Consider the following 139333-nt stretch of genomic DNA (forward strand, 5'->3'; position numbering starts at 1 on the left):
AAGACACTTCACCCTCAACTATTTAAATGCAAAATACCTTTATACTTAGCCATCAAATGAGCCTTAAGTTCATGAAGAAGCTGAACAGCCAGACATCTGGATTTTATATATATTGTCCCATAGATCTCCTGTCATAATATTGTGTCTCTTTTCGCAGACATTTTCAGAATATTCATCATGGAAACTCAGTCACATTTTCATAAGCCTTAATTGCTTATTTTAATGCATTCTAGATGACAGAATCAATCTGCTTTCTAACTCACAGTTATTGCTATGCAACTATTGCCATTAGAAAACTATTTCTATTCTAGTTGTTGCTTCTGTGTATTGTACTATCAACTTATTATTTTTCCTTAGCTAATTTAATGAGTGAATGCAGTAGATTATTCCAGTCCTTACAATCTCACCCGAAGAAATGATACTAAAACCCCAGCAACTGTGGAGCCTCATATTCTGCAGTTTGTTCACATTTAAGATCAAATAATGATTTAAGATTGATCCCCCAGTTTCTATGTCACTCCTTTCAAAAGGATTATCAAATGGAAAAGACCTCAGCCATCACCTTGCCATGCTAAGTGCCAACTCATACATACCGTATTTTTTGATCTATAAGACTCACTTTTTCCCTCCTAAAAAGTGCATCTTATGGAGCGAATGCAGGCTGCGCAGCTATCCCAGAAGCCAGAACAGCAAGAGGGATTGCTGCTTTCACTGCTCAGCGATCCCTCTTGCTGTTCTGGCTTCTGAGATTCAGATTTTTTTTCTTGTTTTCCTCCTCCAAAAACTAGGTGTGTCTTGTGGTCTGGTGCGTCTTATAGAGCGAAAAATACGGTACATTATTTTACTCTGCATCTACAAACAGAATATGGATTCACATCAGCTTGTACTAGTGTGAGCTGACTCTCCTGGAAAGCATTGCATCTGAGGTGACCTCAGGAGCAATGAAAGCATCCATCTATGAAGGCCCACTCAGACAAGTGAGTCACCACTAGGTGTTGTAGTCACTAGCTGCTGAACATGTATGAGTGCACTGTCCCTCAGAAGATTCATCACTGAAGGAAATGGAACTGCAACTAAAGAAAGCAAGCCACATTTTCTTTATGTATGATACATATACCAAATGCCCTGAAGGACCAATGGGTTGATTAAACAGAGGCAAGGGTAAGTGTCTATTTTTGCAGATTCTATCTTCTGGGGGAAAAAATTAAGGTTGGAGGAGGGAGGGGAAACTGGTGAAAGTTATCTCCTGCGTTCTGTTGGGAGGGGCCTCTGCTAGATCAAAAGCCCTTCCACAAGCAGGACGACATTGGCTGCCACCCAATGAGTCCTTATAAATATCAATACAATCAATGAAAGCCTCTCCCTGTAGCAACTCAAGGACAAAATTATTATAAAGGCACTGAACTGAAGAAACTTGATTACCACCCTTAGAAAGTGGCTTGCATAGAGAAGCGTGCTTTTTAGTTTAGAAAGCTTCTTTATTCTGTCATCATTCTGCAATTTTTTGCATTTGTATGTGCGGCCACATTCAATACTAGCTAAGACAACCGTGAATACTTGTCTTGAATTCTGAAAGTTCTGAGTTCCTAAGACTCTTTAGATAAACATAGAGTTAGCCTAAAAAAGGAGGATGGTGGAGCTGGAACTTTTAAGATCCATTGCATTAAAATTACTTGCGGCTCATGGTACCAGACTTGTCCAGCCTTTCATTTTTCAGCAACATACAACCAGCACTTGAAGCATACACTATGCCATTCCCTCCAATACTCAGCTATATTTTACTGCCGGGGGGCAACAACCACAGGCCAAGATCCAAACAGTGCTCAGACTTGAAAGTGATTCCACTTGTGGTGAAAAGGATTGCTGCTGGAAAGGAAAGTCAGTAACTGCTATCTGCCCTTGCTCTGCAGGGACCCTCAGCCAGTGGCATTGCAAGGGGGGGGGCGTTCGCACCGGGTGCCATGTGTGGGGGGTGACAAGAAGGCACCCCCGGGGTGCTCACCCCGCTGCCCCCGGGCACGGTGGCGCAAGCAACCATTGCGCTGCAGCAGCTGCATGTGGAGGATCCTCTGTTCACGGCTGCAGCTGCAAGCAGAGGATCCTGCCGCCGGCCGTACAGCATTCAGGAGGCACCACCGGCAAACCGCTACGTACAACGCATGCGCAGTGTCGCACGCATGTGCTGTACGTAGCGACGCCGCACACGCGCCCTATGTAGTGACACCACGCATGTGTCGTATGTAGCGGCGCAACGCGTGTGCAGCTGGCGGTTTCCCATCCCGGGTGTCGGTTAACCTTCGTTCACCCCTGCCCCCAGCCATCAGTAATAACTTTTGAGGTGTGCAAGAAAGCAGGTGAGTGCAAACGCCTGTTCTCACACACATGCACATGGCCAAGAATGACAAGAAAAGATAGGGGAATTAATCTCTCAACGGCACTGAAATGTGATCGTGGCTTTCTAATCTCAGCCAATCTGTTGTTTTGAATTGTAAATATATATATTTGTGATGTGTGAGCTGTTATAGCAGGACTCTTAATTACAGAGCAGAGATGACACAATGATTAGCTGCTGTTCCCTTTCTACACAGTCTTCCCACCTGCACCTGTTTCCTCCTTTCCAGCACCGTCAGGCAGGTGTTTCCCTTCGGTATCTGTAATTATATGGAAATGTCATCTCCACATTTCAAAATCTCTCTATGTCTTCACCTACTGGGAAGAAGACTATGGGCGGTAAACAGCTGAACTGCACAAACAGAATGACTTCAGCTTGGGCATCAGGACTGGCCAACTAGAGAAATCTTGTGGTCCTCCAGATGTTGTTGGACAACAACTCCCTGACAACTGGTCCTCCAGATGTTGCTAGAGAAAAACACCCTGACAATTGGCTATGATGGCTGAGATTGATGGGAGTTGAACAACATTTAGTGTGTCACAGGTTCTCCACCTGCCCTATTTCATTCTTTTGGTCAGTCATACTGTACAAATAGTTGGGTTTTTGCATAAATAAATAAAGATAATCTCTGCAAAGGACTTTCTCATTGGCATGATCTACATACCTTTGATCAGTTCATAAATGTTCATGTCCATGAGTTCACATATCAATGCCACAGCACCGGCTTTCTTGTCACTGAAGGGGGGAAAAGAGTGATCTTAGAGAAAGAGAAAGGATAAAACTACTTATGAAATCCTTTGGTGGATAGGAGGTGTTCTCATATGTAAAAAGGCTAGAACTCTAGCAAAAGTTCTCAACTTATGCAGAGACAAAAGTCACTTTATTCAGTAGAATACAACAGTATGAAAAACGTTTTGTTATCATCCACTGACCACCTGTAGTCTTTTATTGGGCAGGTGGCATAAGATAGCCCACCTTACAATACGGGCAACTCCCCATTTACACAGGGGTTACATTCTGAAGCACCGTGTGTTTAAGTAAAATCACGTATATTGGGAACACCATTGAAAAAGCCTGAAAGCACCCTCCAAACCTCCTTGCTCAAGCTCCAACTCTCGACAGGCCTCAAAGTTCAGGGCAAAGGCTCCTGGGATTGCACTCGCAAAGGCTTGTGGGATTGCTAGACACTGTTTTCATGCAATTTCTGCCGTTTTTTGCTCTCTTTTAGGGCTGCTTTTGCCCCTTTTCATGCCACTTCCAGGTTCATGGCAATGCGTGTGCGCATAGTCACACTTGCCTTCAATGCATGTAAATTGGGAGTTGCCTATACATGTAATTCTCCTTAATAGTGTCATTACTTGAGTCCTTCATTGTACTTTTCTTGTACCGTTCATGCTGCCATCATCTACACTACCAGAGAACACAGATAAAGATGGAATAAAAGCAAGTTGTTCCTTAAAACCTGTACATGTAGAGTGTCGGTGTTCATGCTACCAGTGGCTCAATGGCCTTACTTAGATATATTACTCAGCCATTCAAGTGCAAGTGATTGGCAGCCCCAGTAGGCTCACTTCCCAAAGCAAGGTTATTTCCTGCCCTCCTGGGAGCAGGGGTGTAGGAAAAGGCAGCATCTCATTCATTATGCCACATGAAAATAGAGGAGCTGTTGCCTCAAACAACTGTAACCAGATTAAGATTGATCTGGCAAATGAAATTGTGATTCACCACCTCCGCATCATCTTAGGGAAATACTCACGGTATAGAAAGGGAAGGTGAAAGAAAGCATGCAGCACTTACAATATCACTTCATGCAACGTGAGGATATTTGGATGTGGATTCAGTCGCCTTAGTGCTTGTATCTCTCTCATACTGTTCACGTGGTCGATACTTCAGTATATAAAAAAAGGGGAAAGATTAGGCTACTGTGTTAAGGTCGCTTTTGTTTGTTTGTTAAAATTACAGAAGAGTAAACACTTCATCCCCCCTCCTCTTTATTGTTGCTCTGTCCAGTCTGTGGATTGGGCCACACATAATCTCAAGAGATGTGTGAGGCACATGCTTGGATGAGTGAATTAGAGCATTTCATGTTTTTCTCTTCCGGTAGCAGAAGAGTGTTATTTACTTATTTTATTTATGTATTACATTAATAGCAGAGGCATCTCATGGCGTTCCCCCAGGTTATGAAAGTGACTTACAAGACAGCATGTAAACTACTTCTGTAAGAGATCACAGAGAAGCCTCTATCTCTTGTCACCAGCTCTAACACCTCTGATGGTTGTGGGATCTGGAGAAGGGCTATTTACTATGTTTAACACTCAGGACAAAAGAGAGACAAATTTGGATACGTCAGCCAAGTCCATTATTGAAAAATGTAGTGGTTGTAAGGTTAGTTGTCCTCTTTGAAGGCTCTCTTTTTTTGTATAACATTTATAAATATTCAGAATCATTTTTTAAATCAAACTTTGATCATCTTAATTGCAGTATTTCAACATTTAAGTAAAAAGAAAATTCAAAAAGCAGCTGCACCTACCTTTCAAAATGTTGTTTCATTTGTTTACATGCATAATATTGTCCATCTTTGAAATTTTGTACCTTCAGAACATCTGAAAATGTTCCCTCGCCAATCTTACCAATCGTTTTATATTCTAAAAAGGTCAAAATTTTAAAAGAAAACTAGGTTTTAGTATCGATAGCAAGCTTAATATCCTCAAGATTGCTTTAAATTCTTTTTCATTGGACATGTTTACAGTTATAGCTTACTTATTTATTCAACCAACTCTCCTATCATCAAAACTAAGGCTTGCATCCCTCTACATTGTATAAGGATTATGGAAATAGAGCTCTTATTTATGGACAGCTGTGTGAGGAGCTCCACCTTGCTTAAGATTGCATTTGCTGTAATAACTCGAAGCTTTTCTTTGCTTAACTGCTTATCAGATGCTTCTTCAGCAAAGTATGAAATAGTCATTTTACTCCCATGGTCATTTATGAGATAAAATGTTAATCAAATTAGTGTCAATTTAGTTTTCAGTGATTTGAGTTTGCTGTGTAAGAGTATCAGAAATGAGCAACAGGCATTTTAAAGCTTGACCACTATGGCATTTAAATTCATGCCTATCTAGCCTTTAAGTGGGACTGATTTGATTCTTAGAATCAAAGAATCATTTTTATTATTATTTATTAAATTTCTATACTGTCCTATACCCAGAGGTATATTGTTGGACTCCTTTAGTGAAATGTAGCACATGTAAGCTGGGATCACAGCTGTAGCTACATCTATAATCTCCTAATGCTCTGCTATGTAATTCAGAGCGTTTTACTCATGTGTGACATTACCACTCACACAGGGATAGTTGCCCATGGATATGGCTGTTGGCCCCCATATAGACAGCATCCCTCTTGCTATCATATTGATCACTTTCTTAACCATTCTTTAACCTTCTTTGGTGTTAAGTATCTGCAGACTGAGTCAATTCTAACTTTCTTTCCAATTATCTTCTGTAGATACCTCTGTCCTCTCTAATTTGGTTTAGTCATCTCCCATACATATCACCTCTACAGCAACTACTTCTAAAAGCCTCCACTGGCTAATTAACTTCTTCAGACTGCAGCTAGCTGTAAAGAAAAAGTAGTTCTTTCAGGGAGGGATGCGGGAGGCTCAAATTGCTCTGCAGCTGGAAAAGCAGATGCAGGTGTCTGCAACTCAAGGAGTACATTGGCTCATAGCTGTACACCATTGATAGCTTTGGAAGCATGTGTTTAAAACAGTTGGTTAAAACAAATAACCCCACCTTTAAAACTTTAGATTCATTGAAGATTATGAAGTCTGAACATGTAGACAACAAACGGTGCTCTAGCATCTAAACAGGTATGGGGTCTTCCACATATTCTTGGAGTAAAAAACTCATCATCCTTGACTACTGGCCATGCTAGTTGGGGCTGATGGGAGCTGGAATGCATTGACATCTGGAAGGACACAGCTTGTCTATCCTCACCTACCCTTCTTTTAAATGAAGTGTGACTATCAGAGCCACATATCTAATAAAGGCACATGGAATCTAGGTCTATCCCCAGTTCAAACAGTAGAACACAGACTACAAAGAGTGAAGTACATACCACGGTCATGGTAAGAATTGGTTGTGTATCCCACCCCCAATTAAAGATCTCTTTTTACAATATATACCACTGCTTGATAATAAATTAAACAATTGCTGTTACCACCTTAGGTATGTTTACTTGACAACTCTATATAGTAACAAAAGGCAGGGTGGGGAAACTGTAGCCCTCCAAATAATGATGGCCTGCAACAGGTGTGGGGAACCTTTGACCCACCAGATATTGCTTAACTACAACTTGCATCAGCCCTACCAATGGGGGATGTCCAGGGATGATGGGACATCATCCCTGGGAGTTGTGGTTCATCATCCCTGGGAGTTGTGGTTCAGCAACCTCTGGAGGGACGAAAGTTCCCCACACATGGCTATGTTGGCTGGGGATAACTGGAGTTGGAGTTCAACACCATCTGGAGGGTCAAAAGTTTCCCACTCCTGAAGGAAGGCTTGTGATTGATACATACATGAAAGGAAAACCCATTAAATTGTGTTTTGAGTAAGCATTATCAGATCAGGGGTTAAGAAGAGTTTTAAGGCTGGACTGCAGTCTGAAACATTTATCATGGCATGAGCTTTTGTAGATCATGTCATATAATTCTCCAGATGCATAAAGCAGGCTGAAAATATTATAGGCGTTCATATACTCCTGAATTGAAGCACACACCCTAATTCAGGCATCCCCAAACTCTGCCCTCCAGCAGTTTTGGGACTACAACTCCCATCATCCCTAGCTAACAGGACCAATGGTCAGGGATGATGGGAGTTGAAGTCCCAAAACAGCTGGAGGGCAGAGTTTGGGGATGCCTGTCCTAATTATTGAACATGAAACTAGAATAGGATACATACAACAAAGCAGAAGAAACACCACCTACAATCTCTGTTCAAAGCCTGAAAAATGGTGTCCTTTGAGAGGCAGTACCTAGCCCAGGGTTCCTCAACCTCAGCACTCCAGATGTTTTGAGACTACAATCATGGGAGTTGTAGGCCAAAACATCTGGAGGGCTGAAGTTGAGGAAGTCTGACTTAGCCCAAGGTCACTCAGTGAGCTGCATGGCTGGCCCAGAGGGGATTTGAATTCTTGTATCTCCCAGGTGGTTGACACTCTAACACAGTTTTCCAAACTGTGTGTCACGACACATTAGTGTGCTGCCATGTTGCCTGAACACTCCCTGCACTCCTCCTGCAGCTGGAAAGGGGTTAGTTTAACCTCCAGTTTGCTAGTAAAAGGTTATCAGAAATCCCTGTTTCCTGGGGACAGTCCCGGATTTACAAACCAGTCCCCATACAAAATCCATTGAAGTTGAAAAGTGTCCCTGGATTCATTGAAAAAAATCTGGTAACCTTAAGTAAAACTGAATTACTGCGTCACGAAATGATGCATGTCTAAAAAGTGTGTCATCAACATGAAAATTTTGGAAAACTCTGCTCTAACCGCTATTGTTGTTGGCACTCTACTGCCTCTAGAGACAATTGAGTGCGCCTCTGAGGGCGAAGTCAAACCACTGCATTAACAGCACCAAAGTGACCTCCCTGGGGTACAAGCCTGGGCAGCGTTTGTGGAGTTTCAGGGTTGTCTAGCTGATGACAACCCCCCCCCCACTCGCCGCCCTTGGCCTCGCTGATATGATCCAAAGGAAAGCAGAGCAATACCTTGGGCACCAGCTTGGCTGCAGCAGTTGCCGGATGGAGGCGTACAAGGCGCCATCCAACCATCTTAGCTACTCCCTTCTGGATCTGTGTAGGGTTTTTACTCCTAAGCCTTGTCTTTACTCCTGAATAAATCATGCAAGGCGGAGGTTTAGGACTGGAGTTCTCCTTCTCCAAACGGGCTACCTTCCCAGGTTGGCGAGCCCCATCTGCCCCTCGCTTCCCTCTACAGCACATGCAGAAACCGCTATACCATACTGTTACGAACACCTCTTCCCCATCCCGACTGGCTTCCCCTCGACACCCCCCTTTTTCTTTGCACACAGCTCTCATCCCCTCTCCTCCCCACCCCCCACCAAGCGGGATATCGAATCAGACACCTTTCGCTATAAGAATTTAGCATCTCTTTTTAACTAGCCGGCTGCCAAAAGATATACGCTGGCCTCGGCAGCCACCGGTCGCATCTTTCCAGGACCTGGAACAAACTTCTCCGACGCTATGTTGTAGATCATATACGTTACACACGTGTACACACATACACACGTATACCCACACCCACATATATATTCCATTAACCCCTCCTCCCCCGCCTCCTCGCGATCCGCCTTGAAAGCCGAGCTGCACCGGCTCCTCTCCCCCTCCCCCCCCCCAATTCCCCTCAGGGAGACTCGCCGCTGCCGCCGCCCCCAGCGAGGCCGCCCCCTTACTGTTCATCCTCCGCTCGCTTTCCCCGCGCGTGCCCTCCGGTGGGGAGGGGGGTGTGGGGCGGCGAGGGTCCTCTCTGAAGCGCCAGGGCCCCCCGCCCTCCGCTCCCCGCGCCGAGAACTTGTCAGCGCGCCATGTTGTATCCCCGTCACCCTGGCAACCCCAGAGCGTCAAGCTCCCTCAACCCGGGGGCGCGACCGTGTCAGCCCCGCCCTCGGAGCGGCGCAAGCGCAGTTGCTAACCTCCGCCCTCTCCTATTGACTGCGGCAGCCGCAGGGCGGGCTTCATGGCGGCGGCGGGGCCTCCGAGGGGCGCATGCGCACACCGCGGCTCCTCTCCTTTCTGCGCGCATCCTCAGTCGCCTCGCCCTATGAAACCCCACCCACCCCCGCCCCTCGGGCGATCCTTGCACATGCGCAGTCACGGGAGAGCCTAGAACTTTAGCCGAGTCGGAAGGGGCGCCCCAAATGTCATCTAGTCCAACCCCGCTCGGCAATGCGGGAATCACAATCCGTGACAGATGCAACCTCTGCTTTAGAATCGTCAAATGAAGGAGAGCAAGCTTATCTGGGAGTAAGTCGCCGTCGAACTTCCCTGTAAGCATGCTTAAGTTTGAACTGTAAGGGGCACCAGGTAAAATTACTCAATTACACACTTACATGCGGGCAAGTTCCATTGCACTCAGCGAGGCTTACTTCCGAGTAAGCATCTCCTGCTCCATGAAGACACATCTTGAGCATAGCTAGCAAAATATAATTGTTTTGAAAAGGAGCTATGTTACAAAAACAACCACCACCCACTGTCAGAATTACAAAGTAGTTATTTTGGAGTGGGAGTTGACGTGACAGGCATTCAAAAGGAAAGAAATGACATGCTGGTTGAGTCGCTCTTGGAAAAGTCGCCACTTCCAGTACAGAACTGGGATTGCAGGAATGTCATCTTCACTTGCCTGTGGATAACTGCAGCTCGAATACCGTGTCCCAGTTCGCTAGATATGTCTGCAACATATGAGACAACATAGGATCTAAATAACAGATTTTGAAAATCCAGAATTCGAAGGTGTATCCAGCTCTGAAAATCAACCAGCTGTTACATCGTTTGCTCATAAACCTTTTCTCTAGCTGTTAAAAAAAGGGCAAAGCATAGTGTTGACTCGTGTAGTCGATGCTCTGTGTGTAATAAATAGCCATTAGACAGTCATTAAACGAAGCAGCCCTTTTTCATAACCGCAGCTACAATTTTTCTCACACTCTCAAATGGATCACTTTTGAACAGCATGCAGATCTGCTTCGTTTTACAGTGAAACACACATTTGTGATTTAAAGAAACGACATGCAACTCCAGCACAGCCATTAATATTGTATACGAATTCCAATCTTCAAAGTTGAGTCACCGAGTAGCAGAAAGAAGGCGAAGGCAAAATGTGCTCCTAGTGGCCGGTTAGCTCAGTTGGTTAGAGCGTGGTGCTAATAACGCCAAGGTCGCGGGTTCGATCCCCGTACGGGCCACGAGGAAGCCTTTTGCTTTTCAATAAAATGTTCGTCCGCCACAAAACAAAACAAACAAATGCTTCGTTGCCGTAAAATGTCGCTTAGAAAAAAGCAAATTTGTTCATTTTGCAAAGAGCATAAAAGGCGACGGTTATGCGGTGTTGAAAAGCTATTTTCTTTTTACGATTTTTAGGAAAAAATGATTGAGGATTTTTAGGAAAAAATGATTGACCTAAAAATAAATGTATCCGTACAGCAACAAAAACAGAAACCTGTGGTTAAGTAAAAACCACCCGGCCTTCATCCTGCGGAAGGACTGCCCATTTCTGTACAGGCATTTCGAACAGATCGCTATGGAGACAAATAAGGCCAGAATACTCATATTTTGTCAATCTATTTAATCTGCTCGGCATTTAGAACCTCGACTTTGGCAATACGTTCCATTTTAATAATAATAATAATGAATTTAAAGCTTCCCCCTTGGATAATGCAAACAAAACACGGCCTCTCCAGGCATAATTAACCTGCGATTTTATTTATTCCTATTTGCCCGAAATCCAGAATGTGCCCACCAAGTTCGCGTCAAGGAGATGGAGCAAGCGGAAGAGGGGTTCGAAGAGAAAGTACTAGGACTCCAGGGAAGCGACTAAACGCTTTTGAAGCTAATTTGACCCCGCTCGGCTCCCACCGCGACGCTCTAACTCTTGCTCCTCCTCCCCACTCCAGCCCTTCGCTGTCGTCACGTACCGCAAACAGCCGAGCCCGATTCCTATTGGTCCGGCGCTGTTTGTTCCTCATGCTCGCGGTAGGGGCGGGGCTTAAGGAGACTTCCAACCGTCTCCCCTGACAGCAGCTACTCGCTAAGATGGCGGCCTCTGAGGCGAGGGGGCCTGTGGACCCGGACTCGGCGCTTGGTCTACAGCAGCCGGGCGAGACCTTGCCCCTTGGGAAGCAAACGGGGAGGCCCGTCTCCGGGAGGCCCCCGTGCTCCCGTATCGCCGCGGCTGCCGCATCGCCTCAACGGCGGGAAGCCTCTTCTCCAGTAGCCCAGGACGACGGCCGAGCGGCTTCTCATCCCCACTTCCCGGCTCGGGGCTTCTGCTCGGCGACTTCCGCCTCGACTTCGGTGGACCCGCCGGTGTCCAGTATCCCGCACGACGCGGCGCAGCGGCTGCAGAAGGTGCCCCGTGTCCCTGCCAGGCTCCTGCCGCCCAAGGTATAAGAAATAAGCCTGTGGGGTTTATGTGGGGATTTTTCGTAAGGGGGATCGCTGATGCTTAAGTCGTAGAATGGTTAAATCGCTGCTTGCGGGGCGGAGGGCTGCTGCTATTTATTTATTTAATTAATTAATTAATATATATATATACCGCTTTTAATCCGAAGATCCCAGAGCGGCTTACAACATAAAAACACCAAATACGTATTATTATTCTTGCTATTATTACAGTATTGTTAAGTATTTGGTGTTTTTATGTTGTAAGCCGCTCTGGGATCTTTGGCTGTAGGGTGGTATATAACTATAATAATAAATTAATATAGGGTCACCAAAGTGCTGCTTTACATGGAGGCGAATAGTTTAGTGTCCTCTTGGGAGGAAAAAAAATTCTGGATCTCCTGTGTACAAAGCAGGCACGCCTTTGAAGCAGTAGATTTACCAGAGAGCAAGGTAAGCAGTGCTTATCCATCACAACCTCGCCTGGGGCGGAGCTTCCCCAAAGTTGTGAACTTCTTTCGCGAACATCACTAAAACGTGCTTAGCTCCGACACGCTCCAGCCCCCCATCACGCCCAGGACACCCTGCCCTCCCCCCCCCCCCGCCCACCTCCACTACTGCTTTCTGCCTATTCTAAAGTTGCACAAGCATCTGCTCCCTCTGCTGAACTGAAGGGTGTACCATAAAGAAATGAAAGGAGATTCCCAACTTTCACAAATCCTGTCAATTAATTTCCCTTGGATGAAACACCAACTGACCACGCCAGACTTTTACCCAGCAATCTGCTTAACAATAGCAGGTTAGTTAGTTAGTTAGTTAGTTAGTTAAAACCACATGATTTCTCCCCTTCCTGCCCTTGATCTCCTTCAGGTCACTATTAAAAATTTACTCCACTCCCCATAAAACCTTAACTTTAATCCTTACAACGATATGACAAGTAGATAAACGTGTATAATACTAGTTTCAGGAGTATGCAAGCTAGAGTATTATTCTTTTTTTAAAGTCAATTATGCTACAATTTCCAACCAATCTTGACTGTGTTTACTTGGATTAAAAGAGACTTTTAAAAACTAGTGTGTGGTCATCTAGATCAGTTTCATTTTCAAGAATGTATAGAAAACCTTATATGACTTTGTGCTTAAACAAGCTTTATTTTTTCTTACAGCCATTGGAAACCACCTGTGTCCAAGTACAGCCAGAACAGAAAAAAGAGAAAGAAAGATCAGAGCTGTCTCTTGCAGCAATTCAAAGATCAAAAAATGTAACTATGAATCAGCCATTTGAGAAAAATTCCAGGATTGTAGCACTCAGTGTTATTAACCCACATATTGCTACAGTGCCTAGACCACAGCAATTTTTGTTATATAAATCTTCTGAACCTACCCTTCAGCTGCTTCTGCAGAGACCTTTACATCCTCTTGGACAAGTTTCCTCAGGCAAGATAACACATGAACTACTCAGTGGCCTCGCTGTCAATGGACAGAAAAACATATCTGTTGCAATAGCTGCTTCAGATTCTCCAAATGCTACTCGCACCCCATCTTGTTCAGCAAATTCACTCACAAACCACGAGAAGTACAAATACAGAGTTAAAAAATCTCTAAAAGTGAAAACTCGTTCTGGGCGGATTTCAAGGCCTCCCAAATATAAAGCTAAGGATTACAAATTCATTAAAACTAAAGACTTGGCTGACTGTCACCAGTCTGATTCTGATGACTATGCTGAGCTAAGTCTAGAAGATGATGAAGGAGGCGGCAAGGAGAAGGAAGTGTGCTCGTTATTTGGTCCCTTGAACTATGACCTGAAGCCAAAATTGTTTAAATGTCAAAGCTGTGAAAAATCCTACATAGGAAAAGGAGGATTAGCACGGCATTATAAACTTAATCCAGCTCATAGGCAGGAAGAATCTTCACAATCTTCTATAAATAGACAGTTGCTGGAGTGTACTGGGCAGACAAGTTGTGAAAGTGTACATCAGATGCTTTCACCACCACCAATTAGTGCCCCTTTAATAAATGAAATTGGATCAGCTGTAGACTTGAAAAATAATCTTCCTATAGAGAATAAGCAACAGGTAAGAGAAATATATATAGTTCTATTTCAAATTATCCAGGGAATGGTCAGCTCATGCCCTCTGCCTTTCCAGAGCAAGCTGGATCTCCCTTTGCCACTTATCTAAATCCAGTTCATGGCTACAGGAATCTATACAATAGGCTTCACTGTGAATGGCATTGCTGGAATGTTTTAAACAACTACACTATTGACGCTTCTAAATTCTAAAAGCTAGTAGCTCATTAAAGTTAGGAGAAAAACAGATGTATGCCATTCTTATCCCTGCAATATGAAGAGGGAATTAGTCTGGGGTAGAGGCTGCTGGTAACGTTTAAGTATTTAATGGACAATCTATTCTAAAGGCAGTTTCTAATCAATGTAAAGGGGAAGCATACACGACAAAAAATCCTTTTCATGAATGGCATTTATCATATGAAAGCAATACAGTGCTGTATTGATACATGCATGTCTTAAAAGATCTTTAAATACTGTGAATTATTGGTCATGATTACTGGATAGATAAGGTAACTGGTGTAAAAGTGTTGCTAGTAGTCTCATTGCCTTCCTCCTTCTGAATCGCAAGATTCATTTCGAAGCTTCCTTGCAAGTAGCAAGCAAATGAAAACTGCTTACCAGCTGCAGTAATTCCAGAGGCACCATTGTTTTGCCTTGTTGCTCTATCAGTGCTCCTTACTGTGTCACAAAGTAGGTAGTCCTTGTTTCTGGAAGTAGACAGGGTTATGTGAAAATAAATCCTAAAACAGCAAAGTTAGCAGCACATGCAAACCATAATGATGTGACATCACGGTGCATTAAAGGTAGGAGAAAAGGAATTTGCCATCTTCCTTGTCTTGAAGTGAGATGTGGGAAGTATATGTGCCTTTTAACTCAGTTTTATAGGATAATGTTAGTATAATGATTCCAAACTGAAAAATTAATACATAAAGTTAAAACTGTTTAAAGCACTCTTATGAACATTTTTTACAGTCTTCTACATCTACAGAAGATGGAAAGTTAATAGAACATCAAAACACCGATTTATTGTATTTGGGTCCTGGAAAACCCAGACAACCAAGAAGGTGTGGCCGACCAAAGAGAGCTGAAAGATCAAGGTATTCTGGAAGATATAGCAGACGCAGTCAGTTCTCTTCGAAGTGTCTTAATAATATGTCAGCAGATCACCACAGTATATTTAGAAGGAAAGCTAGGCTAAAAGAGGTATGGTTCCTTTTCACAATTGTTCATGCTCGCTTGTCTAGTGATAGTTTCTCCATTAGGCTACAGTGCTCACAATACAATCTTAAGCATGTTTACTGAGAATTGGGTCTCATTGAGCTCAGTGGGACTTAAAGGTCCCGCTGTGGGACTTACACCTTGGTAAAAATACTTAGGATTGTGAACCTAGAGAGGCCTGGATGCTTCCCCACTTCTGAATTATCTGGCCCTCTGGATTCACACCCGTCCGTCTCCTCACCCTCCTTGAGTGACTTTGCCTAGCTGGGATGTGCTGTTGTACCTTAATAGTACCTTACTTACTTGAAGGGAGAGATATGTGTGTGCATGTGTGTTGAAACCTATGACTTTTGTGTAGTTAGTTGGAAAGAGATCCTACAGTAACCACTTTTGCCAGCCGCCCTTGCCACCATTGGCACATGGCTTCAAGAACGTTGCTCAAGAGGAAATGCTGCTCCAGGATTGACAAAGGTTCCCCATCCCTTAGTTAGACCCATCCATTTAAAATGTTTTGATAACTTGAAAAGGTGTCTCAAGTTGGGCAACACACATTCCTGAAATTGATATAAGTATAAAATGGGGAAATGGCTGCTGCTATCTTATAAGAACCATCCCTTTCTCTTCAAGCAGGAGGAAATGTTTCTAAGGGTGCCTGCTGCTTCATCTAAGAGGAAGCATGCCTTTCTCATCAAAGCTGTTTATACAAATGTGACCATTTATGCAGATTCAACCAGTGTGGTGTAGTGGTTAAGAGCGGTAGTCTCTTAATCTGGGGAACCGGGTTCGCGTCTCCGCTCCTCCACATGCAGCTGCTGGGTGACCTTGGGCCAGTCACTCTTCTCTGAAGTCTCTCAGCCCCACTCACCTCACAGAGTGTTTGTTGTGGGGGAGGAAGGGAAAAGAGAATGTTAGCCGCTTTGAGACTCCTTAAATGGAGTGAAAGGCGGGATATCAAATCCAAACTCTTCTCTTCTTCTTCTTAAAACTCCTACAACTTATTTAGTTATCTGGTGAAAGACTTACTATTTTTTCTTTCAGAATCTTCCAGCTAAGATCCTACTTGATAGCTAGCCTTTCATGTAGTAAAAGAGGCTTTAAAGAGGCTCTCTTGAAAACTTGGATAAAGTGTCTGCCCATGGCAAAATAATCCAATTGTGTGTGCTTCACACAAGTTGTACAGGTTTTCTGCATTAGTTTTGATAATCTCCATGCAGGAAGAATGTTGTGTGAGGTGGCCCCTAGATATAACTGCTGGGATTTAAAAATTGAATTTATTCTGGAAATGACTCTAGGAACTGTGTCCTAACATTGACACTTCTCAGTGATTTATCTGTTTTCTATAATAAATTGCTCAGATATCATGCATTTTTCTTTGTTCATTTCCATGTATTTAGACTTGGCGTTTTAGCGATTTGACTTTATGGCTTCTCTAAAGAAATTATTATGGTCTTTAATAGCTGATTCAGCAATGTGCCAATGAAGATTTTATGGAGCTGGCTCTTCCACGCTTTACAACACTTGTTACTGTATCTGAATTCCTATTGATGAAGGTAAGATACATCTTGCAAACTTAGTGTAAAATGCACAATATAAATGAATAAATACTATCTGCAAATGTGCATTTAATTTCCTATAGTCAAACTCTTTAAACTTGAGTGTCTCATGCGGGTATGAACAAAAATTGGATGAAACCAGATTAACCAGGAGGAGTACAAGGAATTGCATGGTGGAAGATGGAACACATCACTTTCCCTGCCCTATTTGAAGTTTAGGCGAAAGTCAACAATTTTATTTCACTCTTTATGGAAATATAGATTAGTACAGTAAGTTATTCCAGTGAGATATTTTTCTCATAACGGGTAGATAGGAGTTATGGTTCTTAACATAATCTTCCTGGACCTTGAACCACAGCCTCTGTTGTCTAGTTTTCTTAACTCCACAGTCCCTACTTCTCCAGACTCTGTTTAACATAAGATCAATTTAAGCCAACGACAACCAATGGACTGACAGCTCTGATCCAAACCAATGTGGTCAAGATAGGGGACTTGCTGGAGAGGTTCAGATAGTGCTTTCTTCCTTTAATCGCCTGTTACTTGTTTGCATTATAATAGGCTTGAATGATACTTATAGCACGTGATTGTGAATTTGCACATATTCATGTAGCTTTTGTTACTAAACAGGTAGAAAAAAATTATCCAACCAAAGCACTTTTTCCAGAAGTATACCGGGAATTTGAAGAGCTGCACACTATAGTAAAGAAAATGTGCCAAGACTATCTGAGTACTCCTGAATTGAACAACCTTCTGGCAATAAAAAACCCAAAGGTATGTTGGGTAGTTCTGTGTGTGACTGTGAATCAAGATCCAGTAGCTAAACTGAGTGCAGCAGGTGAAACTGAACACATTTTCTTTAAAAGAAGGAGTGTGAAGATAAATAGCAAATGCTGAAGATAAGCAGAAATTAAGTACATCTTATTCTATATTTGCGCTTCCATCTTTTGCTTTTAGGCCTACTTGCTAAGATCAAATATAGTACCTTGGGGTTAAAAACTATCACCACAATAGTTAAATAATTTTCCGCTAAAGCAGCTTTTAGGGACACGGGTGGCACTGTGGGTTAAACCACAGAGCCTAGGACTTGCCGATCAGAAGGTTGGCGGTTCAAATCCCCGCGACGGGGTGAGCTCCCGTTGCTCGGTCCCTGCTCCTGCCAACCTAGCAGTTCGAAAGCACCTCAAAGTGCAAGTAGATAAATAGGTACTGCTCCTGTGGGAAGGTAAACGGTGTTTCCGTGCACTGCTCTGGTTCGCCAGAAGCAACTTAGTCATGCTGGCCACATGACCTGGAAGCTGTACGCTGGCACCCTCGGCCAATAAAGCAAGATGAGCGCCACAACCCCAGAGTCGGTCACGACTGGACCTAATGGTCAGGGGTCCCTTTACCTTTACCTTTAAAGCAGCTTTATTTACAAACATGATACTCAAAATATTAACAAAGAAGACTTGGTAAGGTCTAATAAAACCATCCCCAAAATAATGAAAGCAGGTACATGCCCTGCTGACTTACCGCCTGTAAATAAGAATTTTGAAATAATGAAATCTACTGTGAATAAATTGTGTATTACTGGTCTAGGACAAAAATATTGTGTCTCGTCTTTCATAGGTGGCTGAATCTCTAGGAATTATAGGCAGTGATCTTGAAATGCAAATGTTTCAAACAATAGAATCTTCACCCGAGTGTATTAAAATTGCTGATGCACGTGTATGTACAGAGATTCTGGGACAGAAACGAGCAACTGAGGTATAAAATAGGTGAATTCTGCCACAGCAATAATACTGTACAAACCTTGTAGCATATTTAACTTTTCTTGTGCTTTTTTTGCTTGTATATGTCTTGCTGAAAATAAGCTGCTGCATATTTCATCTTCCATACAAAATTGGTCTTTATATAATAAAGCAAACCATACTTTTTTGGCATAAGTTCATTCACTTGGATTCTTGTGTGGCAAATGAGCAGAGCTTATTAAAATATTGGAATAATTTTAAAAAGTTGATGTTTGATAAATAGGCTGGTAAGTTTATTTTCTCTCTCAACAGGGTTCAGATGAAACGTTGCCATTTGCAAAAAAGATCAGAGCTGAAAATGGGTTAGAAAGTGTGACTATCAGTTCAAGTCATGGTGAAATAAAGGAAAGAAGTCCTGCATATGAAGGTAGTGGTATGTGAATTCTAATATCTCCATTCTCTCCTGAAGATAAAATTACGTGCAAATAGCTAGGAAGCTGAAAGCGTACAATGACCCTTTAGACTGTAGTGGTATAAGTCTAAAAATAATGTTAAGTAGGGAGAGAGAGAGAAAGAAAGAAAGGAAACTTAGCTAAAAATTTGCTGTATCCTTCACACTTGCATTCTCCTTTCTTGCCAAGGTACTTAATGCATAGGTTTTCCAAAAGTTGTTTGTTTTTTCTTTATTGGTGATTTGAATCCAGATTTCACCAAATGAATGTCAATACTGCTGTTTTAGAAACACAAGCTTAAAGCCCCATTGGGCATACAAAACTAATTATACCTTTGTTTAGGTCTCAACCTATATTGGAAGGAAATGTGATATAATGCAAGTATTTATTATTGGTAAATACTCCACCACCTGGCTACTTTCAGGGATAAATGTTAACACTGCCAAGCAGATTTTTTTAAAAATCTGTTGCCAAAGTAGAAGCTGTTTGTTTTTAAACTATTCTATTATACTACTTAATGCTTAATATTATACTTAAACGGCTTAATTTTTAATATGGGTAGCATATACCACATTATATACCACAATCAGGTGGTATATAATTTTTATGAAATAAATATTTTATAAAACACTTTTGTTTTTGTCTGTTTTGAAAAGCATGCATGTAAACTGAAGTTTTCTGTTTTTTAACTTGATTTTTTTAGGTTTCCCCCCAGAACAAAACTGCGGAGCAAACATTTGCACTGGAAATACATTACAGCAAAAGGAGCACCACAAATCACTTGAACTAGAAGCTTCAAATGAGATTGCAGATACAGATCAGTTCCTGCAAGGGAAGGCTGAGGTCTTACAACCTTCAAGTGTATCAGGGTTGGATTGTTCAGGCTACCTATTCTCACGGAGTGAAAGGTTGCCACTTGCCAGTTCAGAATGTTCACAAGAAAAGATGGTGGCAGCGTACTCGGATAATGCAGTAGGCGGACTAAGTGTTTTTGAGATTTGTAACTCCACAGCATCAAAAAAAGCAAATCAGAATCCTTCCTTGTCAGTGCATGAAGAAAGCAATCATAATGAAAAATATCAAGAATCTCAGGAAGAAGCGAGGATTTTGTCATTAATAGATTGTGAACATCCTAGGGTATCTGATTAAGCAAAATCTTTCCAAATTAGTAACATGGCAGTAGCTAATCCATTTGGGTACCAATGAGATAGTGTTTCTATATGATCTTAGAAAACTCATTGACAATCTATTAAAAAGATGACTGGATGAGCTAGAAACTCTTTTCTAGGGATATGAAATAGTTCAGGCTTTGCCTCATCCTGGTGCTGCTGTCTTTTTCGACCAGTGTTGTAACCAAATTGATGATCCTGCTATGCACTTACACATTTGGAAAGTACAGAGGCTCTTTTAACAACATTGAACTTGCTCAGAGTAAAGCCATTATGAAAATATGTGGGTTTTTTTAAAAAAAATTCTTATAGTGTATATTTTTGTTATTAAATCTTAATTTTCTGCTGCTTGTGACCTTTGTGCAATTACAACTAACGTGACTGAAGAGTAACTAGAATTCCAAGTAAACTGCACTGTTTACCAAACTGATCCGTTTTTTGGGCACAACTTATTACCAAAATCACACTGCTTTTTGGCTAAACGGTAGGATCACAGCTCACTGGTAAGAACCTTTTTATAAAATTGGTAATCTGTGCAAACAAAGGTAATGGCATTCAGTGCTGGATATCAAACTGTATCTGATGGTTTATCTAGTTCAAATTAAAGGTACTACATATACTATCCTTGACACCTTGGGTGTGTCAGGTCATTTTGATGTTTTGAACACAGGAGCTGCTCTAAAGCTGCTAAGCATAGAGGGATTGTATTTCAGTCAGTTACGAAGTGAAAGCTTCAATCTGGTAAGTAGGTCACTTTCATATTTAGATATTTATTATCATCTGGAAGAGTGGGCATCCATGTCCCAGAGATGAATCCAATCCCCCAACATACAGACTTCAGTGAGGCTGTTCAGATTTAGATAATTACCCAGAGTAGCGGAAATTCTAAAAAGCATATGCCTCTGGGCACAACCTGAGCCGAAATGGTAATGTAGCATTTGCCTAATGTTAACAATTTTCTGTTCACTAAGGTAGAAATGCAAAAAGCTCCTAATAGCCATTGGTGCCTGAAAAAAATGGGCCTGGCAGCTAGGATGCTGAGAAGGACAGGAGGCTGTTAGTGATTTGCCTCTTGTATGTGTTTCCTGAAATCCCCAGTGCTTTCTGTGCTGTCATGGCCTAGCAACAGAGGCAAGGATGGGACTTCATGGGATTTAAATATCGGCCTTGTAATCCAAGGCATGTGTTAACTTTTCTCATAGCCCTGGTGAAAGATACAGCTACGGTCATATTTCGATTATAAATGAGGAGAGTGCTGGTGCACTCAGGTACTGCTATCAGGCTTTCCACAGGCATATAGTTGGCCATTGAGAACAGTATGCTTGACTAGATAGACCATTGGCCTAATCTAGCAGGCTCCTCTTACACTCATGGTGTGAAGAAGAAGAAGAGTTTGGATTTGATATCCCCCCTTTCACTCCCTTTAAGGAGTCTCAAAGCGGCTAACATTCTCTTTTCCCTTCCTCCCCCACAACAAACACTCTGTGAGGTGAGTGGGGCTGAGAGACTTCAGAGAAGTGTGACTGGCCCAAGATCACCCAGCAGCTGCATGTGGAGGAGCGGAGACGCGAACCCGGTTCCCCAGATTACGAGACTACCGCTCTTAACCACTACACCACACTGGCTCTGTGAAAGTTGTGAAAGTTCAGACTTTAAAACAAAAGAAAAAGGAGTTCCACTGGATATTGAAATCTTTGAAAGCAGATTTTTAGAGACCCTAAAGTTAATCAAGCTCTGTTTTAGAATTGTTTTGATTCATAGAATCATAGAATCATAGAGTTGGAAGAGACCACAAGGGTCATCGAGTCCAACCCCCTGCCAAGCAGGAAACACCATCAGAGCACTCCTGACATATGGTTGTCAAGCCTCTGCTTAAAGACCTCCAAAGAAGGAGACTCCACCACACTCCTTGGCAGCAAATTCCACTGTCGAACAGCTCTTACTGTCAGGAAGTTCTTCCTAATGTTTAGGTGGAATCTTCTTTCTTGTAGTTTGTATCCATTGCTCCGTGTCCGCTTCTCTGGAGCAGCAGAAAACAACCTTTCTCCCTCCTCTATGTGACATCCTTTTATATATTTGAACATGGCTATCATATCACCCCTTAACCTCCTCTTCTCCAGGCTAAACATGCCCAGCTCCCTTAGCCGATCCTCATAAGGCATTGTTTCCAGGCCTTTGACCATTTTGGTTGCCCTCCTCTGTACACGTTCTAGTTTGTCAGTGTCCTTCTTGAACTGTGGTGCCCAGAACTGGACACAGTACTCCAGGTGAGGTCTGACCAGAGCAGAATACAGTGGCACTATAACTTCCCTTGATCTAGATGCTATACTCCTATTGATGCAGCCCAGAATTGCATTGGCTTTTTTAGCTGCCGCGTCACACTGTTGGCTCATGTTAAGTTTGTGGTCAACCAAGACTCCTAGATCCTTTTCACATGTACTGCTCTCAAGCCAGGTGTCACCCATCTTGTATTTGTGCCTCTCATTTTTTTTGCCCAAGTGCAATACTTTACATTTCTCCCTGTTAAAATTCATCTTGTTTGTTTTGGCCCAGTTCTCTAATCTGTCAAGGTCGTTTTGAAGTGTGATCCTGTCTTCTGGGGTGTTAGCCACCCCTCCCAGTTTGGTGTCATCTGCAAATTTGATCAGGATGCCCTTGAGTCCATCATCCAAGTCGTTGATAAAGATGTTGAATAAGACCGGGCCCAAGACAGAACCCTGTGGCACCCCACTAGTCACTCTTCTCCAGGATGAAGAGGAACCATTGATGAGCACCCTTTGGGTCCGGTCAGTCAGCCAGTTACAAATCCACTGAGTGGTAGCATTCTATTATTCTATTATTTTACAAAATTTATATAAACCTGGATGGTACTAAAACCTCTTAAGTGGTTTTGTTTGTTGTAATTCCAATATGGGACCTGCTAGGTAGATACAATCTTAGAAAATAAAGCAGACTTTATTAAAAAGTTGGAACTATACAAAAATCTATAAATTGCATTGTGTTTAATGAATTAGCAGTGCAGTTCAAGGCAAGTGCAACTTTATAAAGTGGTAGGAAAGGTTAGACCAGCCTGTGTCCTGTTTCCAATAGCATGCTTTCTAGTAATACTTGGCTGGTATTCTCGATGTAGGGCTGGTATAACCATGACGATAAGTAGGCCATCAGGAGATCTTGGTCAGCGGTATGAGCAATCTCTTGCACAATAGTTTGCTTGAGTTTTAATTCCTTTGAGTACATGTTCAAGAGCTTTCCAGAAACTTCATCTGAAAAAGATAAATTAAATCAAGAAGTAGCTCTGGAAATACATAGGCATTCCGAATATGGCTTAGGACAGCAAATGAAGAGAAGAATGTGCACTAACTTTGTCCCCACCCTCCTCTCAATTAGATGCTGCGTTTCCTAGCAACTGTCTGCAGTGGGAAAACATCATGTACCCCTGTGCACTTTGAAAGCCTGATTTTTTTTTCAGGGTTTCAAAATGCATAGATACAGTGGTGCCCCGCAAGGCGAATGCCTCGCAAGACGGAAAACCCGCTAGACGAAAGGATTTTCCGTTTTGGAGGTGCATCGCAAAACGAATTTGCTATGGGCTTGCTTCGCAAGATGAAAATGTCTTGCGATTCCTGGGGTTTTTTTTTCCGCTCCCCACCCCCTTTTTCTAAGGCACTAAGCTGCTAATAGCCTTTTAGCAGCTAATCCGCTAATCCCTTAAGCCTTTAATAGCCGCTAATAACCGCTAATAGCGCTAATCGGCTTGCTTCGCAAGACGAAAAAACCGCTAGACGAAGAGACTCACGGAACGGATTCTTTTCGTCTTGCGAGGCACCACTGTACAGCCATGATTCCAGGAGGCTTCCCTGCTGCAGACAGTTTGATAGGGAACAAATGGTGAATGTGGTACCCTCAGAGTGCATACTCTCATATGTATTGACGAAGCCATAATTCAGAATGCCTGAGTAGTGCTCTGATTTTGCTTCATATTACAAATGCTTAACATACTACATTGCTAGCTAGATTGCTTGCCTATAGTTTTTAAGCTTTAGAATTAACTCCTCTTCCATCCCTCAAGTTCCATATTTCTCCTGCTGCGCAATTTTTAAAAAGCTTATCTGGTTTCAACATATGGAATTCTAGGAATTGATGTGGGTTGATGATGTGAAGCATTCTCTCCTGAGAGCTATAGTTGCCTTGTAGAGTTGCAATTCAAGCAATATAAGCTAAATTTAATTTCTTTAGCTCACAGTATTCCACTCTCATTTTCAAATGAATATGCTTCAGCAGAAAGAAATAGCAGTATCTCAAAAAGGAAGAATTTACTTACAGAAGTAAGGAATGGGCCACGTGTGAAAGAATGGTGTCTTCTGGTCTCCATGATATGCTTCTAAGTCGCAGATCCCTTTAGTAGTTGAACATAGTTTTTCCATTTTCTGTTGTATTTTTGCCTAACAAAGTTTTAAGTGTCTGTGTAAGAAGCTAATATTTTGTAACCAACAGTACAATCCTAACCATGTCTATTCAGATGTCACATTGAATTTTATGTTGGAACTGCCCTGAAATCTGCAGATGAAGAGCGATATACAAATTTAATAAACAATAATAATTACGGTAATAAATACCATATTTATGTGAATCTAATGCACCTTCAAATCTTCACCTCAGTTTTCAAAACCTTAAAACCAAATAAAGTACAGTAGTACCTCGGGTTAAGAACTTTACCTCAGGATGGGAACAGAAATTACGTGGCGGCAGCAGCAGGAGGCCCCATTAGCTATAGTGGTACCTCAGGTTAAGAACGGACCTCCGGAATGACCTCTGGTTCGTAACCAGAGATACCACTGTATTTGCTATGTCTGTGTTTTTCAAGCTTGCAATTGAGCCTAATGCACCATCAAATCTAATGCACACTCTAATTTCCATGACATAATTGGGCCAAAATGGTACACATTACATAAGAGTAAATAATGTAATAACAACAATAAATGTGTTTTTGTCCTGAAGTGGCAATCCTAGATCCACCTACCTGGCCTAACCTCAACTGAATTCAATGTGACTTGTTTCTGAGTACACATGCATACGACTGCAGCTTAACATATGTTCTATCTGTGCAGGCTACTCAATCCCTACTTTCAGAAACTTCACAACCAGGGAACTTTTATTACAAAGACTGGATAACTGGATTAGAGACAAATCACTAATTAAAGTATTCAGTCAGTACTGGACTAAAATTAGTAGTTCTCAAAGGGCATTTTTCACAACAAAACATTAAGAATAGTTTCAGTTCTCCCTTCTGAATGTTTTGCACAGAAGAGATTCATTTTTCATTTGGCTGATTGCTCCATTAGCTAGATTTGCATATAATTCTTATACCCTCTCTTGTGAAGGGATGTTGTCTTGAATATTCATGGAAAACATTGTTGAAAAGAAGACCTCTAAATCTCCCACAAGTGGTTTGGGCCTCTCCTGAACAAGGGTTCAGAAACTGTCCAGGAGTTTCATTTAGGTGGTCTGCAGTGTGTCCATAAAATACAGTTAAAAGTCACACAGCATCTAGCAGTGTGTGTTATAACTGCTACAACCTGCAGAAAAATCACTTAACGATTCCCCTGGGTTGGGGAAAGTTTTGGGAACCACTGATCTATAGGAGGATGGTGGAAACAGAAAAATGCAGTGGGGGTCTTAGTAAGAGAAATAGAGTACCATGTTTTCAAAAGTATCAAGTAGTTCTGTACAGCACTCCTCCAATTCTACATTGTAGTCAACTGGTCGTCTTCCGGACTCTGAAGCAATATTATCATGTTCTATTTCCAACTTGCCGTCTTTGCACCTAAAGAAAAATATCATTCACTGTACATAATAGAAGCTCTGTTCCTCTGACAACCCCTACCCCTTGTTGCCTATAATATATAGGGTCAACTGTTGTCAGTGCATAATGCAAGGTAAATTGTTACATTCATATCATGCAGATTTTAAAAAGTGATGGCCTAAGGTAATAAATTTGCACTGGAACCATCGACAAGATCTTTCAATATACTTACTCTGCAGAAATTTTGATGTTCACGATTTTGGTGGCAGTGGTAAATCCCTTATTATTCAGAGTTTCCCACTTCATCATTAAATTATGCCAGTCTGCTGCATTATCTTTAATTTTTCTTGCACTGATGGATAATACAGGTGTCTTGGGAGTTGAGCCTTTGGCTAATCAAAAACACAACAATAAAACCCTTTAAATAGGAAGAGGGAAAATATGTCAGACATTTTAGACTGCTGGCGACATTTTTTTTTGTAATGTAATAAAATAAACAACAACCCTATTCTCATTGTTTTGTGACGTTTCAGCCTCTATCTTCACCTGGCATTTTGCTTCAAACCTTCAATAAGAGGTTTTATTTCACTGATATAAAACCGACAACTCTCTGCCCACTGCAACACTGTGCGCCTGCCCATTGCCCATCACCCAAACATCTGAAGAAGACGACCAACCCAACCAGGAGCCGGGATTATAAGTAGCATCGCAGGATCATCTCGCTTCCTTTGCAACCCCACAACCAGTTCCCAAAATTCACCCTCCTCCCTGCCTCCGTTCAGATACAGCCTCTCTCAACTCCCGCCACGGGCGCCTCGCAACATCTCCAGTGCTGGATTTACCTATAAGCTAAACAAGCTATAGCTTAGGGCCCCACAAAAATTAAAAGGGAAAAAAACCTGGATGTACATTTCCAAAATATAAGATAAAAAACAAAACAAAACCTACATACATCAACAGTGTTTTGTGTTGTGTAGGCTGCTATGATGTAAGTAATGGGCCCCGCCTGCTAGCCTGCTCCCTAAAATATCACTGCTTTGCTCATTTCCATATACAGTGGTACCTCTGTTTACGTACTTAATTCGTTCCGGAGGTCCGTTCTTAACCTGAAACTGTTCTTAACCTGAAGCATCACTTTAGCTAATGGGGCCTCCTGCTGCTGATGCGCCGCCACCACACGATTTCTGTTCTCATCCTGAAGCAAAGTTCTTAATCTGAAGCACTATTTCTGGGTTAGCGGAGTCTGTAACCTGAAGCGTATGTAACCCGAGGCACCACTGTACTGTATGGGGTGCCTACATTCTGCATGTGCAAATGGCTTTAGACACTTATTAGGTCCATAAATTACTATATAGCATATATTCAACACAAAAAAGCGACCATTTGTTGTTGACAAAGGACAGCTGACATATAAAGGGCCCCATTACCTTCAATAGCTTAGGGCCTCATCAAACCTAAACCCGGCCCGGAACATCTCCTTATAGTTCTGAAATCGGAGGCCAACCCTGCCTCCAGTGGCGGGGAGTTCCACCGTCCCGCTACCCTTTCATCTTCAGCTCCGTCGCACGCCCCCCTCCCCATTCCAGTCCTGGTACAGTATTACTAGAGAGGGAGGAAAAAAACTGCTGGGTTATGGCGCCCCCCCCCCCAATGCGCCCCCCCCCTCCAGCAACCGCTTTCCCTGGTGGAGGCACCCGAGGCCGCCTCCGCCGCAGGAGCTGCAGGCCGCGCTCCCGCCCGCTGCCTGGGGAAGAAGCGCTTACCGGCCATCTCCGCCGACACCCGAGGCCGAGGCCGCTCCCTCCCCTCGGAAGTGCGCTCACGTCCGGCTCCGCCCAGCTCCGCCGCCCAGCGCTGGAGACCCAGCGCCGCTGGGCCTGGGGGCGACGCGGGAGCTCAGGCCCCGGCCGCGGCCCCTGCTGAGGTGAGGAGGGTAGCCTAGCGCAGCGGGGAGACAGGGTGGGAGCCTCCCGGCTGGGCGGCCCTCTCTTCTTCCCTTCCCCGGCTGCAGGAGGCGATAAGAAGCGGAGAGAAGGACGCTCACCGTCCGGAGAACCCCTCTTTTTACGCATTCCTCCCCGGGTTTCCTTCGAGAGACCTGGCGCTGGAAACACGTGTCGAGGCTCCGTCCTGACGAGCTCTGAGCGGTTGGTCGGCTTCTCTGCCCGCCAAGGCGCGCGCTTAGAATGAGGCTTGCCTTGAGCATCTCTTGCGGTGGTGAAGCGGGGGCGCATGTTTGGGAACCGCCGTGTGCTGGGTTTGTTTACCTTCTTTAGTGTATTTCGGGCGCCTGTCTGCCTGCCTGTGCTCTTGTTTGGTTCATGCTTTAGGTGGGGTGGCTGGGCTTCCCAACAGTGCTGATTATTACTCTACCGATTAATGGGATCTCTTAATTCTGCCTTCTTTTATCACTCATGGGTTAGAATTGTCAATCTGCATTGAGGAGGAAGGACAGAAATCCACCCAGAAGTTTTCCCTTCTCCCATTAGTCTTTTCTTTCTTTCTTTCTTTCTTTCTTTCTTTCTTTCTTTCTTTTAGATTTGTGCTTTCCTCTGCACGCCCTTCTTAGCAAAACAAATAAATAATACAACTTCTAGACGGCATTGAAATGGGGGTGGGTGGGAATGGTATCTCTTTAAGCAACTCCTCTCACTGCTGCATAGTTTGCAGAATTAATATTGCAGCATCCACCCTTAACAGCTCCTGGGTTCCTAAAATGAAAACGTATTCCGAGAAGCTTGTCCATCCTAAATATCTGTAGCTAGGAAAGTGGCAAAGTTCCTAATACTTGAGCTGTGCATTTACTAATTCTGCATCTACAAATGTTGGCATAGCCACCTTGTAGCCCAGTGTACTTCAGTTATTTACTTCTTTCACTGTTCTGCCTGATGCCTGTTGAATTCTTCCTTGGACAAATAATTTATTTGTTACAAGTGTATGCTTTTGAAAAAGGTAGCTCCCCTGGGACCTGGTTTTATGTTCGTTTAAAAAGCAAAACAGTTGACGCTGTCCCTTCAATGTGATTTAATGGTTTCATTATTTGAGCTACTGTTACTTCAACAGGAGGATAACACACATCATTTCCCAAATTTATTGTCTGCAACAAAGATGTATCCTGCCTTAGGGTAGTGGACTGAATGTGATGAACTGGCTGCTTAAAGCCATAGGATTCTTCGATGGAAGACTAGCAGAGTGAGTGCACCATAACCCTTGGTTTTGACATGAAATTTCATATTCTGTTTTGAAAAAAGTACCAGTATCCAAAATGTATTGTAACCTTAACCTTAGCTCACGAAATAGAAGTTCCCTAAAAACTCTTAAGCAGAGCTTAAGCAATCCAGAGGGCTGGCACATCAGAACTGGGTGTGGAAATTAGCAAGACATTCACTTTGACCTTTTTGTTGTTTAGTCGTGTCCGACTCTTCGTGACCCCATGGACCAGAGCACGCCAGGCACTCCTGTCTTCCACTGCTTCCCTCAGTTTGGTCAAACTCATGCTGGTAGCTTCGAGAACACTATCCAACCATCTCGTCCTCTGTCATCCCCTTCTCCTTGTGCCCTCCATCTTTCCCAACATCAGGGTCTTTTCCAGGGAGTCTTCTCTTCTCATGAGGTGGCCAAAGGTCAAAGACTTTGACCTTTAATTGTGCCTAATTCCAATGCTGGTTCTTCCCTGTGTGTACATAGGCAGGTAAATGACCGCTGGTGATGAACTGCATTTGGGTTGTACAAGTGATGAACTGCATTTGGGTTGTACATAATTTTCTACACTTAAGGCAACTTTATAATGTATGAGGAAGTCTTCAATGCATATTTAGATGTCAGTAGTAGGAGTAAATCATATGACCCAATGCAAGAGGGATGCCAGGATTTAACTAGACTCCCCCCCCCCCACTATTAGCAAGGGAGAACTTTTACTTTCATTTTATCTCAGAAGTGCCTTTCGAAAGAATACTAGCTCGCTCAGCTTCTTTTACTTGTATGTGTGGCTTTTACTTGCTATGGTCTTGAGTGTTTGCATAGACATTAATTCTGCATAATTTCCTGTGGTGGCAGAGCTGAAAGCATTGGCATTGGCTTGAATGAACAGGACTGCTGATTTGGCTATGTTTGCAAGTTGTGGCAAGCCATAGTTAATGGTGTCCTGTCAGCAACACATGTGACTTCCACATCACTCCTCCCCAAGCATGACTGGGAGGAACAAACCATGATCCCTGATGATGATAAGACACAGGACTATGATGTGGAAAACTCTTTGGAATTCAGACCGTGGGAAGTCAAAAGATTACAATTTGGAAGACAATTGGATTTTTTTATTTTAGTTTTTTTATTTTGATTTGATTTGATATCTTAGTTGGATGTTCTTATTGGAAAATTAATAAAGGCTTAAAAAAACAACAACCATGATCCCTGACTTAGTGTTACATCCAAGCTGAGTACCATGGTTTGTTTTGCTCCAAATAAACCATGATGTGAAACCAAGGGTTGTTCTTGACTTACCATTAGCTTCGCTTCCACAGGTGTGGGGATGGGGAAGAGATTTGGCACTAACATTAAGATTCACTGTTACATCTTTGGATCAGCCTCTTAGAGAGTATTTTTGTTTTTAAACTCTCTGGGATTCTTAAATGGGACCCGGGGCACAGAAGGAATTGTGAATTTTGCATTCTTTGGGAACATTCCCCAATTGTAGTGATGTTAAATCAGGGGTCGGCAAAGCTTTTGTGGCTTGGGCTGGTTCACTGTCCTGCAGATGCCGCAGTGAGTGCGCATGCACGCACACATGTGCAAACACTATTTCCGGTGTGGAGGAGGCGTGTGCAGCTTCCCATTGGCTGCAGGAGCTTCCTGCAGCCAATGGGAAGCCAGCCAGCATCGCGGAAGGTGGTCCCGGCTCTGCTCTGTGCCAGTTTAGTGTGGCACATGGGAGCCGACTGAGCGGGCGGCAGGGGTCCATGGGCCGGTTAAACGACCCCCTTAGCTTGCCGACCCCTGTGTTAAATGAAAGACAGGAATATTGTGCATCAATTCACACTGCTATTTGCTGTCCAAGAGCTTGGTTCTGGAGGAGAAGAGGGAAGCTGGGTAAAATGCATGTCTCCCTTCCCTAGCTTATTGAAGCAAAGCTCCTTTGTAAACCACGGTTTGAAGTTGGCTTATTTCTGCAAACTATTGTTAAGGCTAACCACAGTTGGTCTGGCTTTGAATGGAACTCTGAACCGCAGTTAATGGAAGTGATTTTTTCCCTCCAGAATATTGAGGACACCAGTTGGCATTCATCAGTTTTGGAGACAGTGGAAGAGTGTTGGAACATTTGCAACTAATTGCTTTGTGTTCTCCGTTTCATAAGTTGAAAACCCTTGTCATGCATAAAAAAGAAATCACAAAGTGTTGTTCTGGGTTATGAGACACAAAATGTTATACAGAGTAAGCATTAGGTTAAGCCAACTAGTTGCAGATCTGTGATGCAGTAAGTATTATTATTATTATTATTTATTATTAAACTTTTCATGAGGGAGAAAAACCACTTTTCCCCACCAACATTGTACGTCCTCCCAGTTGTATAGATATCAAGCGTGGCCGCTGAAATAAATACTCATTGTTTTTATAGGCTTCAGGAGTACATGCAGTTTATCTTTTCCAGCCTCTAGGTAGCACATACAGATGTTTGCCATGGCATCGGCGACTCCATCGTTTACCTTCAAGGAGTTCTGTCCCTTGTACTATCTTCTCAATGCCATTCCTACAAAGATCCAAAAGGGATTCCGTTCCATTGTGGTATACCTCACTGCCCTTGACACTAACGAGGACTACATCGCTGTGGGCAGCAGTATTGGAATGTTGTATTTATACTGCAGGCGCTTGAACCAGATGAAAAAGTACAATTTTGAGGTATGAACCAACACTTAACAGGACACCTTCATTTTTTAAAAGGTGTGATGAAGCTTATGTCTTGGGTTTTGTCAATTTTAGCACATTGAAATGTGCAGAAATGTAAAGCTATAGAGTTGGTTAACTTGAGGAAAAGCGGTTGCTCTGGCTGTTGCTAAAATTAGATTAAGAGTCAGCATCTATTTGTGGTCTGCAATTATTTTATCTCGCACAGCATGATTTAGGAGTTTGTTCTCAATTCTATATAGTTGTTTCTCAGTGAGGCATTCTGTTGTTCATCGTCTGTTTATTTATATGCTGTTTTTCCACTAGAGATTGTTCCCATAGTGGTTTGCAGGGCATAAGGAAATAAGAGCTGTAATATATCGCAAAATATAAACGTTAGTACATCAAAGTTCAACAGCACTTTCATACCCTATAGATTGCAACAACATAATATCAACATATTTTATTTATTTATGTTACTTATTTAATTTCTATACTGCCCTATACCCAAAGGTCTCAGGGGAGTTCACATAAAATATCAAATACATAAAGTCAAAACAACAACAACAACCCAGCATGTTAAAAAGGGTATAGGATGTAGATCAAGTCAGGCAAAGGCCTGGTTAAGAAGGAATGTTTTTGCCTGGTGCCTAAAGGTACCTCGGGTTACATACGCTTCAAGTTACATACGCTTCAGGTTAGAGACACCACTAACCCAGAAATAGTACCTCGGGTTAAGAACTTTGCTTCAGGATGAGAACAGAAATCGTGCTCCGGCGGCAGCTGGAGGCCCCATTAGCTAAAGTGGTGCTTCAAGTTAAGAACAGTTTCAGGTTAAGAACGGACCTCCAGGACGAATTAAGTACTTAACCCAAGGTACCACTGTATAGTGAAGGCGCCAGGCAAACTTCCCTGCGGAGAGCATTCCACAGACGGGGAGCCATTGCAGAGGAGGGCCGTTCTCGTGTTGTCACCCTCCTGACCTCTTGAGGTGGAGGCACACAATTATAATTCATATTGATATTTCATTTATTTGGAAAGATTTATAGACCACACTTCATCAAAAAAATTCTCTAAGCATTGCACATGCTAAAATTACCAGTAAAACACAGCTAAAATCCACAAAACTATTAAAAAAAACAAATATACATACAATAATTATGAATATAACACAAATTAAAATCGGTCACAATGTAAAAGAAACTTTAGGTGACTAAATTGTATGTTTGGGTAGACTTGCTGAAACATAACAGTTTTCAGCAGGCATCTAAAACAAAATAGTGAGGGCTCTTGTTTAATTATCAGCAGACAGGAAGATTGACACCTTATAAATGGTAAACAATGATTCATATAGCATATCAAAAAAATTATACAGCTGATAAAAAACTGGTAATAAAACAGTGTGTTGCAAAGTCAGCTATCAACATATCAAGACATTCAATAATATGTTCCAAACATTAATATTATTATAATAGCCAGTGCAATCATAATTATCCTATAAAACATACAAAAGAATACCAAAAGCGGCAGCAACAACACAGTACTTGAAAAACAAACAAATGCCTAAGCTACAAGTAAAACCCTCAGAAGCAGCAGCAATACAATATACTGTCAAGAGCATCCCAGAGCCCAGCAAGCAAGTCGGAGAGCTTAAAAGCTCTTTCCGTGTTGGGAAAACCTGGCGCAAAATGCGCTTTAAAGCTCTCTGCCTTGCATGTAATTAATTCGCAGGATTTCAGACTGCTGGCTTTCAACCTTGTAAGGTTGAAATCATGCAAGTTAATTGCACGCAAGACAAGATTGTATTGTGCTGTGCATCCACAGTCTAAAAATATGTACGTTAAAAACAGTTTCAGCAACAGAGCAAATTTTTATTCAGCATTAGCTAGAGATCAAACCGCAGCAACAGCCCCTTCCTAGTCCAAAGGTCCTTCCAAGCAAAGCAGTCTTCACTAGGCTTTGGAAAGCCCCCAGAAAGCTAGCCAGTTGAGCCTTCTTAGGGAATGAGATCCACAGGGACGAAGCCCACCACACAGACAACTCTGGCCCAAATCTCCACATACTTGAACTTCAATGGTGGAGAAACACAGAGCCAAATTGCCTCAGGATCTTGAGTTCAGCAGGTGAGGAGCGAAAGCTCTCCTTCAGGTATCCCACTTTTGTCTCGGCCGATACGAATAAACATGGCTTCTTAATTTTACAGCTATATATTTTTTTTCCTGCTCCGCTAGGGGAAAAATGAGTCTATCACTGTCGTGAAAGTCTTGAGCTGCTTTGATGATCTTGTTGCTGTTGGGACAGCTTCGGGCAAGATTGCTATTTTTCAGCTTGTCTCGTCCTTGCCAGGGAGAAACAAACAAGTAAGAGCTAAACTTGGTTACAGCCTGTGCTGTTTCACGTTAATTGTGTGATTAGGTTAATGTTTCACATTAATTGTGTGATTAGGTTATTGTATTTTAGTGTTTTGTTGGAAGCCGCCCAGAGTTGCTGGGGAAAGCCAGCCAGATGGGCAGGGTATAAATAATAAATTATTATTATATTATATTATATTATATTATATTATATTATATTATAATTATTATTCCGCTTCAGCTCAGTGGTAGAGCAGCGGCTTTGCAATCTCCACTGCCTTGGGGTACATCTTTGGGAGAAGAAAAGACTCAGGAGTAAATCCAGAGTGGGGACAGTTGGATTCCTCCTTGTATGCCTTCTTCCTGCAGCCAGACGCCTTGCTTAGCTTTCCTTTTGACCACATCAGCGAGGTTTTGTCGTCTGGACAGCTCAGGACCTCCATACACACTGCCCAGGTTTGCATCCTGGGGAGGTCATTTCAATGCTGCTAATGCAGCAGTTTGGCTTCACCCCAGAGATGCACTCCATTGTCTCTCAAGACAGATGGATGCCAATAATATGTGAAAGCAGGGGTCGGCAACCTAAGGCCCATGGGCCAGAAGTGGCCCACGGAGGCCATTTAACCAGCCCACAAGTCGCCCCCGAACTGAGCTGCCTGCTCAGCGAGTCCCCACGCACCGCGCTAAACCACCACAGCATGGTGTGGGGACTCTCTTCCGCGGCTCCGGAAATTGGTTCTGCTCATGCCCAGACGCTGGAAATTGCATCTGTGCTTGTCCGTGGCGCCGAAAACAGTTCTGCGCATGCCCAGATGCCAAAAATCGCTTCTGAACAGGCGCAATTTTGGGCGCATGCGCAGAAGCAATTTCCGGCACCGCGGACATGCGCAGATGCAATTTCCGGCGTTGCGCTGTACTGCCCCGGCCCATGGAGGATCTCCGCGGGAGTGATCCAGTCCATGCCCAGTAAGCCTTGCCGACTCCTGTGTTAAAGTGTCAGTTGGGGCTTTTGTGACATTGCAATTCGCTGACTGCACAGATCTATCTGGAAACGTTCGTGAGCATTAAAATGAAGCAGCAGAACCAATAGAAAAGTGCCTTTGATAGCTACATCAATGAATAAACCCAACCACTGTAGGCCTTCCGCTTTCTGCTTGGTTTCTCTCGTATGCTCACTGGTGTCTGTCATTGCAGCTTCGGAGGTTTAACGTGTCTGGTATCCACAAAAGTAGCATCACAGCCTTGGCGTGGAGTCCCAACGGAATGAAATTGTTCTCTGGAGATGACAAAGGGAAAATAGTGTATTCTGCTTTGGATCTGGATCAGGTAATTGGTTGTTCGTCCAAACTTTTGGTACCTGGGATACAAATAACAGTGGTACCTTGGTTCTCGAGCTTAATCCGTTCGATTCCCGAAACCATTTGAAAACCAAGGCACGGCTTCCAGTTGGCTGCAGGAGCCCCCTGCACTCAATCGGAAGCCGCGTCGGATGTTCGGCTTCTGACAAACATTCGCAAACCAGAACATTCACTTTTGGGTTTGTGGCGTTTGGGAGCAGATTAGTTCGGCAGCCAAGCCATCCAAGGTACCACTGTATTCAAAGCGTATATAAAAACTTTTCCTATGGATTAAAATTGGAGGGTGGTAGTTAAGATGTAGAGAAGGTGGAGCCTAGGGGGCTGTAAGGAAAGGAGCAGTTATGTAAAAGTCTGCCACTTGTGAGATGGCATTTATTGAGGGTTTATTCCCCTCCTGCCTTGACGACTATCTGTAGTTGGCGCTGTGGTTTAACCACAGAGCCTAGGACTTGCCGATCATAAGGTCGGCGGTTCAAATCCCCGCGACGGGGTGAGCTCCCGCTGCTCAGTCCCTGCTCCTGCCAACCTAGCAGTTCGAAAGCACATCAGAGTGCAAGTAGATAAATAGGTAAATAGGGATAAATAGATAAATAGGGAAGGTAAACAGCGTTTCCGTGCACTGCTCTGGTTCGCCAGAAGCGGCTTAGTCATGCTGGCCACATGACCCGGAAGCTGTATGCCGGCTCCCTTGAACAGTAAAGCGAGATGAGCGCCACAACCCCAGAGTCGTCCCTTTACCTATGTTTTCCCCAAAGCATTTATTTACTTGAATCCCTGTGGTGGATGGTATTGATCTGCAAGACCTGGCGTCACATCTTTGCTCAGTCATGGGATCAGTTGGTGTTCTTGAACATTGCCTGCTTTTCAGCCTTGAGGTTTTTACCTGGAGAAATATCCTAAGCAGAAAGAAGCACCCCAGAATGCTGTGACATTGACTATGTGAAGTGAATTCTAGTGGATCCCCTACAAATTGTCGAGCGCTAGATAAACCAGCTTTAACATAAGCTTCCACAGGCCACCCGGCAAGTTTAGACAACTTAACTTGAAATATGACGGCTCTGTATATTCACACTACATCCTTCCAGGGTCGTTGCAACTCCAGTTTGGTACTGGAAGAGCCTTCTTCAGTCGTGCAGCTGGATTATAGCCAGAAAGTGTTGCTGGTCTCCACATTACAGCGAAGTCTGCTTTTTTACACTGAAGAAAAATCTGTCAAGCAAGTTGGAAGCCAACCCAGAAAAAAGTAGGTCTTCTAGATTTTTGCCCAGACATTTAGAGATGAGATTTAAATGATGTATATAAGTCTGTATAGTTCTGCTAAGGTATTTCATGCACTGTTGCCCTCTTCTAAAGTTGTTAATAAAGGAGGCAAAATGGATAATTTGAAGTTCTGTTCATGTTTTTATTCTTTTATCATTCCAATGGGGAAAGGACTCTGCTGAAGTGAAAATGTAAGAAGCTTCCAGCTATTGGTGGGCAAGAAATTAGTATTCTGACCCTATTTTGTTCCGTAATTATTTTCTCATGATTCCTGAGCTTAAGGGCTAACTCACATTCCCTTGTTCATTCACACAATCCTCTCCCAGTATTATTATTGTTTCATCCCAAACTCCCCAAACAGGTAGTGGAACAAAGGTTTTATGTGGCATAGCTCTAAGGTGAACATTCTTTTAGCGCAAGGATTTCCCCTTGCTCAGTGGAACGATCTCCCTCCTCTCTTGCCCACACACCACCACTAAATCTGTTAGGAGTGTTCCCCCAATCCGCCAGAGCAGACAGGAAACAGCACAGGGCACACACAACAGGGTAGGCAGAATAAAAATAAGCAAAGCTATTTATACCAAATTTGCTAATCCCTCTTTGTTTTCTTCATACCCTTCTGTTTTGAGGGTTAAATATATTTCCCATCCAAGAAGAAGAAAGAGCAAGTATCTATCCAGGTTGTGAACAGCCCTAACTGTGAGCCACAGTTACTTCTACATGCACCTAGTGCATAGCTGTCAACGTTTCCCTTTTTAAAAGGGAAATTCGCTTATTCCAAATAGGATTCCTCGCAAGAAAAGGGAAAAGTTGACATCTATGATCTGGTGTAATGGTCAGTGGATGCATTGCACTGTGCTCTGGGACAAATCTCTTGACTCCCAGAGACAGTGTTTAGGAAGACACCTAGGGTTGCATCAAGAGGAAGAGGGTATTGGAAAAATCTCTGGAGCATGCATGGTAGACCAAGCAGAGCCCTTTGGCTTCCAGCACATATTTTTCTTTCCCATGTATTGCATATTGGTAACGCGGGTGGCGCTGTGGTCTAAACCACTGAACCCCTTGGGCTTGCTTATCGGAAGGTCGGCGGTTCGAATCCCTACGACGGGGTGAGCTCCCGTTGCTCTGTCCCAGCTCCTGCCAGCCTAGCAGTTCGAAAGCATGCCAAGGCAAGTAAATAAATAGGTACCACTGCGGCGGGAAGTTAAACGGTGTTTCTGTGAGCTTTGGCACTTGTCACGGTCCTCCGTGCACCAGTAGCAGTGTAGTCATGCTGGCCACATGACCCGGAAAGCTGTCTGTGGAAAAACACTGGCTCCCTCGGCCTGAAAGCGAGATGAGCGCCGCAACCCCATAGTCACCTTTGACTGCACTTAACCGTCCAGGGGTCCTTTACATTTTATTCTTCTTCTTCTTCTTCTTCTTATTATTATTATTATTATAAATATGCTGCAATTATTTACTTGCAGCATAAGAACCCTGTTTTCACTTACGCAGTTTGCTGCAAAACTTTATCAGTTTGCACTTGAAGACAAAAGAGTTTTAGCATTGTTGCATCTTCCCAGTCCCACCACTCCCCACCTCTGTATAATAACCATGTGGTTTGATCATTCTTCTGCTTTTACATTTTTAGTACCGGCAAACTTGGAGCATGTTTTGTACCCGGGCTGTGCAAGCAAAGCGACCTGACCCTGATTGCTGCAAGGCCTGGGATCCGCCTTTGGAAATCGGATGTTCATGGGACTGTTCAGGCCACGTTTATTTTGAAAGATGTCTTTCCTGTCGGAATGAAGCCTTTTGAATTATATCCCCGACTGGAGCCCTTAAGCAACAGCAGCTGCAATTTCCCAGACAGGCAACTTGGACTCATTTCCTGCTTCTTCCAGGAAGGATGGGTGCTGAGCTGGAATGAATATAGCATCTATTTAATAGATACAGTAAACCAGGTGAGTCAAACCAAGAGAGCAGTAGCGTTTTAAGCTGGGCGTGAGTGGCCTTTAATCTGGAACAGTTAAATGACATTGATATTAAGAGGTCTGTTAAAACTATCTGATCTGCACAAATAGGGCACAGGTTTAATTAATCCCTGGCATCTCCGGTTCAAAGGGTTTAGTAGCAGGTGATGGGAAGGACTTTCTGCCTGGAAAACCACTGGAAAACCACTGCCAGTCAGAGTAGACAGTATTGAGTTAGATGGGCCGGAGGGACTGACTCTGTACAGATCAATTTCCTTTGTTCCTATCTTAACATGCTTTCTAGACGTAGAATTGCTTATGATAAAGCAGTGACACTTCATATTAACTCACCTGCCATGGAGCCACTGCACATTGCAGAGGAATTCTGGGGCATGCTCTGAGATGCACTGTCAATTCAAACAGGGTGGCCTGTTGGTTGCCTGAGATGAAATTTGGAAGCATCCCAATACTTTCCCCTCTTTTTTCCTTAGTGTTCTGTGTACGAGGGCTCAGGTCTGGAGCTGAGAAGCAGCCTCGAACATGAGCATTTTGAGTGGCGTGGCAGGATGCAGTAGGCAGGGTGAAAACGTCTATTCTTTCCTAGAAATATCCTCATATAATGCAGGGGAAAGTTGCTGCTTTTTAACCCCCCCCCCATCTTGTTATAAGCTGTTAAAGGGTTGAGCAGGTCAGTTCCCTCTCCTTTCCTCACTCCCTTCCATTTCCAGTTCCTTTTCTTTCTCAGTTGACACTTCAACGTTCAGTAAATCCTGGACCTTCACAGGCCCTCCTCCTTCCATTTTGAGCTCTTAGTTTTGTTTGTTTGTTTAATTTGCAAACTTGCATATTTAGCAGTCCCATTTCTCTTCCAGGCTGATGACACGTTCAGCCACCCTAGCCTGCTATTAATGGGAATCACTTTGCACTTGGATATAAGGACCATTGACAGTGAATTCCAAATACAGTGGTACCCCGCAAGACGAATGCCTCGCAAGACGAAAAACTCGCTAGACGAAAGGGTTTTCCGTTTTCTGAGTTGCTTCGCAAGACGGATTTCCCTATGGGCTTGCTTCACAAGACGAAACGTCTTGTGCCTTTTTTTTTTAAATCGCCAATGCATTCCTATGGGAAACCGTCAATACACATTGGTGCTTCGCAAGACGAAAAAACTCATAGAACGAAAAAACTCGCAGAACGAATTAATTTCGTCTTGCGGGGCACCACTGTAGGTCATGCAAAGTAGTTGAGTTTATACAAGTTACCTGTGTATTCTTTCCCTTTATCTCAAGCAAGTCTTTAAGGGCTTCTGCCAATCTTTTGCTTCTTTGGGACTTGGAAGTCTCTTTGATTGTGGTCTGAAGCTACATTTCTTAAGCCAGGAGTGAATTATCACAAACAGAGCTACGTTTATAAAACATTTATAGCCCATTTCTGTTCTTAGCCAAGCTTTACATGAGTCACCCTCTCCCCAAGCCTGCATTTGTGCTTTCTTTCTTTGAGGACTGCTGTTTTGCTCCTTGATTTGACTGTGTAATATTGCTTGCCAAAAATAAAATCAGGCCTCTGAAGTGTTGCTTGCATCCTAAAATGCTTCGTGGCACATTCGTTGCTCAACTTTAACTTCTCTTGCTTTCACAGACCCTGATTGGAAGTTTGGAAGGATCTGGCGATATTGTGTCTGTATCCTGCACAGAAACTGAGATTTTTCTCTTAAAGGGAGACAGAGATATCATTAGGATCTCAAGCAGACCAGAAGGATTGGTCTCAATAGGTTTGCATACATTAGCATACTAAGCTTATAGTAATTTTTAGAAAAGATTTATGTTAATGCATAGATGATTGTTTTATTGCAAGGAGCCGTGTCTAGAGCTCTGCGTGCTTTGCTGCCACTGCCCTTTTTGTCCCTCAAAAACTTACTCCTGGAGATTGGTGGAGTTTCCGGAATGGCATGGAGTTATGTGTGGGGAGGTGAAGGGGGCGGCTACACCTCAGGGTCAGGATCAGTAGAAATCGGAGACCATCACTTGCAGAGTGGAAGTGCCTTTTTGATAATGGACTCCCTTGGGCTAAGACTAGCAATAGGGAGCAGATTTAAGACTCTTATCGGGTCACTCAGCCTACAGATTCTTCTTCCTCTTGTTCTTGTCATTAGAATGGACGGGATGAATCATTGGAGAATAGGGCTATTGGTTTTATTTTGGGCTGTCCTGTCTAGTAGCAGATTACCTTTTGGAAGGCTACGACCATGGTGTTCAGGGACAAATGTTGGGACTATCTTGCTGGTAAAATGTCACTGTAGGACAAGATGCTAATTAACCCAAAGCAACATGCCAGGATACATTTGGGAGCCATGAACACAGGGCACCTCTTGCATGCCTCTCTCAGCAGCCAGATGTCTCTGACAAATGTGCAAAGCTCCCATTGAAGCAAAGCAAACAAACCAGCCTTGCCCTAATATGAATGTGGCTTTGTTTACTGCATGCAAGCCTGTACCAATGCATCACAATAAATTCTGGCTTGCTTAGAATGGTTTTTAGGACACAATAAGACACAGCTTTTAAAGAAATGATTTGAATTTCCCATATTTTTTGTTGAATTGCAGCCTTTTAATGAGATGTGTTTCAGTGGTATCACTTTACTTCAACAGTTTGTTTGTTGTTATTGTCAAATTTATCTTGGAAAACACATGCATAAAAGCATATTTTTATTTTGCTGTTTTGCAAACCCCTTGATTGGACCAAATCTGGTCAACCATTCTATTTCCAGTCAGATGCTTCTGTGAAACTTACAAGCAACACATGAAGACATTAGCCTTCTGCTGTCCTTCACCTAGCAATCTGCTATATATTTTGGAAAGTCGTTCGTTCTCTTTGCATTCAGACAACTCTAAAGATATCATAACCAGATTTTGCATTATGGTTCCTGAGACCAAGGAGCAGGTTGCCTTCTGCTTGGATACATTTTGAGTCAAGTTGCTAGGCAGAAGCTTTGAAAACTGCACTGATCTCAACTACTATCGTATTTTTCGCTCTATAAGACGCACCAGACCACAAGACGCACCTAGTTTTTGGAGGAGGAAAACAAGAAAAAAATATATTCTGAATCTCAGAAGCCAGAACAGCAAGAGGGATCGCTGCGCAGTGAAAGCAGCAATCCCTCTTGCTGTTCTGGCTTCTGGGATAGCTGCACAACCTGCATTCGCTCCATAAGACGCACAGACATTTCCTCTTACTTTTTAGGAGGGAAAAAGTGAGTCTTATAGAGCAAAAAATACGGTAATTTCAAAACAGCACTGATTTTTTGATGTTCTTCCTTAGAATACGTAGCTGCTAGTCTGATGGATAGACTGGCTGCATTCTCACATAACACTAAACTATAGTACAGTGTTCACAAGCTAGAACTAGCCCAAGGTTTACCCTCAGATTCGCATGCTCCCCTTATTCCTCCTGCAAGGCTGGGAGGGAGTGTTCAGTTCTAATTTCAAATAACACCCGTCGGAGCCAATGAACCGAGGTGAGATTTTTACCAACTTGTCCTTTACAAGATAAATAATGGTGATGACCAGGAGTGGCTGTAGAACATCAGGCTTTTATCCGAGTGATCTAAGACCTCCCTCTAAAAGAGCTACCCTAAAGGGAGCTCAAATAAAAAGCTCTCGGCCCTTTAAGAATAAGGGTAAAGTCAAGCCGAATGAGAACCAGCAAGAAACTGAAACTTCTCCCTCCTGCACTGAGGGGCCGGCTGTGCAGAGAGAGGATTGTGTGGAAGAATGCCACAACAAAGGACTAATAAAGCCCGAAGTAAATCCAAACACAATTGGTACAGCCACCAAAGTACCCCCAAAACAGAGACTTAAATCCCAAGCTTCCCCTGAACCATCCCGAGTCCGAGAAGTGGAAGAACAAATGTTAAAACAAATTGCAGAGATGTCTTTGGGAAATCCTAAAACATCAAGAGACTCCTGCCCCCAACTTGAGACAAATGAGGACGAGGATTTATCAGTTATCAAATGGCTTGTGCTTCTAACTGAGGATATCGAAAATATAAAATCTTATCTGGCCACCTGTACAAAAATCCTCACTATAATGATGGACACTTGCAAAACCCTCTGTAGGGAATCCAGCGGGGTGACTGTAGAATTGGAAAGTAATAACAACTTCCTTCCTACTACCTGCAAAAACAGATCACCAAGGAAGGCCAAGAGACCTTGTAGGGCTATGGCCTTGAAAAGTAGGCCCATAAGGGTAAAAACGAGCAAAAATGTTAAAAATTTTAAGGCAGTGCGTTACAAAAAAATGGATTTTAAAAAGCTCTTTAATCTTCTCAAGAGTATCCCAATAACCGAGACCAGTGGGAACACTAAGAAACTTCTAGCCAGGAAATCTTCTAAGCAAGAACGATCTATAAACGCTTGCCCTGACGCTGTGATGGATTGCTTGGAACCCTTATCACCTACCCCAACACCTAACTCCAAGCAAGACATTTTGATCCAATTTCAAATAATCCTGACTTAATGTTACCTACAAACCAGGGATCATGGTTTAAAAGAAACTCTGGTTAGCTGAATAAACCAGCTTCATAAACTGCGGTTTTAAGTTGTCTTGTTTGGAAACTGCAATAAACAACTATTTTGCTTTTAAAAGACAACTGAAGGCGGGCCTGTTTAGGGACGTTTTTAATGTCTGATTCTGTATTGTTTTTAATGTTCGGTTGGAAGCCACCCAGAGCGGCTGGGGAAACCCAGCCAGATAGGTGGGGTGTAAATAAATAATAAAATAATAATAATAATAATAATAATAATAATAATAATAATAATAATAATTATTATTATTATATCATTCTTTGTGCTCCAATTTCAGATAGGAATGGAAAATCAATGAGCCCGCTATCCGATACGAGCCCCAAGTTACAGAGTCCATACTCTGTTGCTGTGGCATCTGTGTCGTCCGAACCTTCTCCAGAAGGAAGCCAAACACGGAACAGCTTCCCTTCGTCCCAAACTCCTGGTGACAGGAATGGCTCTGTCGCCAGAGCAGACCTGGAAGTGGCCCTGCTCACGGAGAGGATCCGTTCCCAGAGCTTCAACGGGTTCGGGGACTTGAGCACCGACCCGAGAAGGCGGGGCTACTCAGTGGCCAGTGAGCCCAGGAGCAGGAGCACCTCGGTCAGCTCTGTGGGCAGCGGCTGCAGTTTTGTGACCAGTGGAGAACAGGCCTCAGTCCAAGTCCAGAAAGAAGGTCTGCTTTCTTCGCAGCGGTTCAGTGTGATCAGTTCTGAAGACTTCAACCAGGAACTGGTCGTCAAGCCAATCAAAGTGAAGAAGAAGAAAAAGAAAAGATCTGGTAAAGAAATACTATTTTTAAATTTTTGCTTGGCGGTGGGTTTCTTACCCACCCTTTATCGTAAGGTCCAGTACTCTGAGGGGACAGATTTGTATACCACCTTTCATAGATCTCAGGACAGTTCACAACATAAAAATGCAATATAAAAAAACACAAAATGCATAATGATTTATCGGCTACTTTTAAAATGAGGCTGCATTTTAAATTGCATTTTAAGCTGTATTTTAAATATAAAAAAAGCTCAACAACTTTGGGTTCCCCCCCAAAATGGGTAGATCACTACCATTAATCTTTTCTGAGAGTAGATCGCAACTCTTGGGGGTTGGACGTCTCTGGTTTAGTGCATTCAGAGTTTTGTAATACTTAAAATAGCCCTACAGTATAAATCAGTGTTACTTCTCCCTATTGGAGAGTGGGGACAGAGGCTGAGAGAGAGGATTTCCCCTTTGACAGCAGTGGGGTAGAGGTGACATTCAAACCAGAAACTTCCTGAATCACAGCTCCGTCCCTTGGCTACTACAACACAACAGTTAAGATTGCGTTGATGTTCTGCTTTGGTGGCAAGTCCCCCCCTCCCCCGCCGAAATAGGCAGTTTGACCTGCCAATATATTCCTGGTTGGTCAAATTCAGGAGCTTCAAACAGATGGTTTCTTGTTTTTCGTTGGTCCTAGAATGGCATTCCCTTAATTAACAAGCTTCTTTTCTCCCATTCCTCCTCTCTGCCCCTCGGCTTACCTATTTCCCTCTCCCACCTTTCCCGACTATGTGTGAGCTTAGAAAATTCGAGATACCTCAGCTCTCTGGAAAGCACACCGTCCTGTGAACGTCGAGACTTTGCTGACAGCCCTCAGTCTGTAAACGCGGACTCTTTCTCTATTGAATCTAGCCTCATGGGCAGTTCTGAAGACCAGGAAAGTGTATTCTGTATTGAATCCCAAAACGTGCCACAGGAGGAAAATGGCTCTGAAACATTCAGCGTCCTTCAGTCGCCAGAATCGGTAGCTGCTCTGACACCAGAGGACGACGATGCGCCAGAAGTCCTGAAATGTTCCAACGGCGAGAGTGAAGTGGGCACATCTCCCACTAGGAGCTCCTTGGCTTCCGGTTCCCCCTTGCTTCTCACAGGAGATAAAGCGCTTAGCGATGGCGCTGAATGTAATTGGAGCTCTACGTCTGAACAAAACGAAATCGTCTCAAAACCGCCAGCCCAGAATGAAGAGAGTTGTTCAGTCCTGCATAAAACAGAAGGCACTTTAGCTAATTTAGGTGTTTTAGATTCTCTGGAAGAGACAAACCCTGAGAAAGGAATGTCTGGAGATGTGAAAGCCAGCCTTAGTGCTGAGGACTCATCTGGTCAGGAGGCGGGAGTTGAGACCCACATGGAACAGAAGCAGCAGCTACCTCTAACGGACCCAGTCCCCGCCAGTCCCCTTCCTGCCCCTTTTAAAGAGGAGAGCGGTCTTCAAGAGAGTGCATTACCCGGGCACGATTTCAGGGAACCACTGACGGCTAACCCCAACGCTAGCGCTGCCAGTGAATGGATAACCAACTCCTCTGATGCAGCAGCTGAGAGATCTGCATCGAGTGATGAAGAGGATATCTACAGGCATGGTTTGCCTTATTCATCCTCTGAGACGAGTGTGACAGAAATGGGGGGCTGCCTCCCGCCCCAGGAAAAAGTCAGAACCAGCTTAGATGAAGGAGCGCTTTTAAAGTCGGATCAGGTATGCGCTTGAATACAAACTTGCATCACACCCTAGAGCAGCCATAGGCACACTCCGGCCCTCGAGATGTTTGAGACTACAATTCCCATCATCCCTGGCCACTGGTCCTGCTAGCTATGGATGATGGGAATTGTAGTCCCAAACATCTGGCTGGCCGGAGTTTGCCTATGCCTGCCCTAGAGGCTCCCTGGCGTGAGTGGAAGGTCCTTGCGGCCCCACCAGCCATTTCCCCATTGATTTCTCTCACTTCTGCTGCAGCGCTCCAAACCACAGTGTTCCCTGCAATCCCCACAAGTGGATTCAGGCAGCGGGGGGGAAAGAGGGGAGAAGCAGGAAAGCCATATTGCACTCCACGTGTGTTTCTTCTCAATCCAGTCCGTATTTTATTACATCTTTAAAATGAAGCACAGTGTTTAGGATATTGGGGCCAGTCTCTTAACGAGCCAATGTCCACAAGCTGACTTTCCAGGATACTGGCTTTCCAGAAGCTGCATTTTTTAAAAAAACAAACAGGCTTCAACAACTAGAAACTGCAAATATGCTTTTGTTTGGTTTACAGAAGTAGGAAGAGAGCCATGGGACACTGGGGGTGATTGGTATGAAGGAGAAGACGGTTGCAGTGTAGCAAAGAGTGATTACCCCTTTATTTCTGGCCACTTAAATTTATTACACCAAGCCAATCTATTCTTGAAACTTCAGCACAGAGCATCCATACCCTATCAGACTTTACCTGCCTCTGGTCAGCATGAGAAACGTACTTTTGGATTCACATCTAGGAGCCATCATTCCAGTGTCTAGGAATTAATGGTGTTTTCCTGGCTGTGAAGCTCTCTAGAAATCCCGCCATAACTATCAAAACAGTTACCAGGGTGGGTGATTAAGCTGAGAAAACTCACATTGGATGTAACTAAATAAATTTCTGGAGACTGCGTTGTTTAATGTTTGTCTTGCAGAAATCAAATGACCCTCCTCCTTTTTTAATGGAGCATTTCAAGAAGATACAATGAATGCCTTCACCCCTCCCTTTTCGTAATGTCGAAGTTTGTCCGATTTCTCGCACCGATAAAGATACCTCACCTGCATTCTAACTCTCCAGTCTTTAGTTTGCAGAAAGCTGGATGGGCTACGCAGGCCCTGGCTATGGAATACTGAGCCTGGTTGTCTCTGAAAAATACATCTGGTGCCTGGACTACAAAGGCGGCCTGTACTGCAGTGCTTTACCTAGTGCTGGTTTGCGATGGCAGAAGTTTGAAGATAACGTCCAGCAGGTGGCAGTCTCTCCTTCAGGTTGGTTAGCCTGCCATTCTTTTCATCACCATCATCACCATCATCATTTTGCCTTCTGTACTCGGTTGGGGGGGGGGGGGGGAATGGCTTCTGCAACTCTGCTGCAAAAGCCTCGTTGCAGCTGCCCTCTGTTTGATTAAACTTCGTTTGCCTTTTCTTATATACAGAGATCATTCTTCCCGCAGACAAGGTCCCTTGAAATGATTATGAGCAACTTACAGATCTCGGTGCAAGGGACGCGGGTGGCGCTGTGGGTTAAACCACAGAGCCTAGGACTTGCCGATCATAAGGTCGGCGGTTCGAATCCCTGCGACGGGGTGAGCTCCCCTTGTTCAGTCCCAGCTCCTGCCCACCTAGCAGTTCGAAAGAACGTCAAAGTGCAAGTAGATAAATAGGTACTGCTCCGGCGGGAAGGTAAACGGCATTTCCGTGCGCTGCTCTGGTTCGCCAGAAGCGGCTTAGTCATGCTGGCCACATGACCCGGAAGCTGTACACCGGCTCCCTCGGCCAATAAAGCGAGATGAGCACCACAACCCCATTGTCGGTCACGACTGGACATAATGGTCAGGGGTCCCTTTACCTTTGCCTTTACAGATCTCGGTAGCAGAACCAGTGCACTTCTGGTGCATACTTCTAGAGTCCAGAATTACGTTTGGAGCTGGGGTTAATAGTCTGTTGCGTTAATACAGAAAACAAAAGGCTGAGGGTATCTGGTTGTATGTTGCAGAAAAGCAGTCAAGCTTCCCTGAACTGTTCCACCATAGGCTGCAAATGGGCTGGTTAGGTTACATGTTTCAGTGATAAGAAGCCTGTCGGGTTGAAATATACTGTATTTTTCGCTCTATAGGACGCACTTTTCCCCCTCCAAAAATTAAGGGGAAATGTGTGTGCGTCCTATGGGGCAAATGCAGGCTCCTTGGCTTCAGCAATAGCAACGCGAAGCCTCCAAAGCGCAGAGGGAGCGCTCCCTCCGCGCTCCGGAGGCTATGCGTTGCTTTCGCTGAAGCCTGAAGAGCGAGAGGGGTCGGTGCGCACTGACCCCTCTCGCTCTCCAGGCTTCAGGGATAGCTGCCTGAAGCCTTTGGAACACAGTGGCACCTCGCTCTGCGCTCCAAAGGTTTCAGGTTCCTTTTGCTGAAGCCTGGAGAGCGAGAGGGGTCGGTGCGCACCGACCCCTGTTGTTCTCCAGGCTTCAGGGATAGCCGCTTGAAGCCTTCGGAGTGCAGCGTGAGTTCCCGCTGCGCTCCGGAGGCTTCGGGTCCCTTTTGCTGAAGCCGGGAGAGCAAGACTCTCCTGGCTTCAGCAGAGAGGGAGAGCTGCGCAGCGCCCCTTCAGCCAAGTGGGAGCAGAAAAGGGGCTCCAATTCTCCTGCCGCTTCGCTGAAGGGGCGCTGAGCAGAGAGGGGGAGAATTTCTTTTTCTTGTTCTCCCCCTCTAAAACAAGGTGCATCCTATGGTCGGGTGCGTCCTATAGAGCGAAAAATACGGTAACCTTCCCCTGGCAGGCTAGTAGTCTCGCGTGGAGGGATGATTTTTGCCAGGTGGAGAAGAACATTCGGACAAACCCCCTCCATGCACACCCAGCCTGAAGTGTAGTCTCGAAAAAGCGTTTTGTCAGTTCTCCTGATTGTATGTTCTGACTCTCCTACCTGCCCCTTAAGCTGTGCCTGATTTTCTGTGACAATTCTGTTCAACGTCTTTGGAATTTTAGCAGTATAATACTACAGGGGGCAATGCTGGCTTATTTTATTTTTTTACCAGGGCTTACCAGGCAGCTCTCAGTTCAAATAAAAACCTAGTCCACCTCAAACAATTGTAAAATAATACGATAATGGTCAAAGTACTAAAAGCAGTGTGCCTTCTAATGGGTTTAAGACCTTTGGGGGACATTTCCTGCAAAACATTTTGCATCCACAGGGTGGATAATGAAATTATTCCAGTAACACAAGCGCAGAGTTATACAGGCACGTCTTCAGTAGCTGGTCCTGTGAACTACAGCTGTGAAGGCCTTTGGGCCCTGCTTAAAGGAAAACCTTGCAAGCAACTTCTGTGGCTGTGCTGTCCATAAAAATGCTCTTTGCCAGTATGTCATTGCAGTGAGCTCCCTTTGCTCTGTCCCAGCTCCTGCCAACCTAGCAATTTGAAAGCACACCAGTGCAAGTAGCTAAATAGGTACCACTCAGACGGGAAGGTAAACAGTGTTTCTGTGTGCTCTGGTTTCTGTCACAGTGTTCCGTTGCGCCAGAAGCTATTTAGTCATGCTGGCCACATGACCTGGAAAGCTGTCTGTGGACAAATGCCGACTCCCTTGGCCTGATATTCGCTTTTGACTGGACTTAACTATCCAGGGGTCCTATATATATATATATACACATAAAGTGGAACCTCGGTTTACAAACTAAATCCATTCTGGAAGTCTGTTCTTAAACCAAAGCCATTCTGAAACTGAGGCTTGCTTTCTCTAATGAGGCCTTCTGCTGCCGGTGCCCTTCCACCGTTCAGCTTCGGTTTGTAGACTGAAGTAAATTTTGCTAACCAGAACACTACTTCCGGTTTTGAGGAGTTCGTATACCGAACAGGTCATAAACAGGCCTGTTCTTAAACCGAGGTACCACTGTATATTCCATGAAAGTAGCTTTAAAATGACTGTAACTAACGAATAAAATTGGAGCGCCTAAGAAGGTCCAGAGGTGTTCCCTTGCGCTAAACATGATTCATCTGACTAACGTGAGGCTCCTTCCTCAGGGACTCTGCTCTGGAAGGTTGAGCACAAAACCAATAAAGCCTTTGCCTGTGGAAAAGTGACTATTAAAGGAAAGCGTCACTGGTACGAAGCTTTGCCCGAGACAGCGTTTGTATCTTTGAGTGATGACACTGCCTGGATTATCCGAACAAACGGTGATCTATACCTGCAGACAGGTACCTCAGTTACTTGCTTTTTTTTGCTTCTTTTAGGGTGGTGGTGTTTCCCCCTCCGCCCCCCCCTCCCGAAAAAGTGCATTTTGGGAGAACCCTCTGGTTCTTTGGAAACTTCTCAAGGTTGTTACGAAGTAAAGCAGACAATTTCCCTGCCATTTCCCATCCTCCTTCACCCCCCTCCCCTTGCCAAGGCACATCATGACTCAAGTTATTGAAAGCAGTGTTATCGGAGGGCGCAGATAAATGTAGATTTTTTTAAAAAAAACATTTTTTTTAATGGTAAATGTCACACAAGCAAATAAGTAAGGAAGATCAGTAGTATGTATGTATGTATGTATTTGTTTGTTTGTTTGTTTGTTTGAACACTTCATTACCTGCTGGCATTAACCATAAGAATATTCCATCAGTCCTGATTAAAATGTATACATTCATATAGAAAATCCAAATGCCTAAAGAGGTATCTAAAAGAAAGGGATGATTGTGAGTCATGCATTCATATGTAAAAGGTGTAAGGCCACTGGGCGATAGACATTTTACAGCAGAAGTCTCTTAGGCACTGTAGAGGCTTGCAGAACCCACTTTCGTTGCCCACGGGGAATATGATTTAAGAGTGTGCGAACATCCACAGATATCAAGGCTTTTTTCAGAATGAAATTGATAAGAACAGTAATTTCTGACCAGGAAGAAAACACCACAGGCCGTTCCCGGAAAGGAATGTGCTAAGAGAGCACACTGTGAACTTAAAAGCATGGCCATAATAACCACAGGAAGATAATTTATGAACCCTGAAGGTGAGCACCGTAAGCATAACAAGTGAGTTAATGCAATTTATTTCTACTCTATATTTTACTTGAAGGCCTGAGTGTGGATCGTCCCTGTGCCAGAGCAGTAAAAGTGGACTGTCCCTATCCGCTCTCGCAGGTCACAGCCAGAAATAATGTTGTCTGGGCATTAACTGAGCATCGTGCGCTTCTGTACCGCGAGGGGGTAAGCAGCTTCTGCCCTGAAGGGGAGCAGTGGAAATGCGATGTCATCAGGTAAGCAGTGTTTAATCAGCAGGTATGTTCTGTAATAGATGTTCCCTGATCTTGCAACACCTTAGTTTGGATTTACACATCTTTCGAAGGGAGCATTGCATCACGCGAGAAGGCCAGTTTCCTAATCGGGGCAGCAGGTTTCATTGACCTTGCGTTACATTGCGCTCTGTTCTGAAACTGCACAAGAACCTGAAAAGCAGCCCATTTGTGGAAGCAGCACGAGGAAGTTGTATCAGCTGGCATTTAATATTGCACAATTTGATAACAGCTGTTCATTTATGTGGTCATGTTCCAACGAGTACTAAAAGCTGCTTTGATTTACCTTCTTAGACGCAGGGCTGTGCGTTTTGAGGTGTTGGGTGGTGTATGCACTGTGGAAGCTCAGCCAAGCAATTAAGCTCACCACAGAAAACAGCTATTTAGCAGATTGTCTTTACAAGGCCAACTCCAGCAAACAGTTCAGTTGCTTGCAAAGTCCCGCAACTGATAGAGTTCTCTGAGTTCTGAAGTCTGGAAAATTTCCAAGTCCTGCCTCAGTACGATCTCCTCTGAATGCCTTCCCTTGGATCCACGGTTCCAACAGATAGCCTTGACAGTTCCTGCGATCTCTTACCATGACCCACACAATATGCTGCAACCTGAGCCATACATATATACAGTGGTGCCTCGCAAGACGAAATTAATTCGTTCCGCGAGTTTTTTCATTGAGCGAGCTTTTTCGTCTTGCGAAGCACCACTGCAGTTAAACACTAACAACGGCGGGGAGGAGTGGGGAGAAGCAGGGCAGCTGCCGCAGCCAGTACCTCGGACTCACCCGCGCCTTGTGGCCACCGCGCGACGCAGCTGCTGGAGGGCGGCGGGGCTCAGGGGCGCGACTCCGGCTGCAACGCTGGCTGCTGGTGGCAACGGCTCTCTCAGAGGAGCGCGCGAGGGTGGTGGGCAGCGGTGCGAGGCAGCCGGAAGGTCAGCCATCAGCCGGAAGGTCGGAGGGAGCCGGAGGAGTTGGCAGCCGGAAGGTGGGAGGGAGCTGGAGGAGCGGGGAAGCGAGCGTGCGTGCGTGCAGTGACCGTCGCCATGACAGGAGAGGCAGGGCTGTTTCGTCTAGCGAAGCAAGCCCTTAGGAAAATCCGTCTTGCGCAGCACCTCAGAAAACGAAAAACCCTTTCGTCTAGCGAGTTTTTCGTCTTCCGAGGCATTCGTCTTGCGGGGCACTACTGTATACTGTATTTTTTGCTCTATAAGACTCACTTTTTTCCTCCTAAAAAGTAAGGGGAAATGTGTGTGCATCTTATGGAGCGAATGCAGGCTGCGCAGCTATCCCAGAAGCCAGAACAGCAAGAGGGATCGCTGCTTTCGCTGCGCAGCGATCTCTCTTGCTGTTCTGGCTTCTGGGATTCAGAATATTTTTTTTCTTGTTTTCCTCCTCCGAAAACTAGGTGCGTCTTGTGGTCTGGTGCGTCTTATAGAGCAAAAAATACAGTATATATAGAGAGAGTTGTGTGCAAGGCTAAAACAATAGCATTCTACTGAACCGTGTTAACTTCAATTCACAGAGCTGTAAATAAGTAAATCAGAAAAATTGGCAGGGCATGGTACGGGCTGTATATTTGGGGAGGGTGGAAACACTTGTGTGCAAATGTGTTGTGACTTTTGTTCGTTTTTGCAGTGAAATGCAAGCTCTAGAGCCGGTGTGTGTGACTTTTGGAGACCAGCAGACCATATGGGTTTTAGACATCCATGGCAATCTGTGGTTCAGAACGGGTGTTGTTTCCAAGAAACCACAAGGGGATGATAACCACTGGTGGCAAGTAGGCATTCCTTCTTCTACTTTCAGTAAATGCAGAGGGCAAAATACACACTTTGCACATGTAAGGTCCCTGATGCAATCCGACCTAAAGGATCTCGGATCTGAGAAAAGCCTTAGCATGAGATCTTGGAGAGCCACTACTGATCAGATGCTGATCCGGTTTGCATGTAACACTTAAGCCAAGCATGAGAAGAGATCGTGGACACAATGATCCTCTTCCCATCCTGCTGTCACAGTGCTGTTTGTTGAACCGTAGTTTGGCTTAGCCAGTTGTTCAAACCCATGCTCTTGGTACGCCCCACTGCAGACAAAGCCACGAGGTGTAACCATGGTTTGTTCTTGATTTACAGCTCATGGTTTGTTTGTAGGAAACAAAACCGCAAGCTTGGGTTCAGATGACACACTAAGCCATGTATGTCCAACGCATCGATCGCGCGATGGATCTTTGTCTCAATCACCCTGCTTTACCCGACGTCCAGTCAGCTGGCCAGCCCAGAAAGGTGCGAGGCACCTCCCCCCCCCAAAAGCCTCAGCCCCAGGCAGGGAGGCGAAAATGAGGTGTGGGTGCAGCTGTGGAGGTGCCCAGTCAGCTGGCCAGCTGGAAAAGGGAGCCAAGGGAATGGCAGAGAGACAATGACATCCCTCTCCCCACTCCCGCCAGTTCCCATGGGAAGAAAACACCCTCTCCCTCTTAGTTCTGCATGGACGCTGAACTTTCCCCACCTTTCCAGCTCCAGCCTAGCTGTGTTTACTCAGGCGTAAGCCACTGCCCCCCTCCCTTCCCAGGGAGCTGTTTGTCGGTAAAGGGGCAGTTGGTCATTTTGGGGCATGTTGCCTTCCCACGTGCACCAAGAGCCCTGGGAAGGGCCTGGTGTAGGGGTAATAATTTGTAATTATTATTATCATCATCATCTTAATTTATTATTTATACCCTGCCCATCTGGCTGGCTTCCCCCAGCCAAATATATCATGTTTAAGTTGAAGAATGACAGTGGGAGAGTGTAGTAGATCACTGCCAGATTTTGATACTGGATGGTGGATCGCAACCTATTGGAACTTGGACGTGCCTGCGCTAAGCCAAAACATGGCTTAGCACACCACAGCAACAGGACTGGAGAAGGGGAAAAAGCAGCCTCTGTCTCCGCTCCAGGAGCCTGGTGTTCACAGTAAGGTCACAACCACACCATACATATAAAGAACTCCTATTCATGGCTTCCCCCAAAGCATCCTAGGTGAGAAAGTGTCTCTGATGGCACAGGGCTGGTGCTCAGAAGCCGCTTCTGATATTTTTGACTCACTGTGAGTTTATATAGAACCGTATTGCTTACATGACGAATTTGTTTTCTGTGCTATTTACAGTGGTGCCTTGCAAGACGAAAAGAATCCGTTCCGCGAATCTTTTCGTCTTGCGGTTTTTTCGTCTTGCGAAGCAAGCCCATTGACGGAGTAGCGCTATTAGCGCTATTGGCGATTTAAGGGCTAAAAACGGCTTTTTAAGGGGTGGGGGATTAGCGGTTTTGCTGCTAAAATGCTTTTAGCAGCTTAGCGATTCAAAATAAGGGGTTTTGGAGCAAAAAAAAAAAATTAAATTTTTTCGTCATTTTTCGTCTTGCGAAGCAAGCCCATAGAGAAATTCGTCCTGCGAAGCGCCTCTGCAAACGGAAAACACTTTCGTCTTGCGGGTTTTCCGTCTTGCGAGGCATTCGTCTTGCGGGGCACCACTGTATATGCTGTTGTGCTTTTGATGTGACTATAGCGATTGTAACGTTTGCTCATTTTAAAGGTGCTTATTGCTGAGCTGCTCAATATGGTTGTTGGGAAATTGAAGTACTACAAAAATTGAGTCAAATAAAAAAAAATCCGATCAGCCCTGGGAACTGCAGTTTTAAGGGTCTCCTCGCAATTCTTGGCTCCCTTAACAAACTAGAGTTCCCCAGGATTCTCGGGGGGGGGGGGGCAGGGAGCCATGACTGTTAAAGTTGTTTTTGCAGGGATTGTAGTATGGAACTGCCAACAGACATGGCTTTATATATGACTTCTCTTATCTTCTCTTCCTAAACGCAAGATAAAGGAGTCTATCTGGTCCTGTTGCCATTAGAGCCACTGAAGAAAAAATAGGGATAAAGAACTAAACTCACATTTATCTTGCTAAGTGAGGCATCTGAGCCTTTTGCTAGTCGCAGTGTTCTCACAAACCTTCACTAATCTCCAGCTGTGGAGTGAGACAAATGTTACTGTTTCCCCTTTGCAAAATATCAGCCCTGTTACTTGGATTTTCTTGTCAGGTGTAGGGTTTTCTCTGCATTTCCATATAGGGCTGGGAGCGACCCCCGCCTGAAACTCTGGAGAGCCGTTACCAGTCAGTGTAGACCAGCGTTCCTCAACCTGGGTCCCCAGATGTTCTTGGACTAGCACTCCCATATTCTACAGCCAGCTGAGCCCAGTGGGTCAGGGATGATGGGAGTTGTAGTCCACCAACATCTAGGAAGCCAATATTGAAGAACACTAGGTAGGCAGCTTCCTATGTTTCTATTGGACACAATGCAGACAAAGTGAGGGTGGCCTTTGGTTTGGACTCAGTATGACCCTTATGTTTCCCTCCCCTTATGGTTTTGATCTATGGGCTACTATGCATTTTAAATTTTATTTCTAACCTGTATTTTAAATTGGTGTCCGCCCCCCCCCCCCCTTATTATGTTTTTATTGTAATTTTACTGGTGTTAGCCGCCCTGAGCCTGGCTCTGGCCTGGGAGGGTGGGGTATAAATAAATAAATAAATAAATAAATAAATATATTATTATTATTATTATTATTATTATTATTATTATTATTATTATTATTATTTTATTAAAAAGTCCCACTGATTTCAAATGTGGATTTTTCTCCTCTTGAAATCAGAGAGACTCACAAACCTCATTGATAATACGTTGGGATTTTGCCTATTATCCAGTCTTATCTTTCTCTTTCGCTGACCTGGTTCTTTCCGTACATTTCCCCCCCAGGTTAGCATTACGGATTACGTAGTGTTTGACCAGAGCAGCCTTTTCCAGACCATCATCCAGGCAACCCAAACAGTAGCCACAGCAGCTCAGGCCCCCGTCGAGAAGGTGGCAGACAAACTCCGCACGGCTTTCTGGCCACAGCCGCTTCAGTGTCAGCCGAGTCTCCTCGCCGTCAGCAGCGGCGGCGTCTGGATCTCGTCGGGGAAGAACGAGTTTCACGTAGCGAAGGGAAACCTCGTAGGTAGGCGCGCTTTTGGTTGCAGGCTTCTGTTTGCAAAAGACGAAGCCAGGCGGTTTGTCCACATTTATCAGCACAACAGTGTGTCTTCATTCATACCAACTGCTTAGAAATGGAAGACTCCCTGAACCTCCCATGGCAGCATGTACTTGCGTTGTAATGGGATAGCTCAGTCGGTAGAGCGTGAGACTCTTAATCTCAAGGTTGTGGGTTCGAACCCCACATTGGGCGAATGATTCCTGCAAGGCAGAGAGTTTGACTAGATGACCTTCAATGTCCCTTCAGACACTATAAAGTTCTGTGAGAAACGGTGGTCAACCTCTTTGGCAGTTCTGCCATTCCAAAGTGGGCAAAAGCAGAAGTGGACCATTTAACACCATATTCTGAGTAATACATATTTTTGGAAACATCACTGTGAGTGGAAACTCTGCTCCATATCCACAGCAATTATCATTATATGAGAGAGATGAATGCGTAGATAATGATGATGATGAATATTAGTACAAATAATAATATTGACTAATAATAATATGACTAATAATATTAGTCACTTTCCCCCCCCAGAAAGATGAACTCAGAGCAACTTACAAAAGCAAATAAAGATGTTTCTGCCTGGCACCTAAAAACAGATAGTGATGATGATGCCAAGTGTGCCTCACAGAGCATTCCAGAAACAGGGGGCCATCCCTGAGAAGGCCCGCTCTCACACCTCCCTTGGAGGGAAGGGCCTAAGATGAGAATTCCATGGTGTACAGAATAAAAACTTGAAGCAGGAATCTCAGGAGCACCAGAAGAGTTTGGGAGAAAGCTGGCTGTTTTCATGCTAAGACTATTCCTCCTTCCTTCTCCAGGTACTTATTGGAATAACGTCGTGCCTCGCGGCACTGCTTCGGCCACAAAATGGGCGTTTGCGTTGGCTTCCGCAGCTCCAGCAAAAGAAGGTAACGTCTGTCCCAGGGCTGCCTTGCAAGTTTATTCTGCTTTTCTGACACACCGGCGAAAGATAACAAGCTCTTTGCATCAATATACTCCATCCATTGATATCGGCAGGTTTTTCTAAGGGCATCAATGTGTACTGGACACAGGGTGAAGGAAGGGGGTGCAGTGGGGGCAGGCCATTCCAGGGGTCACCACTGGGGTGTGTGTGACAAAATGCTGGGCGGCACTCACCGCGGAGCCTGGGAGTGACGCGGTGGCTTGGGCACCCACCGCCTCCCCACTGCCCCAAACGGTCCACCTGCCACCTCCCTCTAAGCTGTAGGGTGGCTGAGTGGAAGGAGGCAGGCAGACTCCTCAGAGGCCCCATGGAGTGTCCTGTCCCGGCTGGCCCCGCCCCTGGGCGCTGGGCATGTGCCCCAGGCACCCAATCGGCTTCCTCCGCCACTGACTGGAGAGAAAGGAAGGGCAGACCTGAACAATGGCTTCTAAGCACGTGGCTTAGCCTTTGCTCTGCACACACAGAGACAGACACACGATATTAATTGCGCTCACTTAAGCCAAACAACGCGGGTGGTGCTGTGGGTAAAAGCCTCAGTGCCTAGGGCTTGCCGATCGAAAGGTCGACGGTTCGAATCCCCGCGGCGGGGTGAGCTCCCTTTTTTCGGTCCCAGCGCCTGCCAACCTAGCAGTTCGAAAGCACGTCAAAGTGCAAGTAGATAAATAGGGACCGCTTACTAGCGGGAAGGTAAACGGCGTTTCCGTGTGCGGCTCTGGCTTGCCAGAGCAGCGATGTCACGCTGGCCATGTGACCCGGAAGTGTCTCCAGACAGCGCTGGCCCCCGGCCTCTTGAGTGAGATGGGCGCACAACCCTAGAGTCTGTCAAGACTGGCCTGTACGGGCAGGGGTACCTTTACCTTTTTAAGCCAAACAAAGTCTGCATCTTTGATTTTCACATTCCCGTGTTCCTTTGGTGGTTAAGCTGGTGCCTTGTCTGCACTGTAACAGTTCTTTTGGTTGTGTGATGGAGTAACCCTGAGCAGAGAAGGGCGGGAGGGATGTTCCACCACTTTCCAAAACCTCGCTGGCTTGCACCAGCTGGAGCAGGAGCTGTGCTGTATGTGGCGTGGGTGTTTTTCCTTCAGCCCTGATGACTAGCATGTGTTTAATTCCATCACTCCCATTATTGAAACCAACGGAGCATTGGTGAGATTATTCACAGCAGCTCCAAGCTGGCAGAGGTAGTGAGCCTAATTGTGGGTTCTCTTCGCAGGAACAAAAGAGTTTTTGGATCCAGGCCCAGAATGCATTGCTTCAGAAATTAGCACTGGCTATTGCTGGCCGAAATACAGACAGCGGTAGATCTGGACCCAAAGAGTTTTCTGCAGATGTTGCAGGGGCTTCTGCCACAGCTGCATAGGGTGGGGGACAGAGGGATACTGCCTTTATTAAACCATCAGTGGAGAGGCACTTCTTCCCCACCCTGACTCATTTCAGCCAGTGGTTAGGATTATTTGAGGGCAGTGCTGATATGCCAAGAGTTCCTGGCTGATTAAGCAGCATAGGAAGTTGTCTTCTACTGAATCAGACAATCAAGCCCACTATTGTCACAGTGCATAGCCTATGTCCACTGAGTTCCAGGCAGGGGTCTGTGCTTGGCCTTGAGATGCCAGGAATCTCCTGCATGCAAAGCATTATTATTATTATTATTAATTATGTAAAGGTACCCCTGACCGTTAGGTCCAGTTGCGGACAACTCTGGGGTGGCGTGCTCATCTCACTCTATAGGCCAAGGGAGCCGGCGTTTGTCCGCAGACAGCTTCTGGGTCATGTGGGCAGCAAACCAGAGCAGGGCAGCAAACCAGAGCAGGGCATGGAAACGCCATTTTCCTTCCCACCAGAGTGGTACCTATTTATCTACTTGCACTTTTGGTGTGCTTTCAAACTGCTAGTTGGGACCAAAAAATGGGAGCTCATCCTATTGCGGGGATTCAAACCGCTAACCTTCTGATTGGCAAGCCTTAGGCTCTGTGGTTTAGACCACAGCACCACCCACGTCTCTTCTTCTTCTTCTTCTTCTTCTTCTTTATTTATTTATACCCCACCCATCTCGCTGGGTTTCCCCAGCCACTCTTAGCGTCTCCCAACAGAATATTAAAAAAACGATAAAAGATCAAGCATTAAAAACTTCCCTAAACAGGATTGCTTTCAGATGTCTTCTGAAAGTCAGATAGTTGTTTATTTCCTTGACATTTGATGGAGGGTGTTCCACAGGGCAGGCACTACTACTGAGAAGGCCCTCTGCCTGGCTCCATGTAACCTCACTTCTTGCAGGGAGGGAGCCTCCAGAAGGCCCTCGGAGCTGGACCTCAGTGTCCGGGCTGAATGATGGAGGTGGAGACGCTCCTTCAGGTAGCATTAGCTCCCTGAGCAACTCTGGAAAACTCATTGTGTGTGTTGATTTGCCAGACATAAAAAAAACTCGCCTCCAGTAAATGGTCTTTTGTAAAAAGTATAGCATGAAATGAAGCAAGCACATATTTAAACTGTGGAGCTCCTTACCCCAAGATGCAGTGATAGCCACGAACTTGGATGGCTTCGAAAGGAGGTTGGACAAATTTATGGAGGATAAGGCTGCCAGTGGTTACTAGCTGTAGTAGCTCTACATTACCTCCAGGATCAAAAGCAGCATGTCTCTGAATACCAGTTACTGGGGAGCAGCAGTACAGCAGCAAAAGGGTTTTTCTTTATATCTGCCCTTTGGCTTCCTGAACCAGGATGGGCCTTTGGAATGATCCAGCAAGACTCTTACAGCTATCTTTCAGCCTCAGCCTTCAAATCTGCATTATGGGGATAATGCTGGCTTACCGTACAGGGCTGTTTTGCCAAGATACTGTAAAATTTATATAGTGCTTGACTGTGGAAAAAACATTGAAGTGGTTTATGTATGCAAAGTTTCTTGGGTGCATAGTAGACATAGTAATAATACAGTCATACCTCTTGTTATGTTTGGTTCAGGTTATGTCTTTTCAGGTTGCGTCCCGTGGCAACCTGGCAGTAACGGAACGGGTTACTTTTGCCGCTCGCACATGCACAGACGCTCAAAATGACGTCGTGCGCAGAAGCGGCAAATTGCGGCACGCACAGACTTGTGTTGCGTTCTGCTCATGTTGCGAACGGGGCTCCGGAACGGATCCCATTCGCAACCAGAGGTACCACTGTAATAGTAATTATTTACTATATTCAGTCTATTCAGTCTAGGAATACTGATACTTAGACACTGAATGGTTTTGTAACGGCGAAGGCTTCTGGAAAAGCAGATTTAACCATGTAAGTGTTGTCCGTCCCATAGGAAGCTTTCTGTGGTTGTGCCAAAGCAGCAAGGATCTCTTTTGTGTCAGCGACCAAAACCCTCAGTTTCATCCTTCGACTGTTCAGCTACCCCCTGATGGCGAAATAGAATACTATTCAGCCTGCCAGGATGCCATATGGAGCCTGGACCACCTGGGACGAGTCTTCATAAGGACACTCTCACCAAATTGCCCAACGGGGATGCACTGGACCAGACTGGACCTTGCCCAGTTAGGTAAGACTCCTTGTGAGCTCGTTTGTCACATGCAAATTTCCCGACTTAAACACAGACTGACGGGGAGCATTTCCTCTGCATCCCTGGTGAGTATTTGAACACAAAATTGCTCTGACCCGTGAAACCTATGGATAAAGCATTAAACATGGACACCTTCTGGTAGCTTGGCTTCATAGAATTTTTTGCCATCTTAATCTCAGAGAAAGGGTAGGACAGAGAACTGCAGGGCCATTTTGACTTGACTGGTAAGAAAAGATGATCCAGATTTTCAAAAAAGCAGAATAAAGGTGCCATCGGAGCAAGGTGTGATGTGCATCCTTGGGAGCATCCTTGTGTGGACATCCCACAGGAGCGATGGGGAACCTGTGATCCTCACATCATCCCTGACCTTTGGTCATGCTGGCTGGAGCTGATGATACTTGGTAGTCGCAGCAGTATATGAAAAGCCAGAGGTTCCCATTCCCTGCCCTACAGGATGAAGGTAGATCAAGAATTAATGCTATCCTGGCCCACAGAGGATCAGGATGTCTGCCACTTCCCTGTGGCTCTGTCCCATGTCTCCAGCTGTGATAAAACTGGAAAGGGTTTTGGCAGGGAACTGCCATCAGTGCCGGAGGGAGAGAGCAAAATCCAGAGGGATTCCGGAGAGCGTCCCGGGATTGGGAGAGGCAGCCCATCTTCTGGGGAAGAGAATCAGCGTAGCACCAGTGGAGAAGGGGGGCAGATGGGGGACGCGGCGAGGCGGTCCCATGACTCCTTGCCGGGGACCAGCGGGGAGAGTAGAGGTCCTCCGCTGCCTACGCCCTCCTTGCGCAGAAGGCTTTCGCGCAGAGAGAGTAGGAGAAGACTAGGCGTCAAAGAGCTTCTTTGCTGGAAGAAGTTTAAGAAACGCCCACTGACGGATTCTGCCAGCGATTGAGACAGCCACGGGTGAGTGGCTGTCCGGACAGAAAAGGTTCACTCAGGCAACCCAGCCAGGTGTTTGCACCGGCTTACGCACGAGCAACCCCTAGAACCATTACAGGTTTCTTCCCATATGAAGGTGTCCTGCGCACCAATGTATTGCATGCTTGCGGGTTGCGGTGTGCTAAAGGGAAAACTGGATGAGCTCATCTTTTTTTAAAAAGAAAGCAAAAAGTCTTCTACTTGAAATGTGCACTCTGGAAATCAAACTCAAGGCAAGTAACACCTGATGAAATGGCATTAGCAAATAAGAGGCTTAAAGTAGCATACCGATAGGTTTTGAAACGTCTCTTGCGCAGATTTCTGAGGCATAGCATTTGACGTGATCAGAGCTGCCCTGTCATATCCCGGAGTTCCAAAAAATGAAGCGGGATTCGCTTTGACAGTGTGCTAGCAAGCAGAAAGATTTGTTTCTCTGGATGAGCAATTAGCTTCAGCTTTGGAGCAAGGAGGAAAAACCCAAGGTGGAATAGGAAAACAAGCCGAAAACGTTACATAAGAGAAGTGCGCATTTGGATATCAGGTTGTGCTGCATATGTAAATAAGTGCCCAGCGATGCAGAGCAGGTGATATGTGACCCCTTGTTCAGAGAGCCCTGATGCTTAGCTAGATCAAAACCAACAGCTGAACCGCTGAGGTCCAAAGCCACCGTGATCCAGTATGTCTGTGCTGTGAGGAGTAACAAGACTTTATTTTAAATAGCGCTGCTGAATGTCAGACCCAGAGCAGCAGCAGAATTATGCTGATGACTCTCTTCCCCACCCCACGGCTATTTTGAGCCGGGCAGGTCTTATGTAACGGTGCTAAAATAAAGATAGAATTCAAGAAGAAACTATATGAGAATAAGCTAGGAAAAGTCAGGTGCTCAACACCTTGGTTTTCAAATAAAGCCACTTTAAATCGTCATTTTATCACTTAGCATATTGGTATCCCTTTCAACCTCTAGGGAACCTTGGGACATTTCTGAGCCACCGCTCCCCCCCCCCTATTTTCTCTGTGGTCTCTTTCTTTGACGTACATGTGGGCTTCTCCCATTTGTTCAGGAGTTTCTAGACTGCAAGCTCAGGACAGAGCTAGTGCCATTTCCCTCAACTGGAGAAATTTTATCTTTGTTCTGTACATGAAGGAAGTGAGCTGAGTTCTTTTGAATACCACAAGACCAACAATGCAGATACATATTTTTTTCCCCTGATAGGTTTTCCCCTCAGTAAATCCTTTCTTTCTCTCCCTACAGACCTATTACTTAATTCAGTTCATATTTTCTTTCTTTTCTGCCACACAACTGTGGTGCGAAGGCCTTTTTTTAAAGCCACAATTGCATTAGGGATATACCTGCATTCTGCCACGGCCATTTTGAGGAGAAGAGCACAGATTCGATTTTTGTACTCAGGGAGAGAAGCCACGGGTTTGGCTTAGCATGTTGGCCGAACATCGAGTTGTAGTCCAAGTTTGTCCTTGCCTACAGCTCATGGTTACAAAGGAGAGACCTTTGCCATGAGCCTCAGTTCAGACATCAACCTTAGCCCAACCTTGGCTTAGCCTAACATGGGAGAGAGAGAGAGATTAGAGCAACGTGACTGTGGGCTCTTTGTCTTGCTGTGATGTGAGAACTAAGCCATTGACAAGCCTCCACGCCATTGCTGCTCTCCCATAGAACAGGATGCCGCTTCCAATTCTATGATACTCGAGAACGTTAAACCACCATCGCATTCTTTTAAAGCGCCTTAAAGAACTACAAGGGAGGTGGAAATTTGCCTGTGGCTTATGTTGCAAAATGGCATGTTCCTTGCCCGTAGATCTTTTTTTATATATATTTTATTTTTAGTAAATTTTATTTTGCTTTAAACAGATAAATATAAACAACCAAAATTACAGAAGAAAAATCCTTAACAACGGAAAAGGCTAAAAAACTACAGAAAATATCAAAGTACATGGCACAGAACATAAGCTATTATGGGAAAGGAAAAAGAAAAAGGAAAGGAGAAGGAAGAAAAAAAGGGGGGGAAGGGTGGCAATGAGCCAAAACACAAGAAGGCTCGTCTATTGTACGCTTCCGTCAAGGTCACAACAGATCATTATTCTTATCAATTCTCTCTGTCTGCATTCCATAGAATCCCTCATCTTGGTATCAGGGAACATTTCCCTATGCGGTATCATTCTAAACATAACCAGGTCTTTATTGATGAACTGTTATCCCCTAGATAATGATTTAAACATTCCCATTCTTCTTTCACCATCTAGTTCTTAACGCAAGACAGTTTTTTAGACTTCTCTTTCTCCCCCATCCAGGTGTTTCTGCTACAAAATACAGAAGCACTAGACCTGATAAGGTTGGCCTTGGTTTATAAACCGTAGGTGATTTCCCCCTTTTTCCTTGAAGTGCCTTTTTCAGTGTAAATAGCATAGCTGAAGTTTCTAGGAACAAGTGCTCTTGCTGATGGATGACTGCCTAATGACCTGAGAGAGTCGCTTCACAGCTTTACACTTTTCTATTTCAGTCCTCGGGGAAGCGGCAAAGTTATGATGCTGTCGTACGGCTGAAAATAAAAATAACCTGTTGATGGCACAATCGTTTTTTGGAGAAGGGCTCCTTGCTTGTGTTGCATGCTAGAAATGAAAGCAGGCTAACTCTGAAATACTTGTTCCATAGTTCGGCAGCCACTGTTTGCTAGTAACATTTGGAATGTTAAGCACTAATATGTATTTATAGACCTGGTCTGTAAGCACGACCGGCTACCTGGGAGAGTTCACTTGAGGTCATGTGAAAAGTTGCGTCTCTAGTTTAGACCAATCGCATTGCACGAAGGGTCCCGCCCCCCCCGCCCCCACCTGTTCCTCTTTGAAAACCATCGTTTTAAATGTCAGTGATTTGTGGACTACATTGTGTCCTGTTATCCTAAGGCATTTCATAGAAGGGACCACAAGAGTCATCTGGTTCAATCTTCAATGCAGGAACATCTTTTGGCCCAATGTGGGGCTCGATCCTGGAAATAAGAGTCTTATGCTGTACCAAGTGAGCTATCCCGCAAACCAACTTCAGTGTTGGTGCTGACCTTTAAAGTCCTAAATGGCCTCTGCCCAGTATACCTGAAGGAGCGTCTCCACCCCTATCGTTCTGCCCAGACACTGAGGTCCAGCGCCGAGGGCCTTCTGGCGGTTCCCTCACTGCGAGAAGCAAAGCTACAGGGAACCAGGAAGAGGGCCTTCTCGGTAGTGGCGCCCTCCCATCAGATCTCAAAGAGATAAACAACTACCTGACATTTAGAAGACATCTGAAGGCAGCCCTGTTTAGGGAAGTTTTTAATGTGTGGCATTCTAATGTATTTTTAATCTTTGTTGGAAGCTGCTCAGAGTGGCTGGGGAAACCCAGCCAGATGGGCGGGGTACAAATATTAAAGTATGATGATGCAGAAAAGGACTCGCTAAACAAGCAGAATCAACATCTTACATTGCACCTGCCACCAGCCAGCTCTCATACTTGTTTCGCATTGCTAACAAAGTGAAAAGTTCAAATATATAAAAGGATGTCACATAGAGGAGGGAGAAAGGTTGTTTTCTGCTGCTCCAGAGAAGCGGACACGGAGCAATGGATCCAAACTACAAGAAAGAAGATTCCACCTAAACATTAGGAAGAACTTCCTGACAGTAAGAGCTGTTCGACAGTGGAATTTGCTGCCAAGGAGTGTGGTGGAGTCTCCTTCTTTGGAGGTCTTTAAGCAGAGGCTTGACAACCATATGTCAGGAGTGCTCTGATGGTGTTTCCTGCTTGGCAGGGGGTTGGACTCGAATTCTATGATTCTATGAAATGTTCTATGCCCTCCTTATGGTAGACATAGTATTCTCTTGTGTAAATGATTCAGTTCAGGTGAATTCTCCCAAGTAGTGGCTACACATGGGCTGGGAGCAAGGGAGCCAGTGGATCCTTCATGCCCATCCTGCACTCAGATTCTGCAAAAGTCAATGCATGGGTCTAACATCTGCATGAGGCTCTTGCAAACACAAGTCTAACTCGTTCTGTCCGTTCCCTGGATGGCACACAAGATGTCCATGCAGTTCAGGCCTGGATTTTCTGCTGAGAGGGTCCGTATTCTCACATACATCCAGTGAGAGGTAATCTGTAGCGTTGGAAGAGACCCCCAAGGGTCATCTAGTCCAACCCCCTGCTGTGCAGGAATCTCAACTAGATCATGTAGGACAGGTGGCCTTGCAACCTCTGCTTAAAAAGAACCTCTAAGGAAAGAGAGTTCGCTGCCCATCGCTTTTCTTTGTAGTCTTAAGGGTCCATGAGAGGCTGATTTTTTTTAGTGCAACGGCAGCATTGGGGGAAGGAGTTTCCAGCCCTCCCCTCTCCCCTTGCACCCCTGCCATCGTGGTCTGACTCCCTTCCTCCTGAAGCTGATTTAGGGGGAAACGCAGAGTAGCTTTGTAGTTCGACCCTAACTAGCGTCATAAATCAGAACTGAAGATGGCTGGTTGAATGACTGGGTGCTCCTCTTCCTCTCTTTTTTTCAATTAGGTGCCGTGAAACTTAAAAGTTTGGCATGTGGCAAGCAGCACATCTGGGCCTGTGACAGCGGTGGCGGAATCTACTTCCGGGTTGGGACACAGCCCCTGAACCCCAGTTTGATGCTGCCTGCATGGATCATGATTGAGCCACCAATCCAGGTAGAAAAACAAGTTGCCTTGTTTTTAATTTAAAACCATCAGAATGCCTAAATCCAGCTGAAAAAACACGTAAACGTAATAGGCTGTATGGTAACAACTGCAAAGTTATTTGCTAGTAACTACTTCTCAAAAATTAGATACAGCTTCTCATAGTGTCAAAATCAACATTGTGACATAATATATTAAAATGTAGCTTATTCAGTTGACAACCAAGTCCAGTATGCACAAAATACAAATCCTATTTTGCCAGTGCCGTAATACATTCATTTCTAATTTCTTCATCTTCTCTTGTATTTTACCTCGACCGAGAACCTGTTCCAAATAAGTTCCATGTAGCTGTTATATACAGTACTGAACTATGCACAGCTGATGAAGCCCCTTCGGGCGAAACAGGGGAATATTCAGGAATCCTTCTCTTGTCTATCTGTGCCAGCATCTACCAGTGCCAGTTTCTTTCGTCTACCAACTTTATCATCTTCATTAGACACTTAGAAGATTATTTCATGTCACTCTTCTAAGGAATACGTCAGACAGAAAAACAGAAGAGAAGAGGAAGAAATCAGAAATGAACGTATTACCGCACTGACAAAATAGGATTTGTATTTTGTACATACTGGACTTGGTTGTCAACTGAATAAGCTACATTTTAATATATTATGTCACAATGTTGATCTTGTTTTTAATTCAGCCTCTAATCTTTAGGCCTTCTGGCATGAAAAGATCCCAATTCTTCAGTGGTGGCAAGTGAAGATTCTCAGATCTGGGAATGCTGGACATTGGCTCCCTCGGCCAGTAAAGCAAGATGAGCGCCGCAACCCCAGAGTTGTCCGCGACTGGACTTAACTGTCAGGGGTCCTTTACCTTTACCTTTACAGTGAAGACACTGGCTTGATTTCAATAGGCAGCAAGTTCCAAAATGCAGGTGCTGCTACACTAAATGATTGAGTTCTTACAAAAGGGTATCATGTGGCAGCTGTACCAGTGCTACAAACAGGTTAGTGTATTATACAGCCGCCGCCTTCTTCTTTGGTGATCACTTGTCTTCTATGAATATGGTCTCAACAGGTCTGGGAATGCTGTGGGGCAGGAGGGAGGGCTCAGCTATGGACTTAAGGCTGTCATAGACTTGGTAATATTTAGTAGAAGATTGAGATACCAGAATGAACACTGGTGTGCATGGTCAGAGCACCATTCTGTCTTTCCAGCATAGATCCTAGCTGAATTCCTGCATCTGTTTTTGAAGTGGACGGTGGGGTAGCCTTTAATGGGGGGAAACTGGACTTCTGTAGATGGAGGTGAACTTGATACAACCTGGTTTCTCCTCCTGTTTTGATATCCCATCCCCCCCCAAAAAAACTGGAAATCCTTCCTTTCTTGCCAAACATCAGCAATGCAAGCCTAATGCAGTTGATCTCAAAGAGCAAAGAATTCGGGCTATTCCCTGCCCCCAACCTTCCAGAGAAGTAATCTCTTGGTTACGTAATAGCATCTGGGAGAATTCCAGTTCATTAGGCCAAATGGGTACAAGAAAATGTAAAAAAGTGCAACTTCATGTTGTCTATCGCCCCCAAACCCAGCTCAAATCTAGCTTTCGGCCAACAGATGTTAGCAGGCGAGTGTCTTCTTAGCAAGTCATTCAGCAAGCTTTGCAGAACCCCAGTTAATGTCATTTGGGCTGCACCTCATTGACTTGACCTAGGAGGTTACATTACATTCATGTTCACAGCAATGGGCAAAAGAAGGAATGGCACAGAGCAGGCGGGGAGGGTGAGAGAGGGGTGTTGCCAAGGCTTTCAGTGGCTTCAGGTACAACCCTGCTCTCAGAATACAGCCTCTGCCATCAGTGAGGCAGGACAGCCTGATCCTTCAGCCAGATAGAATAATTTGCTGCTCCTCAGAACTCGTGAGTCATGAAATTTGCCTGCAAGTGGCTGAATTTTCGTCTTTAGCTGCACCACTTGTGTAACACTCCAAAATTCTAGGGCAACACGACTTCTGTCAGGGTTGATACGGATCATAAATCTGTCGCCTAAAATAACATCGCCTTTCTTGGATTTTCGCCGGCGATTTGAGTAACTAGACCTTACCTCTCCTTGTGAATCTGAGCCTTGGCTTTAAATGCTGGCTTATATCTGATAAATGTGCACATGTTCCTTTCATCGTGTTCTCTCCGCAGCTTGTGGGATGACTCCCGACCCCTCTCATGTGAAAGCAGATCGCCTGTTTACCATCCTGTTTTTCTGTTTGCTGAGCCGAGATCAGCGGTCAGCAAAATGACAGGGCGGGGAGCTATTAAAATATGGAACAGTTGTTTATCAAAACATAGCCTGCTCTGCTCTGGACTTCTAACAGTATACAAACAAGCTGTCAGAATGCCCTTTTGCTTTTAAATCTCTTGTCAGGTTTGAGAAAAAAGTCTGTTTTCTGCACCGGCATTTGAGCATCACAGAAGTAAATCCATTGTCTCTTTTGTTTTCATTCATCACAATGGCATTTCTATACTTTTACCATGTAAATCAGATTTTGTTCAACTTATAAATATTAGGGGGTGCGGTGGGGTGTGTGTGTATTTACAGCACACGCTTGTTGAGTAGAATGAAGACCTTTTTGTTTTATTCCTTTAGCAGTTCTAGTAATCTGTAGCCATAATAGATGGGGAGAGAAGTAGTAGTAGTAGTAATAATAATAATAATAATAATCACCATCATAATCATCAGACACCCCATTAAAAATGCACTGGGTGTCTGATTCTGATGATTGTGTTTAGTTCCCAATGCATTTTAATGGGATGTCTGATCCTGATGATCACAGCATAAAATTGCAATACAAAAAGCACAAAATGCATGATTAAAAAAAGAACATAATCAAACCAATAACCCTCTCCCCTCCCAGAACACATTTAAAAGGGTGTTGAATGTCAATCAGCCAAAGGCCTGGTTGAAGAGGAACGTTTTCGCCTGGCTCCTAAAGGTGTCTAATGATGCTTCCATGATATGGTCGTTTAAGTTTCTGTACTTTTATGGGCTTGGGTTCTGAGTTTAACCTGAGGGAAGTTTGCAGAAGGAGGGTTTCCAATTCCTGCAGCTACCTGGATCCCTCCCTCAGAGCCCCTCCAGGTGGGATGGTGGGAGAGGGTCTCCTGGAGACTTTCCTTCCATGAACATCCTTAGATTGATTTATCTTTGCATCCGATAATTCCCCCCCCCCCCCCATCTTTCAGTGCTGTGCTTAAGTCAGAAAATGTGCATTATTTAGTATGGCAAGAGAGAGACTTGCATCTGTGAAAGTGTTCTTCAACGACTCATCCCTGTTTTATCGAGGGCTCATGTGGATATCTGTTGTTGTTGTTGTTTTATGCATTGCCTTAGACGTGAGGATCCCTAGGCGACTTTCATAGAAAGAAAGCCCACTGCATTTTGGTGCCTAGGCAGCAAATCTAACTATTACTTCCCATGATGGTAAAAATGAAATAATAAGCAACTTAATTCACGATTACCTTCTCTTGCTTCTTCCTCCTCCTTAAAGCTAAGACTGACTCCGGCTTTAAAGAAAGAGAGGCAAGAATCCTTAACAAAACGAGTGTTGCCTTGTTTGTGCAGGATGAGCGGCTTATCCTAATTATGGTGTTGGAATATGTTTCTCGTAGCTTTTTTAGTTTCCTACCGTGTCTCAGGGGCGGGAGGCGGGAGATGGTGGCTCAAGTAAGAGAAACGGAAAAGGGAACAGCTGATGGGTGATGCACTCTTTCCAATTCTCAGGTGTTCTTGATATTTATCTCAGATGACACAGGGAATGTAAACAGTGCTGTAAATAAACAGCAGCTTGAAAGGGGATCCAGGAGAGATGCTTAACTAAACTGAGTGAGCAAGGTGACTCATGTGGGCCTCTTGCATTCAGGATTTCTTGAGGCATTGGGGAATTCTGTGCCATGACTCTGATGATGAAACATCCCATCAGTACCTACTAGAGTAGACACTTGACAGGTATTTTAGTGCCTCACCCTGTACAAAAAAAAAAAAAGCTATATCTACAAAAGGAGTGAGAAAGTTACCTCTATTTAGAGCCAGTGTGGTTTAGTGGATGGATTCACTTCAAATTCACACTAGGCCACAAAGGTTACTGGCATAACTTTGATCCAGTCGCTATCTTTCTTGGCCAGCCTGCCTCGCAAGGTTGCTGCGAGGATGCAGTTGGAATGAAGTTATATGGCTTTAGTAGAAATGTTATAAGGATTTAAGTATAAATAGATTAATGGAACTTTAAAAGTAAAATAAGGTTAGAATGTGTTAAGATAATTATTTGACAGATAACAGAGGAAGATGGAAAGGAATTGCTGAAACATTTGACAGAAGTGGAATACAAAAAGGGAGATGTGAGGAGGTCGGTGAAACAAGTGAATGGAAGATATGATATTGAAATTGTTTGAGTGTTTTAAATTGTTTTGTTTGGTTTTGTTTAGTTTCATGTCTTTAGTGTTATGTAGTGTCTTTTTATGGTATTGTATTGGTTTTTATTTTTCTGTTTTTGTTTGGTTTTGTAATGTCTAAACTGTCCAAAAAGCAATAAATATTTTATTTTTTTTTTTGTGTGTGTGTGTGTGTGTATATATATATATATATATATATATATATATATATGATGCAAAGGAGATGGGATGGAAGCACCCTCACTAGAAAGGAGTAGAATAAAAATTTGAGGAGTAATAACATGAATATTGAACTGTTAGAGCCTAACTTAGTGATAGGTAATATAACACAGACACCCCCCCAAAAAATGTTGGTGTACTACTGTTGTAAACAAAATCTGCCCTTCTTCCCTCATGGGGTATCCAAGAGCCCGTATAGAGTCCTTACGTGGGTTCCCTATTGGTAGGAGAAAATAACAGATGCCAACCAGAGAATATCGAGAAGCAAAGCAGCTATTAAGCCTGATCTTTATTAAAGCTGTAGCAGCAGGGTGCTCCCCGCACACGCAGGAAAGGAGGAGGACCCAGAACCCAGGTGTGCCCGCCCTTATATAGACATTTTAAATTCCCTGCCCTGGAGCTCAAAACCACCCCTCCATACATCATACATACATCACACAAGGGGTGTAACCCAAGACCTCCCCCAACAAACATCATACCTACATCACAGAAAAGGTGGTCTACAACAGAAATTTGAATGTCGTTGTTTTTTCAGTCTGCCCGGTTATCTGATAATGCCTTATCTGATTGCCTTTCCTGGTAGTCTGCCCATTCCTTTGAGATGGTGATTACCCAATTCCTGAGACAATGGGAATGTTCCCTCACCCCCTCCCTCCTTGTAGAGAAAACATTTGGTCAGTTTGGGAGTCAAAATAGTTTCAGGACGGTCTTCCTGTGCTGCTCCAGACGGTGTTTCCATGCGCTGCTCTGGTTCGCCAGAAGCCGCTTAGTCATGCTGGCCACATGACCCGGAAGCTGTACGCCGGTTCCCTCGGCCAATAAAGCGAGATGAGCACCGCAAGCCCAGAATCGTCCAAGACTGGACCTAATGGTCAGGGGTCCCTTTACCTTTATAAAGACAGGCCTCCAGTGTCCCTGCAATAGAGATGTGCCCTGCCCCTTCTTTACGCCTCACTATGAAGATCAGTGTGCACATGGTTCCCCGGAAGTCTTCTATTCAGAAGCTGGGCAATCTCAGACATGCTCATCTTTGCAGCTGTTCAGGGTGCCTCAGACCATGCACAAGTCTCTCTGGTTGCCTGGACAAGTGAGTGCAGTTTGCAGATGGGTGCCAAAATCATCCCCAGGAATGCAGAGCTGAAGGGAAGCATGCTCGGCTTTCTACCACTGAACATAAAAGCCACAAAGAGGTTCCTCCCAGGAAGAACATCATAGCAATGGGAATAATAATAATAATTCATTATTTATACCCCGCCCATCTGGCTGGGCTTCCCCAGCCACTCTGGGCGGCTTCCAACAAAATATTAAAATACCATAATGCATCAAACATTAAAAGCTTCCCTAAACAGGGCTGCCTTCAGATGTTGTCTAAAAGTCTAGTAGTTGTTGTTCTCTTTGACATCTGGTGGGAGGGCATTCCACAGGGCGGGCGCCACTACCGAGAAGGCCCTCTGCCTGGTTCCCTGTAGCTTTGCTTCTTGCAGTGAGGGAACCACCAGAAGGCCCTCGGCGCTGGACCTCAGTGTCTGGGCAGAACGATGGGGGTGGAGATGCTCCTTCAGATATACTGGACCAAGGCCTAGCCCTATCAATTGGCCAGAAATGGAGCAACTGCAGAGAGCTTGCTTCATTCTTCCTTGCCAGAAAGCAGGAGTGCCTGGGTGTTGCTGTTTTCCCCTCCTCCCTCCCTGTCACTTTCTCCTTTTGTGCCATGTCTTGTGTATTGAACAAGGAGCATGGAATCGCAGAATTGTAGAGTTGGAAGGGAACCCTGAGGGCCATCTAGTCCAACCCCCTGCAGTGCAGGAATCTTTTGCCCAGCATGGGGCTCGAACCCACAACCCTGAAAAATTAAGAGTCTCATGCTCTACCGACTGAGCTGTCATCTTGTTACTGATCATTGTAACCCCTTTCTGGAGATCTTTTCAGCTGGAGAGCAGGGTAAAAATACTTTATTGCCGTTAGGTCAAGGAATATATGGGCTTTAAAAAAATATTATTTTAGTAGAGTGGAGTTGGGCACAGGAGAAGGTGCATGCAGCAGAGCAGAGTGTGGCTCTGTTTAAGGGTTTTCAGAGGACACCCACGTGTCTGCCTAAGCACATGTTCAAACTTGCAGCACTAAATTTTCCTCCAGGCGCCCAGTTGTACTTTTGGGAATGAAGCTTGTAAAATGAGATTGCAGGATAAAGGTCAGCGATGGGCCCTGCTCACGCATCCTGCCTCCAGTGATTCCCAATGTAGCCCCTGTTTGCTGGTCGCTTTGAGAAGAGGAGCCTTGGGATGCAGGGCTAGCTCATCTTGCTTGTGCCACCCACGTTTGACTGCTTTTCCATTCCTTCTTTCGTTCTCCCTTTTTTGCTCACTTCCCTTTTCATCTTTCAAGTCCTCTTTTCATAACACGTGTGTTGGGGATGCACGAAAGGCTTATTAAAGGCAGGAAAGGATTTCTGAATAATTATCCCGAGTTTGGAGTGATAAAAGTACTGTTTCTGAACACTTACGGGCAGGATTTGCCTGTGCAAGGACATCTGATTGCACAACAGGGCTCCCTACCTTCTCCCGCCCCCCATGCATGCCCTGGATCTCCCAGAATAATATGGGGGGCGGGGGGTGTTTCTATATTATATATTTTGTCATCTCGGTTTGTATTTTTCTGTTGCAAACCGCCCTGTGTTCTTCGAACGAAGGGTGGTATACATCAGGGGTGGGCAACCTAAGGCCCATGGGCCACAAGCAGCCCACAGGGGTCGTTTAACTGGCCCACAAGCCGCCCGCTTGGCGAGTCCCCACATTCTGTTCTAAACCAGCGCAGCATGGGGACTCGCTTCCATGGCACCAGAAATTGCTTCTGCGCAGATGCCGGAAATCGTGTGCATGTGCGCAATCCAGCCCACGGAGGGATCTCCGCTGGAGTGAACTGGCCCAGGCGAGGTAAACCTTGCCGACCCCTGGTATACATAGAACCATAGACTTGTTGGAAGGGAACCCCAGGGGTCTTCTAGTCCAACCCCCTGCAATGCAGGAATCCTCCCCACAGCCGTCCCTGGGTGGACTCAAAGCACCAACTTTCTGGTTAGCAGCCAGATGCACTGACCCATTGAGCCACTGGGACACACATTTAATAATACAGTTTTCGGGTTACGGACACACCAAAACCCGAAAGTACTGGAACGGGTTACTTCCGGGTTTCGGTACTCGCACATGCGCAGAAGCACTAAATTGCGCTTTGTGCATGCGCAGAAGCGCAGAATCACAACCCACGCGTGCAGAGACACGACGCTGAGGGTTGCAAACGTGCCTCCTGCATGGATCACGTTCACAACCCGAGCATCCACTGTAGTAATAATAATAATAATTAATAATCTGCAATGCTTGCACAGGTGGAACAGCAGGAGCGCAGTGTTCAGTTCCACCCTGTATCCTCCAAGTTGATGAGGCTCGTTTGACATCACCATGAAACAGAGCTTTTAGTCTCATCGGCCCAGTCCTATGGGATGCTCGTCCAGCAGAGATTCAGCAGGTGTCTTCTGCCTTAACTTTCAAACATTTGCGGGGGAATGTTTTCTGTGTCGCCAGGCTTACGCAGACAATTAAGAAACTATTTCCTGTAATAGTTAGCTGATGATCCGCTACCTTAAATTTTGTACGCGGTGTGTGTGTGTGTGTGATGCTTGTGAACCGCTTTGATATTTTTTATGATGCAGTATACAAGTATTTTTTTCCCCATAAATGCAATAGGTTTATAGTCTAAGCAACAGCATCTGGTGCATTTAAAAGCTAGCAGGGTTTTTTGGTGGCTTTTGTGAACCAAAGCCTAGTTTGTCAGATGCCTAAACCATTGGCAAAAAGCGGCACCGTGCTTGACTTTGCCTCAGGGCTAAGATTCAGCAACCACATAACCGGAGTCTTAAAATTCAGCCTTGGATTTAAAAAAAGAGTCTGGCTTGCATTCCATATTACTGGCCAACATGCATGTGGGGAATATGTGATTTGGAGTGGGGGGGGGGGGGGACAGAGGAAGAAGGACAAAACATAAAAGTAACTGCGTTTGACCCGTAAAGAAAAATCTCCTAAGTTGGCTGCTAATGTGTAATGAGTAAAAGATCCCTTGCAATACCCAACAGCTATTCCTTCATGTTTGTTATTGTTTCTGTTGGTGTTATGAAGGCATTTCACAGTTCATACTCAACCGTGCAGTTACACAAGACTGGGGGAGGCATTGTGTGGGTGTGGGACTCTGAAGAGCCTCATACGAAACTCTCCTGCTTGACTTCCTTTGTGCAGCAACGTGCTTGCTATCTGCCTGTACAGCTTACTGTGGGTGCTGCAAAGCGATAAGAAATGATGTGTTCCGCATAAGATACTGGTAACTTCAAAGAGCTGGCTAACATTTCACCTGCAATGCTCAAATGGCCCTTAAAATAAGTTGGCATCGGTGACATTTGCAGTAGCCGTTGTTGACACACACAGCGATCCTTCTCACGATTCAGCAGCAGAGGCTTCATTTATAAATGTTTGCTTTTTTTAGAGAACAAGATAACCCCCCCCCCCTGTTTTGTTGTCATCTGTAGACCAGAGTGTGGTGTGCTAGATCAGCATTCTGTGTTCAGGACCCAGACATCATAACACAGGGCCAAGAGTGGCCTGAAACCTGTCTTCCACCTCATCCCCAATGCATAGTCATCCAGACATTTAAACCTCATCGATAGCTAAAACTAGGGGTGGAGAGCCAGAGGCTGAATTCGGCCCTGCAGGCTCTCAATCTGGCCCTTGGCACTCTCCATAAGCACACCCTCTCCCCAGGCCATGCCCCTCATGGCTTCTGCTCTGCTCCCACCTTGAATGTTTTTAACCTGGTTCTAATGTGTCCTTGGGGTGCAAATAATGCTTCTTGCTTGCCTGCGTAGAGTCTGGAGAGAGGGCTTTTTGCGTATGTTGGTAGAAACCTCAGGCTTTTGGGTGTCTGGAATTTAGCCTCTTGTTGTTGCTGTTGTTTAGTCATTTAGTCGTGTCCGACTCTTCGTGACCAGAGCACACCAGGCACTCCTGTCTTCCACTGCCTCCCGCAGTTTGGTCAAACTCATGCTGGTAGCTTCAAGAACACTGTCCAGCCATCTCGTCCTCTGTCATCCCCTTCTCTTTGTGCCCTCCATCTTTCCCAACACCAGGGTCTTTTCCAGGGAGTCTTCTCTTCTCATGAGGTGGCCAAAGTATTGGAGCCTCAGCTTCAGGATCTGTCCTTCCAGTGAGCACTCAGGGCTGATTTCCTTAAGAATGGATCAGTTGGATCTTCTTGCAGTCCATGGGACTCTCAAGAGTCTCCTCCAGCACCATAATTCAAAAGCATCAATTCTTCGGCGATCAGCCTTCTTTATGGTCCAGCTCTCACTTCCATACATCACTACTGGGAAAACAATAGCTTTAACCATACGGACCTTTGTTGGCAAGGTGATGTCTCTGCTTTTGTACAAGAGGTGATGCCTCTTGTACAAAGGTAATGATCTCCCTTCATCACCCACCCCCTTCTCATTTCACCCAGCACCACCTGCAACGGCATGTATCCCCAGGAGGGTTCCCTATTAGGGCATGGGGCCCTCGGGCTGAAAGCCTGATGTTGCCCTGGGAGGGGTCCCTAGGGCATGGGCAGAATTCAGGATGACTCGCATGCTGCCGCCGTCGTGGCAGTGCAAAGTAGCGGGGCACAGGCAAGATCTTGCTTTGTGCAAAGAGAGATAGAGATCACACACCCAAAAACTTAGTCGCACATTGATCTTGTAGTTCAGATCACACAGCCCAGGGGAAGGGGTCTTTGGGTCACTTGCCAGTTTGAGCTGGAGGAGAGTTTTTCATCCCAATCGCTGTGATCAGATTCTGACTGGAAAGGGGATGAGCTTCTTTGGCTCCTAATACAGTGGTGCCTTGCAAGACGAAAAGAATCCGTTCCGCGAGTCTCTTCATCTTGCGGTTTTTTTCGTCTTGCGAAGCAAGCCCATTAGCGGATTAGCGCTATTAGCGGTTTAGCGGCTATTAGCGGCTATTAAAGGCTTAAGGGATTAGCGGATTAGCTGCTAAAAGGCTATTAGCAGCTTAGATCAGCTGATAAGTGGCTTAGCGAACAGCTGATAAGCGGCTTATCGAACAGCTGTTAAGCGGCTTAGGGGCTTGGGAAAAAGGAGGGGAGGGAGGAAAAACACCCAGGAATCGCAAGACATTTTCGTCTTGCGAAGCAAGCCCATAGCAAATTCGTTTTGCGAAGCACCTCCAAAACGGAAAACCCTTTCGTCTAGCGGGTTTTCCGTCTTGCGAGGCATTCGTCTTGCGGGGCACCACTGTACACTCAGCATCCATTCTCCCGGTAGCCATAATTTCGCTAAAGGGTAAGATACAGAGTGTAGATCGAGTTGTACAGAATGGCGATAATTCAGACAGGCAGCTTTTTACTCCAGAGCACAATGCCTATGTATTCTATAATGTAGAAATAATAGGGAGCCAAAAGAAGCAAAAGGCATTGACACTGCAAATAGCAAGGGCTTGTGCGCATGTATCATATTTGGATGTATTCTGCATTATTTGGTATTTAAATTGAAACACGATGGGAAACTTCTGGAGGATGCAGTCATGAAAAATGAAATGTGTGTGTGTCAGAGAGCGAGAGACGGAGAGAAGAGAATCTCTTTGTAAGAATAGTATGACATGGAGTCTCTCCCTACCATATTTCTCTTTCCATTACAGATTTGCTTCCTGTTGCGGAAATTTGGCACCGAGTTCAGATTTTAAAACAGAAGCATTACATAAATATCATTAGTTACTTTGGGTTTTTGGAGAAATTGATATTGAGCCTGCATTTTACGGGTGTTTTTTGCCTTCCCAGAGGCGATCAAATGGAAAGTTATCTATTTGCTTTGAGTTTGCTTTCTGCAATAAATAACAATAATGCTGCTTTTTCTGAGGCTCTTTTGACTGCCAATATACACCCAGCACTTTCTCTCCGCTCCTTCCAGCAGTTCATCTTTAATTTAACTTCCCGCCTCTCAGTCAGTGCCGATCCATTAGAGAGGGTTTGTATCAAACGGCAGAGGATGACCGCTGTATTATCTTTTGCAGCCAGTTGGAGTCAACTTGGTTAGTGTGTTCTCAAGTCCCAACGATCAGAGCCTGTGGGCGATCGACAACAAATGGAACGTCCATGTTCGCACGGGGATTACAGAGGAGATGCCTGTAGGCACAGATTGGGAACAGGTTCCAGGTGAGAAGATTTTGCCTTCATCATTTGGTTGCTGTTGAAATGCCATTGGGAAATGTGTAACCTCCCTTTCCCCCATGAAATTAGAAGCAGAGGAAAAAGTAGAAGCGGTGTGTCGCTGTTCCTCCTCCTCCTCCTCCCTGCCTTCTTTTTGCATTTCCCTTTAGTGACACTGTATTTTGCTTTTGTATTCGCTCTTCTGTACTTTGACCAAACTTATCCTTCGGCTTCAGGGCTTCAGGCATGCCAGCTGGCGATAAGTACAAGGACTGTTTGGGCACGTTGTCCGAATGGCGACATAGCACGTCGGTACGGCATCACGGATAAAAACCCCGCAGGAGATTACTGGAAGAAGATTCCAGGGAATGTTACCTGTTTGACAGGTGAGTTGTGTTTTGTTCTCTTTTTTTATACAGTGGTACCTCGGGTTAAGTACTTAATTCGTTCTAGAGGTCCGTTCTTAACCTGAAACTGTTCTTAACCTGAAGCACTACTTTAGCTCACGGGGCCTCCTGCTGCTGCCGTGCCACTGGAGCACAATTTCTGTTCTCATCCTGAAGCAAAGTTCTTAACCTGAGGTACTATTTCTGGGTTAGCGGAGTATGTAACCTGAAGCGTATGTAACCCGAGGTACTACTGTATATACATGCTCTTGCGGTCTTGTGGGGCTTGTAGTGGGAATTGCACCCAGTACAGTCATACCTTGGGTTACAGACGCTTCAGGTTGTGCGTTTTTGGGTTGCGCACCGTGCCGAACCCGGAAGTACCGGAACAGGTTACTTCCAGGTTTCGGCGCATGCGCAGAAGCGCCGAATCGTGACCCATGGTGCTGCAGGTTGCGAACGCTGCAGGTTGCGAATGTGCCTCCTGCATGGATCACGTTCGCAACCCGAGCGTCCACTGTACTTGAAACATGAAGCATGCTGGTCTGAGCAGGAGCATAAGTAATAGCTGGATCGCTCAGTGGGTGGAGCAGGCAACTCTTCATCTTGGTCATAGGTTCAAGCCCCATGTTGGGCAAAAGATTCCTGCATTGCAGGGGGTTGGTGTAGATGACCCTCAGGGTCCCTCTTTCCAACTCTACAATTCTATGTTGTTGTTTTCAAAGTGTTGAATGTCCTCTTCTTAAAGAGAACATTGGATGAATACAGTCATACCTTGGTTTTCGAACAGCTTTGTTCTCAAACATTTTGGCTCGCAAACCAGGAAGTGACTGTTCCGGTTTGCAAACCATTTTTGGAAGCCGAACATCTGACAGGGCTTCAGCGGCTTCTGATTGGCTGCAGGAGCTTCAGCAGAGAGGGAGAGCTGCGCAGCACCCCTTCAGCCAAGCTGGAGGAGAAAAGGGGCTCCATTTCTCCTGCCGCTTCGCTGAAGGGGCGCTGAGCAGAGAGGGGGAGAATTTCTTTTTCTTCTTCTCCCCCTCTAAAACAAGGTGCATCCTATGGTCGGGTGCGTCCTATAGAGCGAAAAATACAGTAAGTAGGAATAGTTGCAGCGATACTGTCAAACAACTCCCCACCCCATCTTGCCTTCAGCTGAACTGTTGAGCCTGTTAGGCTTCAAATGGGATCTTTAGCACAGGAGACGCAGCAATGCAAAGCAGGCAATGCTTCTGGGAGTTGTAGTACAGGATGGGATGGACTCCTTAGCTAACAGCCTGTCTGTTGGCCTGCTAAAATTGAACCTGGCAACTTTTTTCTTCCCCAGCTACTCCTCTAGATGAACTGTGGGCCGTTGGTCCTTCAGGCTGCCTCCTTCAGCGCCTCACTAAGACCTTCCGCCATTCTCACACGTTGCAGAAACACAGCGACGCTTCCATGTCGTTCCACTCAGACGAAGACGAATGGGAGGTAATATGAGGCCCCCCCAGGACCTGGAGCACTGAAACAGCATGGAGATGCACGTGGGAGTGTCGGGCCAGCGTCTGACAACAATTAGCACTTTGATATATAAAACACTGACTTTGTCGAATATCCCCCAAACCGTGTAGTGAGGTGTCTTGTTTCTGTATCTCTTGGGCGAGATGGGCAACGTGGCTTTAAGAAGTCTTTGCCGTAGCTGTACCGTTTAAAAATACTTATCGATTTAACCTCGTTAGCAGCAAAACAGATGTTGCTCTAGCATGCAAATTAATATCTGTGCGACATTGGGGAGGACGTCTGTTACATAGGCTGAACAGCAGAAATGCATTTTTTAATGTCCTTGTACTTTTACACCGCGCAGGGGGAAATGGGTGCAATGTGGAAGACGGTTACATTTCAGAACGAGAGAACCTTTCTCAGTAGAAAGTCAACTTAGCAAGGCACAGTCTGGCAATTGAGGTGAAAAACTCTTGGGACCATTTTCGTTGTAACTTCCAGGGTTCCACTGAACCTTCACTCTGCGGTTACTAATTTCATACCTTGCTGAAAAGGTTGGGTTCATCCCAGGCTTTGTGCAGACATTGGCTCCTCTTATGCCTAAAACCGGGACACTAATGGCTTTTGTTTCATAGATACCCATGAGAGGATTAGGCAGAACATTGCTTGTAATATGAAGGGGGTGGGCTGTGGGTGCCCATTGAGATCCATGCTTGGCCTGACTGAACTGTAACTAGAGCAGACTCAGAATTTCCACTTTTGTATCACGAAACAAAACGAAAATAAAGAAATTGCATCTCACGAGAGAGTCTCTGGTATTGGTTAGGTTTTGTCTTCAGAATGGTCCTTTTTTAAAAAAGCTATATTAGCTATATATTGCAATGTCTTATACTTGAGATGTTTACAGCAGAAGTGCTTGATAATTTACTAATCACTGCAATTTACCGTATTTTTCCGTCTATAAGACTCCTCCATGTATAAGACGCCCCCATTTGGGGGGACTCAGATTTAAGAAAATGGGGGGAGATGTATCTGTGTATAAGACACCCCCAATTTTTGACATTATTTTTTAGGGGGGAAACCTAGTCTTATACATGGAAAAATACGGTATATTTCATGAAGAGTTAAAAAAAAACAACCAACCCAAAACTCTAGGAAAGAGCTTGATTCCAATGGCTTGGATGGGAAAGCCTTCCCTTATAGTTTTAAGGATATGTTTATTTGAGGAACAGAAGCACCCTTGGGGTTTTTTAAGCAGCTGCTAATGAAACTGTGGATGAGCCAACTTAACAGCAGGGACTGGGGGGGGGGGGGCACGTGTGGAGAGGCTTTGGGAACCCAATGCCCAGGTCAAGTGCCACGCCTGTTTCCTCCTTAAACTGCCCTGTGGTAGATTTTCTGGGGCGAAACCACTGCAAACCAAGAACACAGCACCTCTGCATATCGAGAACTTAACATTTGGTCACGGCAGATACCTGTTTTGCAACAAGCGCTTGCATAATGAGTTTTACGCTTCTTCCCTTTCAGTTTAGGGTGACTAGCAGGTCATATTTGTTTCCCTCTGAGACCTGATCTGTTTTGCTCGATCCCTTCCTCATCTATATATGGAGCCGGCCTCGGAGTTTCTTTTTATAGTCTGCCACTGGATCATAACCAACTCAGCTGCCAAGGTTCACCCAGGTCACTAGATGGTCCGTTTGGGGAGCTTCATCGGCAAGCGAGATGTCAAAAGGCATCCAAGACATTTCTCTGAAGTGGGGAACTTCTGGAGGGTGGAAACAGGGCTGTTTTGCACTCTTCGTGGTCAAGAACCAGATGTTCATGTTACAGTACTGAAATATTATACTTTTTTAATTAAAAAAAGACCTCATGATAACAGCTTGGCTTGCTAGTTTGTATTCTCTGTAATAGGGCACCTTGCTTTGTTCATTAATATTAGCTGGTGTTTACAACCCTTTTAAGCCAATAAGTTTTTTTTATTATTATGTTTCATCCAACAGTCTGAAATGTTTACCATCTTTAGTTTCATTTCTGTACACCTGTGCATGTGGTTTTTTCCCCCCATTGTGCTTTCAGATAAGTGCAATAAACTATCCTTTTTCTTAAAAAAATAATGCTTGGATTTATTTATTTTTAAATACGGCTTTCGTGGGGCAACTTAACATCACTAAACCAATACACAAACTGCAATGTGAGCTGAAATGGAGTAACAACTCACCCAAGATTCAGTTTTCTTCTGCAAAGCCTGGAATAACTCAAATGCGACCGCATGGACCATTCAAGCTGAGCATACACCAAATATTCTGTCCTGGTGCACTGCAAACACGCAGTCACTCTTGCATGGTGGCGCAGGGGACATGCAGCTCTCCAAATGTTGCTGGACTGCGACTCCCATCGGTCTCAGCCGGTGTGGCCAAAGCTCAGGGATGATGGGAGTTGGGAGTCCAAACAATGGAAGGCCACTGGTTCCCCATCATGGGACTCTCCTGTATCTACAGCTCTTGAAGCCATGTGTCTGAAAAGACAAGACATGCATCTTTGGAGTAGTGGGAGCTGCAGGGGTCTCTGCTTAAGTAACATTAGCCTGAGGTGGTGTAGTGGTTAGTGCGCTGATCTAAGACCTGGGAGATCAGGGTTCGATTCCCCACTTGGCCATGAAGCTTGTTGGGTGACCGCAGGCCAGTTACTGCCTCTCAGCCTAGCCCACCTCACAGGGTTGTTGTGAAGGTAGAATGGAGAGGAAGGGGAATCATGCACACCACCTTGAGCTGCATTTGGTACAAATGTAATACCGTATTTTTCCGTCTATAAGACGCCCCCATGTATAAGACTATTGGGGGGGGCCTCCAATTTAAGAAAATGGGGGAAGATCTATCCGTGTATAAGACACCCGCAATTTTTGCACATTATTTTTTTGGGGGGAGGGGAACCTAGTCTTATACACAGAAAAATACGGTAAATAAATCCCTTTCCCTGATGCAAAATATTAGGAGGTAACTGAAGAAAAGGAAGCATGGCAATTTGATCCCTTGCCAAGCAGAGAACATTTCTGCGCATTCTCCTATCTCGTGACGGTCTTTGTATATCGACGTTGCTAACTGTAATCAAGGTGTATAGATGACCAAATAACCCTAAGTATTCCATTACACTAGCGTTATTTCTTCATGCATGTATAGAGATCTCGAAGAGCAGAGGACAGTCAGGAAAGAGTGGATTTCCGCAGTGTTACAAAGGAAGAAGGCAGAGAGTTTGGCAGCAGGACTGAGCATGCGAAATGGCAATTTAGTGCCTGGAAATATACTTGATCTCGTACAGGCACTGCTTAATAATGGCAGGCGCATTAATGTCTAATGAGGCCAACACTGTTGTTACTATAACTATGAAGTGAATTAATAATGGCTTAAAATGATTCCCAGTCATGTATCGCATTCCAAATAAACTCGTGAAAAAGAAGCTTTTAGTCACAGACGTTTAAATATAATATGTGTGGTAGATCCTTGCTGTCACTTCTGGGGACAAAAGAAAAGTTGTTCTGTTTTCTTGGGGAAATTTTCTTTTGAATATTTAGATTTCCTAGATAAATAAATGAGCATTCTTTCTTTCTTTCTTTCTTTCTTTCTTTCTTTCTTTCTTTCTTTCTTTCTTTTGTATCCTGCCTTTCTCCCACAGACCCAAGGCATCTCACAGCATTACTACTACTACAAATACTACTACTATTATATTTATATTTATATGCCTCCCATCTGACTGGGTTTCCCCAGCCACTCTGAGCAGGTCCCAACAAAATATTAAAAACACAATAAAACATTGACCATTAAAAACTTCCTTAAACAGGGCTGCTTTCAGATGTCTTCTAAAAGTCATGTAGTTCTTTATCTCTTGGACATCTGATGGGAAGATGTTCCACAGGGTGGGTGCGACTACCAAGAAGGTCCCTGGAACCTCACTTCTTGCAATGAGGGAACCGCCAGATGATGATGATGATGATGATGATGATGATGATAATAATAATAATAATAATAATAATAATTTATTATTTATACCCCGACCATCTGACTGGGTTTCCCCAGCCACTCTGGGTGGCTTCCAACAAAACACTAAAATATAATAACCTATTAAACATTAAGAGCTTCCCTAAACAGGGCTGCGTTTAGATGTATTCTAAAAGTTTGGTAGGCCCTCCCCTCGGAGCTGGACTTCAGTGTCCGGGCTGAACGATGGGGGTGGAGATGTTCCTTCAGGTAAACAGGGCCGAGGCGTAAATTAAGACAAGTCTTTAAAATAATGAGGCCTCAACTGCAGTCTATAGTGTTATCCAGCAGTGGTACCTCAGGTTACAGACGCTTCAGGTTACAGACTCCTCTAACCCAGAAATAGTACCTCGGGTTAAGAACTTTGCTTCAGGATGAGAACAGTAATCGCGCGGCGGCAGCGGGAGGCCCCATTAGCTAAAGTGGTGCTTCAGGTTAAGAACAGTTTCAGGTTAAGAACGGACCTCCGGAACGAATTAAGTTCTTAACCTGAGGTACCACTGTAGTGGATTCAAGCATCTACTATTTCTACATAGTACATGGAATAGTCTTGTGACGTCACAGCAGCACTTGACATGGAATTGCAATGGTTGGTATGATAGATAGCTTCACCTACCTCCCTAATTCATTTTTTCCCCATAAGGCTCTGCCTATGTTAACTTGTGTGGGACGCGGGTGGCGCTGTGGGTTAAAGCCTCAGTGCCTAGGGCTTGCCGATCGAAAGGTTGGCGGTTCGAATCCCCGCGGCGGGGTGCGCTCCCGCTCTTTGGTCCCAGCGCCTGCCAACCTAGCAGTTCGAAAGCACCCCCGGGTGCAAGTAGATAAATAGGGACCGCTTACTAGCGGGAAGGTAAACGGCGTTTCCGTGTGCGGCTCTGGCTCGCCAGAGCAGCGATGTCACGCTGGCCACGTGACCCGGAAGTGTCTTTGGACAGCGCTGGCCCCCGGCCTCTTTGAGTGAGATGGGCGCACAACCCTAGAGTCTGTCAAGACTGGCCCATACGGGCAGGGGTACCTTTACCTTTACCTATGTTAACTTGTAGATTAAGGACTGCACATGCAATTTTGCCTTTCATCTCTCATACCAATTGAATTATGGTGCCAAGATGGGCTGCTCATCTTGGCACAGCTCAAAGCAGGCTCTTCCTGACTCCGATACTGCTGATTTATGCCTTCTGAGATTTCTTCGGCTCTATGATATACTCCAGTAGTTCTACTGGAAAAGGGGATCTCATCAGATTAGCTCTGATGTACCTCCCGTCTCTATAATTCCACCGGCTGCAGAACAAATTGAATATGCTATCTTTGAAACATTATAGTCTTACAATTCTGCCTTACAAAGCAGCATGTGTCATATTTCTCTTAAAGTGTTTTACATTTTCATTTTGCCCTGTCATTTGTTATGCTTATTTGTTAATTTATATATCTTATTTTTTGCTCTATAAGACTCACTTTTTCCCTCCTAAAAAGTAAGGGGAAATGTGTGTGCGTCTTATGGAGCGAATGCAGGCTGCGCAGCTATCCCAGAAGCCAGAACAGCAAGAGGGATCGCTGCTTTCACTGCGCAGCAATCCCTCCTGCTATTCTGGCTTCTGAGATTCAGAATATTTTTTTTCTTGTTTTCCTCCTCCAAAAACTAGGTGCGTCTTGTGGTCTGGTGCGTCTTATAGAGTGAAAAATATGGTATATTAAGTCAGACCACTGGACCAATTAGCTCAGGTGTCCCCAAACTAAGGCCCGCAGGCCGGATAAGGCCTGAGGGACTCATTTATCCGGCCCGCGGCAATCCCTGCCTCCCGCTGCCGCCGCCTGTTCTTACCGGCACAGCACGGCGCGGCTGCCCACTTCTGGGTTGGAGGAGCACTGGAAATAGCTTGTGCGCATGTGCAAGCGTTATTTCTGGTGCACATCCGGGTCGTAGGAGGCACATTTACATGCGCACAAGCTATTTCCGGTGCTCCTCTGACCCGGAAGTGTGCTGGAAATAGCATGTGGGCACGCGTATGGGAACGTGCTCCCCCGCCCTCCGGCCTACCACGCGATCGGTGCTGGAGACACCGGCCTGAGGCGCGGTAAGTTTGCTGACCCCTGATCTAGCTTAACATTGCATGCACTGACTGGCAGCAGCAGCTGTCCTAAGTTTCAGGCAGGAGTCTTTTCCTAGCCCAAACTGGAGATGCTGGGGATTCAAGTTGGGACCTCCTTCATGCAAAGCAGATACCACAGAGCTATGGCCCTTTCCTTTGCAATGCCAGTTTCCCAAATTGGGATCTGGCTGCTCTACCAGTTAACTTGCAAAATCAGCATCCCTTGGGAGGAGAGTCCGTTCGCCCTGTGGCTGAGAGCCCTCCTCCCATTATAAGAGAGCCCCCTTCAGCAGCAGAAGGAGGCAGGGCCTTGAGTCTTCCCTGTAATAAACGAAAATCTGCCCTTATTCCCTTATGGGGGACACAAGAGCCCTTATAGAGTCCTTTGTAGGTTCTCCATCAGTTGGAGAAAAGAACAGAGGCCAACCAGAGAATATTGAGAAGCAAAGCAGCTTGTAAGCCTGATCTTTATTGAACTGTTGCAACAGGGTGCTCCCCTCACCTGCAGGAAAGGAGGAGGGCCCAGAACCCAGGGGTGCCCGCCCTTATATAGACATTTTAAATTTCCCACCCTGGAGTCCAAGACCACCCCCAGAAACATCATACATACATCACAGAATGGGTGTAGCTCAAGACCACCCCCCAGACACATCATACCTACATCACAGAAAGGGCGGTCTACAGCAGAAATCTGAGCGCGTTGTTTATCTCCTGTCGTCGTTTAGCTCCTGTCTAGCAGGTTACCTGTTAATGCTTACTTGATTGGATACCCTGGGGAGCCTGGCTAGCCTTTTGTACAGTGGTACCTCGGGATGTGAACGGGATCCGTTCCGGAGCCCCATTTGCATCCCAAACAGAACACAAGACACGTCTGTGCATGTGCGGGTCACGTTTCGCCGCATCAGCACATGCACGTGACCTCATTTTGACCGTCCGCACATGCGTGAGCGGCAAAACCTGGAAGTAACGTGCTCTGTTACTTCCGGGTTGCTGCGGAGCACAACCCGAATGCGCTCAACATGAAGCATATTCAACTCGAGGCATGACTATAGTGACAAATACCCTGTTCATACACAGATATACCCTTAAGACAGGTTTTGTGAATGAAAAGACAATGGGGAGGCTTTTCCATTTTCCTTTGACCTTGCAGAGAGAACATTCGGTCAGTTTGGGAGCCAAAATGGCTCCAGGACTGCCCTCCTGTGCTGCCTCAGACATGTGGCCCATACATTTATGTAAGTGTTTGCCTGGCAAATCCACGAACATTTATTATTTATATATATAAGACCTTAATTGTTTTATTTCATCCCCCCCCCCAAGGTTTTTCTGCCCCTGCACACTGTCCCGTGGAGCTGATTTGCGATGAAGCGAGATCACGCTCCAAGGGGGTCCAGTGCTTAATGTTTTCTTTCTCTCCCTGCCTGTGCTTTATATCCCTCCACGCACATGGAAACACTGCAAGGTTTTGCCGGTTTCTGGGCAACTGTTTCTAACACATGTGTGCCAAAGTGGGAGGTAAAGAGCCGGGAGTCTTTCAACTTCAGGACAAAGGGGCTGCAGATTGCAGAGGCTCAAGATCTCTCGCAGCTGTTGTGTGGCTTCCTACTACCCAGCTGGAGCAGATTCCTTTTTTAAAAACTGCAGCATTAAAAAATTGAGATGAGCCTGCTGCTGGATCAGGCCAGGGGCCCATCTACTCCAGCATCCTGTTCTCACAGTGGCCAGCAAGCAGGATCCAAGCACAAGAGCTCCCCTCCTGCGGTTTCCAGCTGCTGGTATTCAGAAGCATTGCTGCCTCTAGCTGTGGTGTCATTTATTCTGAATAAGGAAGAAGACCAGAGCTAAGGTTTGGCCAGGCCTCAGCAGAGCTCCATATCTGGTTTTCAGTGCCAGGACTCAACCCTGTAACAACAGGGGGAAAAGGGAGCCTCTGAGCATGGTTAGAATGTATTTCATCTGCTTTCAGCAACACTGAGTTACAGGGAACCAGGCAGAGGACTTTCTCGGTAGTGGCACCCGCCCTGTGGAACGTCCTTCCACCAGATGTCAAAACAACTACCAGACTTTTAGAAGACATCTGAAGGCAGCCCTGTTTAGGGAAGCTTGTAAATGTTTAATAGACTATTGTATTTTAATGTTCTGTTGGAGGCAGCCCAGAGTGGCTTGGGGAAACCCAGCCAGATGGGCGGGATATAAATAATAAATTATTATTACAGTCGTACCTCGGGTTAAAGACGCTTCAGGTTGAGCGTTTTCAGGTTGCGTTCCGCGGCGACCCGGAAGTAACGGAACGGATTATTTCCTGGTTTTGCTGCTCACGTATGCACAGACGCTCAAAATGATGTTCTGTGCAAGCGCAGAAGCAGCGAATCGCGACCCACACACGCGCAGACGCGGGTTGCGTTCTGCTCTGGATGTGAACGGGGCTCTGGAACAGATCCCATTCGCATTCAGAGGTACCACTGTATTATTATTATTGTCCGTCCGATTAATGTGAACAGGCTTATCATTGTAGGCATGCCTTAAGGACAGAGGTGGTGAACCGGTTATTCTTCAGATGATGCTAGCTCTCCAACTCCCATAAGTCCTAGGCAATATGACCAATGGTCAGGGATTATTGGAGTCACAGCTTGAAGGCCCCGGGTTCCACCTGCTCTAAGGAAATACCTGGCAAGAGTCTTGGACTTTACAAATGAATGCTGGTAGTGTGAGGTAATCAGGTGATGCCTCTTAATGGCAGAAATTTCACTGGAACATGAAACCAGCCAGAGCGCAGCAGGTACTGGGCATGGCAGGGGGTTGGACTGGATGAACCCTGGAGGTCCCTTACGACTGTATGATTCTAATATTTTTAAATAAAGTTTTTAATAATACAGTAAATCATGGGAAACTAGTGTAAATATATATATATATACGGAGTCCTCTCTTAAAGGTAGTTCTTAACCCTTAGCACCCACAGAAGGGAGTAACCCCTCCCAGCATTCAGCTGGGATCTTTCCTTTCTCCTCTCAGTCCCTGGACCCTAATAAAGATCCCGATGAGAGGATGCCAAAGAAGAAAGAGAAGAAGGGAGGGTAGAGAGAAAGAAAGAAAGAAAGAAAGAAAGAAAGAAAGAAAGAGAAAAGAAAAGAAAAGAAAAGAAAAGAAAAGAAAAGAAAAGAAAAGAAAAGAAAAGAAAAGAAAAGAAAAAGAAGGCTATGGAGTATGTGACTGATTAAGACTGCATGTTTGTACTTGCAAGAGAGAGCTTTGTCTGTGCAATCGGTGAACAGAACAAACAGGCTTTCCAGACCTTCAGACCGTGCAAGCAAGCAAGCAGCGCAGCAGCATAAACAGCCTGTCCTGTTCTGGAGTCAATTTGCTGGATATCGAGTTGGCTGGGCCGGACTATTGCATACCCACAGACATTACGCAAATGGTAAAGTTACTTGTGCAACAGCTGGATTTGCATCTCTAGCTGCAAGGATTGTGACTGATGCAACAAACCGGTACTGAGTCTGTACAACTCAGCCTCTACAGAGAGAGGTAGGAATATCAGGTCTTAGGTAAAGGTAAAGGGACCCCTGACCATTAGGTCCAGTCGTGACCGACTCTGGGGTTGCGGCGCTCATCTCGCTTTATTGGCTGAGGGAGCCGGCGTACAGCTTCCGGGTCATGTGGCCAGCATGACTAAGCTGCTTCTGGCGAACCAGAGCAGCGCACGGAAACACCGTTTACCTTCCCGCCGGAGCGGTACCTATTTATCTACTTGCACTTTGACGTGCTTTCAAACTGCTAGGTTGGCAGGAGCTGGGACTGAGCAATGGGAGCTCACCCTGTCGCGGGGATTCGAACCACTGACCTTCTGATTGGCAAGTCCTAGGCTCTGTGGTTTAACCCACAGCGCCACCCTTAGGGTCTTAGGGTCCCTCAAAAGACATCCTTTTTACTGTGTGTTCACAGTGACTTGTGCTCATGATGGTTATATGAGTGGTTATAGGTGATCCTTTCAGTACTGTGTTTGCCTGAAAGTTTTGGGGGCAGACCTACTGCTTTGTTTCCAGTCTGTGCACGCCCTGCTAAAATCCCATCACTTTAAATGTTCAAGGGGTTTGTTTTGTTTTGTCCTGTTTTCGTTGCACTATATTGCAAGAGTGCCTCTCCAGGCGGCAAGAATGTGGTAAAACTGAGGGAGCATCGCAGAACTAGTAGTAATAAAGCAGTGTGGACGCTCCTGTATAAATCCTGCACTATTACAGCATCAATGACAGGTTGCAGAATACAGCTGCAAAATTAAAATACCAGTCTGAAGGGGTCCCTAATGAATATGGAAGCCAGGGGGTGTCCAAATTCAGAATTTCATTTTTAAGCAATTGTGGCTCTGCCAATAAGCCAAACCAAGTTGTGTGTCAACTGAAGAAACAGCTTTTCTCCCCCTTAAAAGCAACAATCAAACACATTGTTTTGTGAAGAAGTAAAAGTAGTATTTACTTACATAATCTAGGTCTGGAACCAGCCAATTACAGTAGCAAAATGAAGGCAGGTTTATAACTACTATCTAAGTTGCAAACATGCAAAATATAAGTTCAAAAGTGGTGTCTGAATTGTGGGCCTAGTCTGGCTGTGTGGTGTGCGGCCCCCCCACTTCTTGTTCAATCTGTGGACCTCCGCCACCCCTCGCTCATTTGACAGGGGACACGGGCTTGTGTTACCTGCTCAACCTTGATTTCTGCATGCAGAAGTGTTGGTGATGGAAATGGTTCATCAAACAGGGTTGGTGATTTCTAACTCAGGTGTGCAGCAATGCTTCTGTGAGGCCAAAGGAAGAGAGGGGAGGGGAGGCTGGGTTGTCCAGTGTACAGTCAATTTGCTCTTCTTGAATACAACACAATCTGAGTATCTTCTGTGATGGTGTATTGAGGCCAAGGAGGAATTTCTTTATGGCTGAATAAACCAGGTTACTTATTGAAGGGGACAGATGGGTCATTCCTTGCCAAGAGGATGTAGAAACGAAAGGCAGACAAGAAAAAGGCATGCCGCATTTTCTGTACATATTTTTCGTCTCCTTCTCCAAAGAACAGGGTTGTATTGGCCAGCCAGCTGATCTGATCCGTTGCCCAAACGAAGGAAAAGTGATGTGTGGCTTAGTGGCAACATAGCTGGTTGACGGCCCTCTATGGCTATTTGAATCAACTTCCTTTGTCCCTTAAAAGGGCTTTCCTGTAACCAGACATATAAAATACACTTGAAGCACATTACTTTCCCCCCCAAAATCCTGGGATTCTTAATGTCTCACAAAGTTAAAATTCCCAGCACCTTTAACCCAAACTACACTTCCCAGGATTCGGGGGGGGGGGAGGAGGAAGCTACGTGCTTTAAATTTAATAATAATAATAATAATAATAATAATAATAATAATAATAATAATAAATATAAAAAAAATTAAAATTTTTATTTATATCCCGCCCTCCCCAGCCGAAGCCGGGCTCAGGGTGGCTAACAACACTAAAATAGTGCAACTGTGCAATTTACAGTGTGGGTATGACATAAGTGGCTTGCCAGCGTATGACAGCTGTTTCTACAGAAAACCTTTGGCATCCTTGGAGGGCCTTTAGAAGGCAGAACATCTGGGGAATCGCACAAGCTCCCTTTCCACCCCTCCACCTCCTCTTTCCCCTTCCAATGAAAACAGAGAGGCTGTGGCCATTGTGCAGCATCTGTGCCACTCCGAAGATCCTGCAAACAGAGGAGCATCAGCACATATCCTGTTCTTTCCACTTGCGCATGCAAACGTCCAAGATGCTGTTTCGAGAACTGGGCTGAGAGTTCTTTTTGTCAGGGCCTGGGAGAAAACCACGGGTCGATAAAAGCCGTTTTAAAAAATTTATTTTAAGGATAACTACCTAATCATGGGACGCGAGTGGTGCTGTGGGTTAAACCACAGAGCCTAGAACTTGCTGATCAGAAGGTCGGCGGTTTGGATCCCCACGACGGGGTGAGCTCCCGTTGCTCGGTCCCTGCTCCTGCCAACCTAGCAGTTCTAAAGCACGTCAAAGTGCAAGTAGATAAATAGGTAGCGCTCCGGCGGGAAGGTAAACGGCGTTTCCATGCACTGCTCTGGTTCGCCAGAAGCGGCGTAGTCATGCTGGCCACATGACCTGGAAGCTGTGCACTGGCTCCCTCGGCCAATAAAGCGAGATGAGCGCCGCAACCCCAGAGTCGGCCACGACTGGACCTAATGGTCAGGGGTCCCTTTACCTTTACTTTACCTAATCACAGGGAAGCAGGTGAATCAAGCTTAAAAGAAAAGGTGCAGAAGGAAAAATAGTTTTCGCCGTAGGCAAGGTTGTGGGTTTTTCTCCCAATGCATGTACAAAAATCATGCAGGGTTCCAATGCTAAGTATCTCAGTGTGTTTATAAAGCTTGGGGATTTCCGCGAGTTCAAGCGTGTCTAAGCTACACGCTGCTATCTCCCTCTCCTCTGAGCCTGACACTTGATCTCAATGCTTTGCTGCTCCCCCCCCCCCCTTTTCCTTTGGGCTGCGAATGTGATAGGGGACGAGTGATGCAACACCTCTTGGCCTAGAAAGATAACTGTTTTCTCAAATCAGCTGAGCGGAATACTTCTCCGCCAGGCAAGGTCAAACGCCGCCACCCCCAGACTGTGTAGAAACGATTGCAGAGTGTCCCAGGAGCAGGCTGCTTGTGGCCAATTGTGCGGCAATTCCAGAACCTTCCTCTGACTGATACGTAGTGGGAAGTACGCGGTATAATAGGCAAAACTAGTTGTGATGTTGGCTGGCCTGTTCTCTTCAAATGCATTTGACTCCCTCAATCCTGAGACTAGACTTGAGGGATCAAGATTTCCTTAATTAATCTTCTGTTATGTCTGCAAAGGGATTTGCCATCCTGCTTTTTATTTATTGAAATCGTTAATATTTACCGTATTTTTTGCTCTATAAGACTCACTTTTTCCCTCCTAAAAAGTAAGGGGAAATGTGTGTGCATCTTATGGAGCGAATGCAGGCTGTGCAGCTATCCCAGAAGCCAGAACAGCAAGAGAGATTGCTGCTTTCACTGTGCAGCGATCCCTCTTGCTGTTCTGGCTTCTGAGATTCAGAATATTTTTTTTTCTTGTTTTCTTCCTCCAAAAACTAGGTGCGTCTTGTGGTCTGGTGCGTCTTATAGAGCGAAAAATACGGTATATACTGCTAGCCATAAAGAACACCACAGAAGTTTGCAACATTATGCATACAAAACACACAATTAAAAGCCATTATTATTATTATTATTATTATTATTAAATCAGAGATCTTATTGCCTTCCAACCTCCTTCCATGTCGTTTGGAAACTAGATTTTCAAAATGATTCCCATTTTTACGCAAGGAACAGAACAGTGTTCTATCATTGCAATTCTCATTTTTTTTCTCATATATGGTAGGTTGGGAAAGACTCACAGTTTATGGGATTTGTTGCCCCTTGATTAGTCAGACACCTTCCCTGTACTTCTTCCAGCTCCTGCTAAAAAATAATTTTGTTGAAGAAAGCCTCCCCAGACATGTAAATTTCATAGGCCTTTTTGTATGTCTTTTATAAGGTATGGTTTTTTTAAAAAATTGCTGGTATTTTATTTGGGAATATTTTTTTTTAGGCTAAATCATTTTTTCTTTCATCGGTAATTTTAATGTATATTTTATATAAACTGCTTCCAGGTTTTGATGATTAAATGGCATATCAATCTTGTTAAATAAGTAAATAAACAAATATACAATCAGCTCAGCACCGGAAACCAGTGGCATAGCGTGGGTTGTCAGCACCCGGGGCAAGGCAAGTAATTTGCGCCCCCTAACCTGTGGATTTGCACCCCCTAACCCGTGGATTTGCGCCCCCTAACCCATGGATTTGCGCCCCCTAACCCTAACCCCCAGATGTTGCGCCCGGTGCGGCCGGCCCCCCCTGCACCCCCCACGCTACGCCACTGCCGGAAACGTCTGCCGTGGGTGTGTGCATTTTGACAATGATTACTCAGTGATGAAGGAGAGATACTTTGCACATGGTCAGAGTAACTCTCTTCGTCCTTGACTTCACATAGTCTTCACATATTCCAGGACTGAATTGACTGGAAACGGGATTGAAATATACCCTTGATGAATCCTGACTAAAATAAAAGTATATTTCTCTTTCTTTTGTAGGCGAAGGGGATTTCTCCCCTTCCCTTTCTTGCTCCGTGGCGGCCATTTTTGGAAGCTGGCCTTGGTGCCCATTAGTTTGGTTGACATAGCAACCCCAGATAGCTTTATTAAGCATGACAGCAGCTGTATAATGGGCATTAGCTGCCTTTTTTCCCTTTCTTTTTCAGCCAACAGCCCCTGCAGAAAGGCCACAGTGATGATGACAGTGACTAACCCCTATGAAAGGCCCGATTTGGGCATGCTGTCAAATGTTAGGAAACAGAATCGCTGCTTGTGAGGTAATACTCCGTGACAGAACAGTAGGCCTCTTGTTCAAAGCCTTTGGCAGTCCCAGCACCTTTCCAAAGCATTAATGAATTCCGGATCCTAACAAGGATCCGGGGGAGTAGAATCATAGAACCATAGAGTTGGAATCGACTCCCAAGAGTCCAACCCTCTGCAATGCAGGAATCTTTTGCGCAGCATGAGACTCGAACCCATGACTTGAGATTAAGAGTGTCATGCTCTACAGACTGAGCAACAAGCATATTAAAACATTTTTTTTTATTTAAAAAACCACTTCCCTATACAGGGCTGCCTTCAGATGTCTTCTAAGAATTGTAGTTATTTATCTCCTTGGCTCGGGGGTCACATAACTCCATATCCTCCAACATTTCTCTGATGAAAACAGGGACACCCTAAGGCAGGCATGTACAAAGTCCGTTTTGGGGGGCCTAATCCGCCCCCCTGGACGGTTTTATCTGGCTCCTGTGGCAGTTTACTGATTGGGGTCAAATCTTAAAAAAAGGTTCAACAACTTCAATCCTGAAAAAAGCTCAAGAACTTTGGTCGGCCCTCACGCATGTTCACTTCATCCAATCTGGCCCTCTTTGAAAAAAGTTTGGGCACCCCTGCCCTAAGGAAAAGCGGGACATTCCGGCATCAAATCAGAAACCGGGACAGCTTCTGTAAATCCAGGACTGTCCCTGGAAAATAGGGACACTTGGAGGTTCTGAAATAAACTGAGGAGAGAAATTAGGTAGTTTAAAATCGGTGCTTTTTTCTTGCGGGTACTGAAGGGTACGCTTTTATTTTGGGAACATTCTGAATTCCGTGACCAACCAAATTGTTATGAAAGAGTGAGCAAGCTTTTCAGATCAGTAGCTCTTTTTCTAGGTGAGTGTTAAGCAAAGGAGGAAGGGTAGATTTTAAGAATCAAGAGGGCTTAGTAACTGAAGCCACAGCGACCACATTAACACTGCACATATAAAGCGCTCTGAGATCACTTTAAACAGTCAGGATTCCTGCCCCCGCCCCCCAATAATTCTGGGAGCTGCAGTTTGAGAAGGGTGCTGCTGAGAGCTGTTAGGGGAGACCCTTATTCCCCTCCCAGATCTACAATTCCCAGAGTAGTTGAACAACCAATCTTAGGTGCTTTAAAGGCACTGGTGTGAATGTGGCCAGCATCTGCATTAGTCAAAAATGCATTTATTAATTTTTTTGCAACTCTTTCCAGGATACGGCAACATCTCATTTATAAGGCTGCCATACGTCTGGACATTACTAGGATTTCAAAGGCGGAATTGACGTCCGGGGAAATTTCTGAAAGGTGGCGCTTTGTCCTGGATCTTTGGCAGTTCAATTGTCTAAAAATGTTTTTTGGGGGGTTTTCCCCAAAAAACTTTTGGGACACCCTGGTTTTTACTTTTTGAAATATGGCAACCCTGGCGCTGTGGTCTGAATCACAGAGCCTAGGGCTTGCCGATCAGAAGGTCAGCAGTTTGAATCCCCGTGACGGGGTGAGCTCCCGTTGCTCGTTCCCTGCTCCTGCCAACCTAGCAGTTTGAAAGCATGTCAAAGTTCAAGTTGATAAATAGGTACTGCTCCAGCGGGAAGGTAAACGGCATTTCCATGCGCTGCTCTGGTTCGCCAGAAGCGGCTTAGTCATGCTGGCCACATGACCCAGAAGCTGTTTGTGGACAAACGCCGGCCCCCTCGGCCTATAGAGCGAGATAAGCACCGCAACCCCAGAGTCGTCCGAGACTGGACCTAACGGTCAGGGGTCCCTTTACTTTTATCTTTTATTAGTCACTTTCTGCATCCTAGGAAAAGGGAAATCTGTGGTGATACTGATTTTGCAAAAAGAAAAAAAGGGGTGGTGGAGGGGGAGTAGAGCTAGTTAAAGGGTAAGTCTAAGCATCTGCCATTTTTGAAGCAGGTGTTCAGTTAAATAGCACAGAAACCCCTGGACGGGAAGCTTGAAGTGGTAAGTGGTATGGTACTGTCCCTCCATCCTATCCTGTGTTAAGTGATTTCAGGCTGGCAGATTAACCAATATGCCACTCCTCAACCATTGCAAACACCCACAGGACTGCAGGATCGTTTAGCGCCTCTTCCATTCACCTCTTTATAAATGGGGGACGAACCACACATGCAAATGAATCCTGTAGATGATGTTCCTTTGCTGGGAATGTGCACACATTGCCCTGGTCTATATATCAGTGATGCTGCCAAGCTGCTACTCATGAATGAGGGGGACATCACAACAGTGCTATTGCTGATTATCTATCCCTGGCAGATGCAAGCATGTTCAGCTGGATCAAAGCATCAGTTTCTCAGATTCCACTGATTTGAATTGCTCACAGGTCAGTTGCGGGAAACATGCCTGGCTTGCAAGAGGCCCCCCCAGGTGTGATACCTGGCATCTCAAGGCGGAACTGGGGAAGATGAGCTAATATGGATCAATTGCCTACACAAAGCATCTTCCTTCAATCCAAACCCTCTGTGCTTTTCTCTTTCTATGGGCTGTGCTGTTATTCACATCCAGCCGAAGGCAGGTAAAGTAACAATTTAAAATGGGCATCTTTTGCAAAGTACTGGAATATGAAAGGGGGAGGGGAGATAAAAGAATGCATTCAGGGACCAGGTGGATTAAAGGTAAAGGTACCCCTGCCCATACGGGCCAGTCTTGACAGACTCTAGGGTTGTGCGCCCATCTCACTCAAGAGGACGGGGGCCAGCGCTGTCCGGAGACACTTCTGGGTCACGTGGCCAGCGTGACATCGCTGCTCTGGCGAGCCAGAGCTGCACACGGAAACGGCGTTTACCTTCCCGCTAGTAAGCGGTCCCTATTTGTCTACTTGCACCCGGGGGTGCTTTCGAACTGCTAGGTTGGCAGGCGCTGGGACCGAACAACGGGAGCGCACCCCGCCGCGGGGATTCGAACCGCCGACCTTTCGATCGGCAAGCCCTAGGCGCTGAGGCTTTTACCCACAGCGCCACCCGCGTCCCTAATCCACCGCGTCCAGGTGGATTAGTTATTTATAATAACCTAACAACTGTGTTTTGATGCAATTTAAATATTCCTCCATGTTCGCCCTCTCTGGAATGCACCCCATGGTTCCACGTCTGTTTAAAACGATATTCTAACCCCATAGAATTGCTGTGGAACGCACTCCCCAGAGGTGTGGACAAAGGTTAAAAGCCCCACGCCTTTGCAAAGCCCCACTGCATGTGCCCCCTGGCACGCTCCCTACCCCTCATCTCCAGCACATGGTATTTGGGAGGCATGTTGTCTCTGGAACTGAAGGTAATATTGCCATCATGACAAATAGCCATGGACAGCCTTCTTCTCTGAGGATAAGGATGGAAAAGGGACTGTGCTATCCAAATCACTTTTATGAGCGCTCCGGGAAATCGCCGTAAGGTTTGGACCCGTTTTGTGAGTTACCAGTGTTTGTGCTTAAAAGAGGAGCCTAGATCACACAGAAAGGATATACAGTCATACCTCGGAGGTCAAACGGAATCCGTTCCGGAAGTCTGTTTGACTTCCAAAATGTTCAGAAACCAAAGCGTGGCTTCTGATTGGCTGCAGGAAGCCCCATCGCACATTCGGGTTCCAAAGCACGTTCGCAAACCGGAACACTCACTTCTGGGTTTGCGGTGTTCAGGAGCCAAAACGTCCGAGTACCAAGGCGTTCGGGATCTAAGGTACAACTGTATAATATGAAGTGAAGGCTTGCAGCAGCAGCCAATTTTCACATTGCAGGAACGGCCTACTTGGTACCGTCTACATTGCTGACTCCATCATGACCATTCAGGGACATTGGAAGCTGGAGCCCAGCAAAGCCTTGAGGACAGCAAGTTGGCTAGCTCTGATTTATTTATTTAGGCTGCTAGCCTCAGCTCTGAACACCTATGTTGCCTTTTCAGACATGCACGAGGAGCATGTAGCCTTCCAAATACTGCTAGACTCCAATTCTCGTAGCCCTTGGCCATTGAGTCCAACAGCATCTGGAGGGCCAAAGCTTGCTTTTAATATCTGCACAGCACCATCAAGCAAAACATTTCCTCTCAAACGCTCTGCAGCTATTCCACCACATTCAAATAAAAGACAACACCACATTCGGGACTTTTAAAAAAACAAATTCTAATGAAAACAAATGCTTCTCCCGCTCCCACAGTTTTTATATTAAACACACCGGCTCTCTGCGCCAGAGCCGAGAGCCCTATTTTCATCACGCAAGCGGGAACTGCGAAGGAAGGAAGGACGTCCCGGGGGGGAAAGTTCTTAACTCTTCAGTTTCAGGTCCAAGGGCTTCAGGAAGTGTGGCAAAGGCAGGTCGTCCAGCGCCTCTGGGAACTGATCTGGCGTAATGGTCCCGATTAAGACTTGCATGGAACTCACAAAGAGGGAGGGAGGCGCTAAGCCCGCCAGCCACTGGAACCTGGGCTTCCCCAGCAGGTCCTGCCATTGCTCAGAGTCCTGCAGCAGCTGCTGCTTCATGGCACAGTGGGAGCCCCGAGGCACAAAGAGGAACAGGGAGTCCAGGAGAAGCAGCTTGGTGCGCAGGTTCGAGGCCGGGCTCTCCCAGATCTGCTGCAGGAGGAGGTCCAAGGGCGTGTTCCCCGTGCAGTCAACAAGGCAGGGTGAGGCCCCGTGGCCCAGCAGCAGGAGCAAACACTCGGGCCTCACCAGCTCGCAAGCCACGTGGAGGGCGGTCTTGCCTCCTTCCACTCGGCTGCACCCTCTGCGGTCCAAATAGCTGGCCCGGTCGCTCGCCGGGAAGTCTCTGATGGCCTTCAGGATCTCCAGAAGGATGTGGACGCGGTTGTAGCGCACAGCCATGGCCAAGTGAGGAGCGGAGGAATGGCAGCAGCTGAAGTGAAGGCTGGGGATAGCCAGGGCGCTCTGAGGGAAGTTGCTCAGCAGGTAGCGGGCGTAAGGCTGGTGGTTATGCACCAGGGCGTAGAGGAAGGCCTCGGAAGGGGAGTAGGTGCTGACTTTGCCCCCTTCCTGCCAGTGGAAGGCCTCCATGCGCCTCATGTCCTCCAACAGCCACACGGGCAGCTGGTCCCTCACCGCTTGGTAGAAGGCAAAGGAGGACTTCTTGCATTGCTTCTGGGACTGGGAGCTGTGGCTGCTGTAGCTGCTCAGCCATTTGATGTTCCAGGGCATCGCTGGGGTGGCGCGTCAAGGAAGGTGGCTTCCCAATGGTCTACCAAGCCGTTTCTTCATGAAGGCCCAAGAGAGGTGAGAATGCTGGGAAAGGAAGAAGCACAATGATTAGGACACACAAGCACACTGCTGCCCACTCAGACGTCGCCCCTCTGAGCCCATCGTACAATTCTTATCAGAGGGTGCTCTTCGACACAGAAGTTGTGCATGCACACAAAGGCCACCGGTCATGGATGATGGGAACGCCAGCCCAACAACACCTGAAATGCGGCGCTTTGGCTATTCCCAATTTAACGTGTGTTTTACTTCGAGCCCCCACAATCTTGCAAAGGTAACTGTGGCTTGGGGAGCAGGGCAATTTGGACCAGGAAAACATCATGTGTGTGTGTGTGTGTCAAAACACCTTAATTCCCCCGTGCTATAGTTCTGTTCAAATTCAGACCCCCACGCCCAGCTGCAATAAAATAAAGACAAAAACATCAGGAGATTGACACTGCTCAGTTTTTTATGATCTGGTTTTTTTTGAGAAGCAGCTGTTCTAGCCGCAGAACTCTCCCATAATGTGTTGTTTGGCCCTTATGACACGCGCTGGTTATCTCCTGCTTGGACTACTGCAATGCGCTCTACGTGGGGCTACTTTTGAAGGTGACTCGGAAACTACAACTAATCCAGAACGTAGCTGCCAGGCTGGTGACTGGGAGTGGCCTCCGAGAGCATATAACACCGGTCCTGAAGGATCTATACTGGCTCCCAGTACATTTCCAAGCACAATTCAAAGCGTTGGTGTTGACAGAACCTTTAGAAGACATCTGCAGGCAGCCCTCTATAGGCAAGCTGTTAATGTTTGATGTTTCATTAAGCTTTTATATTTGTTGTAAGCCGCCCAGAGTGGCTGGGGCAGCCGAGGCAGATGGGCGGGATACAAATAAAAATTATTATAACTAACACTAAGTCCCCCCTCCCCACTGAGTGTAATGGTAATTATCCATGTGCTTTCATCAAGCAACTCTGTGTAGTTCAGAAACACGCGTTCTCAAAATACCTGTACAGTACCCAAACCGTATGGCCAAGCCAAAGGCACCTTCAACTCCAAAAGAAGGCTTTCTGAGAGCAAAAGTAGTCTTACCAGTGACTTCGCGGGACTATAGAAAGCTGCCAGGCCACTGGTCCACCTGGCTCAGTAGATCAGACAATATTGAGCTAGAGGGACCCAAGGGCCACAACCAAAGGCAGCTCCTTATGTTCCTTCCAGCACCACCCAGAGTGGAACTGGAACTTAGTTGTAACTAGCCTTTATTGGCATAAGTTAAAACAGTAAAATCATACAAAGTCATCCAAATACACTGATAATTCAAACACATACAATAAAAAGACTAGATAACCACCATTGAATAAATCAGGCAACTTTAGATTTAGCTTTAGAAATCTCGGCTAAGTATCACGAGACTATCTTGATAGTTTCGGGAGTATCATCCCTCAACAAATATCGGATTACAGACTCTCTGCAAATCAATATTTTGAGCTGTAAGGGAGTCACTAGGAGATCTCTGATAGGTGTTGAGAAGAGGGCAACCCAAAATTACGTGGTGTATTGTATCTGGTGTTTTCTCATTACAGGAACAAAATCTGTTCTGGGAGAGGATTTTTTTGAAACCTTCCAAACAATATAGATGAGGGGAATGCATTTAGACAAGCTAGCATAAACGCTCTGCCATGCAATGGAGTCTCTAAATCAGGCATAGGCATACTCCGGCCCTCCAGATGTTTGGGACTACAATTCCCATCATCCCTAGCTAACAGGACCACTGGTCAGGGATGATGGAAATTGTAGTCCCAAACATCTGGAGGGCTGGAGTTTGCCTGCTCTAAATTATAAAAGTAATTAAGCATTACTCTATGGCGGGGCTGCAATCCTAAGTAGACGTGGCACAGTGGTTAGAGTGCGGGACTAGAACCTGGGAGACGAGGGTTCAAGTCCCCACCCAGCTGTGAACTTCACTTGGCCACCTTGGGCCAGTTGCTCTCAGTCTATCCTACCTCACAGGGTTGTTGTGGGGGTTCAATGAGGAAAGAGGAGAACCACGCATATGCCAACTTGAACTCAATGGACAAAAAGGTGGGATATCAATTCAAAATTAAATAATTACAGGGGTTTTTTAAATGTTGACGTCCTGAGAGCCTTCTCTTTCCCTCTGCTAACTCCTCAACCTTCCTTCCCACCTCCCACATCACAATGGACTTTTAATTTTATGCTATTTTATTTATTAAATTTGTAAGCCGCCCTCCATCTGAAGCTCACAGGACTTGTGCATCCCACCAAACCCTCTGGCTGATTTAGCCACTGTCTGCAATGTCCTCCTTTCTGCAGCAGAATCTTAAGCAGCTCTAGATAATAATTGCCTAAACCCCCAGCAAAGTCTGCAAGGGCACTTCTCCCCTCATCCTTTCACCTCTTGTGCCTCCTAATTTTCAGCACAACAGTTAGCAATTAACTTTCCTCTCCTCCCCCCCCACTACCCCATGTCCCTTTTAAAAAAATATAATAAAACGGGGAGGGAAGAGCTGGTTGAACAAACAGGGCAGCTTAAATCTGGTCCGGACTGCAAACAACTTCCCTTAAGGCAGGTGAAACTGAAAACGGCAAAGTTAGCTTTTACCGGACACCAGGAATCTAAACAACTTGTAGGCAAAGATCTGTTCAGGGCCATTGCCCTTGAGGTTTCCTAGGATAGGATAAGGAATATTACCCCCCCCCCCCAAAAAAAAAGACACAGGACATGCATTTTGATTTAACTAACAAAGCTATCTATGGTCACATTCACACCACCCATTTAAAGCACTGTGATACCACTTCAAATCACCATGGCTCCCCCTGCATAATTTGGGGAGCTGTAGCTTGTGAAAGGTGTTGAGAAATGTTAGAACATAAGAGTGGATCCAAACTACAAGAAAGAAGATTCCACCTAAACATTAGGAAGTACTTCCTGACAGTAAGAGCTGTTCGACAGTGGAATTTGCTGCCAAGGAGTGTGGTGAAGTCTCCTTCTTTGGAGGTCTTTAAGCAGAGGCTTGACAGCCGTATGTCAGGAGTGCTCTGATGGTGTTTCCTGCTTGGCAGGGGGTTGGACTCGATGGCCCTTGTGGTCTCTTCCAACTCTATCATTCTATGATTCTATGGTTTAACAGTGAATCCTTCTTCCCAGGGAACTATGGGAATTGTAGCACCCATAACAAACTACAGCTCCCAGAGTTCTTTGGGGGAAGCCAAGAGTGCTATAAAGGTATTGTGTGTAAATGTGACCGACGTCAGCTTCATTGACTGGAAGTTCCTGGTATAACAGAATGAAGAGCATGCCTTGCAACATCCTTAGATTGAGCCAAACTCTGTTGAGCAGGCATTTATGGGCATGAAAAATAGTGGGAGGAGATCAGTTTGCTTTGACCCCCAAAGAGGCAAAAGATAGGTTATGAAATTCAAAGCTTGAGGCATAAACAGCACGTCAAAGACTGAATGAGCATTACAACTGAAGCTCTCAGAACGATATGAGCTTCAGAACCACAGTTCTTGACATGGTGAAGCAAATTGGCGGAAGGGCTGTGGCTCAGCGGCAGAACATGCATGCAAAATAGTCTTGGGTTCAATCCCCAGTATCTCCAGGTCAGATTGGAAATGTCTGAAAGCTAGAGAGCTGCTACCAGGCAGTGTGTAGACAACAGATGAGCTGGCTTGTCTGCCTCCGAACCAGTGTAAGCAATACTGAGCTAGATAAACCAATGTTTTAATTTGGACTCTTCCTTCCTTGGGAGTTTTTTTAAAGCAGAGATTGGATGGCCATCTGTCGTGGAGGCTTCAGTTTATATTCCTGCTTAGCAGGAGCTTGGACTTGAAGAAGATATCCCGCTTTATCACTACCCGAAGGAGTCTCCAAACGGCTAACAATCTCCTTTCCCTTCCTCCCCCACAACAAACACTCTGTGAGGTGAGCGGGGCTGAGAGACTTCAGAGAAGTGTGACTAGCCCAAGGTCACCCAGCAGCTGCATGTGGAGGAGCGGGGAAGCGAACCCGGTTCACCAGATTACGAGTCCACCACTCTTCACCACTATACCACACTGGTTGATGACTCTTGGCATCCCAACTCTACAATTCTATGGTATAAAGCAGCTTCATTTGCTACTCTTTCTTCGTGGAACCTCAATGGGCTGCTCTAGCTCCATGCATCCGAAACCCAGAATTTGTGCAGATTTAAAATTCAGAAAGGTAGCAAACTACAAATCTTCCCTACGCTCCCTCTGCACCCCCAGATTCCCAATCAGGGTAACACATGCAGTAATGTGACTTCCGATTTTCTTCCTTGTAGCAACTCTTGACAACAACCCAGTGCTCTCCCATTGTATTGGATTGCTCTGTGTGTGTGTGTGTGTGTGTGTGTGTGTGCAGGAGATGATGCCAAAGTTTGTGGAGTGAGTGCAGGGGTGGGGGAGGCTCCCTGGAAGGCAACTTTTAAAAATATATTTATTTATTATTGAATTTATATCCCACCTTTTTGTCCATTGAGCTCAAGGTGCCATATCCATGGTTCTCCTCATTTAAACCCCAACAACAACCCTGTGAGGTAGGCTCGACTGACCACTGGAGTTTGGAAAAGGGCTGCCTTACGGGCTTTGGAGCTCATGGGTTTCCCAAGCATCTTATTGGGCAAAAGTTGTTGCTTTTTAGAAGGATATTCTCCTTTCTGGCATCTTTTGAGCCAGCTCAGGAGGATTATCAAAGCACGCTGTTGTCACTGCTGCGTCTCTCTCTTCCTATTGATACCCCTGAGATGAGGGAACTCTGCCAGCCAACTCAGAAACACAGTTTTCTGTCATACTGACGCTTGCTGAGAAGTTGAAAGGTACTTGCTTCCTGGCTCAGAGAAGCTTGCTATGAAACAACTGAGACTGTCACCTCGGTCGTTGGTTGGAATGGACAAACTATGAGGAGGTGTCACAGCGAATCAGCTGGCAGGCCCGTGACAGGAGCCTCAGTTCACATGAACAAACTGGCGTCCCTGAGAACCTCAGCTGAGTGTAGCGATGCAAAAATACAGTGTGTAGTGAGCTGAGTGTGCGACTGCACCCAACTATGAAGCTGCCACACCGCCAGCCTCACCCCGCTGCCAAATCTGGTTGCATTCTGGCAGCTGAGGTGAACATGGTTTGAGTTGTGAGATTTACCACAAAAACTCACTCAATGCGCCCTCTCTATTGGCCAGTTCGGTCATTTTGAGGGGCCCCAAATGCTTTCAGTGTGAGGCAGCTGCTTGGTCCATCTAGCTCAGTACTGTCCACACTGACTGGCAGTGGACCTCCAGGGTTTCAGGGAGGGTGTCTCTCTCAGCCATACCTGAAGATGTTGGGGATTGAACCAGCGACGTTCTGCATGCCAGGCAGATGCTCTGCCACCGAGCTACAGCCTTCCCCATTCCAGACCAATGAAATGCCACAACTTTGTCTTTCCAGATGCTGCAGCCCCATGATCTAGGCTCTCCCCGCCTTCTCCAGCCACCTCCTCCTCGCTGCCTTCGCCTTTCTTCCAACACAAGCCCAGGCTCCCCTCTCCAGGCCCTCCACCTCTCCTCACCTCCAAGCTCTGGAGTCCTGCTCCCCTCCTTGCTTGGCAAATTCTCTCTCCTGCCCCATGGCATTCTGAAGAGGACCTTATTACTTTTAGGGGAACGATCTCCGAGGCCAAGGCTTCAGAGCAGAATGGAAAGCTCCTCACAACCCCAGGCTCTGCAGCTCCCCGCCCCCCAAACTCTCCTTCTTTCTTCCTTGGAGGTTTTTAAGCAGAGGTTGGACGGCCATCTGTCCTGGATGCTTCCCGTTGCGATTCCTGCATTGAAGGGGGGCTGGACTAGTTGATCCTTGAAGGTCCCTTCCAGCTTGACAATTCTACGATTCCCCCGCATCATTTCGAGGCGCCCCTCCCTCCCTCCCTCCTCTTCCCAGATCTCCATCTTCGCCACCCGCACCCCCAGTTCTCTCCTCCTTCGCCCCAGATCTCCCCTTGCGCCTCCTGCTTTTGCAGAGAAAGGGGTCGCCCGCCCCACTGGCGGGTGGGTGGACGGACGGACGCCTCTCGGAGCCCAGGGGAAGCGGCTGCTCGACGGGAAAGAAGCCCGAGCGGAATCCTCCTTACCTCTCCTCCGCTGCCGGCGATGATGCCGCCTCGGACTTGGAGCGGGGAAATTGCGCGTGGGCGCCGACGCCGCTTGCCGGCTCCTTGCAGCCGAGCCGGCTTCCTGCTGCAATGAATGAGCTGCGCCTCTCGCTCCTGCTCTCCGCCCTCGGCAACCACACGCAGCTCAGCCCGGCCCTCCGCCAGCTCCTCCGCGGCCTGCGCTCTCCTCCCCGCTCTCCTCCGCTGCTTGCGCAGAGCTGGATCGCCGCTTCCCTTCCCGGAGCGCAGGAGAGGCAGCACCGCGCAGCAGCAGCAGCAGCAGCCAAACCTCGGCTGCCTCCTCTAGGCTCTTTTATCCCCTCCGGCCCGGGGAAGGTCAGTCCGGACCGGGGAAGCGTCCAGCGCCCCGTGATTGGTCCCCGCCCGGGGCTCCCCCAACTTCCCATTGGCTGCGAGGGAGGAGAGGCCGGCGCCCCGCGACGATTGTTTGCGTCAGAGGGAGGCGAAGTTCCAAGGAACTTGGCCGGGCTGCGCGCGCGCCATGGAGACCGAGCGAGGACGCGGAGGGAGGCAGGAAGAAAGAAAGAAAGGGGTGGCTCAGGTGGCATGATGGGTGCCACCCACCACCCCCGCCAAGGGGATCAGGTGGTCCCTCCCAGGCGCATCACAGTTGGGAGAGCCCAACTTCCACATGCGCGCGCGCGGATCCTCTTCCTTCCCCTTCTCTCCAAATCTCTCGCACCTCTTGGGGTTTTGCAGGCTTGCAAGCATCCAACTTTGCTGCTGCTAACTTTTTATTTGTTTACTTCATGTGTGCATTCAGTGAGTCATCATCACCTCCGCTATGGAGAAAAGCTCTTCCGAAATCTATCAGGAAGAGCAGGGGTTTAGTTTGACCTCTACGCACAGGGAGGCGCGCAGAGGTGCCCTTGCTGGGCGCGATGAGGGTGGTTGTTGTTGTTGTTCTCCACATTCAGCGTGAGCAGTTGTGCGTCGTGTCTGAAAGTGGGAAGAAAGGTGACACACCTCAGGGTTCGCCCCAGGGACAATCCGTTGCCTAGAACCTGAAATTAATGATTAAGACTGTGACATTTGGGCTGTGCCCAGGAATTATACTTAGATTTTTTTTAAGGGTGTGTGGTTTTGTGTGTGTATTCTCGTTGCCTGAAAAATGGAACTAAAACCTATATTGCTTGGATTTGAATGCACAACCTCTTTAAAACCAGGTCTGTCCTACTTGTGGTCACGGTGCTCACAAGTGGGTTTGTACGGTTGACTAGAAGGTGTTTTGAAGGTTGCTCGTGAAAGCATTCTTGCAGTCTTATTCCAAGCATGTTTGCTCAGAAGTATGTTGGATTGTGGGACGCGGGTGGCACTGTGGGTTAAACCACAGAGCCTAGGACTTGCCAATCAGGTTGATGGTTCGAACCCACACAATGGGGTGAGCTCCCGTTGCTTGGTCCCTGCTCCTGCCAACCTAGCAGTTCGAAAGCACATCAAAGTGCAAGTAGATAAATAGGTACTGCTCCTGCGGGAAGGTAAACAGCGTTTCCGTGCGCTGCTCTTGTTCACCAGAAGCAGCTTAGTCATGCTGGCCACATGACCTGGAATCTGTACACCGGCTCCCTTGGCCAATAAAGCGAGATGAGCGCTGCAACCCCAGAGTCGGCCACGACTGGACCTAACCCTAACCCTTTACCTTTTACATGTTGGGTTGTGAGTGACCTTTCAGCAGCACATACAGTAACTCACTGTGGGTTCCCAGATGTTGTTGGACTACAACTCCCATCATCCCTGACCACTGGTCATGCTGGCTAGGAATGATGGAAGTTGTAGTCCAACAACATCTGGGGACCCACAGGTTGAGAAACACTTTGCTAAATGGACACCATATATATATAAAAGAGGAAAGTGTGTGTTTTTCCTTCAAAAGTATTGCTTTCTATCCAATTTAATAAATCAGCTAAGATTAATTAACCAGGTGACAGTCCTGGAAGTCAGTCCTCCTGATTTCAACGGAATTTGGCCCTGTGCAGCTCTGCCAACCTTTGGGGGGCCAGTTGACAGATTTGGAACTTTGAGGAAGTGCCGTGGTGACATAACAAAAAAAAATGGCTACCAAGAGCAGCAAGAAAGACAAGACCGCAAAATGGTGCAAGTCCCCCATCAAGCGGGGGGTGGGAGGAAGGAGGCACTGTTACACTCCCTCACAGAGATAAGCTCTGTTCAGAACTGCAGGGAGGTTGGGTGTCCAATCCAGGCACCCAGGGAAAGTTTACAGGGGTGGCATGCTCAGTGTTGGGGAGGCTGAGCCAGGGCAAACAGGAACTTCAATATGTGCTATAATCTGGCCTTGGAATGTGTTAGGAAAGTGTATCATTCAGAGCGTTTGCCAAGCTCTATGTGGAAACCTAGACTGAGGCAAATAGCACTGTACATTCCCCACTGAAAGTAGGTCAATGCAATCCAAACAAAGCTATGAAGATCTCCGGCAATGTCCCAAATTTCATTTATTTGGTCTGGCAAAACTTAGGAAATGCCAAAACCAGTGTCTAAAATTGAGCTTCAGACCCCAGGCCAAAATAACCCTCGATTAACGCAGTTCTGAGAGAAACAGTTTAAAAGCCTTGTTGACCTACCCAGGGTAAAAAAACCCAGGCTGGTGCATTTTGAGACCAGCTGACGTTTCTGAGCTGTTTCCAAGGGCAGCCCCCATTGAACACAGAGTAGTAATTGGAAGGGGGTGGAGTCAGCAGAGCCCTTCCGCCTAGCAACCATTCCACAGTGCATTCACCTTAATGGAGAATGAAATCTGAACCTTCGGAACATTGTGCTACTAGGAACAGAAGATGAGTTTGAGGATTAGCTGTGACTTTCTTTCGCCCAAGGTCACTCACACGCAGCCACTTTTGATAATAATGATAAGACTGTTGTCAGTACAATACCATTCTGGTACTATGTTGTGATGATATAGACAGCCACAAATGGGCCTGGTTTCCTTGACCAAAGGTATGCACTTAATTAAATTTTAGTTGGTATTATGTCATATCTATGTGGCTACTTTTGAATCATATGATAAGCCATATGAATAAGCACTGAGCCAAAACGTGTTCACCAGTTTCCCAGAAGTTTCCTTCCCTGAGAAAAAAGACTTCCATTTTCTCCCTTCATTCTCAAGACAATTTAGATTATCTTTAGCATTTCTGTGGGCACAGGATTTTGAGCTTACCTTGAGCTGCGAGGCAGTCAATGTGTCTTTTTCTTTCCTGTTTTTCTCCAGTGCTCTGTGGCCTATCAGTCTGCCTGCACTTCTTGATCTGGAAAAAGCCACATGTTGCCTTCTTCTGGTCTTCCATTGCGGCTTCTATAAGCTGCCAGCATTGCGACAGTTGACACAGCCCAGGAAGCCCATTTGACTAGTCAGCTAAACCAGGTGTTGGTAGCTGATGGGTCTCAAACCCTCAGTGAACTAGAGACTTCGCCCTGCATGCAAAGACAGATTGAGAAGATAAGACCAATATTGGGCCCAACAGTAGATAAGGCCAGTGCTGGATTTATGTATAAGCTAAACAAGCTATAGCTTAGGGCCTCACTCTCTTGGGGCCCTCAAAAAATTTAAAGGGAAAAAAACCCTGGATGTACATTTCCAAAATATAAGATATAAAATAAAATAAAACCTATATACAGCAACAGTTTTTTGTGTTGTGTAGGCTCCTATTTTGTTTTGTACAAATGGCTTTAGATACCTATTAGGTCCATAAATTACCATATAACATATATTCAACACAAAAGACAGTGACAATTTGTTGTTGACAAAGGACAGCTGGGCATACAAAGGGCCCTATTACTTTCAGTAGCCTAGGGCCTCATCAAAACTAAATCCAGCCCTAGATAAGGCAGTTTCTGCATGTGTTGTAGATGGAAGTAAGGGGCAGATGGGGCTCATCAACCTGGGAAGGAACCCCATCTAGGAGAAGAAAAACTCTGTTTCCTTTTGGGACATTGTTATGTACTGAGGATCCAAAATGCAGCAGTCTGATTGGTCCTAGAATATTAGGATTCAGAATGCAGCAGTCTGATTGGTCCTGGAACAATAGGATTCAGAATGCAGCGGTCTGATTGGTCCACAGGAGCCACCCAATCCAGCTCCAGGTGGAAGTGAATCCGCAAGCTTATTGGCCTACAGGAGAATCCCAGAATTAGCCAACCACGTGGGGCCCATTGTGTATATAATGTATATAAAGCAGACATTCTGGGGGAACATTCATTCCTCCTCAACACTATGAGCTGAATAAAGAGCATGAAATCCACTCTTGACATCTTTGAGAGCAGAAAAGGCTAAGGAGCAAACCATACACCAGGGACGAAACTAGGCTTTTTTCCACCCAGGTCAAAGACCCAGTTTGGCACACACCTCCATGCACATTTGCATACAGAAACACAGACTGGGAGCCTCAGTGGTGCCCCTGTGGAGACTTCACCTGGGGCTATGGCTCTGCCCTACACAAATCCAGAGGGGAGTCCTCAAGATGTTTGGATGGTGCCTTGTACGCCTCCTTCTGGCAACTCCTGCAGCCAAGCTGGTGCCAAATGTATTGCTCTGTTTTCCTTTGGACCATATCAGCCAGGCCGAGAGGATGGGGGGGGGGGCAGGGCTTGTCATCTGGGGAGCCCGGGCTTTCCATTGCGCCCAAGGGACGTCACTTCGGTGCTGCTAACACATCGGTTTGACATCACTCTCGGAGGCGCACTCCACTGTCTCTCTAGACAGGTGCATGCCAACCATCTACTATGCAACTCCTTCACATCTGCATGAATGCCAACTGCAAGGATCTCTTTAGGAAAAGAAATACCAAAATCGGAAAAAAGAATTTTCTTATACACGACCACCGCAGCTAGGATAGTAATAGCATCTAAATGGAAAGCTAAAGAACTACCTACCAAGGAGGAATGGATTCTCAAATTTAAAATTGGCTAAATTAACAGCATCCATACGACAGCAGTCAAATCAAAAACTAAAAAAACGATTGGCAATGCTTTGATGATTATATGACAAAATATTGCTCTAAAAAAGACATGCTAATATGCCTAGATTAAGAATGTAAATGCATCAAAACAATAAATTATCAGTGACATATATATAGAGAGAAAATAAAATCAATCAGAACACAATGATAAGGGTAAAATTGATTCTAGAGAAGACGAGTAGCGGTGGAGGGAAGTTAAACAGGCTGGTGGATTTATTTTATTTTGTTTGTTTTTTCTTTTTGGATATTGTATACAGTGGTACCTCGGGTTAAGTACTTAATTCGTTCTGGAGGTCCGTTCTTAACCTGAAACTGTTCTTAATCTGAAGCACCACTTTAGCTCACGGGGCCTCCTGCTGCTGCCGTGCTGCCGGAGCACAATTTCTGTTCTCATCCTGAAGCAAAGTTCTTAACCCGAGGTATTATTTCTGGGTTAGCGGAGTCTGTAACCTGAAGCGCATGTAACCTGAAGCACATGTAACCTGAGGTATCACTGTAATGATTTAATGTTTCTTTTCTGTTATGTATTATTTCTCTTTTTTTAATTAAATTGTATGATGGAAAATCTAAATAAAAATACAAAAAAAGAATGGCCAATGGTCCAGGAAAATTAACAACAGTCTTAACAGCAGGGCCACAGACTCTGCACCCGGATATATGCCCTTCAAGAACACAGTCAGCAGGAGACACATCTTTTTGGACCCCCAGTAAATTGTGTGGGCAGTCTTGTCTCTCTGCTCGTTCCAATATTTGCTTTGTCTTAGCTGCTCTGGGAGAGGCCCACTCAGCTCCTCTGCATCCAAGAAGACTCCTTAGGTTCAAAGCCTAGTTAGTGTGAGCCATCCTTTTGCCCTGTGCCATGCCAAGATAAACTGGCACTAACAATGGGCTCTGCTTTTTGTTTCCCTGTTTTTTCTGTTTTCATCTGGGAACCCCACAGTGACTCAGACAGTGAGGGAGGACATGAATTGGAAACAATGACCTAAGCAAAGACAGACACCAGCAGCTCTTGTTATTTGAGCTTCCTGGAGTCTCTGATGCCTGTTCGCTTTGGAGCTGACAAAGGCTTCAGCCCAAACATGTTGAATTCTGTGACATCTGGGGAATCAAAGGAATCTTGCTTTCCTTTCCTTTTTTTTTTAAAAAAAGGAATGGGCCAGGAACCAAAACTTCCCAAGGCAGCATCTATGGTCCATCCAAGCCTGAAAGAATCCTGAAAAGGAATTGTTTCTGCTTCACATTACATTCACATGCGAGCAGTAATGAAATGTTTAAAAAGGGATTCCTTCTACTGCACTGTTATGTAAACAAGACTATGGGAAAAGACCCAGGACAGAAAGCCTGCCTCGCCAAAGCCAAGGTTCTTGTTATTCTGAGCTCAAATGAAGGGAATGTGATGATGTAACAATACAGCCTGAGAATATTATTATTATTATTATTATTATTATTATTATTCCCGGAGGTCTCAGGGTAGTTCACAGAATAGAATCAAAATATAAAACCACAAAATATATAACAAAAATAACAAAAATAAAAACAACAACCCAATAACCCTCCCCCCCCAAAAAAAACCCCCTTCTTAAAGCACATAGGATGCCAATCAAATCAACCAAAGGCCTGGTTAAAAAAACGCTTTTGCATGATGCCTAAAGATGTGTGCATACTCCGCAATAAATAACTGTCCCTCCCAAATATTTATGCCATGCTTTTGAGGCATCTGATCAAAGATCTGTATTTTAAATAAGCTTAAAAATATATCTGTAGATTCTTGCTTCAGATGCTTGCTCCAGCCTTCGCAGAGGTTTAGCCTTGACAGATGTTTATTCTTCTGAACAGGGCCCCTCATTGATTTGTTGCAGTACTTCAAAGTTGTAAAAAGGAGCAAAAGCTGGGAACAAAGGTCATACAATTTACAGAATACAATCCAAGCTGCAAAAACATTAATTAGAGTTGGTAATTACTCAAACTCAGCCATATCTTCTCAAGGTTTATATCCTGAGAAGGTTAAAAGGCAAAGAGCTAATATCAACAACAGCTGGTGGGGGGGGGTGTAAATTGAAGGGGTTTGCTTTAGAAACTGCTTTTCTATTAAGTTCTTTTCCTTTTAAAAATCTATGTGTGATATATGTACTGACTTTAATGTAACTATGCAAAATCTAGAAAGTAAGAGATGTTAGATTCTTATGTTAGATTCTTATTTCATTGATGGTGTGTGAGAAGGTGAACCCAAGACCTCTGTTTATATGACAAGATTTAAAACCATGAGCCATCTGTTTTAGCCATCTGTCCCTGTTGCCAAGGGCAGAAGAGCCAAGAGCAGAAGAGCAAAGGGCATAGGGGATCTGATAATTAAGATGCTTGTCAAGACAAATGTAAGATATATGATAGAAGGAAATATAGCTCTTTGTCTCCCATAAAAGGTAATAGGAAATGGGTGTATCTTTTATGATTGGTTCTAGCAAACAGCCAATAGGAATTTCAACCAGGCTGATTGGACAGAGGCAGCCAAAGGAGGAGTAAGGAGGCTGGGCTGAGGGAATATAAGTGCTGGCCACCAGGGCTGGGGTGGTGCAGAGCTTTTGGTAAATATACCACTGTGCCAATCATTTATTTGTCTGACAAATAAATTATTATTTTAATTTCTCTATTGCTGCGTTGAATATTTCATTCCAGCTAAGCGTTAACCACAAGCAGGGTGCTACATTTTATGGTGCCTCTGTGACTCGGATAAGTGGTCTGCTGGAACGCAGCCCCTTCGCCTTAGTGGGCAGGGTACCAGAGGGAGGACACTCACTGTTTACCCAGCGCGCACTGGAACTTTTTTCCAGGGGAACGCAGCAGTCTCGTCTGTCTACTACCCTGCTCACTGAACGGCGACGGAACCGGGGGGAACCAGAGAAATTAACAGGGAACCAGCTAAGGGTAAGTGCACAAAAGGGATTGTGGCCCTCCAATTAATTGGGAGGAAGAGAAGTCTTGATCAAACTTCTGCGTCTCAGTTAAGGGGAACTGAGTACGCTAGGTGGCTGGGTACATCAGATGCTGGTCTGGTGGAGGAAAAGGGAAATATTGGGAGGTAGAGTGTGGTGAAGTATCTAGCGCATTGTATGTGTGAGAAAGTACTATTTGTAGCTGACCTGAGTGTGGAGTGGGTAGTACTTCGTTTCCCAGTAAGGCGACTTCACTGGGCAAGGAACCCCACGAAGCGAGTGTGTGAGTGACTGAGTGGATACTTCACAGGGCCATACAATGGGAGTTGGAGGTTCAAAGGGGGGAAATACACCTCTTGAATGTATGTTAAATAATTTTAAGAAAGCCTTCTCAGGAGCTTATGGTGTCAAAATGACCCCAGAGCGCTTGAGAACGTTATGTGAATTAGACTGGCCGAAACAAAATACTGGATAGCCGTCTCAAGGAACTTTTGATATAAATTTAGCAAGCAAACTTTGGTCTAACATCACCAAAGAAACTGGAGGGTGCCCAGAACAATTTTCATATATAGACTCTTGGCTGAGCACATTAAATAATAATCCTCCATGGATAAGGGAATGCAAAGTCCAACAATGCAAATTATTGGCTGTAAAAGCCGAAGCTAGGAAAGGAATCTTGCCAAATAAACTCAAACCCATTTTTGAGGGACCAGAGAAAGAGGTGCTTTCACCTCCACCCTATGCTCCACGTCTGGGGGAGCCTAATCCAAACACTCCACCAGTTGTAACCCCAAGGCAAGAAAGTGGAATGAGTAATGGAGCTGAAGTCACAGACCTTGATTCCTTGATAGATTATGATAAATATCTTCAGGAGGCATTGGAGTCCTATAATAAAGCCCAAGCAGAAGTGGTTGTTCCACCTGTGAGTCCCAGTAGAACTCCATCTACAGTCTCCTTTAGTGGAACAACTGATTGTCCACCCCAAACCCCTGTACGTCCAAGTCCTAGAGAATTATTACAGAAGTTACAGGGAGACCTTGAACGGTCAGCAAGCAATACAGCCAGGCGCATAAAGCTGCTAAAAGGACGCCTTGGGACAGATACCATCCCCTATGATTTGAGGCCCCTAGAGCAAAGTGAAGAGAAAGGTCACGTAGTAGCCCCTCTTAGAAGAGTATTTGATGCACTTTGAGGAGCCTGTGCTGGTTAACGGGCAACCCGGACCACGGCCACCTCGAACTTCGACCCTCCAATACATTCCATTCACGACTATGGGTCTAATGAATTGAAAAAGCACAGATATATTTGCATGAGCAGGCCAGAGTGGGAAATATTTGTCATCTCCAGGACAAACTTCCCCTTGGAAGATCCTAATTGGGATCCAAACAATGCAATTCACCTGGCCAGGCTTACTACCTACCGCCAGACGCTTGTGCAAGGTATCCACAGGGCATGCCAGAAGCCCAATAATATATCTAAAGTCTCAGAAGTAGAATAGAAATCAAATGTTCTACTTTTGGCCGGGAGACTTTTTGAGAGGCTGCAGGAAGTCTATCGTATATAGACTCCTTTTGACCCTGAAGCCCCTGAAAACAGCAGAATGATTACTGCTACTTTTGTGGCCCAGTGCGCTTCTGACATTCGTAAGAAAATTCAGAAATCAGAAGGATGCGCACCCACAAAAAGACTTAAGTTGTCACCTTTTGAGTTCCTGTATGGGAGGCCACCCTCCTTTGTTCGGGATATTCCAGCTGACCTCAAATAGGAGACCATGTGACACAGGGACAAGTGCAATCTCTCTCCCGTGTTTTGTTTGTTTGTTTGTTTGTTTCTCTTAACAGGTGGGCCCTCAGCGCACGCCGTGCAGCATTGCCAAGCCGATTCATCAGTTCCAGGCTGGCGATAGCTATGGGTGAAAGAGTGGAAACGTGATCCACTTGCACCTAAGTGGCGTGGGCCTTACACCGTCTTGCTCTCTACTCCAACAGCGGTGAAGGTAGCTGAGGTGACCCCCTGGATTCATCACTCCCGTTTGAAGATGTCCGAAGGCAGTTGGACGTGCAAAGGTGACCCCTCTAATCCTTTAAAACTGACTCTCTCCAAAAACCCCTGTATCTAGCCCTACGGGGAACGGGCTAGGTCACGGGCAACATTGAGACGACCGGCCTGCTGCAGCCACAACCTGGAAGCTGGCTGACCTGCGCACGCCTGAAGCTTGAGGAGCGTCTAAACCAGCGATTGTGAACGGGAAGATTCTCTTATATAATTGATTGACTGCCCCCCCCCCTTGTGGAACAATTATCAGGGATATTACTCATTGGGGATCCTCGGGATATATGTTTTGGTCTTGGTGGTTCCTCATTTCTGTCACTGGGGGAATTATATTGGGGCTAATATTTTTTTGCTATCACAATAAGGTAATCTTTTGTGGGAGGAATGCATATACTAGACATCAACATGATTTTATTATTAATCCTGATCCCTTGGGAAGGGGAAGGGTCCTTGAATCTGACCAAATTTGCTAAATATGGATTCCGCCATGACCACAATATGTGGGTAGGCTTAGCTGAAATGGTAGCCAATGCTACAAATAAGACTAATTGCCTTGTTTGCTCTCTTGGGCCAGATGATTCAGAGGGAGGTATGCCCTTATTACCGATACCATTAAATGCCATTGGTATGGTAAGCGAAATGCCACATCAAACAGAAGTACAGAATTTCCCTGGATGGAACTCACCTAAACCAATACGAGTTATACCTGTACAAGGGGAATTCTGTGTACATAAATCATCAGATACAGCTGATTCTACCATGGTAGGCTCTTCTCGTTGCCACTATACTTGGAATTATATTAAGAATAATCAAACCTGGGCAGACGGTACTTCCTATCGAACTCGGAATACCTTGCCCTGTGCACCTCCTTTTATTCATGCATGGAAAATGGTGTGGAACAAAACTGTGACAGCAAAAGGCAATCTAACATACTGTATTGTGAACTCTTTACCCCTTGTGATATTTCGCCTTATGCACTCCACGTTCCAAAAACCTCAGACCCGATGGTTGTGGTGGATATGTGGAGAATGGGCATACAAGCAACTCCCTTCTAAATGGAGTGGGACTTGTTTCCTGGGATGGGTATTACCACCAATGTGGGTTATGCCCACTAGTTCAGTCAAACGTACACGAAGAAATGCTGATATTTCTCATATAGCAGGAGGAAGTACCCAGAGTTGGAGCGATACTGACGATTGGCCACCAGAGCGCATTATAGCCTATTATGATCCTGCCTCCTGGAATCCTGATGAGCTGATACAAGGGGCACGGGATCCTATTTATAATCTAAACAGAATAATTCGATTGCAAGCAGTAGTGGAACTTGTAACCAATGCAACGGCCCAGAGTTTGAGACTTATTGCACAACAGTTGGATGAAAGTAGAGCCGCTATTTTGCAGCTATAATTGGGAATGGATTATGTACTTGCCAGGCAAGGAGGCCTATGTGGAGTCTTGAACTTGACAGGGAATGCCTGTTGCTTTAACATTTCTGATAATGGTGAGGCAATCCGTGTGTTGGCCACAAAGATGGAGAGTATAGCACATGTCCCAGTACAAACATGGGAAGTATGGGATATGGGATGGCTCACCAATTGGTTACCAAATGTTGCAGGACTCAAAGGGATATTATTGTCTTGCTTGTTTTTCTTGACGGTAGTAGTCATGGTTTTATGTATGGTGCCATGTATCTTTTCATGTTTTAGAAGTACAATTAGCAAGATGATTTCAAATGAAACTCTACCTCATATCATGGCCCTATACAGAGCCTTACCCCAGGAATATGATGAAGGTCAAGCTATCAAGGACACTTGGGATGAAGGTCCTTGAGCTTGAAAGGGGGGAATGAGGCATCTGATCAAAGATCTGTATTTTAAATAAGCTTAAAAATATATCTGTAGATTCTTGCTTCAGATGCTTGCTCCAGCCTTCGCAGAGGTTTAGCCTTGACAGATGTTTATTCTTCTGAACAGGGCCCCTCATTGATTTGTTGCAGTACTTCAAAGTTGTAAAAAGGAGCAAAAGCTGGGAACAAAGGTCATACAATTTACAGAATACAATCCAAGCTGCAAAAACATTAATTAGAGTTGGTAATTACTCAAACTCAGCCATATCTTCTCAAGGTTTATATCCTGAGAAGGTTAAAAGGCAAAGAGCTAATATCAACAACAGCTGGTGGGGGGGGGTGTAAATTGAAGGGGTTTGCTTTAGAAACTGCTTTTCTATTAAGTTCTTTTCCTTTTAAAAATCTATGTGTGATATATGTACTGACTTTAATGTAACTATGCAAAATCTAGAAAGTAAGAGATGTTAGATTCTTATGTTAGATTCTTATTTCATTGATGGTGTGTGAGAAGGTGAACCCAAGACCTCTGTTTATATGACAAGATTTAAAACCATGAGCCATCTGTTTTAGCCATCTGTCCCTGTTGCCAAGGGCAGAAGAGCCAAGAGCAGAAGAGCAAAGGGCATAGGGGATCTGATAATTAAGATGCTTGTCAAGACAAATGTAAGATATATGATAGAAGGAAATATAGCTCTTTGTCTCCCATAAAAGGTAATAGGAAATGGGTGTATCTTTTATGATTGGTTCTAGCAAACAGCCAATAGGAATTTCAACCAGGCTGATTGGACAGAGGCAGCCAAAGGAGGAGTAAGGAGGCTGGGCTGAGGGAATATAAGTGCTGGCCACCAGGGCTGGGGTGGTGCAGAGCTTTTGGTAAATATACCACTGTGCCAATCATTTATTTGTCTGACAAATAAATTATTATTTTAATTTCTCTATTGCTGCGTTGAATATTTCATTCCAGCTAAGCGTTAACCACAAGCAGGGTGCTACACTTTTTCCTCCTTTAATGATCAAAATTCAGACAAAAGTGCCGTATTTTTCCATGTATAAAGCTAGGTCCCCCCCCCCTAATAAATTATGTCAAAAATTAGGCGGCATCTTATACACGGATAGTGCCAAGGCCATTTTCTTAAATCTGAGTCCCCCAAAATAGGGGGTGTCTTATAGACGGGAAAATACGGTAATTCCCAAGGAAAATGATGAAGACGAGTGTGGCATCTCCTTTGATAAATCACAGAAAGAAACATCAAAGACTCTTGTCATCTTCTCAGAGGCCACAAGTACAGGAAGTGCCAGCTAGGAAAGGCACATGGGAATGTGTTTTGAACAATTATATTTTTTAAAAAAACATCCACCCACTTTCCCTCTGTACAGAAAAAAATGGAACAGATGTTTCATGGTAGCACAGAGTCATCTATTCTAGGAGATTTCCATGCAAATGGTCAAATCCAGACAGCTCCACCCTGCTTGTGGGGCATGAGACATTTCTCTCGTTAAAGCAATGAAATTCACATTTGCAGTGCTTTTTTATATCTCTCTCTCTATAAAACAACTTTCAGCTTCCAGTCTTTATATTTATAGTAACATAGTTTTTATTCATTTTCATCTTAATACTGTTTAACATGGCTGCATTGGGATATATCTTTGTTTACATTAAAGCATATGACCTGCAACAATGACATGAAATTAAAAATAAAAGTAAAGCAACAATAAACACTCAGACAAACGTTTATGAATATATTAACAAAGTTGTGTCAAAGTGTGTATATCAAAATGATTACTGCATTTGCAGTACTGCCACTAAAGTGATAGCAGTAGCAGCAGCAGTAATTATTTTATTTTATTTTATTATTTTATTATTTTATTTTATTTTATTTTATTTTATATGCCACCCATCTGTCTGGGTTGTCCCAGCCACTCTGGGTGGCTCCCAACAAAATATTTAAAATACAATAAAACATCAACCATTAAAAACTTCCTCATACAGTGCTGCCTTCAGATGTCTTCTAAAAGCCATATAGTTAGTTATCTCCTTGACATCTGTTGGGAGGGTGTTCCACAGGGGGGTGCCACTACCGAAAAGGCCCTCTGCCTGTTTCCCTGTAACTATACTCGCAGTGAGGGAATTGCCAGAAGGCCCTCATGGGGCTGGGTGATGGGGGTGGAGATGCTCCTTTAGGTATACAGGGCTGAGGCCATTTTGGGCTTTATAATAAATCCACATTAAGCAATGGGCTGCTTTAATATCCAAAAGGGAAGCCCATGTAAGTCCAAGAAGTCCTTATTTCCACTATGAACATTATATCCACATTCCCATAGTAGTGACAATTAAGAATTCACAAGGAACATGGGAGGGGCTGTCACTATTGCATCTCCTGATTTCCTCAATTGAAGAGCAATTTTTCAAACTCAGCACAGCTTAGACTCCAATGATCTGGTGATAACTGTATATATTGACTTTGGCCAGATTCTACATTCAGCCCATTTGACCTTTTGGATTCTGACTCATCCATTGGGTGATCTGGAGCTGTTTCTGATTAAACAGTGCTGGGTTTATACCAGGGAGAGTAATCTGCCTTCAGATGACAGCAAATGATACCAAAATATTGTTTTCTAAAGATTCAGATAGCACAGTTTTTCTTTTTCGTTGAGTCTGCAAATGCAGCTAGTTGGAGAGGACCAAAAGAGGTACTGAAGAAACAGCAACTTCCCCTGCACTGCATGTGTTTCATTTTAGAGGGAGGGCCAAAGCTTAATGGTAAAACAGCTGATTTGCATGAAGTCGACGGGGATAAACTCCCAAATTAATCCCTCTAAAGCTGTTGTCACCCAATGTGGACAATACTGAGCTAGATGGACCAAATGGCTTCATCTAAGACAGATTTCTATGATGCTGATGATCCATTGTGAGCAGAGAACCTCATAACACCCAAACCTGTTTTTCTCTTCCCTCCTCATCCCTTTATCCTTGTGTGCTGTGTCTTTCTAGATTGTAAGCTTGGGTGCTGCGCTTGTTTTGTTTTCTTCTTGTTGTTGTTTAGTTGTTTAGTCATGTCGAACTCTTCGTGACCCCATGGACCAGGGCACGCCAGGCACTCCTGTCTTCTACTGCCTCCCGCAGTTTGGTCAAACTCATGCTGGTAGCTTCAAGAACACTGTCCAACCATATTGTCCTCTGTCGTCCCCCTCTCCTTGTGCCCTCCATCTTTCCCAACATCAGGGTCTTTTCCAGGGAGTCTTCTCATGAGGTGGCCAAAGTATTGGAGCCTCAGCTTCAGGATCTGTCCTTCCAGTGAGAACTCAGGGCTGATTTCCTTAAGAATGGATTGGTTGGATCTTATTGCAATCCATGGGACTCTCAAGAGTCTCCTCCAGACCATAATTCAAAAGCACCAATTCTTCGGCGAAGAGCCTTCTTTTATGGTCCAGTTCTCACTTCCAAACTTCACTACTACGAAGACCATAGCTTTAACTATACAGACCTTTGTTGGCAAGGTGATGTCTCTGCTTTTTCTGACTGACCCGTATCTGGGAGCTTTTCAGTGCTGAAGAGTAGCCTAAAGAAGGCTTTGAATGAAGGGCTGAATGAATATTAGTGCTGTCCTTTATTTATACATTTGTGTATAGGGTCCTTTGCATATTATCACAAAGAAAGAGAGAGGTCTTTGCCTAAGGAACAATGTTGACAGTGCCCCCAGCAGCCTTAACTTAACTTACTAAAAGTTTGAAGGATTGAGCCAGGAGGAAGTTCCATATGAATGGTTCCATCACCAAAAATGGAACTGCACAAGGGCCATATCCCCTCTAGGCCAGGCCTGGCCAAACTTGGCCCTCCAACTGTTTTGGGACTACAGTTCCTATCATCCCTGACCACTGGTCCTGTTAGCTAGGGATGATGGGAGTTGTAGTCCCAAAACAGCTGGAGGGCCAGGTTTGGCCATGCCTGGTCTAGGCCAAGCCTTGGAGGAACAAGAAGGATACATACCAACCGTGGGTGTGGTCAGGTAAGAGTTGGCATGGCCAAAATTAGCGTTGCCCACCTACGAACACAAACAGCATGCATGGATTCATTCTTATAGATGCAATGGCTAATGATAAAGATATACAGAGCCGGCTTTCTCTTGACTTGAGGATCTGGGGGGGGGGGGGCTAAGAAGACCTTGTGGTCCTCCAAAAGGTGCTGAAGTCCAACTCACATGGCCAATAAATCACAAATGATGGGAGTTGCTGTCCGACAATATCTGGAGGGCAGCAGGTTGCCCAGCCCTGATTGAGGGATTATGGAATGGTGGTATTCTGTAGCGAGGAAAGTCTACTACTAGAACTCTGATATTTAAAAATAAGGGATAACTTTTTACGAGAATAGATGCCTGGCAATCCCACCGTCATCTTAATATAGCTTGTTATGTTTGCTGCGTTAGATATATATTAGCGAGAATAGGCTGCACTGGCAGGAACACTCTGAGCCCAAGGCTTTGGCATAAATATAGAAACAAAACAACACAGCAGGAGAGGCATCTGTGATCTATAACCTAAGATGTACAAGAGAAAGGCAGAAAATAGACCTTCATTACAAGGCATTCCACATATATTCCATTCGCTCATGATGACACATAGTCCTATATACAAAATGCCCTTAATCTGCATGTTGCAAAGAGGTAAGTCCCACTGAGTTCCACAGTACTTTGTTGTTGTTGTTGTTTAGTTGTGTCCGACTCTTTGTGACCCCATGGACCAGAGCATGCCAGGCACTCCTGTCTTCCACTGCCTCCCGCAGTTTGATCAAACTTATGCTGGTAGCTTCGAGAACACTGTCCAACCATCTCATCCTCTGTCGTCCCATTCTCCTTATGCCCGCCATCTTTCCCAATTTCAGGGTCTTTTCCAGGGAGTCTTCTCTTCTCATGAGGTGGCCAAAGTATTAGAGCCTCAGCTTCACGATCTGTCCTTCCAGTGAGCACTCAGGACTGATATCCTTCAGAATAGAGAGGTTTGATCTTCTTGCAGTCCATGGGACTCTCAAGAGTCTCCTCCAGACCATAATTCAAAAGCATCAATTCTTTGGCGATCAGCCTTCTTTATGGTCCAGCTCTCACTTCCATACATCACTACTGGGAAAACCATAGCATAAAGGGCATACAGGATTGTAGTCTTACACCTTAAGAATTCGTGATTTCCTGTACATGGGGCAAATTGACACTTCCAAACTGTGTCAGATATTTAGCGAGATGTGCAGGCGTGTAAATCAGTCTATATCTTTGCTTACCCATGCATGCCTATGTCAGCCATTTCTGGCATCGAGGTGGCCTGGAAAGAGAGGAAACATGATGTCTCCTGCTCTGCAAAATGAGACCACCGTTCAATCGCCACTGGTGATCAGGCAAGTGGTTATTTACAAGTCCTGCATTTATTTGGCAAGCGTTCCAGTGTGGCATAACAGTTCGATGAGCAGAGTAGGATTTAGGAGATTCAGGTTTAAATCCCTATTCAGCCTTGAAGCGATTTGGGGTCAGTTACCCTTTTGGCTCTAATTTACCTCACAGGACTGTTGTGATGATAAAATACGGAACAGGGAGAAGTCTGGCTACGCTGCCTTAAGCTCCTTGGAGCTTTTATGTGTGAGACACTGGGGCTCACTAGCTGTCTTCCTGTTTTTGCAAGTAGTTGCAGATATTCATAGCTAAATAAATAAAAACAGCTCTGTTTCTTTGCTTTCCTCCTAGCAACCTCATAAAGAAAACACTCGTTCCTTTCTTTCAACTTTCAACCAATCAAAACCGTAGCGCTAAGTTTCTGTTTCCCAAGAAAAGGATTTTTTGCTACCCATTTCCTGAAAACCTGGGCAGCACCTTTGGTTTCTATTCCTCTGGGTTACTTTTGGTTTTCGTTTTTTGGTCCCTGCCTCCACCTGCCCCTCAGGTACACATCCATTGCCACTTCCAAGGGCCTCGTCTGATCACACAATTGGACCCCAACTCCTTTGCTCCTTTGTCATTGTATTTCCAGGGTACCCAAATCTTGCAGCATTTGCAAAAGCAGCATCATTAGGTTAGGAAGAGCAGTGTTCACCTGAGCTTCCTGCTGCTCCAGGAAGACTCTCATGCAGGTAAGTGCAGACAGTCCGAATATAGCAGCGATTCTCAATACTAATCTCAGACATCACTCTAAACCTCTTATTTATTAGTGTTTTTTTAATTGCATCTACAGTGGTGCCTTGGGTTAAGAACTTAATTCGTTCTGGAGGTCCGTTCTTAACCTGAAACTGTTCTTAACCTGAGGTACCATTTTAGCTAATGGGGCCTCCCGCTGCAGTGCAATTTCTGTTCTCATCCTGAAGCAAAGTTCTTAACCCGAGGTAATCTTTCTGGGTTAGAGGAGTCTGTAACCTGAAGCGTCTGTAACCCGAGGTACCACTGTATATCCAAGGTACCACTTTCTCCAAGGAGTTCAAGGTAGTGTACATGGTTCTGCCCCACCACAACTGATACCCACACAACAACCCTGTGAGGTAGCTTAGGCTGAGAGCAGTGTGAGTCCCCCAGGGTCACTCAGTGAGCTTCATGGAAGAGCCAGGATTTGAACTGTGGTCTCCTGGGTTCTAGATAAACACTCTGGCCACTACACTACTGGCACTTGTTTACTAGCTGAGTCTGCATGTGCCTAGAATGTTCAGTTCACATTGAGTTCATGAAACATCATGAAACATCGTACCTTGACCTGTTCTTAATGCATGGTTGACCACATCTATGGAATGCGATGGTTATGCTTTTTAAAGTTTTGCTATATCAATCACTAGTAGGGAGGTTTTCATATCTGTCCAACTCTGTGTTCCTTTCCCAACCTTTAATCTATTGATGATTAATGCTTATATGCAACCCTTGCATTGTCTTTGTGTTAACCAATAAGCAACAAGCACATACGTGGCAATGCTGTAATATTCAATAAAAGGGACTCTCCGAGACATGCTCGAGAGATGCCTCCCATATGACACTTGTCACTCGTCTGTCGTTTATTTCAACCCAACACTAGCCGAGTGTGCATATGCCTGTGTACATGTAATGTACTGAGTTGAATAGGATCCAAAATGCAGCAGTCTGATTGGTCCTAGAACAATGCAGCAGTCTGATTGGTCTGCAGGAGCCACCCAATCCAGCTCCAGATGGAAGTGAATCCACAACCTGATTGTCCTACAGGAGAATTCTGGAAGACTTCCTCAAACCTGGATCTACTGATACCCCTTGGTGGAACAATCCAACCATACAGCACACGCCACATGCTAACATATGCTATATCTTGGGCTCCATTTTTACTACACATTTAAAGCCTCATCGTGCCACTTTACATAGTCATTGCTCCCCCCCCCCCCCCGAATTCTGGGAACTGTAGTTTGTTAAGGGCACTGAGAGTTATTAGAAGACCCCTTGTTACATTTCTCCAAGGCACGATTCCGTGGGAAAAGGGATTGACAAACCACTCTGTGGATGAGGAATAATTACAGTGGTACCTCGGGTTAAGAACTTAATTCGTTCTGGAGGTCTGTTCTTAACCTGAAACTCTTCTTAACCTGAGGTACCACTTTAGCTAATGGGGCCGCGCCACCACCACACGATTACTGTTCTCATCCTGAAGCAAAGTTCTTAACCTGAAGCACTATTTCTGGGTTAGCAGAGTATGTAACCTGAAGCATATGTAACCTGAAGCGTATGTAACCCGAGGTACCACTGTATTAGTGAGAAGGCTGCAGTGGTAGTTTTTCACAAAGTAAATTGCTTGGGGGGGTGATGTTTTAAAATCACTTTTCCAGTGTGGTGTAGTGGTTAAGAGCGATAGACTCATAATCTGGGGAACTGGGTTCGCTTCCCCGCTCCTCCATATGCAGCTGCTGGGTGACCTTGGGCTAGTCACACTTCTCTGAAGTATCTCAACCCCACTCACCTCACAGAGTGTTTGTTGTGGGGGAGGAAGGGAAAGGAGAATGTTAGCCGCTTTGAGACTCCTTAGGGTAGTGATAAAGCGGGATATCAAATCCAAACCCTTCTTCTTCTTCTTCTTGTAATTCTGGAGTAGTCTCCAATGAGTTGTGCCCTGGTAAGGCAAACATTGTGCCTATTTACTTTGGGGGTTAATGTTCATTATAGGAACGGGGTTCCAATCTGCAATGCTTCCTTGCCCTAATTCTGTCTTCCTGTTACAGAATCAACTTTCTAAAATGGATAATTAGTCCATTGTTGTTAATTGCTACGTTTCATATTGTAAGCTCTACCAGCAAGTAGACTTTATTATTATTATTTTTAAAAAATAAAACGACCATCTGATTGTCACAGAGCTGCTCTGCAACTGCTGTTTGCTTTGGCCGTTTGCTTAACAGGGTTAAGCAAGTAGGAAAGTTTATCGCAAGAGGACAGAGACCTGGCCTTGGCTTTAGGAAGCAAAGTTTAGGCAGGCCAATGGATCAACCTCCTTTTCCAAAACTACACTTGTCAGCACATTTTCTTGCTCATCATGAAGATTTTCTCTTAGCTATTTCATTCTTCAAAAAAAGTTTATTTGGGTTTTCAGATTTACAAACAATCATATAGAAAACAAATAAGACAATGTCCATAAGTCCCTACTGACTTCCTTCCTCCCCTTTTGTGAGTCCTTATGTTAACTTTTTCTCCATCTTCTCTGTTAATCCAATTCTATTAAATCTTCAATAAAACCATAGTTCTAATTACACATAGGTAGCCGTGTTGGTCTGCTGTAGTCGAAACAAAATTAAAAAATTCCTTCCAGTGGTACCAACTAAGTTAGTTATTGGTATGAGCTTTTGTGTGCTTGCACATGAAAGCTCATACAATAACTAACTTAGCTGGTCTCTAAGGTGCTACTGGAAGGATTTTTAAAATTTTGTTTCAATAAAACCATAGTCCAACTTTTAACCATGAACGTCATTCCAATCCTACTAATAACTGTAATTGTTTACAATGATTTTTTAAATAAATTTTATATTTCCCCCATTCCTTATTGAAATTTTGGCCTTCCTGTTTTCTAATTCTTCCGGTCAGTTTTGCCATTTCTGCATAGTCCATCAGTTTAATCTGCCATTCTTCCCTGGTAAGGACTGTGCCTTCTTTCCATCTCTGGGCTGATAGTGTCCGGGCAGCAGTAGTCGCCTACATAAAAAGTCTCTTCTGGTCACTTGGAATTTCGGCCATACAATTCTTGAATGTGACTAACACATGGGACAGGAACTAAGCCTCAGATTCATCTGGATATCTCACTTCTTCCCTATGTATCCATTTCCTAGATCTATCTAAATGTACATTGTGTATGGAGCCTTTAAAGCACATGACCCCACGGCTGTGGCACTGTGCTGGGCCCAGGGGTAACCCGAGTAACGCAGTCCAGGTCCGGTCCTGAATCCAAGGGTTCTGTGAGGAGTCAGTCCGACAGGGCCAAGGCAAGACACAAGGCACAAGGTCTCAGGCAGGTTCTGGCAAACAGCAATGTTGCTCCTGCAATCTGGGGCAGGGTCCGACAGCCTTTTATCTCTGTCGGGGTAGTGGCCGGTCCTGATCCCCCGGTGACTCACCTCCCTGTCTCGCCCGAAGGCGAGCACTCCTCCTGTGAGTACTCAGGTCTCTCCTTCTCTCAGACCTGAGTCTCTACAGCTCGGGAGATGTCGGTGGGTTACTAGACCCAGAGGCCGCCTCAGCCTCTCCTGACCAAACTGATAGTGGAGCAGCTGTAAGTGATGGCCCAGCTGAAGGCAACAAGGTAATCCCCGCATCTGGAGCCAGGGCAGGCTCAGGCCCCTCACTCGGCCCAGTTGGTGCTTGTTGCAGGGGAACCTGTGCAGACTGGGGCTCTTCAGAATTAGGCCCCAGACTAGGTTCAAATGCCGCCTGGGGCAAAGGATCCAGTGCGGACTGAGACTCCTCTGGCTCCGAGTCTGAGCCCGAGTCCCAGGCCATCACAGGTTTGTGTGTCCTGCTATTAACTAGGAGGTTGTTGGTTCGAGCCCACCCAAGGATGGCTGCATTGCAGGGGGTGGCCTAGATGACCCTCGAGGCCCCATCGAGCTCTACAATTCAATTCTATGACTTATGATCCCTTCATTAACCACTTGCTGTTTATCAACCGTTTCTGTGCGGAGCCCAAAGCTATTGCTCTAGGGATGCTGTCACACCAGAAACCCAACAAAGGAACACGATCTGTTGGAGTTCCATCTTGTGAACACCCTGTAAATATGAATAGAAGTATATTATCACAGAGACACACTGTCTCCAGCAAACTTCATTGCAAAGACAACCAAACTCAAGGTATGAGTTTGCACTTCTGAAATCTGTTACCACTCAGAAGTTGGGTATGTGCGTGACAATGACCGATATATTGTGGCTAACGGGAGTTCGTTAGAGACCGAGCACAAACGAATGGCATGAAAGCAACTCAAACACACTCAAAGGAAGAGCATACAGAAAGATTTCATGCATTGGTCAATATCCAATATTGACTAGGCAAAGTACAAACCCTTAATCTGAGTCCACATTCCCCAACACTGCCTAGAGACGATGAGGGCAGCCCAAGCTGCACTGAATTGCATTTTAAATGTTTGCTCGTGGTTTTTATTTCACCTTTTAGCTTCAGTGGTTGCCAGCTCATTTCCAGGCCCAATTCAGATCATGAGCTGAAATTAAAGAGGTTTGAAGATATAAGAGGATTATTAACATTAGTTACAATACCATCAACTTTATGATATCTTTAAGATGGACCAAAAGAAAGGTTTCTAAATTCTAAACCTCTAAATTTGAAAAGGAGCTGTTAGAAATTAAGACTAAATTATTTTTGTAAAATCAATAAATTATTATTAGACTGATATACAAAAGACGAACAGATCAATTTGGTAATTATACACTGGGTGAGGGATTTTGGATATGACATACAATTGGCAGCATGGGAGAGGTTATGGAATCGGGACTTGAAAGTTCACAGTGTGCTATACCATGAAAGAAAACCATATGAAAATGATGTGCTGCTGGTATTTAAAGGTAAAGGTAAAGGGACCCCTGACCATTAGGTCCAGTCGTGACCGACGTACAGCTTCCGGGTCATGTGGCCAGCATGACTAAGCCGCTTCTGGCGAACCAGAGCAGCGCATGGAAACGCCGTTTACCTTCCCGCCTATTTATCTACTTGCACTATGACGTGCTTTCGAACTGCTAGGTTGGCAGGAGCAGGGACTGAGCAACAGGAGCTCACCCCGTCGTGGGGATTCGAACCGCCGACCTTCTGATCGGCAAGTCCTAGGCTCTGTGGTTTAACCCACAGCGCCACCCACGTCCCAATTTAACCCCTAGTAAACTAGCTAAAATATATAAAGCAAGATCAAATGCATGCTGGAAACGTAAGGAGAAAGAGGGCACCTTCTAACATTTGTGGTGGACTTGTAAAGTAGTAAAAGAATTTTGGGAGATGATATGTAACAAATTGAAAAAAAAAATGTTTAACATTTTCTAAGAAACCAGAAGCTTTTCCTTGCAGTATTATAATACTACTAAAATGTTATGATATTTGCTGCTCCCCAGAAGACATACAGAAAATCATGGAAGCAAGCTTCTTATAACGGTCTCGGTACAATACCTCTCCTATTGGAAATATAAATGGTGCATAAATAATGGTATAACTCACTGTTTGGTTTTTGTAATTACACAGAAAACTGCCTCATACCAAGTGAAAAATTTGGTTCACCTAGCTCAATATTGTCTACAATAGTTAGCAATAGCTCTTCCAGGCAAGATGCTTTATCTGGGACCTACAACAACAACAAAAAAAGCCTCAGCGCCTAGGGCTTGCCGCTTGAAAGGTCGGCGGTTCGAATCCCCGCGGCGGGGTGCGCTCCTGTTGTTCGGTCCCAACGCCTGCCAACCTAGCAGTTCGAAAGCACTCCCGGATGCAAGTAGATAAATAGGGACCGCTTACTAGTGGGAAGGTAAACGGCATTTCCGTGTGCGGCTCTGGCTTGCCAGAGCAGCGATGTCACACTGGCCACGTGACCCGGAAGTGTCTCCGGACAGCGCTGGCCCCCGGCCTCTTGAGTGAGATGGGCGCACAACCCTAGAGTCTGTCAAGACTGGCCCGTACGGGCAGGGGTACCTTTACCTTTACCTTACAACCCTCTCTGCCATTAAAAGATTGGTATATGCCCCTCCCATATTTTAAAGACATGTATGCCACCTTGCTCCCAAATGACATCCAAATCACGTTAACAAAATTCCATGTGTGTCATGTGGGAATTGTGCTTAGTCATTCCCTCCAGCCTTGTTTTTAACCACTCCCTCCCACAGCCGGCCACTGAGCCTAAGAGATTACTGAGCCTCTGGTTGTGGCAGGATGTGACCCTTGCCCACACACATTTCTCTGCTTCCATCCTAGGCTGCATTCGCACTCATGCTGCCAGGAGTGAGTCAGCAGTCAATCACACATAGCAAGTGGATTTTACTATTTATTAAGAAAAAACCAGGATCTGCACGGGAGTGTCAGGCCTAAGGAGCACAGCAGCTCGTCTTCTGTAGGTCTTGCCGCCGTGAAGCTGTTGCAGAGACTGAAGGTCCCCTCCTTCTCACAGCTGCCTGTCGCTTCTTCCAGGATTTCCCCCAAGCAATCTGATCCTGAGCCTGCATGAGACTAATTTCTCCTCCACCCTCTTCATGCCTCCCCTGGTTCTGGGAGACATGGGGAGAGGGGAGCTTGTCACAGCAGGAGGGGCAGACTCCCGGGCATCTTCACCAGCCTGACTCATCTCCTCCTCTGGACCTCCCTCATTCAACTCTCCTGCTTCAGCTTCTGCCTCTGATTCTGGACTCCTCTCTGCCACAGACTCTCCCTGCTCACCAAACCCTGATACTTCTTCAGCTTCTGACACCTCCGCCTCCCAGTCTTCTCCTTCATAGTCATCCTACCACCAACCCCAGGCTCTGAGCCTTCTTCCCTTGCTGGTTCCTCCCACCTGCTTACACTCGCTTACACACTGTTTCCAGTGCTGGGTTTTTAATCCGTGTTCACCCCAGTATCCAAAATGCATAGGTACCCTGCGCTTCGTTGCGAAATGTGACTGTTCGATACGACTGTGGCACTGATAAAAACAAAGTTGATGTGAACTGCTATGGGGAAGGAGGTGCAAAACACACCGGGAGGGTGGCAGAGGCAGGGGAAAACAACTTCATTGCACCCTAAGGCAGTACAGTGGTACCTTGGGTTAAGAACTTAATTTGTTCTGGAGGTCTGTTCTTAACCTGAAACTGTTCTTATCCTGAGGTACCACTTTAGCTAATGGGGCCTCCCACTGCCACTGCGCCACCAGAGCACGATTTCCGTTCTCATCCTGAAGCAAAGTTCTTAACCTGAGGTACTATTTCTTGGTTAGCGGAATCTGTAACCTGAAGCATCTGCAACCTGAAGCTTATGTAACCCGAGGTACCACTGCAATGTGGTATCTCTGGTTACGAACTTTATTCGTTTTGGAGGTCTGTTCTTAACCTGAAACTGTTCTTAACATGAAGCACCACTTTAGCTAATGGGGCCTCCTGCTGCTGCCGTGCCACCGGAGCACAATTTCTGTTCTCATCCTGAAGCAAAGTTCTTAACCCGAGGTAATATTTCTGGGTTAGCGGAGTCTGTAACCTGAAGCGTATGTTACCTGAAGCGTATGTAACCTGAGGTACCACTGTAATGTGAACACATGCCCAATGAACAAAGCACACATTGTGTGTATCCCTGGCCACATTTGAAGCTGCCTTCCTTCCACAAAGCTCGATTAAAGGATCCAGAGATTAAGTAGAACTCTCACAGAGCAACATCCCGAATTTTGTGTGGCTTATTGTATATATTTTTTAAAAATTAAATTAGTTTTTATTTTCTGGTTTTATGTCCTTGCCTGTCCCAAGGTGCTTCTTTCTCGCTGTGTACCACCTCCCCTGCAATCCTGGCTTATTTTTTGGTCTCGGAGCCCAGGCATGAGAAAATGGGCTTAGATCCTGTGTGCAGGTTCCCCACAAGCATCTGTTGGCCTCTGTGAGAACAGGATGCTGGACTCGATAGGCAACTGGCCTGATCCAGGCGGTTAAGGGGTGATATGATAGCCATGTTCAAATATATAAAAGGATGTCACATAGAGCAGGGAGAAAGGTTGTTTTCTGCTGCTCCAGAGAAGCGGACACGGAGCAATGGATCCAAACTACAAGAAAGAAGATTCCACCTAAACATTAGGAAGAACTTCCTGACAGTAAGAGCTGTTCGACAGTGGAATCTGCTGCCAAGGAGTGTGGTGGAGTCTCCTTCTTTGGAGGTCTTTAAGCAGAGGCTTGACAACCATATGTCAGGAGTGCTCTGATGACAGGGGGTTGGTCTCGATGGCCCTTGTGGTCTCTTCCAACTCTATGATTCTATGATTCTATGATCCAGCAGACGTCTTTTATGGGTTTGTGTTGTTTTTTAAAAGCAACTGGGCTGGCATTGTGCAGCAGGAGAGGGAGAGGCAGTCCCATTATCTAGACGCATTAGTTGTCCCCTAGTTACGTTGGAATTTCGTTGTGAACTTTGCCGTAGAAACGCAAATCATTAATCAGTTAAAACCAAGACAATCCGCCAGAAACAACAACAACCAACCTTTCATCAACGGAGAGCCTGAATGTAGTATTTAGCAGATACACAGCTGTGAAGCCATTTTGATAAATGAGAGATAGATGCTGCCAACATCATCTGTCACCGTCAGCTTTGATAAACGACCCTCCATTTATGGCTGGGCGCGGAAGACTCTCGTGCGTGTGTACGCTAGTATAAATGGGATGCATTCTGTATTACTGAAGTGCTATCATGGAGCTGGATTTCCCCACAAAACGCAGAGCTCCCTGCTGTGGGTGCCAGTGATGCCACATGATATAGAAGCCTTTCCCCTCTGCCTTCCATGTGCACATGGGTAAACATTGTGCCTCTGTAAAGCAGGAGCACGGCTGTGTCGGTTTCATGCCAAAAGGAAATAAAACATTCCAGTATACATTGGTACCTTGGTTCTCAAACGCCTTGGTACTCAAACAATTTGGAACGCAAACACTGCAAACCCGGAAGTAAGTGTTCCAGTTTGAGAACTTTTATTGGAAGCTGAATGTGCTCTGTTTTAAGTGCCACACTCCTGTTTTGAGTGTTACACTGAGGTTGGTCTGTTTTTGCTACAGTGGTACCTCGGGATGCGAATGGGATCCATTCCGGAGCCTCGTTCGCATCCTGAAGCGAACGCAATGCGCGTCTGCGCGTGCACAGGTCGCAGTTCGCTGCTTCCGTGCATGCACGTGACGTCATTTTGACCGTCTGCGCATGTGCATGTGGCAAAACCTGGAAGTAACACGCTCCGTTACTTCTGGGTCGCTGCGGAGCGCAACCCGAAAATACTTACCGTATTTTTCGCCCTATAGGACGCACTTTTTCCCCTCCAAAAATGAAGGGGAAATGTGTGTGCGTCCTATGGGGCGAATGCAGGCTTTCGCTGAAGCCTGGAGAGCGAGAGGAGAGCCCCAGCGGCAGCCCCACAAGGTCGGGGGACAGAGAGAGGCGGAACGCCGCCATCCCGCTGTCTCCTGAAGTGGTTTGGAGGCTGACAGCGGGCAGACCCCGCCGCCAGCCCTGCAAGCTCCAGGGACAGCTGGGAGGCGCAGCGCGTCTTCCCGCTGTCCCCGGACCTGGTCTGTAGGCAGGCGGCGGGGAGAAGAGCGCTTCTCCCTGCTGCTGCCCCCACAAGCGCCTGGGGGGGAAATAATTTTTTTTCTTTATTTCCCCCCCAAAAAAACTTGGTGCGTCCTATGGGCCGGTGCGTCCTATGGGGCGAAAAATACAGTAACTTGAAGCACATTTATCCCGAGGTATGACTGTATTTATTTCGCATTTTTGTTTTTGTGGCTCTTTTTGTTTTGTTTTTGTGACTGTATGGAACCCAGATTCAGGTAGGTAGCCATGTTGGTCTGATGCAGACTGAAAAAAATAAAAAATTGTCCAGTAGCACCTTAGAGACCAACTACCAGTAAGCTTGTTCTGGGTATAAGCTTTCGTGTGCATGCACACTTCTTCAGATACAGAAGATACAGATACAAAAGTGTATCTGAAGAAGTGTGCATGCACACGAAAGCTTATACCCAGAACAAACTTAGCTGGTCTCTAAGGTGCTACTGGACAATTTTTTAAATTTTTTTTTGTGTGGAACCCAGTTCAGCTGATGATTGTGTGACTGCAGCACATCGTTTATTGCTTTCATTTTATGGATCAATGGTCTCGTTAGATAGTAAAATTCATGTTCAATTGCTGTTTTGGGGGTTGCTTTTAAAAGTCTCGAATGGATTAATCTTTTAATTACTTTCTACGGGAAAGCGTGCCTTGGTTTTGGAACGCTTTGGTTTTGGAACGGACTTCCGGAACGGATTAAATTTGAGAACTAAGGTACCAGTGTAGTTTTAGGATTTATTCAACCAATTCCCTTGTAAGTTACCCCTTTGGATTTTCTCTACATATATTTGTTAGACAACTCTCACCACTCTCTGCCCCCTGACCATAACAGCTGGGGTCAATGGGAGTTGCAATCCAATCACATTTGGACCATTGATTGTGTCAGGTGATTCTTTTGGTTTGAAAGCCTTGAGAGTCACTTCCGTTTATTTCAACTGGGTTTCGTTTCGTTGCTGAGTTTCTTTTTCTCCGTGTTGTTTGAAAGCCTTGAAGTCACTTTCGTTTAGTCTGGGTTTTGCTTTTGTGTTTCTTTTCCTTCGTTTGTGGGAACAAAACAGAAACTGAATGTTAAATCCAGGCTGCCTCCTCCTCCTCCTCCCCTCCCCTCATCCAGATTCATGGTTTATCTTGCTGCAAAGATTACTGCAGTCCTCCTCAAAGTTAACTCTTGTGGTTCCTCTCAGTTGATCGGCTTATTCATAGGAATCATAGAACCGTAGAATTTGTTGAGCGCAAATACATTTACAAAAGAGTTCAGAGTCTTAATTCAGCACATTGCAGTGGCATCTGGGCTTGCCTTCAGTTGAATCTCAGGTGTGTAAGGCCAGGGACCATAAATAAACGCAAACATGATTAACTTAATGCACCCCAGCATTCATTCCACAGGTTATTCAGAATCCGCCAAGACTTTCTACGAAACAGTTAATAACATAACAGCGTTAGTTGAATGACATTATTTTCCTTGCCTGTTTGTATCAGTTGCAAAATGTTACCCTCTACAGACAACTTGAAGTTACTGCAGATATTATGAGATTGAGAACGCTCTTCTTCCTTTTGGTCAACACCCCCTGGCTGCTAAATGGGGGAGAAATTCAATTCAGTTCACATTTAAATTGGAATACGTCCCATTTTCACTTTCTGAAACAATAGGAGAACCAAACCACGGCCTTCAGTATTTGCACTTACCCACATTTTGCAATGTGGTTTCCCAGCCAAACGATAATTACAAAAATGCATATATCAGGAGAATATGTACATAAAGATGAACGCGCTAGTGAAATTAACGTTCAGAAATGCATCGTATTAGGAGAAATTGCTTGCAGATATGTATATATTAATTAAAAATGCATACCAAAAATGTGTTTATTGGAGGAAATTCATACTCAAATTCTGAAGAAGCTCCATTAGGATATATTATATATTATATATCATATATTATTATATATTATATATTATATATTATATATTATATATTATATATTATATATATTATTATTGCTGAAGAAATGTGTAGGATTGAATTTAAGATTGGAAAAACAAGAAACAGAGAGAACTGATAGGTCCTTTCATCCCTAGTTGCCACATTCTCTAATGTCATCATTTGCAGGTGAGAGGTAATTGAGATGCCTGCAAATCTCAACATTTCTTGCCTGTTTAGCTTTGAGGATAAATATACAGAAGTAAACTCCTTCACTGACCCTGATTCACATCCCAAGTGTTTTTGCTGGGCTGGACTATTCACTGAACTCTGATAATGTCTCTTGTTTGTCTGTCTGGAAGATATATAAGGGTGTGTTGTTGATTTTATTTTATTTTGATTTATTATATTTATATGCCACTTTTCATTCAAATGAACCCCAAAGCGGCTTGCAAACAAAAAATAGCAATAACATGACAGAACATCACAATTTCAACATAAATCATATAAAATACTTAACAAATATCCAATGAAACAAGTACATTCTGTAAAACACTGTTGCCAAAGCAACAACTAAAAAAATAAATAAGCTAAACATCATAATTAAAGCAAGAGTCATGTTATATGGTTTACAAATCAGTACAGCATTTATAATCTATAAAACAACATTAACAAAATAGCAGCCATAAAAATAAACTAAGCACTGTTAAGTTCATACACACTCTCTCTACACTCCCACAGCGGGTAACAATAATTAAAACACAATGTGAAAAAACAGTTTAAAACAGTTTATAATCGCAGAAATAAGGTGGCTCCTAAAAACCATGTCAAGAAAGCCAGACATGCAGGGCCGTTTACCCATAAGCACTAGAAGAAGAAGAGTTGGATTTGATATCCCGCTTTATCACTACCCGAAGGAGTCTCAAAGCGGCTAGCAATCTCCTTACCCTTCCTCCCCCATAACAAACACTCTGTGAGGTGAGTGGGGCTGAGAGACTTCAGAGAAGTGTGACTGGCCCAAGGTCACCCAGCAGCCGCATGTGGAGGAGCGGAGAAGCGAACCCGGTTCACCAGATTACGATTCCAACACTATTAACCACTACACTATGCTAGGAGTGTGGGGCACCCGGGCGCCAGGCCGAGAGTCCAGGCAGTGGCGTAGCGTGGGGGGTGCAGGGGGGGGCCCGGCCGCACCGGGCGCAACATCTGGGGGGGGCGCTCTCGTACTCGCAGCTCTCTGCCCCTACCTGGCTCACTCACTCTCTCTCACTGCAGTGCTGGCTGTGCGAATCCGATCCGAGCCGCCGGGTCGCCGCCCACTGTGGAGGGGAGGGTGCCAGGCGTGCGGTGCGGAGAGAGAGCGAGGGACTATCTGGGGGAGGGATAGTGCAGCGAGGGGCGCAAATTACTTGCCTTGCCCCGGGTTAGGGGGCGCAAATTACATGCCTTCCCCGGGTGCTGACAACCCACGCTACGCCACTGAGTCCAGGGAAGAGCCCGCCCATCAGTCGGAGTGCCGCGGCGGGCTTTTCTGCTGCAAGTTTGGGGGCAACCAAGCCAGTGAGACCCTGAGGAGGCTGGCTGGCTCTGCCCTCCTGCGCACCTGGGACTGGGCTACCTGGGGAGGGAGCACCAGGCGGATCTTTGCACCCTGGCGGCGCATATGCTTAAGACAGCCCTGCAGACACAGTGTGTGTGTGTGTGTGTGTGTGTGTGTGTGTGTGTCGGGCTTTCTACACTTTGGGGGGAGGTTGCTAAAATCCAAGGATAAAACCAACCCTGCAGCATAGTATCAAACCCAACATTACCTCAACGTTTTTTTTAAATGTTTTATTACCAATTTCAACATAACAACATATCAAAGCATATCATATTCATTATTCCCCCCTTTCTCCCCCCCTCCAGGTCCTCTCTCTGATTTCTTAGCACATATTATTCTCTGCATGTTATAAAATTATACAAATCCTTACATTTTCTTTCTACCATGTTATCAGCCAATAAATTTGTGTATGTTCATTCAAAACCTGCCAAGGAGTCCAATTCATTTTGTTTTCTTTTTACTTAAAATTACCTCAACTTTCTAAGCATCTGGAGGGGCTTGTCTAAGCAGGAGTGTTTTTAGCAGGCGCCGAAAAAAGAACAGTGAATGCTGATATCAATAGGCAGGGAGTTCCGAAGGACATGCGCTGCCGCACGAAATGGCTGAGTTCTTACAAATGCAGAACGGGTATTTATGTGGCACCTGTGGTAGTGCCGATTCCTCCGACTGAAGCAGTCAGGTGGGCACATGTGAGGTAACGCGATTTTGTAGGTTAACTGGTCTGAAGTTGTTTGGAGCTTTATATACTAATACAGTGGTACCTCAGGTTAAGTACTTAATTCATTCCAGAGGTCCGTTCTTAACCTGAAGCACCACTTTAGCTAATGGGGCCTCCTGCTGTCCCTGCGCCGCCGGAGCACGATTTCTGTTCTCATCCTGAAGCAAAGTTTTTAACCTGAGGTAATATTTCTGGGTTAGCGGAGTCTGTAACCTGAAGCGTATGTAACCTGAGGTACCACTGTAGCAACACCTTGAACCAGACCCAGTAGCAAATCGCCAACCAGCAAGGATCTCTGAGCACAGGGGTTATATACTGACAAGGCCTCACTCCTGTCAGCAATCGTGCTGCAGCATTCTGCACCAGCTGCAGCTTCTGGGTCATGCACAAGGGAAGCACACATGTTAGCTGCAATAGCTAAACAGCCAACAGTCTCCAGCACCACACGTCTTTTAATACCAGTCATGGGAAGCAAAGAGAAGGGGGCATCCCAGGAGGCTGTCCCATTTCTGGTTCTCGGATTGGATGGCGCTTCCCTGACCACCTCATTGCTGTGCAGCTGCCTATTAGCTCTCCAGTTAAATATTAACACAAGCGAGCCTTTATTTGCTTGGCGTTAGGGGAGGGCTGTTCTTGGTACCGAGCTCCCCGGGTTGTTGCAAAAAGCAGGTTTCGCAACGCTCTCTACCTGCAGAGCGTTTTAATTAAGAGAGCGGAAGCTCTAGATCACGGCGCTTAACCGGCGCTAAGAGCAGCGTTCGCGTAATCTGGCTTCACACGATATGTTTTGAAATTATGTGTCTGTGTGTGGGAAGAACAAACAAGAGCAGTGTGAGTGAGAAAGACTTTGGGGGTTCTGCAAGGAAGTTATATAAGCATGCCTCTCCCTGCAAATCTGATATGGAACCAGTGGGTTTTGGCTGCCAGGGGTGGCGAACCTACACAGCTTAGGCCCAAGCTATCCGAAAGACACTATTTCCTCACGTGAACCTGCCCATCTTTGGAGATCTTCAGGGAAGGTCCTCTCTTGGTCCTGCCGCCTTCACAGGGACATTTTGGGTGGGGACGCAAGAGAGGGCCTTCTCGGTGGCTGCTCCCAGATTTTGGATCTCCCTCCCTAGAGACTGGCTCCCACCTTGTTGTCCTTCTGCCAAGCAGGTAAAGAACATTTTGTTCCAACAGGCTTTCGGGAACTGACTGCTTTTAACAAAAGGCCTGGCGCTGTGTTGTTATTTTTTGACCTGGTTCTGAAAAGAAGGCTCAGCACTGGACATAGAGGCATGGGAAGACCCTACTGGGTTTAAGGCAGCATCCTGTTCTCACAGTAGCCCCCCAGGTGCCTGAGGGAGGCCCACAACCTGGACATAGGAGCAACAGCATTCCTCTCACCCACAATTCATAGCAACTGGTATTCAGAGGCAAGCTGCCCCTGGCAATTGAGGTAGAACATAGCCATTATAGCTAGTAGCCACTGGTAGCCTTATCTGGGGGCTTTTTCCCCAGCCAGAACTTCCCGGAACCTCTCAGATGGGGGCCACTGCCATTCTAAGAGAACAAGGGAGGTGTTCATGGTGAGGTCTGGCACCTCTTTTTCTGAAAAATAGTACAGGCCTTTGTTGTTGTTTAGTCGTTTAGTTGTGTCCGACTCTTCGTGACCCCCTGGACCAGAGCACACCAGGCACTCCTGTCTTTCACTGCCTCCCGCAGATTGGTCAAACTCATCCTGGTAGCTTCGAGAACACTGTCCAACCACCTCGTCCTCTGTCGTCCCCTTCTCCTTGTGCCCTCCATCTTTCCCAACATCAGGGTCTTTTCCAGGGAGTCTTCTCTTCTCATGAGGTGGCCAAAGTATTGGAGCCTCAGCTTTAGGATCTGTCCTTCCAGTGAGCACTCAGGGCTGATTTCATTAAGAATGGAGAGGTTTGATCTTCTTGCAGTCCATGGGACTTGTCCTGTCTTCTAAAGAGCCAGTGTGGTGTAGTGGTTAAGA

General features: G+C 45.3%; 5 protein-coding genes and 1 long non-coding RNA gene across 23 annotated transcripts in view; 2 read left to right on the forward strand and 4 right to left on the reverse strand.

Moving 5' to 3' along the window:
* Positions 1 to 9225, reverse strand: part of MOK (MOK protein kinase) — an 18527-nt gene extending 9302 nt beyond the window's left edge. For 4 of the 9 annotated variants that reach the window (XR_014510578.1, XM_083438445.1, XM_083438443.1 and 1 more), the window contains exons 1-4: positions 9099 to 9225; positions 4923 to 5037; positions 4190 to 4279; positions 3057 to 3127 (exon numbers count right to left, since the gene is read on the reverse strand). Coding sequence is in view for 7 of the 9 variants with exons in the window: in XM_083438445.1 (XP_083294571.1) it covers positions 3057 to 3127; positions 4190 to 4279; positions 4923 to 5037; positions 9099 to 9144 (322 nt within the window). In the remaining 2 variants the exon portion in view is untranslated. The other 5 variants (XR_014510579.1, XM_083438446.1, XM_083438444.1 and 2 more) reach the window with 3 other exon arrangements.
* Positions 9226 to 11152: 1927 nt separating this feature from the next.
* On the forward strand, positions 11153 to 20377 carry ZNF839 (zinc finger protein 839). Of its 6 annotated transcripts, none has more exons than XM_083435492.1 (8): positions 11153 to 11562; positions 12725 to 13633; positions 14599 to 14829; positions 16302 to 16394; positions 17025 to 17168; positions 18006 to 18143; positions 18440 to 18560; positions 19283 to 20377. In XM_083435492.1, exons 1-8 carry the CDS (start codon positions 11212 to 11214, stop codon positions 19726 to 19728), a joined length of 2433 nt encoding a protein of 810 aa, XP_083291618.1. In that variant the 5' UTR covers positions 11153 to 11211; the 3' UTR covers positions 19729 to 20377. The 6 variants fall into 6 exon arrangements, with proteins under 6 accessions (XP_083291618.1, XP_083291620.1, XP_083291621.1 ...); XM_083435493.1 differs by having other exon boundaries at positions 11170 to 11562; positions 18440 to 18554; XM_083435494.1 differs by lacking the exon at positions 18006 to 18143 and having other exon boundaries at positions 11168 to 11562.
* A 2307-nt stretch (positions 20378 to 22684) lies between these two features.
* On the reverse strand, positions 22685 to 27447 carry CINP (cyclin dependent kinase 2 interacting protein). Its single transcript, XM_083440238.1, has 5 exons — positions 27315 to 27447; positions 25784 to 25943; positions 25446 to 25572; positions 24070 to 24190; positions 22685 to 23011 (listed from the first exon to the last, which is right to left on the reverse strand). The coding sequence occupies exons 1-5, from the start codon at positions 27319 to 27321 to the stop codon at positions 22809 to 22811; spliced, it is 618 nt and encodes a 205-aa protein (XP_083296364.1). The 5' UTR covers positions 27322 to 27447; the 3' UTR covers positions 22685 to 22808.
* Positions 27384 to 81722, forward strand: TECPR2 (tectonin beta-propeller repeat containing 2). 4 transcript variants are annotated; one of them, XR_014509604.1, is made up of 21 exons: positions 27384 to 27475; positions 28615 to 28743; positions 31196 to 31443; positions 33660 to 33788; positions 34974 to 35105; positions 36223 to 36380; positions 38031 to 38343; positions 39991 to 40123; positions 43212 to 43694; positions 44473 to 45419; positions 46523 to 46706; positions 49451 to 49624; positions 50481 to 50661; positions 52328 to 52469; positions 55471 to 55853; positions 55889 to 56649; positions 59998 to 60231; positions 65711 to 65859; positions 77611 to 77752; positions 77983 to 78132; positions 79460 to 81722. XR_014509604.1 is itself a non-coding variant. In XM_083433653.1 (21 exons), exons 3-21 carry the CDS (start codon positions 31216 to 31218, stop codon positions 79609 to 79611), a joined length of 4362 nt encoding a protein of 1453 aa, XP_083289779.1. In that variant the 5' UTR covers positions 27384 to 27475; positions 28615 to 28743; positions 31196 to 31215; the 3' UTR covers positions 79612 to 81722. The 4 variants fall into 4 exon arrangements, 2 of the variants coding, with proteins under 2 accessions (XP_083289779.1, XP_083289778.1); XM_083433653.1 differs by having other exon boundaries at positions 55471 to 55711; positions 56560 to 56649; XM_083433652.1 differs by lacking the exon at positions 27384 to 27475 and adding an exon at positions 27570 to 27808 and having other exon boundaries at positions 55471 to 55711; positions 56560 to 56649.
* On the reverse strand, positions 80741 to 86642 carry LOC310678091. The gene is made up of 2 exons (XR_014511610.1): positions 85462 to 86642; positions 80741 to 82126 (listed from the first exon to the last, which is right to left on the reverse strand). It is a non-coding gene; the product is annotated as an uncharacterized lncRNA (long non-coding RNA).
* An 11649-nt stretch (positions 86643 to 98291) lies between these two features.
* Positions 98292 to 106558, reverse strand: ANKRD9 (ankyrin repeat domain 9). Of its 2 annotated transcripts, none has more exons than XM_083439566.1 (2): positions 105518 to 106558; positions 98292 to 99422 (listed from the first exon to the last, which is right to left on the reverse strand). In XM_083439566.1, exon 2 carries the CDS (start codon positions 99336 to 99338, stop codon positions 98451 to 98453), a length of 888 nt encoding a protein of 295 aa, XP_083295692.1. In that variant the 5' UTR covers positions 99339 to 99422; positions 105518 to 106558; the 3' UTR covers positions 98292 to 98450. The 2 variants fall into 2 exon arrangements, with proteins under 2 accessions (XP_083295692.1, XP_083295693.1); XM_083439567.1 differs by lacking the exon at positions 105518 to 106558 and adding an exon at positions 103880 to 104022.
* Positions 106559 to 139333: the final 32775 nt, after the last annotated feature.

This window comes from Podarcis tiliguerta (assembly GCF_965153285.1).
Source record: "Podarcis tiliguerta genome assembly, chromosome: 1".
Lineage (NCBI taxonomy): Eukaryota > Metazoa > Chordata > Lepidosauria > Squamata > Lacertidae > Podarcis > Podarcis tiliguerta.

What these genes read in the sequence shown, in the direction of transcription:
- CINP (XM_083440238.1), bottom strand. An exon ending in TTGATACTTTTGAAAACATG is followed by an intron (nt 24,191 to 25,445) that starts GTACTCTATTTC and finishes AAACTTTGTTAG; the next exon opens with GCAAAAATACAACAGAAAAT. An exon ending in GTGGCCCATTCCTTACTTCT is followed by an intron (nt 23,012 to 24,069) that starts GTAAGTAAATTC and finishes TATCTTTTTCAG; the next exon opens with ATGAAGTTTCTGGAAAGCTC.
- ANKRD9 (XM_083439566.1), bottom strand. Translation starts at nt 99,338, where the DNA reads ATGCCCTGGAACATCAAATGGCTGAGCAGCTACAGCAGCCACAGCTCC.
- ZNF839 (XM_083435492.1), top strand. Translation starts at nt 11,212, where the DNA reads ATGGCGGCCTCTGAGGCGAGGGGGCCTGTGGACCCGGACTCGGCGCTT. An exon ending in CCAGGCTCCTGCCGCCCAAG is followed by an intron (nt 11,563 to 12,724) that starts GTATAAGAAATA and finishes TTTTTCTTACAG; the next exon opens with CCATTGGAAACCACCTGTGT. An exon ending in CTGAATTCCTATTGATGAAG is followed by an intron (nt 16,395 to 17,024) that starts GTAAGATACATC and finishes GTTACTAAACAG; the next exon opens with GTAGAAAAAAATTATCCAAC.
- TECPR2 (XM_083433653.1), top strand. Translation starts at nt 31,216, where the DNA reads ATGTTTGCCATGGCATCGGCGACTCCATCGTTTACCTTCAAGGAGTTC. An exon ending in TGCCAGGGAGAAACAAACAA is followed by an intron (nt 33,789 to 34,973) that starts GTAAGAGCTAAA and finishes CTGTCATTGCAG; the next exon opens with CTTCGGAGGTTTAACGTGTC. An exon ending in AGCGAAGGGAAACCTCGTAG is followed by an intron (nt 55,712 to 56,559) that starts GTAGGCGCGCTT and finishes TTCCTTCTCCAG; the next exon opens with GTACTTATTGGAATAACGTC.